Genomic DNA, 144179 nt, shown 5'->3' with positions numbered 1-144179 from the left:
TTATAGGCTTGTTAATGCCTCAGCCGAGGGGGAAACACTACTAACTGCACTCAATTCTCTATGCACTCAGTCTCCTTCTCTCGCTCACTCTCTCACACAAACACACACCTACAAACACACACGCCCATTTTCTTCTCCCCCTCGCTCTCCCTTGTGTGTTTCTCTTGAGATGTGTAAGCGACTGTGTGTTGTGTTCTCTGTGTATCCAGTGTGTTTTCCACACACATTCGACACACCCATCTCTTCCTCTGTCTTCTCTTCATGGATTTCATGGGTTTGGCCTTCACTGAAAGTAATAGGATATCACAAAGTCTCCCCATTTCTTGCATTGATCTGTGAGCTCTGGGTCTGAATGTGTTCTTTTGTGCACATGTGTGTGAGCGTGTGTGTGTGTGCGCAGTGTGTAAAATGTGTTAAGCAGATCGAGGATTTCTTTGAAGATGTATTTTGGAGCCTGCAGGGGGATTCAGGAGTGTGTTATTGCATATTTAGGACACTGTGTGATGGTCTTTTGAGAGAGTATATGTGTGTGAAATTTTAATTCACACTATAAGTGTGAAGCAGCTTAGTTCATTTATCAGAGAGGAGATACCCAGAGAGCTGTTTTAAGTCCCAGTAGGTCCTCCGTCACACCGAGCTCTGGAGGATCCTAACTAGCTGCAAAACTAAAAAGTTCGCAGAGGAACAATTGCATGTTGGTAGTGTCAGTTCCCACTTCATCTGCTGTTTCATATGCTCTGCTGTCATACATTCACTTGAATTGTCCCTCTGCTTTATATCATGTATTTCTTCTCCACAAAAAAGCGGTCATGATGGCTTTGTTCTGCTCGTGGTCACACTATAGGCACCAATATTGCCACACCTGAGGTGCAAGCTAATGTCGTCCATCTCAGCGTTCTGAACCGTCGTCAAGGAAAGGTGCCTTTCGGTTGCTCTGGAAACCATGCCTCCCAGCATGCTTTGTGTGAGTGACAGGAGGAAGGTGTGACAGAGTGAGAGCTTTGTGTGAATGGACATCCTGAGAGCTGGACAAGCTCTAAAGCCTTTTTCTATTCATCAGCTGAGCCTAAATGTACCACAGTTCATCCCTCACGTTTTCTCATTCTGAAAACAATATTATTATTATTATTATTATTATTATTATTAAATAACCATAATTAATGCTTTCAATTCTGTGCAGGTTCTCTGTCCAAACTGAATGGAAAGACTTAAATATACATTGTTATCATCTTTCTCCTTCCATGTTCAAATTCTTATTCTCAGGGAAAAAGATGTGCAAATTCTGCGACTGTAGCAGCAACATAATTTCGCTGTTGAGAGGAATGAGCAGGATAAGTGTCTTCCATGATTGGTTACAGCAGTGGCAGCCTGTGTTCATCTTGCTCCCCTCTGTGCTTGCTCATGCGAGACGCTCCAAGAGTGTGTCCTCCTTGGAGAAGACGTGTGTCTCCGCATATGTGTCCAGCGAATATAAGTCTGCTTTCTCCTCCAAAACAAAGTAGCTTTGTACTTTGTGTATTGTATTGTGCGTGCGTGCGTGCGTGCGTGCGTGTGTGTGTGTGTGTGTGTGTGTGTGTGTGTGTAAAAGGTACTTGACTTCATTGAAGGAAAATTTGCAGTAGTTAGTGCATGCATGTATGCAAGTGTGTTGGATAGATGTGTCTGCGCTGACGTCAATATAATCAACTCCTCAATTTCAAATCTTGTGTATGTTCAACCTCAATCTCAGAAGCCAGATAAAGTGTGAAACCAATAACTGATAACGTATCAGACAGCAGGCAGTGCTGTTCAGTGGTGAACCTGGAAATAGACCTTTTCTTGAACACTTAACCAGATAATCAAAATCTGAAATAACTGACTCCAGGGAGCACCTGTCAGGTCTTACTGATATGTAGTGTAACTTTCAGTTTCAGTTTGTGTGGAGCTTTGCATGTCATTTTCCTGATACAAAAATAGTTCTAATTTTAATGGTGTTGCCCCTATGCAAGGAAGCTGTAACTTAACAAAAATGGCATCCACAAATATAGACATTATAACTAACTAAAACAGTTGTAATAAAACCAAAGAGGGGATAAGGTCTTCACATCCTGTTTGATCATCAATCAGTCGGCCTCTCTTGATCGCATCATTATAATCTCACCTGTGTTTCTCCATCCTCCTATGGTCACCCCAACATACCTTACCCTACTGTTGATTTCACCTGACTGCAAACTTTAACACCTACATTAGTCTTGTCAGCTTCTAAAACCACATTTGAGAAATAAAAAAACACACACACACGGGACTGTAAAATCACCACACATTTTCTCACCCCATTATCATTATCACCATGTTATCACCACATCGTCATTAGCTGTGATGGTGTCTGTGTTGTTTTCCTGTCCTCCAGTCTGTGTTGTGCCTTTAAATTGTTTTAGTTTTTTTTTGTTTTGATTACCATGGCTCTTGCTTTAACTGCGGTGCTGCTGTGTGAAACAGAAATACCATACATTTCATGAGATACTTTTTTTTTTTTTTTATTATTTTTTGGGCATTTTTAGGCATTCATTGACAGGACAGCTGAAGAAATGAAAGGGGAGAGAGAGGGGGAATGACATGCAGCAAAGGGCCGCAGGTCGGAGTCAAACCCAGGCTCGCTGCGCCGAGGGGTAAACCTCTATATATATGGGCACCCGCTCTACCAACTGAGCTATCCGGGCGCCCTATTTCATGAGATAAATTTGATGCAGTGTTCGTTGTTGCTCTGATGGGAAGAATAATCTAATCCCTGACTTCATGAATCTATTAGTGACGATATATCCCTGAACAGATCCCAACCTACTATTGTCTTCCTCTTTTTTTCTTACTTGTACTTACTTATTTTTCCTTGTCCTTCCTTTTTTAAGTGTGTTCTTATCATTCAGTTTTTTTTGCTCATTAGCCTACTCTCTCCTCTCCTCTCCTCTCCTCTCCTCTCCTCTCCTCTCCTCTCCTCTCCTGCATGCCTCAGCAGCCTCTTCTTCCTGTCTGTCTGTGTTGGCATGAGCCTCCCTGGCTCTGCCCCCGCCTGCCCGCACTTTATGCTGATTGGACCAGCTGTTCCACTTAAATTCACCATGGCAACCACAACCTGTCGCCTAGCAACCCAGCTCTTCTCCCTGATTCCTGCCAGTGTTCTCCACAGGCAGAGGGAGAGAAAAAGAGAGAAGAAGAGATTGAAAATTCCCTCAGATTTGTGTGTGTGTGTGTGTGTGTGTGTGTGTGTGTGTGTGTGTGTGTGTGGACATGAGTATATTTGGCTCCTCTTCTGTGAGTCAGAAAGAAATGTGTCGAGTGTGCTGATGAGATGGTTAAATGCAGACTGTGTTTGCATGTAGGCAAGAGGGACCTTCAGTTAACTCTGAGTAGGCTGGCAGGCATAGATGTATGCACCAAATGAATGTGTGTGTGTGTGTGTGTGTGTGTGTGTTCTTGTCTCCCATTGGCTGGACTTGTCCTCTCATGCGTGATGAGAGCAAGGGTACATGCAAGCTCATGCTAAAGAATTCATGGCGCTGCTGCTCTCAGAGGCCCCACTGTCAGTGTAGCCTCATGGCCCATGCATACTAATCAGAGACACTGGATAGATGGACACACACACGTACGTAGAAACACCTAAATGGATTGAGTAGGCACTCTGTTCTGGCGTGTCGTTGTCCACCTATTTTAACCGGGAAAGATTACCCAGTTGCTAATTGACTTTTCCTGCGGCCTGGGAACCAGTCCCATGGCCAGGTAATCCCACAGCTCATCTCCTGCAAGATGACCTCTTATCCTGGGGAGAGCAGCAGGAAGCTCCTCTCCACCTCATAATTGGATCTCCTACCTTCCTAAATCCAAAGTTGTTGTCGGGTTTTCTCTCACTTTGTCTTTGCATCAAAGAAATATGAAAAACTTAGCCTCCAGTGCGCTGCTTCTGTACCAAACATTACCAGTGTGTATTTTTAGTGATGAAATACACATAATTAATTATGACTTTATTTGAATGTGTGTTCAGCTGCCTTCATAACCTCCATGGAGAATTAGCTAATTAATATGAGCAACTGAAACATGAGCAAACAAAGATCATAGAAATGAATCAGGAGCCATAAGTGAAACATAAATTCTCCAATGACACCTTGTAATGTGCTGAAACTGCCACACAGAATTGCCATTGTGTAGACTTGTAGATTGTTAGGAAATGAAAGGAAAAAATATAAAAGTTTCTTTTTTATAGAATATCATACCAATAATAATGTTTCCATCAACTTGCTGGCAACCTTTTTGCTGCTGTGGACCCAGCTAGCCATAAATCTTTTCAAAGAGACAAGTTCAAGCTACAGTCAAATCATCATTTAATAAGGTTACTCAGGTTACTAGGGAGCAGAATTGAGCGATCCAACCACTTTAGGCATTTTATAACCTGCTCCCATAAATATATTACAGGAAGGAGCTTTTTCTTCTCAGGGTTAATTAAAGTCAATGAACAAATTTGCAACAAATGATGCTTTCACTTATGTGTAGAATTTTTGTTTTTTAACAATTTATTGATATAGATAAATAAACAAGAAAAAAAGTACTTTAAGCTTCTCATCCAGTGCCACCGTCACTACTTTGGTTTATGACCAAATAGTATACTTTATTATTATTATTATTATTATTATTATTATTATTATTATTATTTTTTTGTTGAACATTGTATCAAAAATCCTTATATTACTGAATAGTAAAAATAAAATATCTGAAATAAAACAACAAATAGTAACACTGCTTTTCCTACTGTGACAAATCCAAATGTACACAAGTATGTGAAAAAGGCCTATTGTGCTTTTTACTGCTACAAGGCTGTTGAATGTTCTCTCAAAACGATGAGGTGAGACATTTTACCAACAGTAACATTTTTAATTAATTAACACGTTTCACCTTCAGTCCTGAAACAAAACTAAAGTACTTTTTTACTCTTCCTATATAAAGAGGCTCTGGTTAAGAGAGCCAGAGCCAGACTCACTGTGTTCCTGTGTAAAACTGCCAAACACTAGCAAGCACTCCTTAAATTATTACTTGTACAGCTTCTTCCTCCTTCCAGCTCTTCTCTCTTGCTGCTGTCGTTCTCTTTGGGTCTCTCCCAGAAGAAAAAAGTGGATATGACTTGTGTCTGATCTCCAGCTTCTAATGCATGTTTTGATTGGTTTATAGATATCACCCCTGTTCACATAATGTCAACCCAGACTGCCTCAGCAATTATGGCTTTTTGAACTCCTTGTTTCCATCGACTTTTCCAAAACACTGCAGCCACAGGGTCAGATATGTATTAGGGATAATAACTGGTATCTTTTATAGCTAATCACGCACACCACGACACACTGGTGCATTGACTCAAACACATAACCAGTAAATACGCAACACCTCTAAAAGCAAAGGACCTTGCTATAAGTCATTTGCATGAGATGGTATATGCATAGTCCATTAAAGAATGGGAGGAAGGGAAACAAGCCACATCTCTTATGGTAATTGGAACAGGTTTACTGAGAGGCTGCCAGTTGGCCCACCAGGATTTGAAGCAGCACCGGGCCCCTTGTGTCAAATGGGGCCCCAACACCAATCTGTCTGATTGGAAACCCTGAGTTCAAACATGGAGGAACCACCCTCGCGCACGGGGAGCTGGGATCTGAGGGGTCAGACCTTGACCCTCACAGTGTGTCTGTTCCCTTCAGCTGCACCTTCCCTTTAAACACTGTGAAGCTTGCTGTGCATTCACCTTGACATCTTTGAAGCTTTAAAGGCCCCAAAAACCTATTTACTCAACTTCTTATGAGCCATGTGGTCCTACATTAATACAAAATATTCTGCCAAAGTTTGGACAGTTTTGGTTATTTCACATTTCTGTATTTTGTGTTTTTGTCTGGGCTCCTCACCGGTTTGAAGTGGGCAGGACTAAGTTGGGGAAAGGTGATGTCACATATTTCCGTGAACCAATCGGAGTGAAGCAACATTTGAATCAGACTCTGGTGACCGTTGTTGGTTTGTTTTCTTATGTTGCCAGCACTGCCAATCAAATCTAATGTAATCTAACCACACCCACACAGGCCTGATAAAGCATATTAGCTAGTGTTAAACTCCTGATAGATAACTACGGATGTTTTTTTGCAGATCCTTAACTTTTGCTTGTTGATTTTGTCATGAGTTATTAAGGTTATAGAGAAATACTTGCTTTAGGTGTCTTGCAGCAACACAAAAAACTCCCTCAAGTTATTATGTCCCCATTTTTGCTTACTCCACTCTACTCTATAATACTGTATTAAGAACTGATTTGCAAGGCCATTGGACCTTCGTGCAGAGGCAGCTTCCGCATCAGAGAAACACACAGATTACACAGGGATTAGGGGGTGTAATCTCACACGTTGCTCTGCAATGCTGTCCGCAAAAGGAATAAATGAGGATTGTTTGTTTTTTTCAGTTATGCACTCAGACACAAATAAATAATTTTACACACAAAACACATATGTACATACTTGATTGTACACTGCTAAGAAAATTTCCTTCCAATAAAAGTTGACTTTGACAAGTCCAACTGTTGACTAGCAAAACACAGAAACTTGAGAATGTAGAGTCTGACAACACTTTATCTTCTTGTTTTCTTTTCACAACAGAGATATATAAAACTGCAAAGTTTAGTTCAGTTAAATTTCTCTATCGAGCTCTTCTTTTGTCTATCCTTTATCTACTGTTGACGGATCGCTGAACTTCCTCATCTCTCCTTTTTTTTTTCTTCTGAGGGAGAGATAAAAGAAAAGATGGCACTGGTGGAGGGTATGCAGTGTTTGGGAGGATTGAGGATGATTATTTTCGGGGATGGGGAGGAGGTTGTTGGATGAAAACAGAGGTCCTGGCTCAGCCTTAAGTGATGCTTTGATTGCTGTGACAGTTGATCTTTATTATGAAATTCCATAATAGAAAATTGACCCTGTCCACTAAGCCTGGGATCTTATCTGTGGGAGTCTGCATTCGATAGAAGTGCGTGCGCACATGAGTGTGTGTGTGTGTTTGCGTCTGAGGGATCAAAAAGGGCAAAGATATCTGCTGAAATGAAGAGACAAGAAATCTAACCAGACAAAAGTGACTAGAACTTTTGGCACTTTCTTCCATTTATTAAAGGTTCCCTGCCACACAAAACCGTTTTTCCTTGTATTTTTTAAAATATGTTAGGTCCATATGTGTTTGTGTTATGTCGTGAATGTGAAAATGAACTGCTAGCTCCTCTGTCAGCTCTAGCCACTTAACAGAAATAAGCGGAGAAATCAGGCCAATTACAAAAGCTGGTCAGTCTGACATCATATTGCCTGAGCTCATTACTATTCATGAGCTCGCCCAGTTGAGCTGGGTAAAGGATGCTGACAGCCAGGCTCTCATTGGCTAGCTGTTAACAAATCAGATTCAAACAGATTAGCTTGTTGAATATTAATGAGAACTGGCAGAAATCGAGCTGTCTTCCTGCAGGCTTTCTATACCAAACTAGAATGGGTTGAAACAAGGTAACCAAGGCATTTTTTTCCACAAAAAATGTTAGAGTCCATGGTAGAACTTCAGACATCACCACAAAGTAATGAAATACATGTGGCAGGGCACCTTTAATATAGCACAAAACCTTAAATTTGGGACTCTAATAGAATTATTATTCCTGCAGGAGATGGTCTGGTATGTGGTGAACAATGCTGCTGCATCACTCCAGCAGGGCCCGATAATAAGGGGCCCTACATTTACCCACAAGCTTTGAGGTCAATAGCAGGCTGGGGCCTTGTTGCCGTCTCGGCGGCCTGGCTCTCCTTTGTCAGTGTGGACGTGTGAAGCTCCAGTGACAGATGGCAGGGACATACTGCCATATCTGTTACCTTTCCGAGTGACGTGCAATATGTACTCTTTCCTACAGACGACCGCAGAGAGCCGGCAGCTGTCCATCCCTCTTCCCACACCGCCCTGCAAGGACTGAAACACCAACAGCCCAATCCAAATTCAGCTGAGAATAATCAGGCTACAATATTAACAGATAAGCTATCAAAACATATTAGGAATATTCCTTGTTTAGGCTGAAGCAAAAATCACATTAGGATGAAAAAGGGAATTCAAAACATATTTTTGGCAAGTAAGAATATTCTATTTGCAGCTAGTGTTATTTTTGGTTTCCGTTGAACACGTTCTTTGTTGTTTGAGGAAAAAGTGATGCTGTATGCTTTCATATTTACATCAAATCAGTCCCCAGGGCTGCACAGTGCAGAATATGAATCTGAAATTGCATAACGCCATGTCATCTTTATTCAGGAAGTATCTCCTTCTCTTCTCTCCTGTAACATGGGTACAAGCATTGTTCATTTCTTTGAGCGTCTAGACAAAATGCTATCTGTAATAAGCAGCTATGATACAAATATGTATCATTAATCATCAAGGGCAAGCCTGAGAAATGTAATTATGAGTCACTGTAAAACACTACCACTAAAAGTGTCTGCATGCTCTCTCCCTGTATCTATGTGTGTGTCGTCCCTCCTCCCCCTGTATGTGATTTATAATAGCGTAGTCTTAGCGAGGGCCTTTGGAGGCAGATCGAGTGGAATTGGTCTAATTTGCGTGAACTGCTGTTGATTTATAGCCCAGCCAGAGGTTAATGACGGTGTCGCTCATTGCCGCTTGTTCTGTCCACTGTAATGTCGTTATAAAGAGGCACTGCCAAGACCCCGTGGCATTGTAGCTACCGTTTCTTTCCTCACATTGACCCCACTCTTCTCCCCTCCTTGCCACTCACCCCTGACACCTCATCTCACTTCACCTACACTGTCACTCACTGGAGATGTACTGGAGAGATTGATTGCCTTTATGAAACAGACTATTTTGGACAAACGCCTTCGCAGTGTGCTCCGGAGCTTGGGCACAGCTAGGAACAATGCAGGAGCCAGTTCTGGAAGAAGCAATACCCCAATATAAATACACTCCATTACAAGTACAAGTAAGTATTAGTAGCAAAATGTACTGATGTATCAAAAGTATGCCATTTGCAGGCCACCATTGTAAATAAGAATGTGTTCTTAATTACTTGCCTGGTTAAATAAAGGTTAAAAAAGCAGCCCCTTTTTAAATATACATGTTATAGTATTAAATTGTTATTACTGATAAATACAGTAGAATAGTCCTGCATTCAAAGTAAAATATTATCAGCGAAATGTACTTAAAGTATCAGAAGTACTCTTTATGCAGAATGCACCCTGTCAGATGGTTTCAATTATATACAGTATATTATATTATTGTATTATTATTATTGATGTATTGATATATAAGCAGCATTTTTATATTGTAGCTGATGGGCTCAAGCTTATTGTAACTACTTTATGGGTTGATAAGAATACAGTAATATTTAAAGTTTTTCACATTTGATTGTTTAACAACATTAAACCAAAGTAGATTTAAGCAAGGAATCCCTTTAACGTCAAAGTGAAATCAGATCTCTACAATCGATCTGAATTAACAGATATAAAATGCATCAGACTTATCTCTGCGTGGATTTGTCTTTACCAAACTGCTCAAGCTCTTTCAGCTCCCAGTGAACGGAGAATGAAGAGTTGGACATCCAGACACAGGTGTACTGATACAGCAACCAACCGACAGCCCTTGATAACACACAGGTGATCTGCATTTAGCTAATTATGTGACTTCTATTTTTCTTCTCCATATTTATAATTAATGGAGATCATTTTGTAGATATCTGTTTTATTTACACATCCAGCAGATATGGAGCAACATTAGCATTCATTTGGAGTCGTGTTTCTGGCCACCTGGGGAATGCAATTCCAATATTCACTCTCCTTTTAGCTCTGTTTTTGATTAACTCCTGTGGGAAATATCTGGCTCTTTAGTAGCCCCAGTTTGTTCCTCATGTATTAGCATACATTGGGGTCAAAGATGAAACCATCGGTTTCTCTAAAAGATAAAACAACCTTTTAATGACCTTCTGGGTTTTTCAAACATTGCCGGTTAATTACCTTTTAGAGAAACCGATGGTTACCTCTGTGACCCCAAAGTATGCTTATACAGAACAGTGTCTGTCTGTACGTATGGTGCTGAGCAGGTGGTGTACCGTGGGATTGGAGAGCTTTTTCTTCTCTAAGAGCAGTAGGAGTGAACAGTTTAGTTGCGGCTCAAACCGCAAAATAATGAGCTGAAACTTGCTCTAGTGCTCTGTAAAGCTGAGGGGAGCTGCAGATTCATGAGATCTCTGTAGATTCATCACAACGGGAGATTCCTTTCACATTATCACATTGTTTTCACACTAACATTTGTAATGATAAAGTGTTGATGATGATAATAATAATCATACATTTTATATATACAAAAATACATTATAAAGTACTTTGCACAAGATTATAGCCCCTTTTAAGTACAGTACATAGATTAATGTACTTAGTTACTTTTAGTACTGGCAGGAGCACACTGGAGGGCGAGCGCGCACACACAGGCGCGCGCGCACACACACACACACACACACACACACACACACACACACACACACACACACACACACACACACACACACACACACACACACACACACACACACCATGACATTGACACTCTGTGGTTGCAGCAGCAGTTCCAGACAGGACTCAACTGTGCATGTCTCCAGAAGCAAGGAATGTTGGTAGCATCAGCCCAGGAAAGGCTGTGTCTGTCTGGACATGGATGCTGCCCTGTCACCCACCCCGCTGCTCCCAGCCCAAGCCCACCTCTGCCTCCCTGATCAGCAGCAGCAGCAGCAGCAGCAGCAGCAGCAGCTCAGCATTTGAAACCCTGAGACAAAGTCTGAATACAGAAGAGAGAGAGACAGAGGGTAGAAACTGAAATCACAAGATGTGTATAAAGTTCGCACGCCTGCTCCTATTTCGTATTGCTTTATATTCCAAAAATAATAATTTGCAAATCCCTCCAGCTTTTATTAATGAATGTAAAATGCATCTGCCCACATTAAACCCTGGAAATGTTTTCCGCTTGACCTGCAAGAGAGGGTGCTTTGGAGTATTTCTCACAGCATCAGCACTGTGACAGGAGGGCAGCCATAGTCTAATATTGGGGGAGGAAAATATCCAAAGTATTTACAAAACACCCATGACACGTGTCAAATCAGCGTTGCTGTGCTGTTTGTAGTCAGCGCTTGATGGTACCAAAGCATTGCCAAAGAGAATTCTGTAACGCCGTGGCTCGTCAGCTGGGTATTGCATTTTCTGCTTTTATGAAATGAAATCTATGTGCGCCTCTTTCCCAAGAAACATTCATGAATTCAGAATTTAGTTTTTTTCACGCTCCTTGTTCCCTTTTTGTCATTTCAATCACATTTTCAATGAATCCAAGTTTGCTGAAATAACTTTGAAGCCCAGTCTGTTCTGGATAGCCAGAGAAATGGGATCCTCAGGGAAAATGTAATGTTTCTTCATTTTGTAGTTGATCTATCTATCCTCTTTCTTCTTCCTCCCTTCCTTTCATACTCTTTCTCTCTTTTTCTCTCACTCTCACACCACAGCTCTACATGAAATATGATCTGAAAATGTCAAACCTCTTGTGGAGTCTGTTTCTACAAGCCTAGTTAGTTATTAAATATCACTGAACAAGTGCAACAAACAATCAGACAAAATCATTTTCCCTGCCATCACACATTGAGCTGCAGCATCCATGAGGCCGAAAGGTTTTATATTCCTGTCGTCTGAATGGAGCAATTAGTGGAAGTGGAATTCAGAATATTAATTTTACTTGGGAAATCTTGGAGGTATGTATGCGTAGAAACTCGAGTGGTGTGTGAGTGAAAGAAGGGAATTGCTGTAGAAGAGGGCATGAAGAAAGACATGGAAAGAATATAAGCTCAACTTAATTCACAAATCTTTGGTATACATCACCCAGGATAGACATATATGATACTTCTTTTCCTTGCCATGATGCAACACTTTATGTTACATATAACATGATATATTTTGCTGAAAAGTGTCCTCTTAGACAAGTAGGAAAAGAGGCAGATAGAAGTCTGAGGAAGAACACATTAGATTAGAAGGTGCTGTGTGGTTAGCCAGTAGCAGTTGGAATGATGCACCACAAAGTGACAAGGTGCTTCTGCCAGACTTTTTAGGACACACACGCACACACACACACACACCATCTGTTACAGACATACAGGCAGCGCAGGGGCCAGACATTTGCTTCATATGACTCAGAGGCAGAAACACATCCAGATACCGTACAGTATGTAGTTAATATGCATGACAGGGCTACATACTTTATACATGAAATAATTCTACTTTTGAATCAAAGGGAAAGAAATTAACAATTTGTAATGCTAATGTGTAATGTAATTAAAGATACACTCTCGAATACGTCTTCATGCTTGCGTATATTAGATTTGTATGGAATGAATTATGTCTTTAGCTTTAATTATCTTTTCTCATTTTCTCATTTTGTTTGCAATATTCTGTATGTTTTATACCTGACCAAGTCCTCAAAAAGGCACATAAGATTATCAATGAATGGGTTTCAGATTAAAACTTCACTGTTTTTGACATAATGTGGTGTGTGTGGTGTTGGCCACTGCCATAAACCCTTGTGTATTTCAACTTTTTCCTTTACACTATCATGTTGTGTTTTTGTGTGTGTTGTTGTTTTTATGCATGTGAATGAATTGTGTTTGTTGTCAGTGGGCTTGCCTCAAATTGCCCTTTTAATTTTAATTTTACATTATTTAAATTTGTAAACTGAATTGAATAATTGCATTAGAGAAATGGTGCAGTCTATACAATTATTTAATCTTCACACTTTTTCCTCATAATTACATTATATATATATATATATATATATATATATATATATATATATATATATATATTTAACCCTTGTGTTGTTCTCTGTGTGTGTGTGTGTCTGTGTGTGTTTTTGTGTGTGTGTGTTTGTGTCTGTGTGTTTGTGTGTCTGTGTGTGTTTGTGTGTCTGTGTGTGTGTGTTTGTGTCCTTGTCTTTTTTTCGACGTTTTTGATACCTTTTTTTCACAGTTTGTTTTTGCTTTTTTTGCGTTTTAAATTGTTCCATTTTTCTTCTACACATTTTTACCGCTTACTTCGACGTCCCCTATTTTCTGATATAAAACAAAAACGTAAAAAGATTTACGTTTGCAAGAGTTCAAATCTGCTGAAGAACCAATATGCCAAAATGCCCAAATAATGGTTTATTAATTCACATCTTGAGTTAAAATGATGATATGATTTATGCAACCTCAGCAGATTTTTTTTTATCTGGAATTGAAAGACAGAAATATAAAATTGTCTCAAAACTGAACCTTTTAGCATAATAATAATGGCTTCACTTGAATATGTACTGTATGTTATTTCATGGTATTGGTTTTCTGCTGCTTTAATGGATGGGTGTAGTGTTTCTCCTGCTTCATTGTCTGAGTGTGTGTGCGCGCGTGTCGAAGGGCAGGTTGTGTTTGGCTTCAGATAGAGTTTGGGTCGGGACTGCAGGGTTGGAGGTCAGAGTTTAGCGCTGTCTTCAGGCTCCGCTGTGTCATCTGTCTTTGTTGGGTAAATCAGTTGCCTTCTGCCAGTGTCAAGGTTTGGTTAAGGTCAAAGGTTGCCAACAACAGCGAGTGTCTCATGAGGCAAGGTGCTGCGTCTGTTACGTCTGCTGCGTCACAGACACAAAGACACAAACTCAGACACACACAAAGCTTTGTGGGCCTTATCTGGTGGGTGCAAGCCCAAATAACAGCCAGACGTCTCCCCCTGATGTAATGCTCATGTTTAAACTGCTGCTTATTCTGTCTGATCTCCATATCTAAGTGACACCCCCCTCAACACACACACTCTGACCTCTACCCCCACTACACACACATTTTACACTCACATTTACCTTCTTGACGATCTTCCTCTCCATCCTCCAACTCTGCTGCTCCATCTTTCAGACAAAAATAAAACTTAACCAATGACAAAAAAAAAGGCTGCTTACTAAATGGTTTTCTCAGCACCTGCCCTCCCCCTCCTCCATCAATCCATCAATCCATCAATCCATCACTCCATCCGTGTGCTAACCCCTCCTCCTCCCTCAGCCCCCAGCTGAGCCTGCTGACGGTGGCGGCTATGTGGGGGTTGAGGTCTGTTTGTGGGTGAGGGGGAAGGAGCAGAGGGATTTTGGGGTAGCTGGGGATGAATGAGGTCGTCTGAATGTGCGACACGTGCCGGGGCGGCTGCTGCTGCTGCTGATTCACACTATTATCCCCCCTTTTTAAAACACAAGCTGGCACATGCACACACATATTCACAAATGCACACACAATAAAACCTCATGGTATTCCCCTTTTATCTGACCATATTCATCTATTGGAGCATAAAGGCTTGAGACAACACTCTTGACGAAACATGGAAGTCTGCGTTGAAAGACACAAAACTCTACTTTCAGACACACAAATATGCACATGCTAACATACACACACATTTATGCACGGCTCGTGCCAGATCCTGATAGGCTGAGCGCAACAGAAGCAGGCAGGGGGGGAATTAAGGTCACGTGGTGTGTGCTGCTATAATCCTTTACTGCACCCAAGGACAGGTCGGCCTCCACCAGCAGCAGTCAGTCACCCCCGACAGGAGAAGGAAAAGGGGAAGGGTGGTGTGTCTGGGTGGCAGTTCATGATCATGTTTTAATAAGAAGATCACACATGCTTTACAAACATGTCTTGTGTCTGCCCTGAGCTACAGTACATAAGAGACGCGTGTGTGTGTGTGTGTGTGTGTGAGTGTGTGTGTGTGTGTGTGTGTGTGGAGAGAAAGTTAAATCTGTGTATTACTGTAAATCTGAGCAGTAGAAGCAAAGAGAGGAGAGAGTACAGTAGTACAGTATTATGTGTTGTTTCTCTGGGGAGGCTGAGGTGACAGACCGGTACGCCTCTCACTCCAGTGATTTCGCCTGCTGCCTCATATACCCACAGCTCTACGGTCAGTTGCCATGGAAACAAGAGGATAGGGTGTATATTTTTTGGTGAAATGTACATTGGCGTGTTGAGGAGGACGGGGCTGGCGGGGGAGCGCTGGAGTAGCGCTTATTTTGACTTATTCATTTGTCTGTGTGTACATAGACATAAATATATAGGCCGCGAGTGTGTGTGTGTGTCTGTGTGTGTGTGTGTGTGTGTGTGTGTGTGTGTGTTTGTGTGTGTATGTATGTATACGAGTGAGTTTTTATGTTAGTACTCCTTTGCTGTCTGTTCACCTGAGGGATGGAGGATTAGGTGATTTGTGTGAGATTATCTGGAGGTGAATCCCTTGGTTGTGTTAACAACTCGACAGTGGTTTAAACACCCCCCCCCACACACACACACACACACACACACACACACACACACACACACACACACACACACACACACACACACAAAAGGATCCTGCTGTCATTCCTCAGCTCTATTGGCACGCCTTGTTCTATCACACTCCAGCAAATTGAAAGGATGGATTGTGCTCCGATGTCGCAAAAGTGTGGGTGCACGAGTGTGTGATTGTACTGTATCTTTCTAAACATGCGTGTATTCTTATTTGTATTTTATTGATGCATCCATGTATATGTATGCATGTGTGATGCAGGCATTTATTAGTTGAATTCCTGCACATCACGGTTTGCGTCATTTTCCTCTGAATCAGCATACTGGGTAAACAGAAGCGTGACTCGTTTTAATTACAATGTTAATTGATAGGAAACAAAAGGGGCTTAATTAGGTGCAATGAGGCAATGGGCACAGTGGCACTGTGGACTTAATGATTCAATGCCCTCAGCCTGCCGATACAGACATTCATCTGTACGAGCACACACACAAACACACACTCAGAAAATAGAGGGCATACTGAGCAGAAAACGCATTGGGGAAACCCTGAGCAGAGAGAGAGCAAGGCAGCGAGGCAGAACTTTTAAGTTGTCATCGTCATTTATTCACTGTGCCTGTTCTCGTTAACAATTTACAGATTTGCTGTTGTTCGACATACTAATGTTGTTGAATCGCCAGAGAGCAGAGGAGGAGCGAAGAGAGAGAACAGAAAAAGAAATCAGTAGGGCTGCAGTGGAACATGTTGCACAATCCAATCAATATTTTCTAGTCACAGCCGGCATCAGCCTCAGAAATAAACAAGCTTTATAAGCCACATGGAAAATCGCAGCCAAACACTGACAGATACCTTGGAAAATACCTCTATGTGTGGGGGAGTTTGTAGGTAATAGGTAATAGGATGTCACTCTATTTGCTTATGTGAGCATACATGTTTGATGACTTTGATAATTAAGCTTTTGTATGGGACCTCCCTCCTCCTTCCTGCTGCCTCCAGCTCCTCCACCACCTCCCTCTCCTTCCCTCCCTCATCCCTGGTGCCGTTATTGCTGTGATATTTTTCTCTCCTCCATCCCAGAAGTAATTTGGCTTGTGAAATTGCACCTTTTTCCTCGACCCTCCTTAGAGTGCTCCTCTTCGATTTCCTGTCTGGGTGGCTGCAATCACTCTCGCCTTGTCCTTGGTACGCGACCTTGGCGGCCAACACCCCCTCCGATCCATCGTCACGGAGATGACCCCACATCTATCACCATGGAGATAACCTTTGCACGGCAGTGTGCCACACCCATCCTAAGGACTCAGCAGAGTCACTGGTGCCTATACACGCGCACACACACACGCAGGCACGCACACACACACACAAAACACATTGCATCAACATTTGGGAAGATATTGTTGCTTGTTTTCATTGTTTGGTATTCCTACGAGCTGCTGTCTCACTGTGAGAAGTCTGAAAGTCGGGTGAGAGCAAATTCTTGGAATAGAAAGAGAACTTTCTCACAAAGTGAACAGCACGCAAATAGATCTCTTAGATGTATCAGTCCCATTGATATGCTGTGATTAAAGAAGGGCGAGATAAGGCGAATGAAAGAGATTAGAGATAGGAGAAATGTAGAGCGAGATAGGCACATAAAAGGACAGAGCAGTGGCCCCTTCAGGCTGCTTGATTAACTTCTCTGAATGCAGCACTCCTCGTTCTATTTTCAGATAACATCGACAAAAAAGCCAAAACAAAATAAGCATTATCATGATTGTCCTCCTCTTCCTCACCTTCATCAGCAGTGCCATCCATGTATTTTTGCCCTCATTGACACAATAACTTGTTGTCCTCCCCTCTTCAAATGTCAGACTTTATTAAACATTGTACTTCTTTTAAGCCATTGTTCTGAAATACTGGTGGTGATCGCTGCTAGAATACTTTAAAAAAGAATCACACTAGTGGCATATTTAATTAACAAACAATTATTGCTTCCAACTTATGCATAGTACGATAGTTACGTATTGTAACTCCAGATTCTTTGAGTATAGGTGTAGCCCTCTAAGAGCTGTCGCTATTGGTTTAATCCCTTTGCGCATGCGCAGTCGTAAAGATTTCTTTCGCACCCTTGTGCCATGCACGGGCCTCTATTACATCGGCAGTTACTGTATATCACAGTTGCGCGACCATAGAACTGCTCCCAACATTAAAATTTTTCTTTAGCCAACTTTGGTGAAGCAGGTGGCCTGAATCTTAGATGGCTACGCCTATACTCAGAGAATCTGGAGTTACAATACGTAACTATTGTTCTATTTCATATAGGCTTCGCCCTCTAAGAGCTATCACTATTGGGTGAAGGGTGAAGCTGATGTAGTCAATGCCACCTGCGAGACAAGGTCCACTCGGTCCACAAGCAGAACAAAGACTAATTGCTTGATTGATAAAAACCTATCATGATTGTGCATTGGCCTAATACTGATTGTAAGGCCCATGTCTGATCATGACTAACTGCAGAACACTCGCATTCCTCACAGCCACCCAAGTGCAGGAGGGATGGGGACAGCAGCAAAAACGTCAACAGCGCCTCATTAGCCATCGATTGTTGATAGGACCGAGTGAGTCATGGAGGACTCGGACGTATCGCGCAGATAAAAGCGGAGGAAACAGGCATGGGAATGCCCAGGAGGCCGCTGCGCAGATGTTAGCCACCGCCATGCCCCTAAAAAGGGCCACAGACGCTGATAGCGCTCTCGTAGAGTGTGCCTGGATGCCCTGACGGGGATTGGGTGATAGCCTCGCACAGCCAGTGGGCAGCCGCTGCTTTGAAAGAGCCGCACCTTGGGAGCGTTCTCTGTAGTGAATGAACAGCTTCTGTGCGCGTCTGATGTCTGCCGTGCGTAAAACATATTGCGATAACGTGCGTACCGGGCAGAGTCAATGAGATGCCTCCTCCGCGTCGTTGCTATGAGGCGGGGGGAAAAAACCCTTGAGGGAGAAAATCCTTGAGAAGGCTTGTGCCAGAGACTTGAAAGGAGGTTTCCCCAGAGCTTGGATCACCAGGGCTAAGTCCCATTGGGGTGTGAGAATGCTTAACCAGGGGGTGCGCAAAAACTCTCTCCATAGCCCTCGTTGCAGGATGAAATGGCCACCGCATAGGCTTTGCCTGTAGAGTGAGTAAAGTCATTATCCACCAATGTTTGAGGATACGTTATTGCGGGCAGAGAGCACAATGTGGGTTCTGCACCTTTCTCCATACACCAGCGCTGGCTTATTACCGGAGGGTGGGATATCGCGCCGTTCAGCTGCAACAGTGCATCCCCGTGCCACGCCAGTTGCCAAGGGGGCCCTGCCAGTAGCTGAACCAGAGTCTGGAACCAGGATGCACTTGTGCTCTCCGGTGCCACCAGAATGACCGACAGGTTCTCCTCTTGGATGCGAGCCAGGAGGCGATAGCTTATAGGAGAGCTCTGGTTAGTGGGAAAAGGCGTGAGGCGAACAGATCCACTTTCGCTCTACTGAACCTGCTCCACAGCATCTGAACGATAGTGGGATTCAATTTCCACTCGTTGTGTGAGGGCCCCCCACCTCGACATTAGGTCTGCAGCCCGATTCAAAACCCCGGGCATGTAGACTGCTCTGAGAAACAAAAGGTGTCTGTGGGCCCACAGTTGTCTCCCTGCTACTACTTGGGCGAAGTGCTTTAACACTTTTCAGCACCGTGGACAGCTCCAGTCAGTTTATGTGGAGGAGGGGAGAAACTGGCCATCTCCCTCCCACCACCTTTGAGTTGTACATGCCTCCCCAGCCGGTGAGGCGTCTGTGTACACTGTTACGTGCGACATCGCTCTTCCCAGGGGAACCCCGGATGAAAGGGTCCGGAAGTTTCCCCAATATGCCAGGTCTGACTGTAGGGAAGGAGGGATGGTCAGCATCTGCCACTTGTGGCGTATAGGGTTGAGGTGCATTTAACAGAACCATCTCTGAATCTTCCTCAGGTGGAGGAGACCCAGGAGAACCACCACGTGACTCGCAAACATCACGCCCAGGAGATGCATCACAGACAGAGCCGACACTGTTGTGTGTGGCGTGACCTGTGACAGCAGAGAGCTCAGTGCGTCCAGCCTTGGCGCTGACAGTTTGGCTCTCATAGTAGTTGAGTCTATGTCCACGTCCAGATAAATTATTGTCTGTGAGGGGACCAGCGAGCTCTTTTGCCAGTTTATGGCAAAGCCCAGTGTCTGTAGGTGCTGGACGACCTCTATTGTGTGGGCGCAGCATTCTCCTGGGAAGGAGCCATAATGATTAAATTGTGCAAATAAAAAAAGGATACCTTTTCTGTGTAACGGCTGTAACGCCGTCTCTATGCATTTGGAGAAAGTGCAGGGGGGCTAATGAGTAGCCGAATGGCAGCCGGTTGTACAGGAAAAGTTAGTTTTGAGGACAATAGAGATGTGGAAGTACGCCTCTCAGATCCACGGAAGTGAACTGTTCGTGGTAGCGCACACATTCCAACATATGTCCGATCCTCAGCATGTGGAATGGGTGCTTCATAATACACCAGTTGAATTGAGACAGGTCTAGAAGGGTCTCAATCTGCCCGTCTTTTCCGGTGTGAGAAAGTAGCGAGAATAGAATAGAATAGAATAGTCGTTCTCTTCTCCTGGAGGGACGCGGGGAAAAAAAACATCCGATGCCCGCAGCTCGGCCAGCTCTTATGTCAGAGCAGCTATCTCCCCTGAGATGACACGCTTGTTTCCAACACACCATCGAAAAGGGCTGGTAAACTGGGGCGTATAGCCTTTTGTGATAAGCTTTGACAGCCATGCATTCCTGGGTAGCAAGTATTCCCACACGCACATCCGTGTGTTGTCTGTTGCCATAGCAACAGAGAGTGCGCCAGAGAGTGCAGTCATCGAGTCAGAGTTCTCCCCATCCCGCTAGACGGCCAGGAGTGAGGAGTGACTGTGTAGCACCGCACATACTGAGTGGGCGCCCCCACTGTTTACACAGTGCGGGAGTGACCAGGCTACGCCTATGGCACCACATGTGTGCAAGGCATCAGAGCCGTTATGTGTTACCGTATCCCCTCCACTACCTACAGCTCATGACTGCCCCAGCCTTAGCGGGCAACAGCCAAAGCTTAGCGGTCATGGCGGAGACAGCAGAGCTAGCGGTCATGCTAGCAAAGCGATATTGTTCAGCGCTGCAGTCACCTAGGCGGTACACGGTTACGCGCGGTCAGTGATGCGAGCATGGCGGTGTGGGCTTCTGTCGGCCGAAAAAAGGGGCTGTCGGAAGCGGAATGCAGGCCAAGCTCTGCCGCCGTGGCGGGACTACCGTCCAGAGGGGAATGCTACACGGCATTCACACAGATCAAGAATAAAAACCTAGTGGTGGGCAGGGAGCCCGCCCGCTGCAGGAGGAGGCAGGATATAGCCGGTCCGTGGTTGGTACATGGCGGACACTGCTGTACTTTGAAGTCTTCAAACTGCTTGTCGCTGAAGCTGAAAAATAGGGAGCAGTTCTATGGTCACCCAACTGTGATCTACAGTAACAATGGACGTAATAGAGGGCACAAGAAATGTTCATGACTGCGCATGCGCAAAGGGATTAACCCAATAGCGACAGCTCTTAGAGGGCGAAGCCTATGTGAAATAGAACTTCTCTGACTGACCATTCAGTAAGAGGTCTACTGCACCACCAGGTATAGGATATCATTTGTAACTGGACTGATTCGTAGATGCCACCATTGTCTTGTACTGTATGTGTTTAACAGCTCTCCCAAAAAGACTTCCTCCATCTCTATTGCTTAATGCCCAGTCAGTCTCATGGCATGTGAGAATCTCTCATTACTACCAATTTAACACTAAACCCCAGAGAAAAGAGGAGTTGGCAGTCAGAGAGCAGAACAAGAGAGGGGGAGAAAAGCATGAAAGGAAGGAGAAAAGCGGGAGAACCAAAAATAACACACATCCCCCACCCCTCCCACCCCCCCCAACCCCACCCTCTTACAGAAAGAGAGGGAAAAATATGTGGACCCCCGTTGGAATTGCCAGTACCACTCAAGCGTACTCTTATGCAAATGTTGCTGTGTCTGTGTCAACGGTTGCCGTGTTAACAGGGGGAGCTGTGGTACGCAGGCCCTCCTCACTGCCACATCATTTGTTTAAGTCATCCAAACAAAAGCCAGGGGAGAGAGCCACATGATTGGTGAAATATGCTTGTGTGGGACCACTGCAATGGAATAATGATTGCGGCATTACTCCTGCGTGTGCCAGGGGCTGTGTGGCCATTTCATGCCAGCACTGAGTGAATGTAAGGGATGTTTATTCATGAGGGAGAGACAGAGAGAGAGAAAGAGAGAGTCAGAAATAGAGGGGTAATAAAGGATGGCGGCGAGGTGGGGGACACTGATATAAGCTGCCTGTGTCTGAATGTGCTGAGACCGTGGCCCAGCAGAGGGAGGAAGTGCAGGATGAAAAACAGAAAAGGTGATTTTTTTTCTGTATGTCATTAAAATGGAAAATCATTTTTTCAAATGGAGGTCAAGAGAATTATAGGTTAGGGAAAACATAAAATGTCTGCAGTGTGGTCTTGATGTAAGGCCTTGAGACCTAAATGTAGGCACTGAACTTAATTTCTTTTAAAATCTGTGACCTATATTTAGATATAGGTAAACAAAACCTATTTTAAATGTTTTTTAATTTTAATACACTTGCCGTTATGTGATGATGCTGCGATGTGCTTCACTTGCTTTTTTGTTTCGGAGGTGATTTACGAACTGAAAGACAGAAATCCACATACAAATGGTTTCTGTAGTTACTTAAATTCTGTTTTACAGTCAGTTTCTTCTTTTGTTTTTCATAATCAATGGGTGTCCTCTGGCTGGTCTGATTATTCATGTTTCCATCCCAACCCACAACAAAATTTCTCTCTCTACGTCTGCCGTACTATAACAATCAAAAAAACAAAAAGCAAATTATATGACAGTATCACAGATGCAGCTCCCTTATGTCTTCTTCTTAAACAAACCAGTCAAATGGCCTCCAGATTTCCTGATACACCCCCAATTTGCCTCTCAATATGTCCTTCCCTCCATGGACATACATTGCGCCATATTCTTGATCCAAGCACCAATTGTAGGTGCCTCCATTTTCTTCCAGATGAGAGCTATAGTCCTTTTTGCCTGTAGTATAGCAAAATCTGATTTAGATTTGTTGGATACAGTTGCAGCAAAATCATCTTGGTCAAGTAAAATGTTCACAGACAAGATGAACAGAGTTTTATTGATCACCTCCCTTCAGAATGTTTTAATTTTGTCACAATTCCAGACACTGCATAAATGTTTCTTTTAGCCTCATTGCTTTTACAAAGGTCAGGTATATCACTGTTATATTTATTCAATTTAAGGACCTGTGTATGTCTGCATTAGCCAATTATATTGGACTAGCTTTAAATTAGAGTTTGCTGTTTTTTTCTGAGATGCGTCACACGTTTTTTTCCAATCGTTTTCTTTTAAGTCCGCCCTCCATGTCTCAAGTCTAACTGTTGATGTTTCTATAGAGATAGATGCAAGCCACGTATGTATTGATGAGATCAAACCCCTCTCATTGCAATTTTTTGTTATAATTTCTTCTAAGGCTGAGAGTGCATAAATCCCGACTGATCGGTTGTGTATAGAAGAAATAAAGTTCCTCACTTGGAGACTCTTGGAATGTCATACATTAGACAGATTTCTTCAAAGGTAATTAGAATCCCTTCTTTAAAGAGGTATACTATCCTTTCTTTGCCCATATCTGGTATTCTGCATCCAGCTTGCCTGGTTTAAATGAAACATTGCCCCACACTGGGCTGAATTGTGACAGAGACTCCAATATGTTCATACATTATTTTACCTCATATCTTACCATACATTAACCATATTAATATCTATAGGATGAGCAGTATGTGTTCTTAAGTGCTTTAGCTTGGCTGAATACAATTGAAAATGCAATGGTACCTTAAAGGAGCCTGACTCTATGTCCATCCAAGACATGCATCTCCAGAAGAAAAATGGAACATTATAGTTCTCAATTGTGTTGCTAAATAGTATCAAAAAAGATTTGGACATTTCATCCCCCCAGTATCAAATGGAAGACACAGCATAGATTAGCGGATTCAAGCACATTTCTTATTTCATATAAATTTCCTGAAGAGTACTGGGAGTTTCTTCAACATTCCCGCAGGTGGCGAAAGAGGGATATTTAGAAATAAATACATGAATTTAGGCAATATGTTCATCAGACACCACTTCATTTGTCAGTACCATAGCTATAGGGTTGAGATGAAATAGTTTGATCTAGTTACAAAAAGTATTTCCAAAACCAAATCAAGCTATAAAGTCAAAGATATAAGTCCACTCAACCCTACCAAAGACTTCTTCTAGTAGGATGATTAAGGCCTCTCTCATTGAGGTCGAGAGGTAGCCATTGTTTTAGGATTCTAGATATATCTTACGAAGTGGAGTTGCCAATTTATCTTTTAAGTAAGATTTAGAATCTTTGCAGAAGGTTATAAGAATATGCAACAAAAGTCTAAGAATACAGAAAGCATCACTGAGTCTCTTTGTAGTAATAGTGTAAGCGCTGATAGATGGTCGATCCTACATTGATAGTTTAGGGTGATAGTTACATTCCCACTATGCACTGATCATCTGTTGGGTTAGCTGCTTGATCTCTCTTGTCTCTCGTGTTTAACACCAAGCTAATTAGAACATGGAGAGAACAGTCCCACTCTATGATCAAAGACATAGTGTGTGTGTGTGTGTGTGTGTGTGTGTGTGTGTGTGTGTGTGCGCGTGCTGAAATGCTTCAATAAGGGGATGTAACACTGCAAGTAAACATGAACACACAGTGTGACACATTCCTATGCATGCACACATCAAGAGAATCTTTCACAGAAAGCTATCAGTCATCCACATGATGACATGCATATTTTAGGCTTCCCTCCCTGCGCTCTACCTCTCCTCACATTTATTCCTTCACTCCTCTTCCATGTTTTCTTCCCTCACATTTCCCCCTCATTAGAGATATGACACGCTCTCTCCCTGTTCAGTAACTATTCCTCAACGCTGATCTCATTGCAAAACAAGTCATTGCCACCTGTGTTGAGGTGTACTTTGAAATATAACTGGTACAACATACTGGGTCAAAACCATGCTCGCCAAAAATATGCACTTACTGATTTGTACGTAACTGATTGTCGTAAGCGCAGGCATGTAAACGTTTAAAAAAAAACTATTTTGCTCCCTACTGTCATTGCATCTAGAAATATGTAGGGACTATGGGCCCAAGTACAGAAAGCGACATAGCATCAAAGAAATATGACAGCAGGATAAACAAGCTACTGTGATTGTATGTGACAGAGCAACAGGAAAATTGCAGATATTAGTCACAACAGGAGGCGATGTTTCTGTAGCCTGCTTTTAAAACATGGTTTCCACAAAAGGAGAAAGGTATTTATTAGCAATGAGTGTGTCTATTGGCTACTTATTTTAAAGGTATACTGTTTTCTGAAGATCTTACACTGCATTTCACTATGGTTTGCAATATGTGGACCTAGTCTAAAATGAACATGAAAGAACAAAGGTCAGCCAGTAAGAGCGTGTGTGTGTGTGTGTGTGTCAGTGCTGTTTACCTCTCTGCAGACATTTGCAGGCCCAGTGGCACATTTAACCAGCCAGGTGTGAAAGATGCAGAGGGCCAGATGAGGAAAAAGCTACATTCAAGTGGAGCAGAAATAACCCTGTGTTGCTTATTAGCATGGCTCTTCTGTGCAGAAACCCAGTGACATCCCTCAAAAACACAGATAGTATTTTGCAATAAGCTATTTTCTGTTCTTGTGTGACTTTGATGTCAAAAGACTTTGTGTGGCTCTTCTTCACATGGAGAACAAAAGCCAATTGCTGACGACGCAAAGCTTGAATGCACAAGTTGCCGCTGTAGAGTAATCCAGTAATCGCTATCTGTTCGACACAAGAGTTTGCAGGATGAGTGTGTGTGAATGATTGCACATAAGGGTGTGCCTTTGAACGTGCGTGCATGTATGTGGTCTTTTGTGTGTGTGCGTGTGTGTGTCTGTGCGTGTGTGTGTTGGTGTGAATATGTGTCAAGGCCTAAACGGCATGCTAATTCAGATGAGTGGCCACACTAGGTATTGAACACGCGCCACTGTTGGTGCATGAGCCTTTGTTTGGGGACTGTGCTGTTTAGTAATGAGAGGGACTCTGTCGCCTCCGTGTGAGCTGTGGAGGAAGAGGAGAAAGAAGCAGGATTAACAGACACACACACACACACACACACCCCTGTCTCTTTCCAATCATGGACTCTGCTTCTTTAACCAACCTCAAAACCTCTCCCTTTTGAGAGATCCTGCCACTTAAAGTAAGGTGAAATAATGATATCTTATTTGTAAGTGCGTATAACAAACCATAATGTTTTTATACTGTATATGGACAAAGCCATTAGAACTCTGTTTACGGATTATGCATGTCTTTAAATTGTCTTGTACTACAGATTATGTAAAACTGTAACCCAGGGTTTGTTTATTTATTATCTACCTTAAGCATCCTCGCAGTGGGCAGATTTATTATGTATCAGTATATCAGAGTTAACAGACACCATTATAGACACACGTCGCCGTGATGAATAGGTAAATGAAAATCATATCTTACTAATAGCTTTGATTGTAGGGTCAAGGAGAGGAGAGGAGAGGAGAGGAGAGGAGAGGAGAGGAGAGGAGAGGAGAGGAGAGGAGAGGAGAGGAGAGAGGAGAGGAGGAATGGTACGACCTGTTGTGATCAAAGGGAGGGGGTGGGGGGGCATAAGGAGGTGGATGGAGGAGGGCTGAGGGAAGAGGGAACTTTGAGCCATGTACACCAGCCATTCAGAGCCGACCTTGTAATCAAAGAGAGTTGAAAAGCAATTAACTGGGACAATTATAGCAGCCAGAGGAGGCTGAATGGTTGGCTGAGTAAAGTAGTGTGTCATTGAATGGAGATTAATTGTTGAGGGGAATATTTCAACATCTCTATTTGGTCTCTAGAAGTTTAAGTCAAACATGTTTTGTCACTGTCAAAGCATAGAAGCATATTCAGAGTTTTATCCATTCTCATTATCTGGTTGAGCTATCAAAACATTAGAGGTCAAAAAATGGAATAATCTTTCTATTATAAGGTACTATACAGTAGAACGTCCATGAAATAGTATTAAGTTTTTCATTTTACATGGCTATTGTTATTAATAATGGGGACTTCAAGGCATGTCTAATATGTCACATTAAAGATCACCTGCATAATATAATCTGTTGCTAATGGGGCTTTAGCTACATTTTGATTTTGAAATTGTGTTCCAGTTGAGTTAAATAGAAGGATGACCACATTGGTTCATGTCACTCTGAACTATGAGAGGGCAAATACCTTGACAAATTAAAAGCTCAGATACCAAAATCTTCTCTGAAAAAATCCCAGCGTCTGTTGTGTGAAAGCCAATCTAATATAACTTCCCAAGCTTTTCATCAGGACCAGCTAATTCAGGATGCAGGGCAAAAAAATGAAATGATGATTACAGTATAGAGATAGTTTACACAAGGGCAAATACTCTGAGTGGAACTGGTCGAGCAAAAAGGGAGAGGGTCAGGAAAGCAACGTGTAACTGGTTCAGATAGAGATGGAAGATAAGCATTTACACAGTGGATCAAATATGACTGAATAATGCCTTTGACTAACGAACTCATCTCCTTTATTTATTTTTTATTTTTTTGCTGGAGCATTGTGTACTGAGACAACAAGATACCAGCTGGCTTGTCTGGCACATACAGGTTCTCTACAGTCACCATGGAGAAACTCAGTACTCCTCCTCACTCTGTTACAAGAATCCACCAAGCATGCATCACACATGAATAATCACATTTTATCACTACATTCAAACACACTTGAGCCGAGTGCTTTTCTTCCCCATTTCATTTTCTAGTGCAGTTTGCTCCGTCTATCAATAATTCAACAAGTGACAAGATGGAGGAGAATGATTGAGCTTGTTTTTTGTCTTTATGGTTGGACGACAGTAAGTCCAATTAAAAGTGGAGACAGTGTTTTTTCAATTTCCCTTTCGTTTTGGGATTAATTAACGTGTGTGTGTGTGTGTGTGTGTGCGCATGTTCATGTGTGTGCTTGTGTTTTGAATAGAAGCAAAGAGCACAGGGTTCGGCCTGTGCCTAGTTATCAGTGAGGACCAGCCATGCTGTCGTCTCACTCGACCTCGCACACAGTCATGGGTGAACAAAATAGCGAAGAGAACCTTGTCATCCACTCACATGTGCACATGTATGCCTGTACAGTATGCACAAAAGCACAACATAATCGTAAATAGGAAAACACGTAAGATGCATGTGACTTCAGTAAAAATCAAGCATAACACATTTACAATTTCAAAACTCATTTACACAAAGCCTTAAAGGATAATTCCTGTTTGCTACTACTTGGGTCTTACTGTAATTGTTGAGCTCTGGCAACCAACAGCATTGTGCAACAAGGTCAGACGGAGCAGGAAACACAAGCAGTCAAACAACCTGTTTAGTTTAGCTATATTATCCAAAACTGAAAGTGAGCACACCGGAAATTCCAATAATAACACCTCATTGTAGGCCACAGGAAAACTGTTTGCGCACCTCTACGGAAAGTGCAGTAGGTCAAAATTGTCTGTAAATTGTTATGAATGTTTACAACGTATAGTTTGGGTAATAATTTAACCATCTAACTTTGTCTTCAAACCTGTGGGTTTATTTAAAGATGCATTAATGGATTTTCTTCCCGTCAGGGGCAGCAAACTAAGCTTTGAACACAACATTGACTGCTGAAAAGATGGCGCTGGGGCGTTTATTTTGTTTCATATGATACTTACAGTATTTCACATGCTTGAGAACCACTTCTGCACATCAGATTGTTGGTTGACAATACTTTTCCGGCACGATCAATGAACAATATCCCCTGAATAATATTCCCTGTTGCCGTACCTTGAAAACGGACAAAGAGAAAAAAGAAACCAAGGTTGTGGGCCGGGGTTTTGCAGACCGATGAAACGTCATAACCAGCCTCCTCTGGACCTGATGGCATCCCTGGCCGAGCTCTCAAGGTGTGTGCATACCAACTGGCATATGTCTTCACATACATTTTCAACTGCTCCAGTCTGTAGTCCCAACATGTCTCAAAAATACTGCCAATGTCCATGTCCCTAAAAAGACCAAATCCCACTGCCTGAATAGCCCAATAGCACTCACCTCCACCATCATCAAGTGCTTTTTAAGTCAAAATCTTTATTACTTCCTCCCTCCCTGACTCTCTGAACCCACTGCAATTTATACAGGCCAAACAGAACAACAGGCAACGCCATCACCAAGCCCTCCACACTACTCTCTCCCACCTGGACCAGAGGAACACATACTGTATGTGAGAATGCTGTTCATTGACTATAGTTCAGCATTCAATAACATTGTGACCTCATCATCAAGCTCAAAGACCTGTGACTCAACACCGCCCTCTGTGATATGGATCCTGAATCCAGGATACTCTGCAACTTCTTCAAGTGCACCATCGAGAGTATCCTGACCAGCTGCATCACCGCCTAGTAGGGCAGTTGAGCCCTTAACCATAAGGCTCTACAGAGGGGGCTAAAACTGCTCAGCACATCACCAGGAAAGAGGTGCCATCCTTGGAGGACATCTACACCTAGCAGTGCAGGATGAAGGCCAACTGGATTTTTAGGGACCCCAACCACCCCAGCTAAAAACTAATTTGCCGGCTGCCGTCCAACAGATGGTACCGTAGCATTCGGTCCTGCACCACCAGGCTCACACTCAGCTTCATCCCACTGGCAAGCAAGAACGTGTGTCACTTTATATCAGTATATTGAAACTTTATCTTTATGTACGTTTACTTGTGGTTTTACACCTGTTTACAATATACATATTTATAAATAGATACATATATATCCATCAACTCCTAAGAGAAATAATTTGTCTCTGTAGCTGCTAAATGTTTCAATATGTTCACCAGCTAGCTGCAAACGTTGTCTGTCAGCTGTTTGGTGCTAAGCAGGTACAGTAGCATACAATCGGTTTGGTAGAGCTTTTTTTGTTGAAAACAGCTGCCTGCCACTGCTGAATCAAAATTGATGAGAGCAAACTTGTGGGCTGTAAAAACAAAGCTATGAGCAGTTGGGTGTATCTGTGGATGTCACTACAAGTGAAGACTTTCACATTGTCATAAAAGCTAACATTAGCATGCTAACATGCTTACAATGACAACGTTAACATGCTGAACTTTAGCAGGTAGCAGAGGTGGAAAGTAACGAAATCCAGTTACTCACGTTACTGTACTGAGTAGTTTTGTTGTGTATTTTGTACATGTTTGTGTATTTTGTTTTTAAAATTGGTAATTTAAAATGTACTTGATTACGTTTTGAGTGAAGTATTGTATTTCGCTACATTACAAATCCCATCCAATACTGAATAAAAAAAAACTGAAAAGGAAGAAAAGAAATTTTGCCCGGTACCACTACAGTGACGAATGATCAGCATCTAGGCTGCCTACCAGGCGCCAAGTCTTTCTGTAGCAGATTGAGAACGAGATGGAGGTGGATCAGGCGAGCGACAACGGTTCAGAGACAGTTTCAGTAGAAATGCTAGCTGAAACATTGAATTCTGCTGTCCAAAACGACGGCCACATTTTTCATTTAAATTCAAGAGGGCCAATACTATCATCATGCAATGCCAGATGTGCCTGCCAAAGGTGACTGAACTGGCAGCATTCAATAACTCCACATCTGATCTAGCATGTTTTGGTAAGTATTTGTGCATTGGTACTTCAAACAAAGTTTTCATGACAAAAGGCACATTGCCAATTAGCAAAACAAAATGTTTCATGGCATTGCTAATTTTTGTCTAGCACTAGCAACCCGTAGGACAACGTATGTAGGACACTGGCTAAATATCCCCGTCCCGTTTTACAGTTGTTTTTTTATGTAATTAAGTAACTTTTACTTAAAGTACATTTTAAATGAACTACTTATTACTTTTACTTGAGTTATATTTAATCAAAGTATTGGTACTTTTACTTGAGTACACGATTTTAGTATTTTTTCCACCTCTGGCAGGTAGCCTATAGTGTTTAGCATTTTCAGTAGTTGAGCAAGTTAGTTTGCTAACATTCGCAAACCAGCAGTAAACCCCAGGTATAGCTGAGGCTTTTGGGAAAGTCATAACCAAAGTATCAGAGAAATTCAATTTTTGACCTGATGATGGCGTTAAATGAGAAGTTAACTGCTCACCAAAGTAGTTAAAATGTATGCTGTGGGGTACTTAAATGTGTATACCTAATTTAATGGCAAGCCATCAGTTGTTGGGATATTTCAGTCTGGACTAAAGTGATGAATAGATCAAAGTGGACCGAATGAGTGACTGACACTGCCATCCCTAGGTAAAATTATTGATAAGTGCAGCAATTAACCCTGTATGATTGTCTAATTGTCCCAGCTGGACTTCTTTTTAGTGATGTTGCTGCATCTCCAGATCTTAACAAACCATGTGGTAAGTACAAAGTCATTATTATTTATAGAAGTGATGGTTAAAACATTGAAAGTAAGAACAAGGTTGTAATAAACCACAGTTATCCTTTGAGCTGTGGGACCTGAGACTTGACCTGGACTTGCTTTGTTTACTTCTCCAGAAAGAGTGAGTTATCTTGAGAGATCTTATACCTTGGCCACAGCCAAAGGAATTTTTAAATATTTAATAGTTGCATGGAAATGCCTCAGAAACCCACATGTGCCTTGACATTGAGTTGTCGCCCCAATGATCTTTATTAGGCTAATTAAGCCAATTAACCTACTGAAACAATTCAGCGAGATCGCTGCAACACCTCGCCAATGCTGAACGAAACCCTGAAGGTACATCGCACAGAGGCATGTGTGTGACTGATCCCTTCCCAGATACACCAAAAGGACAAGCACTGTTTCATATCATTACCATAAACAAATTAGGGCACCGCTCCCTCGTTAGGCCAAATATGTCTCATTAGTGCCACAGCTGAACAAACCTCCTGATTAGGCCTCACTGTCTCCCTCTGAAGCCTGCAAAAGGAGAGTCTATTTTTTAATTAAGCTCATTTGCATTTACAAATGAGAAGCTAATTAATGAGACTCGTTTTCTGGGGCTTTTCTAGTTTGGCAGGAAGCACGTGGAACAGTTTCTACTTTGTTGCAGAGAAGCAAGAAGTAAAAAAGATGCCAGGAAACTACAAACTGTGGCTTAGACTAACAGAGAGCTGTGGTGATGTTGTCTGCACTCTTTAAACGACCTAAACTAATTTATGTTGTTAAATAATTTCCTAATGCACAGAGCAGAGAAAACATTATAATTGAGATGTTTTTCATCCTTTGTATGTTTTCTGCTACATGAATTTACAAGAAGCCTCACTCCCTTCTCAATCATAATCTTAGATAAGATGTGCACAATATTATTTGGTTTCTCTGATGGGAGCAATTGATTCAAGTTTTTTTTTGTGGGTTAACACAAGCTACACACCATCACAAATCTCCGGGGAGCCAAAGGTGTTCAGGACAGAGCCAGGGGAAGCGCAGGCTGTGTGTCATGCAAGAATAAGAAGATGACAGGGCAAATACGGTGTGTGCATGGGGGTTATGATGTGTGTGTTTGTGAATGTGCAAGTGTGTGTTAGAGAAAGAAAAGAGGGAGAACAAGAAGGAGAGAAAAAGGAAAACAGCATCAATTAAATAACCCTCCCACACAGCATCTGGTGCTCTCTCAGACCGTCTGTCTCTTTCCCGAACGTTGCACGCCGATTTTCTGCTTCTCTGTTTTTTTTCCCCTCTTTCTGTTGTTTGGTAGTATCAATCCCTTTGTTTTTCAGCCTAGACATGCTAGTTAACTCGGGTCACAGAGTGCAGCCTCATCCACTCTGCCTCTCTGAGCATTACATCTTCCATCCACCTCAATAATATACACAGGTTAGCTTGAATGCAGCAGCTGATGGGAGGAGGGTGAAACAGAGGAGAGTTAATGTAACTAAATGAAAGAGTGTTAAGAGGAAAACCCGCTGACCGCACACCAAGCAGATGTGCACACTTTCATTATGTTGCTAATTAATTCCTAACTTGTGCTAACTGGGCTACCTTACTCCATGATTCAATGAGACATTTTTCCATGCTAATTAGACAACTGTCCTTTTCTGTCCATCCATCTTTCTCCTTTTGCCTGTTGTTGTGAAATCAGGTCAGTCAGTGTGTATCGTGGAAAGACTAATACTAGATTGAAGGATGAGGATCACGAAAGCTTTTATATTAATAGGCAGAATGCAATTATTACGTTCACGCGAACTGAGCTAGCTGGGAAAATGAATTTGCATTTCAACATTTCAGTTTGATGTTATGTTCCAAGATGAGAGAAAAGGAGTTGAAGCTCTGAAATGAGAAAACAAGGGGGGAATTATTGGTGTGAATGGATCAAATCAGTAGTTGGATCTTTCAAGGTACGAAGTGACGATAGGAAAGAAGAGATCTTGTAACAAATTAGGGTGAGACATTGGTTTCTGTTGTTTTTTTGTCTGTCATGTTTGAGTGTGTGTGCTGACAGGGGGCAACATCTCCCATTTAATGTGCCTGATTTTGGAATCTAGGTCAGCGTGGTGAATTAAAAACACCACATCCCTAACAACATCCCTCTGCATGGCTACAGTCAAGCCCTCCAATGAGGATCCATGTACATGCACACACACACACACACACACACACACACACACACACACACACACACACACACACACACACACACACACACACACACACACAGTCAAGCCCTAACAAACGTAATCCAATTTTAGATATGAGCATTAGTATCTCAAAATTCTCAAAGATTTGAGAGAGGGAAATATTAAAGGAATTCATATTAGGCCCGCTGACAATAAAAATGGTGTGTTCCTTCGACAAATGAGGGCATTTTTTTCACACAGCAGTTCAGTGCAGGAATGATGAGTGTGACACCAGTGTGTGGGAATGAGTGGGATTTGATGGAGTCTGCGCTTTGTTGTAGAAACACTCTTGGTTAATGATATGCCTCTTTCATCCAGACTCCCGGCTCCCCTCCCATTCTGCGAGCGAGGAGAGATAACGAGGGAGCAGACAGCCCCAAAGTTCACACAAAGAGGAGAAGAATCAGCACAACGCACAATCTCTGCCTTCACTCTGAGAAACTTTCTCTTCTTCTCCGTCTCCTTTCTCCTCCGTCTGTTTTCCCGATAGTCTTCAGATGCTTATTCAAACTTGTCCAAATACGCCTACTGATCAAGTAGGGGACAGATGCACTTGTGTAACTCAGATGTTGGAGGGCTCTCTGGATTGAAGTCCAATTGAATGTAGTAGGCTAGATGAACAAAACTGAATTTGAGTGTAGCTTAAGGCGTGAACAGCAGTAGGGTGACAGAGATGCTATGAGTGCGTGACTCATAACTAATAGTTAGTAGAATGTTGGTTTGAGAATGTGCCTCCTGTTACTCTGTGCATGCTCCTGTGCGTGTACTTGCCTTGCATCTTAGTGTATATGGGTGTGTGTGAGTTTGCGTGTTCTTACGTGTACTCATGCATTGATGTGTGACTCAATTGGACCCAGGTTCGTCTCTCAGTAGAGCTCTCTCACCATGCTCTGATGGATGTTAATGTGGACTGACGCAGGGGTGTCCCCTGAGGGAGGGAACACAGCCAGCGAGGGAGAAGGAGGAAGGGTGTGTGTGTGTGTGTGTGTGTGTGCGTGTGTGTGTGTGTGTGTGTGTGCGTGTGTGTGTGTGTGTGTGTGTGTGTGTGTGTGTGTGTGTGTGTGTGTGTGTGTGTGTGTTAGGGAGGGAAGGGGGATTCATTCCTCTAATCCTCTCCCTTCTTCACAGAGCTGGAGCAGGGAAGAGGCACTGAACCGCCCAATGAATAAATAAAAGCCTCAGCCCCCACCTCACCACCGCTCCAGCCTGAAGCCCTGCACAGGAGCACTTAAAAGCATTTTAACAAGAGAGTCACTTCATTAAATATGGACTTCCTGTCCGCAAAAACCCTAGAAGGAAAACTCTGGGTGACTTTTACCATTGTGAAATATGGGGAAGAGTGTGGGGGTGGAGGGGGGCATGCATGGGACATGGAGGCGGAAAGGGAAACTATTGCGCAGATAGACAAAGGGAGAGAAATATAGCAGAGCTGGGGGAAAAAGGATAAGCAAGGCGAGATAATAGAAGCACTGAGCTGGAAATTGGCGCGGACCTTTCAGATCTCTCTAAATTAGCACAGAGCACACATCAGGTCAGTTTTGCATTCATAGCGTGTCCCTTTTGTGTTTTTGCGCATTGTTATCTATGTTCCAAACCCTGACAGAAACAAATGTCATAAAATCATTACAAAGAATAATATTTGAGAAGAAGAAGAAGAAATAGAAGATTAAGACGCTGTGGGAAGCAGCTATGGGAAGAAAACGACTTCTGATCTGAGATCAGCTCAATAACATTCAGAATTTAAAGGCTTGGGATCTGACTAGCACCAAACTGTTTTTCAGAAATTTGAAGTTATGTTAAATGTTAAAATTTTTCTGAAGCCTTTGCAAGAATGGCGTTGACTACCTAAGTTCAGCTCACTGTTGCATTATAAATAAACCATTTGTTATGAACAGTTGTGTTTATGTTCAAACAGAGCAGCGTTAAAAGAGAATATATTACCTCTGAGCTTGTGTTACCCAAAGATGATTCATAAGTCACAAAATACAAGTTCAAGTGTCACATCTTAGAGTCCATCTTCGACACATAACACTGTGGTTATTTCTAGATACTACCTGTAAATTATATACTGTTTAGAAATGAATGAAAGTATATAGGAACCACACGTTATGGCCTTAAAGCTATAGTGCGTAGTTTCTGTCGACCCCATGAGGAAGTAATAACAACAACATTGTCGGAGCATTCACATGACGCAAGCCTTCAGTGGACGGACACCACCCCCACCCCTTCTCCACGCAGTTGCTCTTCGTCTCCAAAGCTGAACGCTGCTGTTGTCCTTTCTCAGCGGTGATGTAAAACGCATCACTCAAACTTCTGCATGTGAAAGTCACCGGATGAAACCATTTTGTAAACATAGAAATGTAGCTCAGCGAAAATTCTTTCAGGAAGACCTGACAAGTAATCAGTCCCTCCTAAGGCGAATCAGCGCTGGAGGCGTTCACCTTCTGATAAACCAATCAGGAACGGCTAAAGATCCCATAGGCCAATCACAGCGTCTCATCACTGGTTTAAAAAGCTGCTTCTCTCCCTGTGCTATCAGCTGTCATTTTAGGAAGACGTTGTCCCTCCTCCTCCCCTTCCACCTCCCATCCTGGTGGTTTTCCAGCTTCTCCGCCACCACCAGTGTCTGGATTCCATCGGGGGATTACATCTTGGTTCACTACCCCTACATTAATTTATTAATATATTAAATGTATTAATAACGATGGAGTCCAATCTCCAATACATTGTACACTACATGCTGTGGTATATTAAAACCTTTTGCATATCTGCAAACAAGTCTCTCCTGATTGAAATACAGATAGAGTGTTGTGCAGCTGATGGGCTTAATTAGCTTTGTATCAACTGTTTTGGCAATGGCTAGTCTGGCTATCACCAGACCAAGCTCAGTCTTTTAAGATTGAACATTAGTCTGGGGAGTATGCTCTGTATTTTCTACTGCACAAAAGGCATGATCAACGGGCATAGTTCAAATGACTGTACGCAATTGGATAGTCCTTCAACCAATCAGACCAACGATCCGGGTGACTTACTTTTCAGAGTGAGTCAGAGCAAAGGCCGGTCCGTAGTAAGGCAAACACATCTTTCTTTTGTAGCAATTGATCCAGGGCAAGTTTCTGTTCCGTTTTCAGAGAAAACTTGCCTTTGAAATCTTTTTAAGATTCCATGGCATGAAAATTTCATTTTATGAGGTTTTTTAACATTAATATGAGTTCCCCCAAGCCTGCCTATGGTCCCCCAGTGGCTAGAAATGGCGATAGGTGTAAACTGAGCCCTGGGTATCCTGCTCTGCCTTTGAGAAAATGAAGGCTCAGATGGGCCAATCTGGAATCTTGCTCCTTATGACCTCATAAAGAGCAAGGTTACCTCCCCTTTTCTGCTTTGCCCGCCCAGAGAATTTGGCCCACCCATGAGAGAGAGACATCATGGCTTTCAAACGAGCAAAGTGTCAGTTGGTCAATGCCACACCCCCACCCTCGGGCTGGGTTTACCCAGTCTAGGCAATGGCTTGAATGTAACGGACGTTCATTTCTATAAAATAGATTTGCACTATAGTTTTAATAATAATAGGGACAAAAAAGATAACCTCAATGTTAATTTAAAACTGTTTTTCATTTATTCTTCTTTTTGGACCTGGAGATAATTGTGGAAGTTTCATGAGGATGGAGTGAGTAAACACATTTAGAGAGAAGTGAAGACCTGGTATGTGCAATAATGAGTAGAAGAAGCAAGCTCTTAGGAGTAGCTCTTAACTCAGAAAAGTAAACTGTTTTGTATTTCTACGTTTGATAGGAAAATTAAATATTTATAAAATGTTCACAGATATTTTTTTGCCTAGAGTTAGATGAGAAGATTTATACTCACATGTCTGTGTATTAACTATGGATTAATCATTATTTATGAGATAGTTTATTATCTTAGTTTAGCATTACGACAAAGATGTTTTAAAGGGAGACTCTCAATGGGCAGCTACAACCTGCTTCACATAAAAAGATATTCTAAAGACAGTCTGTGCGGCCTATTAGATAACATTGTAGTAGCTCACAGCCAGCAGTTGTCAGCCGGCAGCAAAAACACGTTAGCACATTAGCTTGCGAGTGGTAGTGCATGCTGCAACCAGAACAGCTTTCTGTGTTGTTTTCCAATGTGTTGGTTCACTGTCACAGGCTGTAAAAATACTAGTTCTCAATCTTTGAAAGATGTATTGCTCCAACATCATTATAATGATCATAATCATCAATAATCATTGAGTGTGATTCAACATTTATCAATAAAACAGGTTGCAAGTCTTGATTTGCTCGTTGAGTACAAGTCATCAACTTGAATCCCAATTATTCTGGCTGCACACCCAGCTGTAAAAACATCATTCCCGGCCCACACACAATAAGGGACACATTCTGGACTTATCCATGTTCAAGGGTCTTAATATGTCTATGGTTGTAGTGGCTGATGTTGCTTTTTCTGACCTTTCCTGTGTTTTCTTTAAAGGTCCCATGACATGGTGCTCTTTGGATGCTTTTATATAGACCTTAGTGGTCCCCTAATACTGTATCTGAAGTCTCTTTCCCAAAATTCAGCCTTGGTGCCGAATTACAGCCACTAGAGCCAGTCCCAGAATGAGCTTTCCTTAGTATGTGCCATTTCTGTGTCTGTAGCTATTGAGGAGGAGAGAGGGAGGGGGGCAAGGTGGAGGGTAGGGGTGTGGCCTTGACCAATTGCCACTTTGCTCGTTTGAAAGCCATGATGTCTCTCTCTCATGGATGGGCCAAATTCTCTGGGCAGGCAAAGCAGAGAAAGAGGAGGTAACCTTGCTCTTTATGAGGTCATAAGTCGCAAGATTCCAGATTGGCCCATCTGAGCTTTCATTTTCTCAAAGGCAGAGCAAGATACCTCATGAAGTGAAATTTTCATGCCATGGGACCTTTAAGATGACTCTGTGCACACAAATGATCAATCAGAGGTAATCACAGAACGGTATCTCGCTAAAAACACCTGTGAATTATTCATACAGGCTCTTTTACACCTTCCCTCTCTTGGGTTTCAGTCAATGATCTTGTAGATAATTTCAGTTCTGAAATTACAAATGTATTATATTATATTTATGCCATTGGCCCCACTGAGGTAAAGGTAGTCTATGGTAAGAAAAGAGCCCCATGGAGAAAACCTATGTTGTTAAAAATTGAGAAAAGCGTGTTGAAAAGCTGAACGCAGGTGGCAAAAAACAAATCTCCAGGTTCGTTATGACTATATTTATAAAAAGAACTGAGGAATGTGTGGCAGTCCTTCTTTGACATCATTGCCAAAAACTAAAATAATGCATCCACTTAAAACCAATTTAAGTTGCATCGCACATTTGGATTATATCAACTATGAAACCTTGGAACAAATTGTGCAACATCTTTTATCCTCCTGCTGCCTTGATATTCTTCCTAAAGGCTTTTTTAAAAATGTTTTCAAATTGAACTCTTGAGCTTGTGGTCACGACATGGGAAGTTGTGTCCACGATATGCTTGGCATTCAAGTGGTTACATTGAGAACATCACTGCTTGGCATTGGCAACATAGACGCCAAAAGACTCTTCCTTAACATTACTGTCTGCGTCTAGAAGCCACTGAGACTAATAATTTATCAAGCTAGCGAGTTGGTAACGTAATGCAGGAAAAGCAAAGGCATAATGGCTGCTTTAAGCAATGCAGATGGTGCCTGACGGACACATTTTTCCTCTCAGTGCTTACTGTAGCTATATGAGCTCTCTGCTGAGACTGTTCAGTACTACATAGGCTACCAAAGAGGGTTCAGAAAGGAGTGGGCACACTTAGAGTCATTTCCTGTATCTGTGTCCTGTTGGTTTCGCCACTGCCCCGTCCCCTCAGGAGACTGGCGCACGTCCAGAGTCTATTCGCTCCGATGGGAGAAGTGAATGAGAGCACAGATTATGACTGATTCTTTTGTCCCATAGTCACTGAAAAAAAAAATGAAATAAAGCCCCATATCTTCTGAAAATTCTGACACTAAATGGCTCTTTTTTTTTTAGACGGTTAAAATCAGGAGACATTTTACTTAGTCAATTAACGTTCACAAATGCACCAGCTAACAAATTTTCATAATGCTAAATATGGATGATAGCTGTGTAAAAATGTTATGTTTGCAAGAAAAGTGTCTGCACTTGGAGACAGGAAGTGTATACAATGATATACCATTGGTGCAGTAATGTGTCATCTCCCTTATTATAGAGCATCTTTGTACAAACCTATATACACGATTTGACTCCGCTGATGTTGATATCAGCTCTCATGCACACTCACTGCCCTCAACACTTCCAGTACATGCCGAACTGCAGCCAGAATGCCGAAAAATACCGCAGAGATATCCTGGCTGCCTGTAGACTTTGGGGTAATTTGCTGCCTCAGTTTGGTAAACGGACTGCTTTTTATTTATAATTATTGTTATTTGTATTGGTTTACATTAATTTATTATTTCTGCTGCTGTCATGATACAACATACGTACGTAGAAATTAAACACATGTTGCATCAACACAGTTATAGTCTGGATCAATGGAAGTACATTTCCAGGATAACGCTATGATTAGTATTACGCATGTTCCAAAATATTGTTCAATAAAGCTGGTAAGTGAGCATTGTGGTAAGACAGGTAAGTAGATTCTATGCTTTTGTGGTCTTAGCCATAATACTGGTTACAAACAACTCAAACATGTCTTGGATAGCTGTAGTGATTGATTTGGCAGCTGAGAACACAATACTCACCGGTGAATTGGTTCATGTGTTTGTGGTGCTCCTTTAAACATGTTGACTTAAGACAGAGTAGGGCTGCGGCACCTTTAAGGGGGTGCGAAAGGGACTCCAAAGTGGGTCAGAGTAAAAATATCTTCAACAATTATTCATGGTACCCCGCCTATCTCTACCATACCTGCACCCTGTGAAAAATCTGCATTGCACTGCAGTGAGGGGAGACAAATTGGAGAGAAAAGAAATAAGGAGTTAAGATAGACATGGAAGAGAGAGGTTTGGGGTAAAAAGAACAAAGACAGAGTAAAGAGCAGGTACATTGTTTACTTTTTCGGCGTGGGTGCAATGTGCAATGCACAAAGTACAATGTGTGCCGTGCAAACACGTCCTTTGATGCTCGATGCTAAATGTTTCCTACATTTGCTCCGTCGTCGGCAGCAAACCTTCCACCAAACACCAACACTTTAACCACCATTGCAAATGACTGCCAAGACTGGCTGAATCAAACATGTGGCCTACCACACCAGTCCTCATCTATCTCATGTAACTTTCTTTCTCTTCTAAGATAAAGCAAAGGGTTTGGATTGAGTGAAAAGACTTTTACAAAGCAGACTTTGTGAAGTCTCTCTGATTGGGCAGGGATGCAGTCCTGTGATTTGTGACAGCGGTGGGATTTTGGAGACTTTAGGGTTGGGCGCTTGAGGTCGAAAGAGTGTGAGTGCTTGGGTTTGTTTCGTTCTTTTGTGAGTGCCTGTGTGAAAAGCATCATGATCGGAGCAATAAATAAAACCAAGGGCTGTGATTGGTTTTGAGGAAAACTAGATTCCAGCGCAGCAGAAGGGTGTCATGGCTGCCAGGTCCCTGTAGGTCTGCACTGTAAATCCACACATTAATCAGAGCCGGCAGGGAGAGATCAAAGGAGCCTGTTCCATCTTTACTTAGAGCGGCACTTTGATGTGTGCATGGAGAAAGGGGGAGAGAGAGGAGTGTATGTATGAGAAAAGGGAAGAGAATCAGACAGAGAGAGTGGGGTTGAAAATTAGGATATGAATGACAGCCTGCAGAGAAAATCCTCCTGTGTGGATCCTGCTGGGTCTATAAAACATATTAGCAATCATCAAGACCTGGTGTAACTTTGAATATCAACACCAGTTAACACTAAAATGTGTCCTGTTACGAAATGCTCTTTTTGTCACAGAATCCACGGGACAAACAGAATAATCCACACATAACAGTGACAGTGTAAGGTTGATACAGCAGATTGTATGGGTGCTTGCACACGTGTGTACACATGCATTGTTCCTTTCAAATATGGCAGCATCACCATATCTTCAGCAATAGAAAATACTTTTCTGCCCCATGGTGGTCCTCTTCTGTCACTGCAAGTGTAAGCTCTCCAAATGTGGTATGTCACCATTGTATGGCAGCTGAGCCTGCAGTTGCCATGGCGACACAGAGCTGCCACTCAGACATTAAAAGCACCATGAATTATTAGTTTGTTGTGTTGACACTTTTGTGTTTCTTCCATTTTCTGTGAATCAGAAGCTTTCAGTTCTCAATCCCCCCCCTGGAGAAAGGTGACGACTGTGTGTAGTGCTTTCAGTTGAGCACTAGGGGATGTGATCACAATAGCCTGAAGAGGTGAAACTGTATCATTATTGCCTGCACTGAATGCTTTTAGCTTTTTTAAACGGACTCAGAAAGCGCAGACAGTGACGCTTTTCTTTTGTCTGCATCTTGTTTACAAATAGCTTTTGTAATTGTACCATAGTAAGATTAACATGATTAAAATCAAGATACCCATGGGATAGAATGAACATAACTAAATGACAAAAAATGTCCTCAGGTGATACTAAATTGTTTTTATTGACAAAAACAGTGTGCTGTCTATTCTGAATTTGAAGTAGGCCTATTTTATATTTCAACTCATGGGCTTTCCTGCCATCTGCTGGCCAAAGTATTGTGAGTTACCCTGTGGGTGTTAAAGTAAAGTGAAAATAATCACATGAACTATTTGCTGCAGTGCTCTCTGCAAGTTGAAACTTTGAAGCATGTTGTATTTTTGACACACACACACACACACACACACACACACACACACACACACACACACACACACACATACAAACACATACACTTATTACACGATTACTTAATGCAATGTTTCAGGTTTTTTTTTTTTTTTTTTTTTTTTATTTGAGAAAATGTGTATTTGTCACAGATATTCAACATACATCATTTTTCTTATTTTCTTTCCCCCACCCATCCCCACCATGCAGCCAGTGCAAACAAAATAAATAAATATATAAAAAATTTAAATAGTGAGAATAAACTCGAAAAGCACACCTCCAATATTACACTGAAAATGTTACAAGCATGAAAATATACAAGACAAAAAAATAAATAATAAATAAATATAAATAAAAATAATAATAATAAAATAAAAACCATATATGCATATATATATATATATATATATATATATATATATATATATATATATATATATATATATATATATATATATATATATATATATATATATGTACATACATAACAATGTTTCAGATTTTAAAAAATTCTCCTCTGTGGCTGGGTTGGCTCAGTGAATAGAGCAGGTGCACATATACTGAGAAGTTTATCCATCTACGCAGAGGTCCAGGGTTTGAATCTGACCTGTGACAATTTCCTGGATGTCTTCCCCTTTCTCTTTTTCCCCTTTCTCGCCTAGCTGTCCTATCAGATAAAGGCGGAAAAAGCCCAAAACATAATCTTTAATAAAAAAAAAAGTTCTCCTCTAAGGTCAAGCAGCATCCCAAACATGACTGTGTATGATCAAAATGGAACGTCATTAGTGTTGCAGGGATATTGTAAAATGTGGTCCAGTGTTACATGTTGATGTCAGAGGTCAGCAGTTGTGTATTGTAAAAAGTAGCTTCAACCTACATCTTTTCAGTCTGTAGAAAATCTTAATGTTGTGTTGTGTTGAATTGTTTTCTATTCTATTGTTTGTTTTGGGATAACAGGCCTTTTCACTGCACACATTTTGGTACGTCACAGTAAAGTGCTGGTGTAAGGCTCACTCTCACACTGTCATGGCTGGGACATTTGAATAGAGCAGAGCCATTGTTAATGTTTTTAGTAACACCTGTGCTTTTCCTTTAATAACAAACCAGGGTGTCTGCTGTGAAAAAAGGCTACTTTAATTGTTTTATGGATTGAAGTTTGTGTAATTATTAATAGACCAAAATACATTTTTTCAATATCAAATAGTACATGTCAAAATACATGTCACGTGCTTTTGTTTTATGTTTTACTTTTTTATGAGTTTTTAATTAGACTTTTAGTAATTTTTTGAAGGTGAGTTTTTTCTTAATCACTATATTTGTGTGTTTTCTGGTTTTACGTCATGTTGGTTGTTTTGACCAGTTAGTGTTTGCATAAATTAAAATCTTTGTTGTCACCTATCAGTTTTTTTTCCCTTTTCTTATTTTTGTTATTGATCACTCGTGTATGAATGCATTTACCTTGTGTTGCTTTTTCTTGGATGATCAATCCCACATTTTTTGTAATTGCTTGGTTGTTACCTGCTGTCTGGTTCACTGACTGCTAGACTGTATTCAGCACTGATGAACACACAACCACAGAAAAATTATATTAAACAAATTGAAATGCATACACATGTTATTGAATTAGAATCAATTATACTAATCAAAACATTTGACTATTATCACTTTGTAAATCAGGTCAGGATGACATGGGCATCAAGAGGTATGCAAAATATATGTATTGGACTTGGCGGTGCTTCTGAATGTTTAACAATTCAAACAATGACTACTTTAAGTCCAATTTACAATGACAGCTAAACAATAAAGTAATTAGGAGCTAAATACCAGTATGATGTGGCAGTTTAAATGAAATTCTGGTAATCCCTATTTTATTAGTGGGTTTTAAGTTTATTTTTACAGTCTATGGTTTAAGGTGCAGTAGCGTACAGTATATGTAATGAGAAAAAGAGCAACATTTTAATATAATATAATATAATAACATAATGCAAAGAAGATCAGTGGGAACTTCACCTACACTCACTAAAAGACAGTTATTGAAATATGTACGTGATCGCCACTGCTCTGTTTTGAATAAGAATTTGTGTCTGATATGGTTTTGACACAAAAAAGTTAAATAAACTGGTTAATAAGTCAAGTTACCACATCACACTTGTATAAGTTGCATATTAGACCATGATTGGCGTCCAAACTACTTGTGATATATTAAAATCATGCACCTTAAACTCAGATTTAAGATGAGCACAGAGAAACGTTTTTACTTCAGTAGATGAATGTGAAAACAGCTTTCTGGTGTCAAACTCCGCAAATAGTTTTTTAGTTCAAAAAAGTTTTTTAATGGAGGGGAACTACACATGGCCTCAAAAAGGACCACCAAGTGGAACAAAACATTTAACAAAAAAACAGTTAACCCACATCATATCTGTATACGTGATAGATATATAGATATTTTATTTGACCTTATTTGTATTTTTATTTATCACTAAATCACTTCTTTCCTCTGTAGCAAGTGAATTTCCCCTGTGTGGGATCAGTAAAGTTTATTTTATCTTATTAAAATGGTGTTTACCTCAGATCCACAAGGTGGCACCATCACCTAAACAACTGCCTCAGGAATATACTGTAGAATACAAGCTGCAGGAAGCCATATGTGAAGTCGAGCTGTGGATTGTCACACAGGAAGCCTTATCATAGTGTAATTATCTGTACTGGACACTGAGTGGCAGTCTTACCTTCTCTATTAAGTTTCATACTTGGGACACCTGTTTCTTAGCCTCAGGAGACCTTCAGTGACGTTTTGTATAGCATGTGGCTATATTTTGATGATGCAAAAGCCTGTTTTTAACCTATACAATATTGTATTGAAATGTATTAATAGCAACTTAAAGTGTTCATGAGATATGGCTGACAGACAAAATTGAAGCTATTTGTTTTTCACTGATCACTGACTGGCCAGTGAAAGATACATTACCTGCAAAGGTGACTGGGTGCTACTTGCTCCTAAACATTTGGTGCCACTGCTGACTCTGCTAACATGCGAGGTGAATGGCGATCAGGTGGCACATCCTCTACCTATAAGCTTATTGATCTGTCCAGAGCAAGCTCACTGCCATCTTGTCCATCTATCACTGTTGTTTACATGTACAGCTCCAAAGCAAATCTTTTTAGTTTGTATCAAAAAGAATGGAAAGGTCATCATGTTTCAATCCTAAAACATCCTTCCTGACGGTGTCCTCCTGCTCCCTATTGGATCTCTCATTGTGTGTTTCTGATCCAGAGAGACATCTTCTTCAGACAGGTGAGTACATTATATCCACCTGATACTGCTACGTGAAGGTTTGCGCTGAGCTCATGTTGCTTGTGACCTGTGCATTTTGTAGCGAACTAACGATTAAATAGCTCTCCTTTCAAGTTTATTTAAATGCCTCACAACAGCACAGGTTCAAAATGGTGATAACATAATAATAACATAACAATAATGGACAATGCAGCAAGAGCAGTATGGCTGGGCAGCGTGTCAGCTTGCGTCGCAATTATCACTTTATGATTGAAATTGGGAGTAGACTCGCGCTCTTCCCGAGTTAATTAAAACGCCCCCCTGATTGGACGGGCAGATAATCCCGACGGGCCTCGTGCTTCTACTAACTTGCGAGCAGGGCAGAGCACGAGTCACAATCTGCCCAAGGCGAGGGAGGGCACGAAAGACGCGCGAGAGAGGAAGCCGACCGTACGAGGGGACCGAGCACAATTAGAGAAGTGTTGTTGAACGTGGGCTATGCGCGCAACAAGGGGGGAGCGCGGTGTACAGAGGAGTGAATGCTTGTAGAGGCTCAGCTTCAGATTCACAGCCTCCTTCTTGAAGAGTCACTGCACTGACAGAGGAAAGGAGCGAGAGGAAGAGAGGAACTCCTAGAAAACTGCAACTCTTGGAGAGAACTACGTGAGTACAGCATACAGTTTTCCAAAACAACAAATAGGATAGAGAAACAAGCGGAAGAGTAGACTTTTCCTGGTCAGAATCTGTTCTGGAAGAGAAAATGAATGTGAGCGAAGAGAACCTGCTTAAGTCCATCAGCAACGACGCGCTCCTCGACCTGACGCAGCGCTACGGCCAATCAGCCTTTGGGTTCGGTCCCGGCCACGGTGCTGGAAGTCCCGGCCGGTTCCCACTCACACCGGCCAACGACTTCCTCTCCGGGCAGACTGCGAAGTCCAACGAGAGCGGCGGGGAGCACACGAGCGACGACGAGGACGGCTTCGACTCGCTGGAGTCGCGGAAGAGAGGCTCGTCATTTGGGGACGACAAGCCCGGGGGCCCCCTCACTAAAAAGTCCAAGGAGCAGCGGTCCCTGCGGCTCAGCATCAACGCCCGGGAGAGGAGGAGGATGCATGATCTGAACGACGCACTGGACGGCCTGCGCGCCGTTATCCCCTACGCCCACAGCCCCTCGGTGAGAAAACTCTCCAAAATAGCCACTCTCCTCTTGGCCAAGAACTATATCCTCATGCAGGCTCAGGCTCTGGAGGAGATGAGGCGGCTGGTGGCGTATCTGAACCAGGGACAGACCATAAATTCACCAATCCCCACCGCCCTGGCGCCCTTTGGACAGGCTGCCGTCTACCCATTCTCGGGCTCTGCACTCGCCACCTGTGCCGAAAAGTGCACTACTTATTCCGGGACACCGTCGAGTCTCTTCAAACACTGTAACGACAAGCCTTGATTTGGTTTAATTCTCTTTCCTGAACTTTTACCTATAGGCTACTGCACCCATGCCGGTCTCTCTCCCACTCTAGTTATTTTTTTTTTTAAATCATCATTCATTCTGTAAAAAATACAACAAGTTTAGTCTAATGCATAATCTTAAAATATTGTTAAGTAGCCTAATTATACTGCAATGTTTTATCCATATTTAACAAACGCTACATATAAAATAAACAGCATTGGGCCTTCCTGTAAGATTAAGTTTGTCGCTCGTACTTTAGAGACAGGTCCATATTATGAGTTTTGGTAAATTTTAGGAGGATTAAGTTATCAGCTCTTATTTGATCTATGCAACATTCAGCAACTTACAACATAAAAAGTAGAAATGCCAAGACATGCGACCTAATCTCAACCTTTAGATTTACAAATATGAAAGGACTTCCCTCGACTGACTGTACTGATGCTATGTGGAGGAACAAATGTGATGTTGGCTGACACTATTTTCTGAAACGATGTGTTGACAAGTTTATTTTTATTTATTTTAAGTCATTGCACATCTCACATGATTGTATTGTAACTGTGGAAAACCATTTGCTCCAAGCCCGGCTATACTATTATATTACTACAGTCTATACATTGGAGAAGCGTTTTTGGTTGTGTTGCAACATGGATTTCATATATTGTTTACATGTCTTTATAATTAAAACACATATCTTTGCTTGGACCTTGTTTTCCTTCATTTCAACCACCCCAGCTTTTTTTTCACTTTAAAAAAAACATTAAATAGCATACACACTACAACTTTAAATGCCAGCCACAATTGCAGAATGACATAGGACATGCATTTTTGCTTGTTATATGTTAGTTATGTTGTGGACATTATATGTGGTATTTTGAGACTATGTAAACTAATCCAGTTTTAACGTACAACATGAAAGGGCTGTGATTTATAAAAGGAAAAAGGCTAAAATATGAAAATGAACTGTAAATTGGAGCTGTAGAAAACAATATCTGAAAATCAAGCACTCGCCTCTCACGCTGCTACAATTATTTCCAGTTCTCACCCTCTGAGTGGCCCTCCTAAAATGAGTTGGCAACTTTCTTTTCTTGCATGAGAAGCCTCTGACATGAGGAGCTGAGTCTAAACGAGCTCAGAGGGGCTGGTGGGGCCCGTTTGGCATGCAGTAGGGTCGGTGGCGCTGAGGGGAAGGACGCAAGAGCCGCCCGGGGCACCCAGGACCTGTCTCTGGGTATTTGGGTGATTGCAGGCTTCCTTGGCAGGCTCTACTCTAGACAGCTATTAACACGATTTCAGCTCCTGTCTTCCTGCTCGACTTAATTCAGTGAACATTACAGGGCCAGTTTTCTTCTGCAGGTTTTGACTCGTGAGTGGATGGATTTAGAAAATAAGTGGTCATAGCGTTAGTTATATTCCTGAAAACATATTAATGTTTCTTTAGTGTCCTGTTGTCTTTATTTGTCTGACAGCAGTTACCTTTACCTGGAAACTGACACTTTCTTGGTCTACCTTTGTCCATTTTATGTTAATCTTGGCTGATGTTGGTGCTATAGTGTTGTTGTTTTTTAGGGTAATCATCATAATTAAATTCTGGATTTTCTTCTTGTAAATAAAAACATTTGCTTGATAACAGTAAGAGTGTTTTTGTAGCATGCAAATTAACACCGGCAGTGGGGACATTATTTTCCAATATAATCCAGCCAGTAGTACTGAATTAGATTGTGCTGCCATTACATTGAGTTCTCAAACCAGAAAATATGTTTTTTTTCCCATCACACCAGTCCACAAAGTTTTGTGACTAACAGCATCCATTCCATATTTTTTTAAATCAAAAGAAATCATTACTTTCAATCCCACTGCTTCTCTTCCTTTATATCAACATTAATTTGGGCACAAACTAAGCCATGCACTTTAGAATACATTAGACCAGACATTCAGATCAGGCCATTCTATTTAAGCTAGTCAGAGTGACTAAGTGATCCACCCCAGTCTCTCTCTTACAATTTAGCTGCATGTCACAACAACAGGCCACCCATGGCATCTTAAATTGGCCCTCTGATGACACATGTCTTGTCTAAGACCCCCACGAGACAGTCAGGGCAGCGGGGATGAAATGTGACAAATGCTGCCGATGATGTGAGGGCGCTGGCCCTGCACTCCATCAGTCGCCGTACAGCCTAATTGCCATAAATGAGATGGTTGCCTTTTTGCACGGAGGGTTGGGTGGTCACTTTCGCTCCCTATAGGCCTCTGATGTCGAGCTGTTGAGATATATTTTTTATTGTGTCACCTTATTATCTTAATGGCCATCAGAGTGCATGGCGGCAGTGTGTCATTTGGCATGTAGGCTATACATTAAGACAGATTTGTGATTTTGCTGGTCAATTGGTAATGTTTGCTGACCCTTTAGCCTACCAGCAGTGGATGGTGTGTACATAAAATCACCTATAATCTTTATATTTCCCTGTAATGAGATACTTCTGTAGTTTAGAGATGTGAAAGCTACATTTTCTTTGTGTATGTTGCCTTTGCCTAGAAGAACGCCTGCAGAGTATTAAAACAATATCATCAAATATCATTAAAACGTGGTAAAGCCTAGTGCCTAGTGTATTTATGTTACTCTGTGTAACATGTGTTGAGTGCTCATTTAAACAGATGGTAGAGACAGGGACTTTCTCCTTTGAATTCATTTAAATGAATACACAATTTGTCTCTTATCACGTTAGCATTCAGTACAACAGCAGATAAATATAATTTGGTGTTTTGATAAATGCAACTGGTCAGAAACTCAATTAATTGTGTTTATACCATGCAAAAATACAACATACAGAATAAAACAAACATACAAGAGGATGATGTTCAGCAATACAATTAGAATTGTACAAATATTTTTTTTGGATGCAACAAAGCGAACAGATCAATGCCTCAATATGCTCTGGGCATGCCCCTGCAGAAATGTGTGTCAAGATGTAAAAAACTAAAATACCAAGTGTGCCTGTCTGAAACACTTGAAAAAGGCTGCAATAATTGAACATTTTCTTGAAAATTCTGATTGAAAAAAAAACAACCAGATCCACCCCAATGCAATACAATTTACAAAGAAAGCAGAACATTTAAATAAATATTTCTGTGGCATCTAATTGACCTGCATCATCACTGTCCGCTCCTTACAAAAACCAGGTGGAGTATTGTAGATGAACATCATTTGATGTAGTTATAATGTCATATTATAGTCACATTTTTGCTGGCATTTGCTCCTTGCAAGGTTGTATTAAACACCAAATAATGCATGTTGTTCAAACTGTGTAACCCCCCTATTTAGCATTTAAATACGCTACAGTATATATGATTAAAACATGTTTTTTTTAAGACACTATAATGTAGTTATGAGCCGATATAAGGACATTTGTGAGAATGATTAATGCACAGTATTTGTCCACAATTACAACTTCTCTTACGAGGACATATTGTACATTACTACAACTGTGTTGTCATTCATTATCTTTTATATTTTTTATATCTACAGGAGGAGTTATAGTTGTTGATAATTAAAATAATAAACGCTTCAATTACATTATAGTGTGTGATAAACCATTTATTAAATGTTTATATACCAATTATAAAGGCTAAAAAAGGAGGGTTGGAGTGTTACTATAGTAGTAGTAAAATATAAATTTTAGACTTAAAACCAGACTAAATATGACAGGATGAAATAAATTAGATATAGTAACAAATAAAAAAAACACACAGAAAATCTTGCTGCCTATTCTTACCTATTGTCTGTTGTTGACAGTGTCTTAATGCAGACAAACACAGCACTACAGTCAGTGCACTACCACTGTCACGACAGCCCAGTGTGGTGCAGCAGTACGGACAGACTGTGTGATGTCTGTAAACATTTGTGTTTGCTCTCAGTGGGATAGAAAGGGAGTGATTTCATTAACATGGCTCGGAGCTTTGAGGTATGTTTGTGTGGTTTTCTCCAACCCGATGGTATAGTACTAAAACCATATGCCCTTAAGTGCGTACCTCTGCCTAATGCATCTGACAGCGCTGTTTTCTCTAATTAAGTTCTCTCTATGTGCAAGCTCATGTGTCTGATGCACATTGTAGCACTTCATCTCACACACACAGACTGTACTTACAACAGGGGCCTTGAAGGAAAATGAACATACTTCAACTTTGATTATGCTTACAGTGGGGGATAAAGGGGGTTTAAAAAAACATTAGATTTTTTTCTATTAAAAATTGCTCACAGAAGCATAATTGTGGCTTTACAGGCCAAGTGACATAGAAGATTTGGTTGTTTCAGGCAGGTTCATGATGGAGGGAAGTTGTGAGGAGGTGAGGTAAACAATAGGGCTAAACAAGTGAGCGCATATGTGTGTGTGTGTGTGTGTGTGTGTGTGTGGTGGTTCATCAGTGAGTGGGGTGGTAGAAAAACAGAATGGAACGTGGAGGAAGAGATGGTGCCTCAGTGTTTTTGTGCCGGCGGTGGCCCTGTAAGGACCCCCACCCACCCACCCATCACCCATAGACCCCCCAACTTCTCTGCTTCACTATGACATCATGCTCTGTCGTCCCTCGCAGCCCCGCCTTGTCGGAAGCGATGAGCGGGAGAGTCAGTAGGTTCCGAGGAGCCATGTGATTCGGAGCGACATTGCTGCAAGTGCAGCGGGATGGGCCAGGGCCCTTCGTTCGTTAATCAGAAGTATAAAGGGGGGGTGGTGGGGTGTTTGTGCGCTGTGTGTGCGCCTGTGTATGTGCTTATATGGCCACAAACCCTCAAAACATGGCAGTCAGGCAAAGCGTTTTGCCTATCACCACAAGGCACCTGACACCACGCGTAGTAGACCCAGACAGTGTGTCAGGGACCAAATTGGGCCTGGTGGGAGGGAGAGGAGATGGAGGAGGGTTGTTGAATATGATTCAGGGCCATGGTGGCTCATCATCTAGGTTCTCTTTGTGAGTGTGGAGATAGATATCATAGCATCCCAGTTTTGTTGCATGACTTCCCTTCCACTTTGTTAAACGCCTCAATTTTCCCTTCCTCTTTTCTCCTGCTAACATGCCTCCATGTTTCTCCTCTCTCCACATTCCCTCCCCCCCCTTTTCCATCACTCTCATTCTTTTCCCTTTTAGCTTGTTGTCTTGACAGAGGATACGAGCTGACAATTGGGGGCATCCGTTAGTGTAGCACTGCCTAATCTCTGTAATGGCCCCCACAGATACAGGACTGGTGGTGAGCACACAGAGAGACACATACACGCAAACGCACCTCAACTCGCAGGACAAATGTACATGCAAAGCCCTGGGGTCAACAATCATCTCTGTGTTCATCCTTTTGTACACACCACCTCCTTACTCACATACAGACTACTCTCTGTATCTCTTTCTCGCTCGCTGTCTCTATCACACACACACCCACACACACGGCCCAGCACCCCTCTCCTTGTTCAGTACCAGCTGAGGAGCACCATGGTTTTGTGGTGAGCAGGGGAAGCTCGTTATCCTCATTAATTAATGACAAAAGCGATGTAATTGGCCATCCATAATCCTCCATGCGGAGAAGGTGTGACAGGCAGGGCCGGGACCGTCCTCTCTACAGCAAGTGCAACTCATAAACACAGAGAAAATGAAGATACATTTCATACTCTGTGTGTGTGTGTGTGTGTGTGTGTGTGTGTGTGTGTGTGTGTGTGTGTGTGTGTGTGTGTGTGTGTGTGTGTGTGTGTGTGTGTGTGTGTGTGTGTGTGTGTGTGTGTGTGTGTGTGTGTGTGTGTGTGTGCGCGCACACACACTTATATAGAAAGACTGACTTGTAATTACAAAGTGAAGCTCAAGGTGTTAACAGAAGGGATATGTAAAACTGTATATTTCTATCACTTCAGTCTGAATCTACACAATTGAAGAACAATTCAAAGTATGTCACTTGATTTTCTAATTCTCATCCTGTTGTGGCATTTGTGGCACTAGGCTGCAACACGCTGTACCCCCCCTCTCTGAATGAAAAGACAAGATTAATGGCACTTCCTGTCGCCGACGATCTTGCGCTAGCCTAATTAAAACCATTGGAACATGCGCGTGGCCAAGGATCAGTGGCTTTTAATGAGGAGCTTGTAGGCTGATTTGGGCCTCATTTTCTGCTTAATAAGGCCGGTTTAAAAAGTAATTTTGGAGGGATGTGACTCCTTTAAACCTGCTCATTATCAATGATAGCGCTTCACTTAAGTACTTCAGGAAACGCTGTGTTTAATTAATATTGTGTCGCGCACGTGGATTAGCTGACAGGCTGGAATGGTGGAGTGCAAGCAAGTGAACAAGGGAGCTAAAATTGATGAAGAACTTTCAAGGGCACTGATTTCATTAAGCAGCTTCATTACAGCCCAAATAACTCTTCATGTCATTTCAATGCTTCAGTCGCTCTCACCCCACACACACACACACACACACACACACACACACACACACACACACACACACACACACACACAAAATAACCCTGTGCTGAATGAAGAAGGTGCACCAAGGATTTTTACATTTTGAGTGAAAATAAGACAATGACGCTTTTGCTTCAGGCAATGAAATCTAATCTCTATCTTATATATTTTTAGAATTAGAATATTTTTTGTATTCTTTCTTTGTGTGTATTGCTGACATATAATATTTGCAGCATTTTGTTTTCCTCTTTTTATTATTTCCTTCTCGTTTTACATTTTTTTTTGTATGAGAGCTCATAAACAGAGCTTTTAGGTCAAGCAGTTTAAGAGCTTGAGAGTGCTGCAACTTTCACTGTGCACTGAGGCCACAAAGGCTCTTACGGCCTCTTCATCCCATTGTGATAATCTTCTTAGCCCCTTGACTCCACTGTTCAATATGTATAGAGCCGAAAAGAGCTGGACTTGAGGGGCTTCGAGTGTCCTGCAGCTCAGCATCTGGGATTTTCCTCTCTCTAGGACCAATTACCACACACAAACAGTCTGAGCACTTTGCTCTGTATGACATGAGGCTCCTTTGTTACACTGTGACGAGGCTTAGTGTACATCAGTCAATCAAGCTCTCCGCCACCCTGCAGGTGATTATTTCTAATCCATTCACTTTGCCTTGCTGTACAAAACTGTTTTGCTTATGTCAATGTGAGGAAATGTGGTCAGAAGGTTTTGTAGCTCAAAATGCAACTATATTAGTTACTTTAGTAGGCAAACAAATAAAACATAATAAGTGCTCAAGCATAAGATACAAACGATATAGAAACAAAGTCAATTAAACAAGACAAGTTTATAGCAGCTTTGAGATAAATGCTAATATTAGCATAGCGCCATACAAATATACTATTTACTGTCTTGGCAGGTTGTCCACTAATCACAAAGTTGGCAGTTCAATTCCTCTTCTGTCCAAATTTCTTGGTGTCATGGCAAACCACTGAACCGACTGTCAGGCTAGCACCTTGCATGGTAGCTTACTGCCATAGGTGTGTGAATTAGAGTGCGGATCGGGCCGCATTTTTCTGTCCGAGCCCGGCCCGCGTCCGACAGGCATTAAGATATTTATGTCCGAGCCCGACACAGTTAAAATCTTGTTTTTTCTCATACTAATGAACATGTACGTTTGTTTGTGTGGAAAGCCCACTTTTATTAAGCAACTGTAGGAAGGCATTCGGAAATGTCAACAGATGAATGCATCAGCGCACACGGGGCAACATGCGCATGTTAACACAGGCGCGCACCTACATAATAAGCTTTTTTTAAATTTAAAATGTTCAATGCCTTATCGCGCTCTTGTGACTGAGCCCGACCCCAACCCGAATATCATTTCTAAATATCTGTCCGAACCCGGCCCGGCCTGTCAGGTACCGTCGGGCTCGGTTCGGGCATCCATCCTCTAGTGTGAATGGGTGAATGAGAGGCAAATTGTAAAGCAAATTGACCTGATGAAGGTGCTAGAAGAAATGTCTGGAGATTGTGATGGGGACATGAATATGTGCACTAAATTTCATAGCAATCTATCCAACAGTTGTTGAGAAATTTCCATTATTTCAATCACAAGCGTCACCCTCATTGTGGTACTAGAGGAAAAGTCAGGGGATCATCGTTAGGGTTCATCGTCTGGGAACCATGAATGTGTGGACAACATTTTGTGCCAATCTATCAAAGAGATGTTGAGATATTTCACTGTATGCATTATGTACACATTGCTAGAGAAAATGTCAGAGGCAGTGGTGTAAGATAGATAAGACGGGCTCCAGTGCTCACTATTATGACGGGTCCAGGTTCTTCTATAAACACAGGCGTATTCCTGAGGTGGCAATCCCTTGCGAGGGCCCGTTTTTGCCCAACATATTGTTGGAGAGCCCCACCCCACTGGCCCCAGTGCAACTGCATCGCTTACATTGACTATACAAAAGTCATTAAGATAAATAAATTGCCTGGGAACCATGAATATTAAAAAAAAAGTCATGGCAATACATCTGATAGTTGTTGAGATATTTCAGTCTGGACCAAAGTGATGGACTGACTGTCACTCGTATGGCTAAAAATCACAAATGTCTGTGTGTAAACTTTGTGGAAAATCCCATATATAATCTCACCTCAAGTACATTTTTACACAACGTTCCCTTAAACTATTCTTTTTCTCTCTCATTATTTACTGATTTCTATTCAATAACCCCTGTCCTGCACAATTTGTAAATTACTTTTGTTTTATAAGCTGTAGGACAAGGGATAAGGAACAAGTAGCTTCCAGTTAATAATTCAATCTGTAAGACAGAGGAGGGTGACCGGGAGAAATAGAGAGAAAACGAGGCGTTACATTTCGGGGAAGAGATAAATTGGGAGAGAGACATGTTCACTCTAATCTCCACAGTGGGGACCTGCTTACATTATTTTTGGCATGTCTTGTTGATAATATTCAAACTGTACAACATCCTATCAGGTGATATCACAGTCTTTGAAGGATTATCAGGAATAAGGGGTTTTATTCTGTTTTGTGGAAGGGGATAATAATTTCTTCTGAAATACTAATATGGAAATGGATTTGAGCTTTTTAGTTTTTTTTCATCCTGACATTTCTTCAGGACACCATGATAGAAGAGTGGATGATTTTAGGGATTGAATGAGAGAGACAGAAACAAATAGAAACAGACGCTGCATCGTGGATGGAGGGGGTTGTCAGCGGAAATGTTATTTAGTAAAGCCATCTCTCTTGTTCTCTCTTAGTAAGAAAAAGTGACTTTTAAGGCTTTTGATTTTTGTCACTCTCTCCCGATGTAGCATTACAGGCTACATGAAGGAGTTACCATTAGGCTGCTAATGCCACAGTGGTTAATACAAGGGCTCTAAGCCTCAGCTCCACTACCTTGTTATTCCTTTTTCATAGAATGCAAATAAGAGGATAATAACGACGGATATGATCCACGGAAACAGTTTATTGTTTTCCAATTGTTTTTGGTCCAGAGTCAAACAACAGAAAAACACCTCTTGTTTGTTTCCGCGGTATCCCCTGCTGTTTTTGTTTTGCTAATTTGAATATCTGGAAAGAGATGAACTCATATGTGAGACATACCGAACACTGCAATGAAAACATTACCTTGTTAAAAGACAATATTGTTTTCAATTAATGAATCAATTAACTTATCTAACTGCCAGACTACTGTATATAAATCATTCATTATCAATGACCTTCCAGTGTTATCTCAGTGGTCCAATAGACGTCCCTCAGGTCCCCCGTCTCAAGGTTGATCTGCACAGAGGATGGACAACAGACAGCTGCCCATCAGTCTCCTGCTACATCGGGCCATTAGAGCACGGCCTGTGTTTGTGTCTACGTGTTTGTCATTTACAGGTTTAATTAGATGCTGCTGTTAATGACGGAGATGACTTTGGGGCGATGGATGAATGACACTCTCAGGCAGCAGGGCTACAATATGTTTCACTAAGAGTTGAGGAGGGGAGGCACAGAGAGGAAACTACGATAGAGGAGCGGAGATAATGCAGAGGGAAAGAGTGAAGGGTGAAGGGAGGGTCATATTGATATTATTTATGAATGGGTGGTTCTATGCGTGTGAAACTGTGTATACGTGTGTGTGTGTGTGTGTGTGTGTTTGTGTGTGTGTGTGTGTGTGTGTGTGTGTGTGTGTGTGTGTGTGTGTGTGTGTGTGTGTGTGTTTGATAATGGAGCCCCATACTGTATCTCTGCTGGTCCAGGTCACCTGCCGTTCCCTCTGTTGTGCTAAGGATTATCCCAGGAAGTGAATTGGAGCAACAATAATGTGCAGCGTGCCTCTTACTGTAAGCCCGCCCAGGAGTCTCTAACACACACACTTTTCTGGAGAGGACAGCCCCACCCCACACATATAAACTGATACGTACACTAAACATGCAAAATTCATCAACGAGCCATAATGGTGACTTTGCCTGTAATGGGGTGTTGCGTGTTTCGTGTGGTGAATTACAAAATCACATATCAGCTGCATTACTGCTGACCAAACTTAAAAAAAAAACTCATACGTTGTAAGTAGCCTGATAGAAAAATGTATTTGCAGGGACTTGAAGCTTGCTTAAGATTCTTTTTTTAACTCACAATTATGTGTTCTTGATTTAAATTTTTTGGCAAAGTTATTTATTATCTGAATTGTAGCTGTTAATAAAGGTGACAAAATGGGATGGATAATCTAATTTAAGTTTTAAGTGTCTGCAAGCTGATTTCATACTGTGAAATTAATTGAACCCCTTGCCTACTTGGAACAACTAGCAGTCAATCAGTCTATCGACAGAAAATTAATTAGCAACTATTTTGATAAGTGTAATAATGCTGATTTATTATACTGCTGCTTTCCGCAATATTTGTTGCTTTTATGAATAGCTTTGGGTTTTGGACTGTTTGTTGGACTAAATTACATTTGGAGACGTCCCTTTGGGATGTTGTGTATTGTATCTCAGAAAATAATTGGCCCATCAACCGATAATTAAAATAATCATTAGTTACAGCTCATGTGCTATGGAACATGGTATGCTGAAATGTGGAGTATACCTGATTTTCATATAATATTTTAAAACCTGTTCCTAATTGCCTGATTTGTTAACATCCAGAATCTAAAATCCAGCAGCACTTTTGTGATGTTGTTTGGAGTTTTACATGTGCTGTACAGGTGCTTTCATGCTGCCGTGAATCACAACAAAAACATGTTTTCCTCAAAACACACTGCTCATAAACAAATTAATTTATTACTTTTGGAGAATGGAAATGCTAAATATTACTAATCCAATCCAATTTATCGTAATCTTTCTTCTATTAATATTGCAAACAATAAAAACTGTGTTTTGTGGTCCAAGCTAGGGAATTACACAGGACGCATTTATATTATCCCCTTTTTGCACGTGCGTGCGTGCGCGCACACACACACACACACACACAGACTTTTGATCTTCCTTATAAGGTGAACATGGGATTTCTGGTAATGTCCTGGCTCCATTTTCATTTTAATCATGGCAATGGGATCAGACAAGCTGGTAGGGCGGGCTTGGCCTGGCTTGGTTGATTGTTCTGATTGAGTTTTCTTTGTTTGGCAGATATGTAATACAGCCTGCTTAAGAGGATTTGATAAGAGGAAGGAGGTTATTGTGTGATTTAATCATGTTCACTGAGGTGAACCTGCACTTGTCCACTTCCTGACAGGCAGACATGCAGCGGCCTTACTGTCTTAGCACACAGAGACCATACTGCTGGTATGCCACAAAGCACTGTGGTGCAGTTTATGACAGGAGATTTTTACTATTGTTCTTTATTATGAGTGGTGTTATATATACAGTGCATTCAGAGTGTTTTTTTGTCACATTTACTTCTGCTGCAGCCTTATGCTAACTTTGTTTTAAAATTTTTCTCCTTACCAATCTACACTCAACACCCCATAATGACAAAGCAAAAACAGGAATTTTATTTTATTATAAAGAAAGAACTGAAATGTCATATTGACATAAGTTTTCAGACCCTTTGCTGTGACACTTCAATATAATTCAGGTGCTTTTCATTTCTCCTGATCATCTTTAAGATGTTTCTACATCTTAATTGTTGTTGTTGTTGATTGTAAATTCAATTAATCGGACGTAATTTGGAAAGGGGCACACTTGTCTCTAAGGTCTTAGAGCTCACAATGCATATCAGAGCAAAAACCAAGCCATGTTGAAGGACCTGCAATTCTCAGAGACAAAAAAACCCCAATTATGCTGCATTGAAGAGCACAGTGGCCCCCATAATTCTTGTCCCATGTTTATTATAATGAGGGAGCATATCACTGAGTGCAACGGTATGGCTCATTGATGTGTTTTGACTCTAACGTATGTAGATCTATGGCTACACAGGCAATATTTGTCAGTGGGATCAATTCATTGTTAGTTTTGGCTTTTTCATGGGTTTTGTTGACACTAAAAATAAAATTTCACCATCTTTAAAGATTTTGCCACCACAGATGCACAGGTTGAAGTGAAAATGTAGTGTTGAGAAGGTTGGATGTCTGAAGGGGTTGTGTTAGGAGGGGGCCCTTAACATTTTAATGTGAAACTAGACAAAGATGGATTAGTTAGAGGAACATTTGGAGACAGATAATAGACAGATTATGGATAAGCAAATGTCATGAGGATAAACTCTGTCATGAACAATGTACAAAAGATGAAACTGTCACTGACACTAAAGGACATAAGGGTTTTTTGAGGTAAACTGCAAATGTTTCAGTGTCTACAGTGTAAACTATTTCCATGTTAAAATGGGCACAAGGACAAGATAGAATCTCACTGTAGCAGCTTTGTATAACATGTAGTATATTCTTTAAAAAGCATAGAAATGTTGTGCTTTAGTTGTTCGTCATATTCACATAGGCTGAAATGACAAATGTGGGCACCAAGGTAAAAGCAGTGCTCTAAATATGTCCATAAGGGTTTCCTGATGTCTAACTGGTCTTCCCGTCTGCCACTGGGTGGATTAAGCATGCTGAGGTGGTGGGGTGACCCCCTTCCCCTGATGTTCACTCTCCCTCTTACATTTTCACTCTCTGCTCCTCCTTAACATCAGTAACAAAAATCCTTTGAAGAAAAAATCATCACATCTAGATTCATCTACATTTAATTCAGCATTGCAGAGACGAAGCAAAGCAAACTTGTTATGTAGCGCAGTGTGTGTGTGTGTGTGTGTGTGTGTGTGTGTGTGTGTGTGTGTGTACTACTATTGTGTGTGTGTGTGTGTGTGTGTGTGTGTGTGTGTGTGTGTGTGTGTGTGTGTGTGTGAGAGAAAGAGAGAGAGAGAGAGAGAGAGAGAGATAGAGATAGAGAGAGAGAGAGTTAAGCCTAGCATTAGCTTTGCTCAGTTTGTGGGTTTTCCTCCATCAGCAGCAGTATTATTTACATGAGTCCCAGCAGGGGGCCTGCTCCTGGTCCAACACTTCAGATGGTTACTCGTTGGTATTTTGACACGGCAGTTTAATCTAGATTGAGACGCACAACATGCAAACTCCTACTTCTGCTGCTAAATTACATAAGAAATATCATAAATGTATCTTTTTACAATTTGACACAAATAGTTACATGATTTCGAGAGATCGTACAGTGGGTTTGGATTTCCTGGATTGAAGCATTACAATAATAATATACATTTTTTAACAGTGCACCCTTAATTACTTAATCCTCTTAATATTCCCCCTCCAATGCTCTGAAAAACAGGGTCATCATGTGTGTGCATGTGTGTGTGTGCGCGTGTGTGTGTGTGTGTGTGTGTGTGTGTGTGTGTGTGTGTACTTATATGTTTTACTTAATATCATGAGAAAATCTACTGTATGTGCGTGTTTGTCTAATATGCCCTGACACGGTATCCCACCTAAACACAAGGCAGCTACATGACCTCAACTAACGTTGCCCTTCAGCCCCTCCCTCCTTCTTCTCCTCCTCCTCCTCCTCCTCCTCCTCCTCCTCCGTCAAGCTCTATACAAACACTCAACACCCATCACATCATAATCAGATCAAGATATATGTCTATGCACATGCACAGTGTTTATTATTTGCAGCAACAACTAGAGTGGCATCTTTAAACTGTAATACTGTTTATAATTTTTTTGGAAAATTGTCAACATGGTAGATTTATTTCTTCATATTTATAGATTTTCCTTTATTTGCTGTCAGACAACCCCACATTTTAGCGTAGTAAAGGATAGTTCATTTTATACAAAATACACACATGAATTACTATTTCAGTATCTATCTGGTAAAATATTTCATAAACATCCCTCTAGAATATTCCCAACTCCTTATATCTCATGGTATTTTGGGCCTACCGACCACACAGAGGCTTTGTGGCTGACTTGCTGACTGGTTGAGTGTGACTGGTTGGCTTAGCGTCAGCTGTTGGCCCAGTCAGGCTCAGCTCAGATTGCTCCAGATTAGGAGATGGGGCACTCTGAGAGCAACTATGATCCATATTAAAGCTGCATAAAATGAAAATTGCTAAGATTTAGAGGCGGCTCATAGGCCACAGAGAATTTAATCACAACCTGGCAGTGTGTGTGTGTGTGTGTGTGTGTGTGTGTGTGTGTGTGTGTGTGTGTGTGTGTGTGTGTGTGTGTGTGTATGCAACTCTCTGTATAATACAGAGCGCATAGTGACATGAGGATTATCAATGTAGGCTGTATTTACTTATCAACCCAGTGTTCAGAGATGTATCACAAATGTTTTATCAGTGCTGCAGCTCCTTCTCTGTCATGGCTAACCAAGAGCGTGATGATGCATGAAAACTGTGGAGTTTTTTTTTTTTACGTTTTAAAAACTGTGGATATGTGTTCACAGATAACAAAAAACAACGGACATGCATTTGTTCTGTGGTTTGTTTGCGAGTGGGCGAAAGAGAGTTTGTGTGAGCACAGCAAGGGATGATACTGTTCCGGTGTCCTCAACACTTGTAATCCCCCTAAAGCTTTAAATACTGTTACTGTGTATTTAAAGGGTAGTCTAGTAATAGATAGCCATACAGAGGTCCTACATTTTTGGTTGTAATATTTAACCTACATTTTCTTTAACATATTAAAAATATTGCATATTGCCTCTATACTTTCAAAACTATGAATTGGATCTTACATAACTTAACACTAATTATTTTTTTCACATTGAACTCCTGACAATTAGACAGTATATGAGACTCGATTTTGGCTATATAGGTATGATGAACATTTTAAATGACAACGAATATAGTGTATTTGAATTGGTGAAAAGTTATTTTAACTCAAAGGAAACTTGTACTTTACTTAAGTATTTTCATTATATGATACTTTATGCTTCTATCTCGCTACATGTCAAAAGAAGATATTGTACTTTTTCTGCACTATATACATTTTGACAGCTGTATTTACTTTGCAGATTCATACAAACATACAAAACATGCAATCACTTCATTAAATATGATGTAGATGTAGAACAAACTATCAAATAGCAGAAACAGTAGTTAGAATTAGCTCTACTTCGAACAACTACAACATTATCATTCTCTTTAGGCATTAATGCATAAATAATTACAATGCAATATTATAATAACTTTAATACTTACAGTAAATCAATGTAACTGATATTTGTCCTGCACTTTCACTTGAGTAAAATATTAATGCACTACTTGTAATGGAGTATTTGTTCATGGTGGTACTACTTTTATCCAAGGAAAATATCTGACTGCTTCTTTCACCACTGTGTAGTGTGTTGGTAACATAGGCTATGAAAGGTATGGATAGTTTAATTGTCAAATTCCTTTACAGTATCGGCAATACAAACATTTCTATTCCTTTATGGTGCATTGCGAATGTTTTTGGCTTGCGTGTGTTAAGAGCGTGTGTGTTTGCAGCCATAGGCTAGATGTGCTTGAGATACCTGACAGAATTCAGGACTTGTGCCCTATTTGTGCTCACCTGCATCTGCGTCTCTGCTACATCTAAACACATATGATGTTGCCTACATGAATATCTTTCCCTCTTTTTCTCTCACTTTCATTGTCTCTGTTTTGTGCAGGTCTTTCTTGCATGTTTCTCTTTTGGTTTGCTGCTTCCTCCTCTCTTTCTTCCTCCCTCCTTTTCTTCCATTCCATATTTCCATATCCCAAATCCAAGAGCACATTGTGTGTGTGTGTGTGTGTGTGTGTGTGTGTGTGTCGGCATGCTTTTCATACACACGTGCGCACACACGCACATGCACAGAATGCAGACTTAGATCGAGCAGATGGTGACCGTATTCATTTTTTTCCCCGACTAACATTAACCATTCATTATAGACAGCAGACTAAGCCAATCCCACATCCTCCCCCATGCAACATGTACACACACATCCACACACATGTCCAATAATTTTGCCATCAGCCCATTGACAGTCCCAAAATCTTATGTGCCCCTCAGTCAGTGTTGATACTCTCTCCTTCCAGACGGTCCCAGCTCTGCTCTGAATCAATCTGTTGACATTTCGGATTCTGTCCCCATGATTCAAATTTCTCCTCCTGCACTTGAGCTACCCACAACAGGAATAAGGAGCATCTGACGCTTCCCTCTGCCTCCCCTTCCATCCAATCCCGCTAATTTTTTTGCCTTTGTTCCTTCCACTTTCACTGTCTGGCTTCTTCTGGCAACTTCCCCAAAAGTAAGAGACACAATCACTCTGTTTTCTTCCTCTGTTTCTCTTTCCCAATGTGTCTCATATGTGTATCTCTCTCTCTTCATTTATCTCTCTCTCTTTTATTGAAATAGAAAATAAATAAATAAAACCTGTTAGGTGGTAAATCAGGTTTAATCTCTGGCTTGAAGAAAAGATAAACATTAATCCACATCTGTCCATACAAATGTTTACCGCTCATATTTCAGACCTCATCTGGCACTGCTGTTAAGCTGCATGCTCACGGTTTTGTACATGCATGCTGCAAGAAATACAGTAGTAGACAGAGGCAGAAAGATTAATGTGTGTAAAAATGTGTTTTTGTGTCAAAGTTTGTGTGCATCGCAGACATGCACGCTCACCTCCTTGGATGCCTCTGTAGTGAAAGCCATATGAGGAGGTTTTGGCCCTCTGCCTCTCTGTGTTGTCTGAAGGGTGCAGAGGCAAAGAACTCTCACACACTTAACCTAATGAGAGTTTTAGATGCAGTCAGAGAGCAGTGTGAGTTAGTGTTCCTCAGCCACCCGCTGGACATCAATCGCGCTGCGGCCTGAAGGCTTTACTCAGTTCCCTTTGCTAAACTGCACCCATCGCTGCCCTTTACACACACACACACACACACACACACACATACTTGCACTGACCCACATCCACAGACAGTCAAGGCATCCCGAGGAGTCTCAATTTTCTGTGATCTACACCAGAAAGAATCAACATAGTCTACAGCACGATCTTTGAGACAGAAGACACTTTAATATGACAGTATTGGGTTTCTGCTGCGTACAAGAAGTGGACACAAAAACATGAAGGCTGTAAAAAATGTACAGTTGTTTTACGGTAAAGGTACCCTGTGGAGTTTTTGACCATGCTATTAATCAGTGTTTTGTTTGTATCTTGCACACAAGCAAGTAACATAATTTCTTTCCACTCCTCATTTATAATACAGTAATATTATCTACTTGTCTACTTGTATTTCTTTTGCAAAAGTACAACCCCTCCCCCAAAATACTGTAAAGACAAAACATATTAATGCCACCCCTGTCTGTCCTATTGTCTCATCCCCATCCAGCTACTCTTCTGTCAGTTACCCCGCTGCCCTAAAACTGTCCTAAATGACTTAATCTACAGGGCGACAGTACTCACCAGCCCACAGAGAGGCTGGTGAGTTTCTGTTTGCAGTAAGGGGATTGCTGTAATTACTGGGATCTGTGCACCGTATTTATCTTTTCAAGGGACGGGTGATCCTGCCATAAAAAGCCCAACATTTGGCAGTTAACTAATGCACACCATTAGATTGATTGTGCTGGATTTGTGTTTGTGTGTGTGTGTGTGTGTGTGTGTGTGTGTTTTTTGTGCGTGCGTGTGTGTGTGTGTGTGCGTGTATGTGCGTGTGTGTGTGTGTGTTTGTGTGTCCCATATTTCCCTTCTGCTGTCATGCTCTCTGTGATGTGTGTTAAATAATGCTTGGTTGTTCTCTGTAATCCTGATTAAATGGGGGTTAATGTGTGTCTGTTATACTTTTTCACAGACTCTCCAGCCGTGACCTTCTACGACTAAAGAGTGTGCATAAATGATCTGGCTTGCGAGACATGATGAGACAAAGGGAGATGCAGTGAGACAAGGCAGAGGTATGAGGTTCAGGTGGCATCAATGGCTCTGTCTGTATTTGCTGTCTTGATGTCTCACTCCATGGGACCAAGAGAGACAGAACAACTGACATTTTGATGCAAAATAAATAAAAATAATTGTCTGATATGATCTTTTCTTAAACATAAACCTCAGCAGCTTTCAAAATCTGACATTAGGAGTACAATAAAAGGGAGAAAATAATGAAAGAAAATGAAATTATCACTCTTCTTGGATGTGGCAGTGAAACAAACAGATTGACCACGCTCTTCTTTCCAAAATCCTCCCCCGTGCAGGCAACATGTTCCTCACGTCCATCTTGGCTGTTTTTTCAGATATTTGGTGTCAGTATGTGTGTCTGTGTCTGTCTTGTGTGTGCGTACGTGTATGTGTGAGCATGGGTTTGTGTGTGAGCGTTGTGAAGACGGAGGCTGCACCAGGCTGTCCAGCCTACACACAAACCGTCCCGTCGTTAAATCACCTTACTGTTCCATCCACCATCCACTGCCCTGAGCATGTTTTTCATTTGATGTGTGTTTTGGTTGAAATGAAAGACACACGGGGAGAGGAGAGTGAAAATAAAAAAGGCAGGGGTATCAAGACACGACGCAGATACACTGGATGTCAAAGTAACTTCGGACTGTGCTCTCTTTGCATTAATAAAACTAACTTTTGCCATCTTTGTCACTTCAAACTCTCTTGCACACACACACACACACACGCACACACACACATACACTCTCATTTAATCTCTCTACTCTGTCCCCTTTCTCCCACTTGTTCCTTATTAATTTTTATGTTTCTGACCTCAGAAACGGGCATGAGTACACAGATATATTACAGTAATTATCTAATTTTACAGTGCCATTAAATGTCACAGAAAGCCAGAGTTATGGCATTAATACAATAAAGAGGGTTTGGGCCAGAGGGATGATAACTTAATACTGGACCAGTCTGTAACAAACTGTCTACTATGGATATTTGCCAATTTTTTTCTATCAACATAGTCAGTCTTTTATAGTTAATTTGACACTACAAGCATGATAAAATAAATTAATATCAGGTGAAAATCCAGTGTCTTCAAACAGTTAAAGAAAGTTTCAAACAGTCAATTGTAAAGTTTGTTGAATTACACGTTTGCTATTAAAACCCGTTTTATATTTAGCTGAATATTTTGAGCGCAATCATAGCTCTGCATGATAGACAAAACATACATTTCACATCTTCAATTCTGTATTCTGACAACTATGTTTTCCACCAGAATTCCGATTTATAAACATATTATATTTAGATTCTCCTCATTTTCCCAGATCCTGGCCGGCAATAGTGTTATTTACTGTGGCTCTGACTGAGGCACATTTGGGAGCAGTTCAAATTCAAAGCTGTGCCAATCTACTTGTTCCTTTTTTTGTCTCTCTTTTTTTTCACCCCTTTCTATCGCCCTCTATTTCTCTCACTCACTCTCCACTTATTTCTACGTACCTCTGTCCCAGTAGATTGAGATGTGAAATATTTAAACACACTTTGTTGTTTGTGGACAATGCACTTCAGCAGATGGGCCATCGCCGCACAGACCCCAATATATGCAAATCTCCATACAAAGCAGCCCAGGATGTTTTCAATATAACACAAGTGCCTCAGGCCCTGTTTTAATCCCTCTTTACCCGCAGCCAATGCACTGTTTCATCCAGTCAAACGCCTTAAGCGCTATGTCAACTTGGACATCTGGCCACATAACTGAACCCCAAAAAAAATAAAGTGTGCATGTGTGTTTGGAAGGGAGCATGTTTGTGAAGGGTTAGAAGGAAAGATAAAGGTGATAAAGTGCATGCTGTTGGACTGAAATATCTAGAGATGAAATTATCGGTGGCATCATTAGTGGCAGAGTACATCAAAGAACTAGGCAGTGTAGTTTCTGAGGTGGATTCTTCGCCCTCCACTCCAGGGGAAGCAGGTGCCAATGTTGCTTTCTTCATTGTCTCTTAACTTGTTTTGCCGTTTTCTCACTTGTTTTTCTCACCCCCCACCCTCTAGGAATAAGCAACCACAAGAACACACACAAGCACACATGCATACGCGTGCACAGATGCACCAACACACATTTGTGTACACAAATGTGGTGCGGTAACACACGCATGCTGCCTGCAGACTTTCTGGTCAGAACACTGATTTCTGTCGCTCTGACATCTGAAGGGTGCTACAGCACAGCCAGACACCTGGATACACATGGCATCTTTCACTACTGTGTGTCAAAGTCCATGTGTGTGTGTGTGTGTGTGTGTGTGTGTGTGTGTGTGTGTGTGTGTGTGTGTGTGTGTGTGTGTGTGTGTGTGTGTGTGTGTGTGTGTGTGTGTGTGTGCGCTTGCTAGGTGTGCGTTAGGTGTGGGGGAAGGTGCCATAGAAGGCAGCATCTCCTGAGGGTAACTCATCAGCTTTTCCTGGATGAACCACAAGTTCAGATGCTTGTGGCAATGTTGCATGTCCTCATTGCCCTACATGATACAGAATACACATACATGTATGTGCCACATACCTCCATGCAAACCTGCACATGGCAAGATTCATGCATTCACATGGGAGAATTAAGTCTTATCTGATCATGCAAATCCTTGTCAACGTTTATGAGGATCGGACAGTTTATTAGGTTAAATTTCTAATTAAACGTTGCCTGATCTCTCAGGGAATGAAGGTTGTCAAGAAAAATAAAATGTGCAAAAGACAACAGTTTATAATATTTTGGACTTAATAATGTTAATAAAACTAGGGCAAAGTACACTATAGCATCTCTCTCTCTCTCTCTCTCTCTCTCTCTCTATATATATATATATATATATATATATATATATATATATGAAGAGGTATTTTCAAACAACCTTTTTCCTTTGTATTTTAAATGTTCTCAGGTTTATTTGCATGGACAATGCATTTACTACTACTGCACATAATTACAAGACATTATTTATTAGCTATTCAGTATCTTTATATAACATCTAAAACAGGTTAGAAAAAGGCTTTTACAAATATAATTGAACTGTATTTTCCTACATATCATCTTAAACTGCTTTGGTCATCATTATATTGCCTTTTGTTTTCTTAAATAACAGGCACTGACTTCTAATTTATCTTGTAACTGATGTCTTTGGAAGACATTAAATATCTGCACTTTTTTACTTACAGCTTAAGAAAACAATATGGATTGAAATATAGCATGGTCTAGTGCTTAAATGATGAGGAATATTGATGGAAAAAAAAAATTTCACTTGTGTATTCAACATAATTTTCATCAAATTGTAAAAATGTGTTCAGGTTATAAGTAGTCGCTATATATCGGAGCTCTGTAAGCATATTCCTTTTGCACTGTGTTTGTAGCTGGCATGAGAAAGACTGCCTGCAGCTTGTGTGATGGTCTGTGGATATGTGTGGATGTAGGTAGGGGGGGTGGGGGGGGTGGGGAGGATTGTGTGTGCATGTGTATTTAAACCTCAGGCCATGAAAGTGTGTGTGTGTGTGTGTGTGTGTGTGTGTGTGTGGTGGGAAAGAAAGAGTGTAGGTAAGTGCAGAAGACAAACCTGTCAGTTTCACAGCTGGTTTCTCTGGCTGCAGGGCTCAGGCCGGAGCAGGGTGACACTCGGCATCACAGCACCACAGCACAGGACCCGGGGCAAACACACCATCATATACTGTAGGCAGATGTACACACACACACACACACACACACACACACACACACACACACACACACACACACACACACACACACACACACACACACACACACACACACATAACTTGGTTGGCTGCCCTCACCCTGCAAGACCAAGAGACCAGTGAAACACACCACCTGGGCAAGTCATCATATCTTCTCAAAGATTTTTTTCTCTTTTTTTTGGCTCGATGGAGGTGTGAGCAACATCACAGACCAGATTGCCTGGCAATGGACTGACCATCATGTTGTAAGGAAGGGGTGGGGGAGGTTGAGAGGAACACAGAGTGAGAGAAATAAGAGAAAAAGTATAATGTACACTGAGAATGGCGTTCTTTTTGTTAGCCTTGTTGAAGAACGGAGTTGGCTTGTCTCCCTGCATCATCAGCCACAGTTTGCTTGATCAGAACTATCATGGCCACTCTTGACGCATTATTTATGATAGAAGTTTATGTATACTATTAGCTAGATGGTCCCTTCCTGCATCAAGAAAAGACGGTGTTTCCATTCTTTGGTCTCATTTCGGGACTCGCTTCATAACGTGTTCCCGAGCGAAGTGGACTCTCTGTGGGGAAAAGAGCCTTAGGCAGTCTCCCCTCCCTCTCTCCCAACCAAAGCATCCCCCCACATCCTCCACCATCTCTACACATTTCCATCTCCACTAAGATGGAAGTGATAGCAATTTCTTCAGGGTATTAGGAGGATGTTGGCCCTTTTTTAGTTCTCACAACCAGTACAGTTGACAAGCAAAAAGCACATCAAGGTAAGACAAAAAAGACAGTTTTAACACTGAGGTTAGGAGACATATTCATCTACAATGTGCAATGTTAACGTGTTAATTATGATTCTGTAGAGCGCTTCACAGGTATGCTCAGAAAAATAAACAGCCACCCTGTGAATTCTGTTGACATTTGGGGAGAAAGATCCTAAATGGAATCAATTATAAAAATAAAGTAAGCATGTTGACAGGAGAAATGAAACTGTGTTTTGACTGCTGCTGTCAAGGGAGGTTCCCTCTGTCTAAAGTTTACAGAGCAAATGATTATGCCTCAGTGATTCTGCCCTGGATATATATATATATATATATATATATATATATATATATATATATATATATATATATATATATATATATATATATATGTGTGTGTGTGTGTGTGTGTGTGTGTGTGTTTTGTTTGTCTCTGTGTGTTTGAATGTGTGCACTCAGCGATCAACTTCTGTTAAATACTAATTACTGAATACTTAGTACGGATGCCCTTTATATTGGGTCCCTTTAGTATAAACATTCATTATGGCTCTTTTTCTCCTTTGTAGCCCATCATCATTATTCCGTCGCATCCCCCGAGGAGTGAGACAGAGCTGAAGCTGGGCCGGACCAGGCTGGGGGAGAAAACACTGTAGAACCAGAGTGCCAGGACCTGGGAATGCACACAAGTGATATTTGTGCGTAGAGATCAAAAAGCGTTTACCTTTAGATGTTTCCCTGACATGAATATTCAACATCCTTATTGAAATCTAATTTGGGTCTCCTTGTCTCAGGGGTCTTTTCATCAGTGCCTGTTGCCTGAGGCCACTGCTGATTGACAGCCAAACTTTAGTAAAGAGCAAGCAGGAAAAAAGGGGAGATCTGGTGGTGTTGGAGATGTGAGCGGTGTGAAGCCGGGGAGAGCTGGAACAGATGAGTGGTGGGGTGCTGGGGGGTGGGGGGGGGGTATTTAACCTCCTCGTGTGCATGCACAAACAGAATGCTGCAGATTATTAGGAACTATGAGTAAAAATAATAAGCAGAACAGAGCTATTCAACACCATTTCAGGTTTTCTCCTGTGTAAATCTCAGCATGAATTTCCCTCTAACCATACAGTCATTGTTTTGTTTGTAAAGGAAGATCACTAAGTATATCTCATCATTTTCTCAGAAATTAGGAAAGATCTGCATAAAGCTGCAATGATTAGTCAACTAATCGATTAGTTGATCAACAGAAAATTCATCAGCAACTATTATATTTCATCATAACATTTTTCAAGCAAAAAGTACAGTGACTATTCATTGATTTTATTTTTCTTTAATCTGAGGATTTGTTGATTTTCTCTCTTTTATTTCATTGTAAACTGAATATCTTTGGGTTTTGGACTGTTGTTCAGACAAAACAAGACATTGCATTGTATTCCTGGAAAGTTTTTCCCAGTTTTCTGATGTTTTATAGCCTAAGCGATTCATTGATGAAAAAAAAGTCATCACCAGATTAATCAACAATGGAAATGACTTAGTTACAGCCCATGAACTGCACACTTGCTACAAACATTACATCAAATATACTTTTATTCATAATCTATCATAATGGATTCAAAACACAGCAAGGTATGTACAGTATATTTTAAATTCATATTTCCATTTTACATAATCTACACAAAAATGTGAGCTCAAACGATTAGTTGATTAGTCAATTAGACGATCGTCAGAAAATAAATCTGCAACTTTTTTGATTATCGATGAATCAAGTAATTTTTAAGCAAATATATGTAACATCTTCACTCAACAGTGTTTGGTCATTTCTGACATTTTATAGACCAAACGATTAATTGAGCAGATTGAGCGATTATGGAAATAATTGTTGGTTGCAGCCACACTTATAATATATATAGTATTTTAGAGTAATTGTTAGACTGCTTATGCTTATCACTGTGAATCCTAGTATAGAAGCATTCACATTGAAGAAAAATAGTTTAAATTGTTATGGCACAAAGCTTTGCTATATTTACACAGTTGTGAGAGTATTTCATTTGTTCCCTTCTTCTCTGCAAAGCTAAGCATCTGACACTACCCGCCAAAGGCACAGCACCATATTGTTTTCTAAAATTATATTTCTTAACATTTGTTCAGTCATTTGTCTCCATTTTCTGACTGAGGACCTGTGAACTCCATAACCATTCATTTGGCAAAATAAGAAAAACCTCTGTACTATGACTCTGTCTGCAGGGGAGAGAAGAATTTGTGTTTTTGTTTTTCTGGCTTAAATAATAATAACAAATATTAGAGGCTGAAAACAGCCTTTGCTGCCGGTGCAGCTCTGAAACCAGAAAACAAACACTGTGAAGGATTCAAACCAAGCATACCTGTGGAGCCTATAGAAGCCGACATTACTACAATGTTAGTTTTAAAAAAACTGTCAGTGTTGGATGTTAGTTTATTCTGTAAAGACTAATATTCACATTTCTTGTAGTGCTGAATTAGCATGTACACACACACACACACACACACACACACACATACAAAACCAACACTGTCCTCATCTGGCCAGTGGGTTGAGTGTGGTTTAATGTTATTATTGCGCAGGTGTGGGTCTTGTCCCTCAGGGTTCCATTAAAATGATGCCCCTCTCAATAGCAGCTCCATTTGCTCTTTAGATTTAACACAGGCCATATGTCTAGCAGGAGGCAAACAGCTGATGGGGTTTAATTGACAGAAATCAACATATTTGGATGTGTGTGTGCGTCGGTCTGTGTGTGTGGTGTGCTGATGCTGGATGTGCTTGGGCTCAGGGGATCCCTTTAAAGGGTCAATTGTGTATCAGAACAGAGTTTGGAAAGAATGGGAAATAAAAAGGAAATTGGGCAACAGAGTAGAGAGGCAGAGACAGACACAGAGATGGTGATAGGAAACAAGAGGAATTTATAATGGAGACAGAGAAAACTGCCACAGACTCAAAGCACAGTTTAGCATTGCAGGACATAACCCCGCACATCAATGTGTGAATACATTTTTCTACATTTTGGAACTGACATTCTTGTCCATTCCAGGACCACCGCTTTGTAGAGAGCGTTAACTTCATGTTTCATCTAGTTTCACAGAGACACTGTCCCTGGCTGCAGTCAAATCATGTAAAATTACCTGTGTCACAGAGCTGATTTAGGCTCAGGAGGGGACCCAAAACAAATGAGTGTATCCACTACAGGGACCTCAAACTCAATCAAACCGGGCAAGACACAGAAATAATTACATTTGACATACCAAACCATTTAGGTTTTAACAGAAATATTTCTTGGATATATTTTGAAAACTAGGAGAATGGTTAAATGTAGTTTTAAGTCATAAGGGATAACCCAACATTAGGCTAACAGGCGCAACGCAATTAGCACATAAAGCCTGTCAATGGCCCTCAATATCACAGCCCTCTAAGGAGTGGCAGAATTATAAAGTCTCCTGATCTACCGCTACAAAGTCATTAATCCTTCCCACACAATGACCAGTCTTAAACAAGGCCTTTATATTACAAACGTATTAGGTAGCCCTATATGGCAGTTTAGCCTTGCACTAATTAGCATTCAGATCAGGGACCAGAGAGGCAGCCCCTCCACCACAGAGGAAGGACATAGGATGAGATGGCGACACAGTGAAATGTCATTAACTTGATGTTAATTACTAATTAATGGGGCTATTTCATTTACATGTATCTCTGGCTCTCTGATGGGGCCTGCCTTTACTGGGTTACTCTTACCAGCCGACAAGTTGGGGGAGGGTTTATCTCCCCTCTCCTCTACACTCACCCTCACAGTGTTTCATCTCTGCTAATTAAATAGTGGGCCACTCATCATGATTATGTCTGCTTTTACAACACTATTTTCTGTCAGTGAGAACACTCCAATAAGTGACTGACCACCTCTTTAACACCATGGCTGTTTTTGTATGAACTATACATCAAAGGCTAAATTCACTGCCAACTCACTCCACTCCACTGACTTCTATCTGACTTGTTACTTTCATTCACTTGTGACCTCCTCCCTTTCTTTTAATTGCCACACGGCAGCCACAAGCCACCCGTCTCCATGACAACCTGATCCATTCGGTCCCATGAGAAGAAGTGGGTTGGGTTGACTAGCGTCTGGCCATTCACACGTGGGCAGTGCCAGCTAGCCAACATGGCACACAGCATCCTGCCATATGGTGCCGCCACATACGTCCTGCTAGCCCCGACTCGGGATCTGGGCCTGTAGTAAGCCGCTGGTGTGAACAGGACAGACCCTGTTCAACAGCTGATCCACATGCAGAATTGGCTACTGATGTACAGACAAATGCTTCTTGGCTTCATAGTGTAAAAAAACCTTTTTCATTATGTAGTGCATAAATGTGTGAAATGACTCTTTCATGTAGTCACGGGTAATATTTGCTATACGTCATCCCAATGAAAACTTTAAGAGATCATCCACATAGAAGGCCTCCATTCTAAATAGCAGTAGAAAGTATTTAGAGGCTAAATGGCACCACGTGCTCTTCTTTTTGTTGATACTGTGCTGCCTCTCTGTGGCACTACTGAGGAAATACATGTAGATAGTGCAGCACACTGAAACAACTTCCCGGTTTTGACAAAATATATTTATTTTATTCAAAGTTAATAAATGCTTCTCAATACAACATATCTTGAAAGCATTAGAATACTGCATTTTCTTGCAGGAACGTATTCTTCTTTATCATAAATATCTTACATGTTATCAAAAAGGATTTGTCAGAAGGCTTTCAGGAACCTACAGAGAGATATGTTGGGGAACAGAACTCATGTACATTTCCAATTCTTTACATTTTGCATGATAACAGTGACAGTAACAGAAAAACAAACAAACAATAAAGGCAGTTGTAAATAGGGCGGCAAAACATCTGAGGAATGTGGAGCGTCTTTTTTGATAAAATAAAATGTTGAAGGCTGGGTAACTTATACCATGGTATTTTGTAAATAAATTATGTATCTCAAAGATCCACGCATACACTTTGTGTATGATCACTACAAAAGATAGTTTAGGTACAGTAACAGAATCAAAGTGATATTTGGCGCAGATATATCAATTTCAGATTAGATATCAAAATAAATTATTCTAAACACACACACACACACACACACACACAATCTAAATATGTTTGATACAGAAAATGTATCTTTACTCTGAAAGACAAAAAATCCAATTAATTTCTTATGCCTGCATTTTTTTGTATTCACTGACCTAGACAATGTAAGAAATATATTGTGCATGTCAGAAATTAAATCTATATCGACAAAATATTCAGCCAAAGGATACACTTCCAAGTTTTTATAGAAAACATCCAAGAAAATGTATGTGCCTTTGTATGGAATAACAATAACACAGAAGCAACAGAACTCCTACAAGAAAGCTAACATGTAGCAATGTACAATAATCAATAAAAGACACAGTGAGCATATCTTAAAGTTCTCTCATTGCTTAAATCAGGCACAAAATAATAAATGCATAGATTTAAAAAGGTACATGTGTCAAGTAAACAACAAGATTGGAAATTAAATATTCAAACTGTGCTGTGAATGCCAAAGCTGAATGCCACAAATCACTTTCAGCCAGAGCAATGCAGCTAGCTTTATGTTGATACATAATTCTCAGTAATATCCATATGCTAAATGTTCTCCACTTTCTCAACTGTGTTGAACCTAAGATTTCTAATCCTCTCACCTGCCCCGCAACATTCCTTGTGTCACCAAAATTATATATGGACCAAAGTGCAGGTCAGAAAAGAAGTGAGGAAACTAGACTTGCAGAAAGGTCTATTCATACTGCATCACACTGTTGATAGCTTACTTACCTAACATATGTATTGTTCCTGTAATCTAACTTTATATATATATATTTAATATATTTCTTGTCTAAAAAAAATCTTTTGAAAATTAACCAAAAAAATCAAAAGGCCATATAAATATCTAAGTACCCAAAATAATTAAGTGAGGTATTTCTAATACATGCAAGCACGTAGAAAGAAAATAATAATTAATTACCTTTGGTCTTCCTACTCGAAACATAATTTGAGATGACAAACATGGAGAACACACTCCATGAAAGCCTTGTTGCCATACAGCTTCCCATGATCCCTTTCACCCCCTCCGACTGTAACAATAAGATGAGCTTGTAACCATGGAGATGGGGACTACAGAAGGTAGATCGTACAGGACATTACAGCGCCTGCCAAGTAATTAGTGGCTGGGTAATGAGGTGTCACTCAGACAGTGATGGGTGAGTGGGGCGTACTAATAAAAGACTTCAGGTGCGAGAGGCTGGACTGCGTCACACACGTGTGCCCAAACCACCTCCCCCACCCCCGCAGGGTAAGAACACACCACGTGGTCTGTCACAACTGTCAGAGAGCTCCTGAGGCTACCACGTCCATCACTCTCGCATATAATAATATGTGGATAACAATTTCCATGACTTCTGTCGTTCTAAGTAACACATTCTGTAACAAATTACAAGCGTAAACAGTAGCCCAGCAACAGTTTAACCACCATGCCCTGCACAAGTTGAGATCTGGAGGTGATGTATACTTTCTTCCCAATCCACCCAGAAATGACGGAGCATCCTCTAACCCAGTTGTGTTTTTCTAGGATTTGACGTTCTAGCCCCAAGATTTGTCAGTAACAGTGTACAGGCTCTGCTGTGTGTTTTTCAGTAACTGTTGCAGTACTTCCTCAACCAGACACAGAGCCAATCAAAGTTTTCCAGATGTGATAGGCGGACTTTGTCCGTGTGCTACTTGCTATCCAAAGGCTAGTTCTCCAATGTGGATAATGTCCTAGCCGCTGGTTGCCCAGGTCGTATCTCCCTTGGGGGATAGAATACTTGTCCCTCTAATGGCAGATGATTTAGATGTGGATGTCGTGGTGGCGGACCTTACTATAGTCAATGTCGACCCGGCGCGCCTCTGCGAAGGCCAGGAAGGTGCAGAGGCCCAGCAGGTTGACGGTGGTGATAAGGGCAAACACAGATGCCCACGAGCCTGTGGCCTCAATGAGGTACCCCGAAAAATACACCAGTAGGACCCCTGCACAGCAACACACAACACAACATTAATAGCACATTATCACAAAGATTTAAACAAAGCACACGGTATCTTCCATGCGATTGTTACGTTTTTCCGCAGAGAAAATGTCACAGTCCATTACACATCCCTCACAGGACCACAACCTGTCAATCTCTGTTCCCTGTATTATTCATCTGACACAAACTCCATTATGCTCCCTTGATGAAATATGCATGGCACATAGGAGTCAGCATCACTGACAGGAGACACATCAGCTCAAAGTTTGAATTTGTGGAAAAGTGGATGAACTATTTCACTCAATAGATTGGTGTAATTTAGCAACTGCTGGTGAAAGATTCATCACCTCTCCACCAGAAACTCACCTAAGAAAGCACCGCATGTATTCATAACACCTGAAAAAAGAAATGCAGATACACATATGTAAAATTGAAGACTTTATTAAAATTTCACCTGTGCTTTTAAAAAAAACTTTTTAAACAAACCATTTCGTATGAATGAAAATTTCATAAGTAGTTGTCAAGAATGTGTACTTTTTAAACTTACCAAATAAAGCACCAGCACAGGAAGGAGCAAGATCTTGAACATTTACAGATACACCGCTGTAAAAAACAACATGTCATTAGGCATTTCATCAGCCATTTAAGGTGCTAAATTGACTCTCTCTCAGAGAGAAACTAATAACCAGCCTGACATATCTCAGCCACAAAAAGATTAGAAGCGTATCAGAAGAGAAAATAAATGTCAATGTTCAGGTAAATGTATTGTGGACATTATACAACCTGCTATTATCGAGTGTAGCTACAGTATATTGTTCCTTGCATATATTGTACTTACCAAGTCTGGAACTTGAATAAAATGAATACATTTCTGATCTGGAGGGACCTCACAAATGTAAAAAATAAAATCTACATTTGTCCTGACCAACATTTGGAGATATATTAGAAGTATTGGAGTAATTGTAGTATAACTTTGGGATTTTTTTTAACACCAGAAAGTAAAGTAAAAAAATCCACATTGAAGTAAAAAACAAAAACAAGAAGAAAATTGAAAATTTTAGGCAACTTTTGCAATGACACTACAAGACAAAGAGCACCAAACAAGACACACACATCCACACCACAAACACATCCACACCACAGCTGATGCAAAGTCATACTTGTGGTCACGTTTCGTCATCGTTTGGTTCTGCCTCGAATGCGACTCACCCAAGATTGTTCACCCCTGCTTGTGTATTTGTTTTGGTATAAAGTGAAGGCCGTATACTCAGAGTTAAACAAGGATAAGTCTGGTGATATTAAATGCGTTTCTTGTAATCAACAAACCCCATGAAAAGCCTGTCACCATCTTGGTGCCATAAATACTCATTATCACACCAAATGTGTATTAATCTGCACTTCAAAATAGCACTTTAATGTCTAACCGAGGCTGCTGTGTGGTGCTGTCGTCGTAGCCATGAAAATGAATGTAATAGTTTAAAATGGTTTCAAGACAGCAACTCAAAACACAGAACTGACCCTTGGGTGCTGATTTCAGTGAGATAGATAAGAGTGTAAGGGCATTCTAGGTGCCAGTACCTGTGACTGAAGGTGGTGAGGCCCATGGTGGCAGACACAAATGCTACAGCCCAGGGGAAGGTAGTGTTGCCACACAGAAGAAGGGTAAACACACTGGACACACCCATAGAGAAACACTAACAGAGGAATTAATGCACACACAAAAACATCAATCAAAACCTTACATAACTGATTATGTATACGAGTGTAAAAAGTAGGGTTGGGTATCGTTTGGGTTTTTTACGATACCGGTGCTACAGCGATACTAAAACGGTGCCGGTGCCTAAACCGATACTTTTTAATAAAGTTTAAAAAAAGATGAAAAAAAGAAGGGTACTAAAGAACAGCTGACGACATTAAAGAATGGCTAGTTTATTGCTAAGACCAAAATTAAAGATTTAATAATAACGTAATAACTATAACTTATAACAATAACTTATTTCACCAGTAAATTGCTGTTGAACTACAAAAACAACTACCAGATGGGAAAAGGGTATTTTACAATAATTTGTAATGCACCACGAGGTTTTAAGTGAACGCACCATCTGTGTTGTTTAATTCCGACAATGGCAGCTGCGGAGCAGACTGTTACGTCCCGGTGTTGGAATCCTCTACAGTGAAATACAGTCACACTTTACACTGTTTAACGTTAGCTCTCAGCATTTTAACTGTGTTTAATCCAGCTGTTAGCTAAAGGTAGGCTAACGTTACCTACTGTCAGGAGTAAAGTCAGGCACCGAAATGTTCGTTCTTATTCGGTCTCGTTACTACCATTTACGTCGGCACCAGTGCCCTATTGGCACCACGTTTCGGTACCCAACCCTAATAAAAAGGGAGGACAGTCACACAATAAACATATAACATACACATAGAATAATAAGACAACTGTTAAATATTGTACCTGCATCAACTTCCTCACTGAGGCTGTATCGAAGCCTGTGGGGATTAGGAAAGAAATTAGGACACTCAATTACACAGCTGCTTTCAGAAAGAAAAAGAAAAATCTAAAATGTGCTCATCAGTTGCCCTACCTTTACTGATGAGGTGGTCAGATAGCCAACCACTGAAGAGGGATGAGGGTATGGCCACCAACCAGGGAATGACATTGAACACCCAACCCTGGGAACATATTTTCTGACCGTGAAAAAACTTGACCAGAACCAGCAGGGAACATTGAGCAGTAGGTAATTTCTGTATTAGGTACTACTTTGGTCCAGACTGAAATATCACATCATCTATTGGATGGATTGTCATGAAATGTACAGATGTCATGGTGCCCAGAAGTTGAAACCTACTGACTTTTCATCCAGCGCCACCAGCAGGTCAAAGTTGTAATTTATCCAGTGAAAAACTCTACATCTACCTGGTGGATAAGCATAACATTTTCTAGATGATGCATCATAATGACTTAGGCAATCATCTGATTTATCCTCTAGCTCCACAATGAGGTCAAAATGTAATTAGTGCAATACTTGACTCTAATTTTTCATACCTTTCTAACATTTCACTGGGATATGAATATATTACGGGATTTTGCGCTGCTGGTGATAGAAGTCATGGTAGCATGCATGGTAACGTCTAGCATGGTGTCTGTCGCGGACACCGATACATCAGTGGGCTGAACGGAGATGATGTGTGGGTGGTGGTGGTCGTGGCAGACTGGCAGTGGAAAAAAATATAATGTGGCCATGGCTGGCTCACCTTTACCATCGGGACTTCACCCAAAATACTCCCAAAACAGGAGCAGAGGCATTTGTCTTTTCTTTTTTTATCACCAGTTGCCCGTTCAACCAGTAGATTATGACCTCTGGTAGTGTGTGCTGTGCAATAAATTACCTCAATACAGCATCTCTGTATCAGTTTAATAGAAAGGAGGAGCCTCTGTATTTTAGACAGTATTGAAAATCACACCTTTGGGATTTCTAAATACCCTGGTATACCCTAACACCTTGATACTGCCTAAGCGTAATTCCCATCAGCCTCAGCTGTACTTTGTGTTTAGCACTCATTAGTGAATGTTAGCATGCTAACTGGCTAAATTAAGATGGTGAACATGGTTAACGTTATACCATGTTCATATACAGCATGTTAGCTGTTGTGAACATTTGAACATTTGAACATTAACATTAACGTTAACATGGCGGCACTAGCATTTAGCTCAAAGCACTCAAAGCCCAAGTGCAGTCTTACAGTAGTTACAGTAGTTCCTGGTTTTAACCCTTGTGACATTACATTCACATTAATTATTCCTTATATCTTGGGGTCAAATATGTGATCCAATTGTTCAGTAGCGGTTACCTTGGCATTCGGGAAAGTGTCTTTGAAGAATGTTGGCAGCCATGACAAAAGAGTGAAGAAGGTGCTTGCTGTGCAGAGGTGTGTAACGATCACAGCGCTGTTCAGAATGAAGACAGAGAAACAAACAAAATAAGTCCATTGAACCTATATTTACATATACTGTATCATCTAACCTGTTCCTGTCAAGGCAGATCAGCTACATCAAATAAAACCACAGAGGTTCTCCCTGTCACTGGAAATGGAGCATATCAGTTGCATTACAGTATATAAATACCTAGGCCATAGGGACAGACTGAAAGGACATGGAAGAACTCAATATGAGAGACATTAACAGACAGCAGAGGCAGCCAGAGACTGGGCTTGCTATTCTAAAATCTGCTACAAGCTGGATCTTAGTCTACAGAAACGGTTACTAAGTTATGATCTGTTAAAACTGAGATATATTCTATACATTTCTATATTTTCCCCTCTTTAATTATTTTTCTAATTATCTATGCCTATAGACAAAGGAGCTACACAGAGTACAAAATGCATTGCATTCACACCCACACCCCGACACACCCACACACCCCCACACCCCCACACCCCCCACACACCCCTTTATCTTTATCTCACCAGACTGCAGGTTGTTTGAGGAGCCGTAACCAATGTCTTTTGGACAGTTTGGACTGGGGCCCACCACTTCCCAGGGACTCCAGGGTGATGATAGGCCCTGCGTACACAGATGAACACAGGCATGTGAGTATACAAGAGGACACTGAATCCTATTATACAAATAAGCAGCTGCAAGATAGGAGCATGCTATGAAGGCGCAGATACGGTCGACACATTTAAAGCCGCCCTTGCCTTCTCCTTTGAGCAGATATTTCCACATGCAGTAGGCCCACAGGACTGAGAGGAGACCAGATGCATAGAAAACACTCTGCCAGCCATACAGGTCCAACATGAGAGAGCCAGCCCCTCCAATCACCAGAGTGCTGAAAAAAGGTCACAGCAGGACATGACAAGTCAAACAAACACACCGTTGTAGCAAGAGGTTTCAATAAAGTAAAGTAGTTGATAAGGCGCATACACAACATGAGTTGAACTTTGAAAGCAAACAAACAAGGATGTTGTATTAAAATGGTCTACACATCTGCATAAAGATAATAAATTAGCATTTTATCATTATGGGATCACTATAGACTCAGCTTTTAAATGAGCCCATCCTCTTTTCACTTGAAAACAATGATTTTATAGGAATATACACTCATCACTTTTTTTTCCCCACATATTGTATAAGGCTTGACTCACCCCAGGTAGGAGCCACTACCCACGGTGCTCATGAGGAAGCCTCTCTCACTTTCCACCACCTTTTGAGAGCACAGACTTGCCAGAGAAGGGTAATGAACTCCTAACATCAGGACACAAAACATAACTGGTTAATGGTCAGAAAGAAATTCAAAGAGGAATAAACAAGACATAAGATAGGATTTTAGTAAGTAGGATTTTTACCACCTCGACACAAAAAACAAAAGGGGAAATGTGGGCCGATGTGAACAACACAGCAAATACTTTAGCAGGTGCTAAAAAAATAGAAATCAAGAAGCATCTGCACCGGTGTTGAGAGCTTGCTGCCAAAATACATTTAAAAACACGCCTTAATCATCCCACGTATGTATAAAATAATTATTGTTCTCATGCTACATAAACAAAAGACAAGGTAACAATGACCATGCCACAAACTAAACATGTTGCAATTTACATACTGGTCACCAACAAAAAGGTCTATAAATGTCATAGGGCTACTCATTAAATTAAAGTCATCCATTTCTTCTTTAGATAAAATAAAAAAAATGTTTTTTCAATGTAAAGTGTCTTTCAAAAATATCTTTCACACTGCATAAAAACTAACCTAAAATGTACTTTTTGAGAAGAAACAGACTTTGAGACTTTAAACGTGTTTGTGTGCTTTCATGTTGTCTGCCTGTATCTAATTCCCTAACACAGAAAGCAGACTTTTAAATAAATTGAATAATTGTGTTTTTTTCCAGACCAAAGGTCTAAATCCATTTTTTTAAAGGTCTGAAAAGAGCAAAAAGAATTTAGAGAATTTTGTTTCACCTTTGTGACCTACAGTTATCTCAAAACACAATTTGACTCATTCAACCTGTCCATCTCACCTTGCAATAAGCCCATGAGGAAGCGGGCCAGTGTCATGGAGAGGATTGGCTGGGAGCAGAAATGGGCCAGGATCGGGGTGAAGGCCGTCATCGACCCCCAGGCTGCTGCAGACAGCAGGAGGACCTTCTCACCCCCGACCCTGAGGACACAGAACATAGACAGACAGTCTGTATTAGCTTTAACTTTGGCCTGCTCAGAGAGCCCGCTTTTATCAGCTAAAGGTTGTGAGAGGTGGCACAACTTTGATCTCTTGGATGTAATTCTGCCAAAACTATTTTCTTTCTTACATGTACACAAGTAAAATTAGGCACTGTGGATGTTTTATAAGGCATCTACTTACAGATGAAGCATTTTGAGATATCATTTTAGACTATATTCACTTTGGTGTGACAATTCTGGAGTGAATAAAACTCTAATCTGTTTATGACACTGTGAGCCTGCAAGAGGAAACAACATGATAATAGAGGAAACATCTAGCTTTATTCACTGTATTATCTGTCCAGTCTGAGCAAACACCAATGGGCTGTTTGTGTCACTGCCAGTAACGTTCACATGCAAACAACTGATGAGCAGGAAGCAAAAAACAGATGACAAATGAAAAACAGTGTCACTATCAGCATTTATAACTAGGGCTGTCAAAATTAACGCGTTAATTTTTGCGTTAATTTTTTAATATTTAACTCGTTAAAAAAAATTAACGAAATTAACGCAGCTGTGTTTGTTTACTTCATGTGGCGGCTGAGAAACGTAATATGTCTCCATAACACCAGGCAGCGCTATCTGTATTGTTGCCCAAGTAATGAAAACCGGCAGCTGATTGGACGAACGCGTCACATGGGTTTGTTTTCTCCGGATATTGAGAGCCAGACTGTCATGGCGGCCGTTCAGAATACGATCTCATATTGTACTAAGATAGTTCACTGAAACATGTTTCTGAAAACATTTTAAGCGAGAAATAGGCCGTGCAGTTGCTGAATCTGTCTTCATTTCAGCTCAACAAAGGTCAGTTTAGAAGATTTTCGTCAGATTTTGAGAGACTAGTCACGTCACCTCACTCCGCTTGCCATTTCCGGGTGAGTCCCGACTGCCCTGCCGCCGACTGAACTCTCGGCTCGTTGGAGATGAACTGCGCCTCGCCTGTAAAGTAGACGAGAGCAGGCGACAGCAGCCGGGGACGGTGACAAAAATCTGCTCTCAAGTCAGACAGTTTCTAGCCGTTTCCAGCAGCCTTCAGCAGGACTAAATAAGCCAAATTGTTGCTGCTGTTGTTCTGAAAGATATTAAAACATTCTGAACTTAGCAGAACCTTTCCTTGTTTTTTTTTTTTTTCATATTTGCAAAGTTAAATGATTTAGCATTTAAATATCCATGATTATAAGCTTCAGTCTCAATTTAAAAAAGCGATTAATCGCGATTAATTACAGCAAATTGTGCAATTAATTAGTTAATTTTTTTTAATCGATTGACAGCCCTATTTATAACACATGTTAAATTTCAGTTTACTTAGTTAGGTCACAACATGACTAGGCTACTGTTTGAGCTCAAATGTTTCCCACCGGTCACTGACGTAGCCTCCGAACACTTGGGTGAAGCAGTAGCCCCAGAAGAAGCTGCCCAGCACCATGCCGGACTCCCTCTTGCTCCAGTTGAACTGCTCTGCCATGCTGACGGCACAGATGGGCATCGCCACACGGGCGCAGTAGAGGAGGCATGTCCCAAGCAGCAGCACCACTGTCCATACCCTCGCCACTGGCCTGAGGGGGAAGCAGAATGGATTGAACAAAGGCAACATTTGGGTACAAACTTTGGACTTCAATCCAGTTGATAGGGGATGTCTTATCTAACTGGGGGAGGACATACTAGGCCTACCCCCAAGTTGGCTCCCTTCTACAGTACACTCCACATGAGTTCAATTGGCTTCAGTCTTCATTAGGGTTAAGTTTAATAGTTCAGTTTTGGTTTTGTTGAATCTACAGGGAATACATACTGTATGTCCTCAAAATAAAAGTAAACTACTGTAAGACTATTGTGTCAAAACAATATAATAATTGAATGATTATATGATCATTCAGTTTTCATAAAAGGAAGCACAGCGAGCTTACTTCCTTCTTTTGGAGCCTTGACCTATGTGGCAGCAGTATCGAACCATGAAACGCCAAAGATCATACGTGTCGACATAATTACCAGCAATATTTATATCTGCTGGTAATTAATGACATTTGTATTCAACGTGTCTCTTGATTACAAATGTCTGTATTCCTCACGCAGGAGCATTAAAGCAAAGAGTTGCTAAGAAAGTATCGATAGTGACTTAGGTTAATAACACTTATCTGGGGATATGGGTTAGCCTGTGAAGTAGCAAAGACCGCGGTGTAAACAGCACTGTTGAACGTAGGCTGTGTCTCTATAGTGTTAAACATGTTACCTTGACCAGGTGGTGTGTTCAGGCCACTTCTTGTGACATCCAGGAGCTCCGATCTTGTCAGACGGATGGTTTTCCTTGTGACAGACCAAATCGTAGCTATAGTTCTTGCCATATTTTTGAATAACTGCCATTCAACAGCGAGTTAACAGCAGCCTTCTTTCAACCGCTTCGGCTGTTTACTCTTTCCGGTCGATCAGTCAGAAAAGTAAACGTTCAGAGAAATCAATCCTTCTCATAAAGTATTTGCTTAATCATATCTCGGGGGGTTTCGACAATCTAATCCATAACCTGTCCGGCTGATCTGACGGGAACACAGGCGATGGTCACGGAACTGAGCTTGAGGAGGGAGTCTGTTTTTCCTGATGCCCTAGGAGGAGTAATCCACGTGTCAGTTTTTCTCTCCAGCCTCCTCCTGCCCGGCCACGCAGTTCTTCTTTTGATCGGTAGGGTAAATCTAGAAGTGATTTTTAGTCTTTTCTAAACCGATTCCAACTGTCTAGTCAGCCAATTGATTAAGTATCATCCTAAAATCCAGAGAGACGCCTCTGTCTCCGGCCCCTGTCCAAACATGACGGTGCAATCTAGAAAAATGTAACTGTGTCGTCTATGGGAGCATCGTTTGAGCACCAGGATGTACTCTCCTTCTGACCCGTCCTTGCCGGATGGAGACGTGATGGTGCCCGTGCTGAGAAGCTGCTGTGCGGGGCAAAGATATGCGCAGTGCCTGCAAGGTTGTTTCAATGGTCCGTCTGCCCCTGGCTGTTGGAGTTAGCAGCCCATCGTTATGTAATACTCTGCATTCAGCACAACTTTTAGCTGCTCTCTAGTCTGGATGGTGGTGGTCTGGTGGAGGAAATCCTCACATCCTTTACTCAAGTTAAAGTAGCACCACAATGATACATATTCCATCATAAGTAATGTGTGTGGCAGAAGAAGGACTCAGATATTTTACTCAAGTAAACGTAATTCTACAGTGTAACACTGTTGTAGTAAAATCCCTGCATTACTGTAAACTTGTTACCTGTATTATTAACATCAACATAAAGTACCAAAATTAAAAAGTACTCATTATGCAGAATGTCCCATTTCAGAATCATATATACCGGTATTTAAATTACTTTATATACCGCTGGGTAGCTTAATTTATATAGGCATATCAGAATGTATTAGTCGATTTATATTTAAAAAAAAATCTCCAAAGTAGATAAGAGAGTAAAGCTATCAAATAAATGTAGTGGAGTAAAAAGTACAATTTGCCTCAAAAATGTACTGAAGTAGAAGTATAATGTAGCACAAAGTGGAAATACTCAAGTAAAGTACAAGTAGCCTACATCAAATTTGCACTTAAGTACAGTACTTGAGTAATGTACTTAGTTACATTCCACCACTGGTACTACGAGTACTAGTACGTTTAACCAAGTACTGTAAAGATACATTGTACTTTTTGATGAAGTAAAAGTACTAGTGTTGGAATGTAACTAAGTACAAATACTTTAGTATGTCCATTTCTACTACTGCTACTTTATACTTCAACTCCTCTACATTTCAGAGTGAAATATTCCACTACATTTATTTAACAGCTTTAGTAACTTTTTACAGATACACATTTTATATATAACACATGTAATGATCTCATAAAATGATGCACTATCATGATAAAACAAATATAGGATTAGCTTCACCTTTATCAACTACAACAGTAAAATGCTACTTACACATCAATGCATCAGTAATAATATTCTAATATATGAACACTCACAGAAGACATTTTTCCACATTATGCATACTTCAACGTTTGATACTTAAGGAACAAGTTTGCTAATAATACTTGCATACTTTTACTTAAATGACATTGTCAATGATGGAGTATTTTTATACTGCAGTATTGTGTTAGAATATATTTTGTGAGAATAAGGTAAGAGGTTTTTAGAGTTCATTTAGTTGACCTTGTTGTCTCCACTTCTCTGGGTTATGAGAGGCCATATGGTTTTTAAAGTGATAAGACATTATAAAGGGAGTGTGGGATATTGCCTGAGAAAAGGCCTCCTCTGATAGGAGGGGACGGAGACAACAATGGTGCAGTGATTTGCAAGCGCGAGATGTGTGGCGAAAAGTATGGAAATGGCCTTGGCTCTCATGCAACTCCTTAAGTCTGCAGAAGGTCAAGACCACACAGGTATTCAAATCCAACAATAGCAGCTTGTCTCTTTTGACCTGAGAATGGGAGAAGCCGAGGTAACATTTTCATACAGTGTGTTACATATCGTCAGGAGCCGGCTGGAGCCAGAAGATCTGGACAGTATCCAAACTGATGACAGCACCACCAGGGATGAGACAGAAATGGATAAATAGACAGTATCTTAATTTAGCGGCATCAGATGCTGGGGGAATCTTTATCTGTTTGCTGCTAAGTGAAAGATGGACCTGTATTGAAGTATCTGATCCATGTACACGTAATTGTAGATTGCAATATCATTCTTCACTAAAGCTTATTATAACTTTAACTTTACGATTCCTGAGTCTTATTTCTCTGATCTACCAGTAAACAAACACTATTCAGGGTGTGGTGACCATAGAATTGGAGTCAGATTAAGTCTGGCCTTTTTAGGGCCAGACCGGTCATCAGTCACACTTTCAGCATAAAATCCTTCAATTGCTACTTTTTATTAGAGGAAGAATACTTCACCATTCTGCATTCAATAATATACATATTGGATTATTGTTACTGATACATTTACATGTAAACAGCATTTTATATTGTAGCTGGTTAGTGGAGCTTAAATATTAACTACTTGGGTAGTTTAAACTATAGCATCGTATATTATAAATTGATCATTTTTGTGAAACATCTTCATCCGTAAAGTGACTAGTAGCTCTAGCTGTCAGATAATTGTAGTGGAGTTAAAAGTATAATATTCCTCTTTCAAATGTAGTGAAGTAGAAGTCTAAGGTGGAAAATGGAAAAACTCAAGCATATGTACTTCATAATTGTACCTTAGTGCAGTAATTGAGTAAATGCAGTCAGTTACTGTCCACCTTGGCTGCTGTACCACTTTGAAATTCCTTGAATTAAAAACACTCCAAGCTTTAAAGTCCTTTATGACTTGCACAGTTTAAACTCAGTTTTATTGCAAAATAATATCCCAGCAAAAAAAGCACATCAAATTTAGCAAAAGAGCTACTTACTCCATACAAGTGTCTCCAAGTCTGTGGACAATAGATTTATCCATTCACATCTTTAAATAGAATCTGAAATATTTTATAACAGTATGAAACTGAGGCTGCCTTTAAGCTTGCAGTCACAGTACGCTGCAAAGTTTTTAGCATTCCAGGAATCTTGCCTTGTCCCCATTGTCGATTGCTACCGTGATGTATAGCTTGAAAGTTTCTCTTTTCTTGTCTGTCAGCAACATTTTATAATGTCTCAAGCAATAATGCAATATGAATCTTAAGCTGAATTTAACTTTCAAAGTCACAGTAGGGTGAAAGATCACAAGTATCTTGCTTTGGCTATTGCCGTACTAGCTAAAAACTATTAGCTGAAATATTTTGTTTAAAGTTAAGTTTAAGTCAAAAGTTTGTGTTTATTTGAGGCAGTGCACACCGAGCCAACCTTTGTCCCTGAACATCAAACTGGTCACACACAGAAAGTGACAGCCTAATTTAGGCTTTATTCACACCATACTATGCCAACAACTTTCCCTGCCAACAGACAGAAAAACTAATGTAACTAAATATACTAATTTTACATAAACCAATATGTAAATCATAATACCAAGTAAAATAATGGTCTGCATGTTACTTTAGTGTGAGAAGTCATTTTAAATTGCCATCAATCCAGTTTGCACATTCCAAGTTAATAAAGTATCAAAAAGCAACCCTTACAAAAAGAAAAGGTTGTACTCTATTTGAGTCAGTTTGTTGAGCGTATAAATAGATAAAGGAAATGTGTCCATTTTGTAATGCTGTGGTATGTATTCACTGTGGGTCCTTATTTTGGGTCTTCGATGGTTCCCTTGCTGAGGTCTGTCATTTTGGGATACTTCACTTTCTTTTGGTCAAGTTCATTTTGAGCCCACAGCAGTAGCTTCAGGAGCTTGGCCAGCTTGGGTGTTGACTCTCTGTTTTCATAGTCTAGCACACACTGATTTACTTCACTCCACACCTGAAAGACAAAGACACACACATGTTATTGATCTGTATAATTTCAATATTGAACAGTGGAGCAATGCAGCACTAACAGTGAACCGTGTTCTCATGCTGCAGACAAGAGAACAACCTTTTTAGCTTAGTGTAGGATCATGAATTACAGGTGGCATGCAGTTAAACTCATTCCACAAAAAATATAAATAAAGAAGAGATGACAAGTGCATGACAAGACAGGTATGAGCTTTGCTAATATGCTTTGACCCTACCTTTTGTCTCTGCATCATATTGAGTAGATCTCCAAAAGGTGACTCCTCAGGGTTGTCAAATGCCAGCAGGGCCAGTGTCCTCTCCATCTCGGTCAAACATTCCCGGCTCTCCTCTCCCTGCTCTGCTAACTGAGACTGGGCAAATTCAAGGGCAGCTTCAGTCTCCCTCAAACGAATCAGCTCAATCAGATGCTGCTGCTGCAGGCACAAAAAGCCAGAGGGTGCAACAGGGAGTGGAAATAACAGAAGTAGTAAGACAACCATTACTAACTGCTTAGAGAGCAAAATCTAGATGTCTGCTAAATGAAAGCCATTGTGTTTTATGTTACCTGTAGGTGGAAGTAGAGGTAACGGTTAGTATCCAGCAGCTCTGGGTGCAGACTGTTGATCAGTGCAATGGCATCTTGGATCTGTCCCTTCAGGATCATCTCTCTGATCTTAATTCTTTCATCTAGGGAATCCAAGTCGACACTAGGCTCTATTCCAGACTCCATCCTGAACTTTTCGGCTGCCTCCTTGAAGCCCTCTGTGGAACAGAAACCGTGGTTAAATCCCGCACAATTGAACTTTATAAACAACAGAAGACAAACTGAGTAATAAAAAAAACGGTACTTCACCTGTCACGAGGTAGTTCATAATGAGCCTGTTCATATCAGCTCTCTGAATATGGACATTGTTGAGTTTATCCATCCACTCTTCCCTTGTTATGTCCTCCGGCTTCTCTGCATAACTCATTATGATAATACCCTGAACAAGTGCAGAAGGATTATATTGTAAGTAGTTGAAAGAATCAAATGTCAGGCACTTAAAATACTGAACTTGTGGTAAGGACAACTGTATAACGTTATAGCGCTTTTGGTAATTAGCTCTTCAGTTTCACAGCAACATAACACCGGAAAACCTAAGTCACAACAATTTGGGCCTTTGATGAAAAACACAACATTGAAGCCTGAATTTTGTCAACACGAATCAAAACAAAGACAACTTCCGTCTTTCGGTGGATTTAGTTCGAATAAACACAGCCAGAACGAGTGATATTCTATTTTATTGTCTTTTATCGACGTGTATGTACAGTCATATACAAGTATCATGGTTATATAATTCACAATACCTGAAAACTGTGTCGCTACTTCCCAGCAGTAGCTAGCTAGCGGAGGAGAGCCTCTTTTTCTTCTTCTTCTTCCTCTTGTCTATTTCCGGTACCGTAAACTACGCGGGGATTACGTATTGCTCCCCCTACAGTAAATCAAAAGCTATTGCATGATTGTTTGAGAACTGTGGTTTTACATTGCTTATGGTCATAACATGTGTTTTTAAATCATCCATAAAGATGTATGCCAATTTTAGTAGCTAGCTAGGCCGGCAAAAGGGAAGACATACCCAGATATTTAGCTAGTGTATGGGTCTTTTCGACATCAGATAGAATATAATTGCTTGGGAAATCTAGCTAACGTAAACTTTTTATTTTTACTACTAGCTATATTACTACTACTTATTAATACATGTGTTTATCTAGAACTATTATTAATGTATTATATGTATTTCTGGCCTATTTCATGAACCTCCGTTTGTAAAAAGTTAGCAACAAAAATAAACATGACAAGCCCGCCTCCTTTTTATGGCTGTGTTTACTGTTACTATGGTAACGACGCCGTTAACTTCAGTCAACTCTAGAAGTCCGTTTACATAGCTAGCTACATCCATGGTTTACAGGCTAAATTAAGTAAAATAAGATTAGCTGTTAACAAACTAACCAAAGCGATAAGTTATTGAATGAACGAGCAGGTAACCCGATAGATAGCTTGTTGTTATTCACTGAAATTAGTTAGCTAGCTAACTTTTGAGATTACTACTGCGACATAACGTCCGCTTGTTCAGGGTCAAGACTAACGTTGTCTTAGCTAACTATGTTAGGATAGCGTTACGTTCACTTACAACAGGTGCAACTTAGCCTCAAGTTATTTTCTGCTTCTGGTTTGTTTTCAGTGGCTTGTTGTCAGAGATGGATGTCTCTCCCGGAGTTGTCAAAGCCACAGCAGTGAAGGGTATGTCAAAGTTTCCAGTCCTGCCCCCGATTGAAGACACACAGGACCGGGGTGAGGTTGGACAGACCACTGCTGAGAAAGCGGAGAAGATAACGGTTCGCAAGAAACTGTTGAGGCACAGAAGGCGTAAAGTGCAACAAGAGCAACTCCATATGATATTGTATGTTTTCAGTTTAGCTGTGGTAGCTTTTTTTTGTTGCCAGTACCTCAACGATAGCCACCACAGCTATAAGAGAATGATCCCAGCAGTTGATCATTATGTAGGCCATTTAGTTTCCTGCAATGTGACAGTTTGTTGACTGCATTATTACAGGGTGTCTAGAGCAATGGAGGCTTACAGACAGAGCAAAGAGAGGGGAACAGTGTGCAGCCAGTCACCAGAACCAGAGTTTCCACCTTCTGTATGACAATTATCTACCCATGCACACATTTAAATTTTAATTTATATACAGATATGACACAATATAATGTGGTATATTTCAATATTTCCTTTACAGATGCTTAGTGAGGAGCGGAAGCGTAGGGTAAGGCTTCTTTTTTTTTTATTGAATTTGACATATGAAGGGACTAAACCCTACTTATGTCACGTCTCTTCTATTTTATTTTGGTCCCATTTGCAGATGAACTACATGTTCCTGAAGCGATGTGTTGAGAACCGCCCATTCGCTCCAATCCAGCAACAGTGGTTGGACTCCATTGTTGCCCGAGTCTCCCCTAAATTTAAAGAGGGACCTGAGACACAAAAACTACTACAGGAGCTCTGCAAGGAAGTCAGCGACGACTTCCACAATGTGATTGTCAAGCACACAGGTATTGACAATTATTTGTGTAATGAATGTCTATGCTGTCAGAGTAGATGTACAGTATTCTTCAGGTAAACCGTGTGATAATGTGTCATATTCTCTCCCTTCAGTGGACACAGTACTAAAGAATCCACAGACAGAAGAACCTGTCTATGACAAACAGACAGCTATCCAACCAAAGTGAGTGTCTAATGTACACAAATTATTTATCAACAATAACCAAATAGTGTACTAGTTGGTCTATTTTAAACGCCCTTCTGTAAGTTACATTTCCAATCTTTTGCAGAATTCTTGATTTCTCCCAAACTTGGCATGATAGCTTTATCAGAAGCCGCAAAATAATAAAAACAAATTTGCACATTCTTCATCCGGCAATGCAAACTGTCTTGGATATAGGCTACATGACATTTTCTCCACTGGTGCTGGTTGATCTTTCAGTATGCAGGTAAGGAAAGACACCATGAATTCAACATGGCGCTCCTAAAATAAGCACATAACTTAAATATTGCACATGAAGATTTGCTAAAGTTGCTTTTTGTTTAATTTGGTCTTCTGACGCTTCAGGGCTTCAGGATCTGTGGACTGTAAGAGCCTACAGAACAAAATGGCTGTGGAGTGTAAGAGGACAGAAGATCGTATCATGAATACCTGGTTTCCCAAAGTCATCCACTTATTAACAAGTAAAGAAACACTGAAGGGAGTTAAAGAGGAGAAACTGGATTCCTTTTACGACTGCGCGTCTACCCTAATCTCCAATCAGGTGAGATAATGCTGACTTGATTTTGGCCTTGTATGTATGTATGTGTATGTCCCTTGATTACAAATGTAGACTCTTTCTTTTGTCAATTCCCAGTTAAAATCTGTGCTTCAGACAAGTGTCGAGGAGTTTGTCAATCTGTTTGATCCAAGCAATCACCGCTGCTTGCCCCTCTTTCGTATGGCCTTAACATTTGATGATGAAAAGATGGAAATTTATCCCACCTTACAAGATCTGGAAGCTGCTGTTTTGGGGATTCTTAATGCCATCACAAACACACTGCAGGTGAAGCAATTTAAAGCAAAATTACCACTTTATGTCACATTTGTCATGTAGTAGTGTAACATTAATATTGAGCTAGTATTGATATCTATGACATTGATCCACAGAAAGTACAGACGGTCCAGTCATGGCTGACAGAAGCCATATCTTCATTTGTAGATGCCAAGGTGGCTGATCACATCCTTGCTTGGGCTCAGGTCACCGTAAAGGCCACTGTGTGCAAGAATCTAGAGGAACCTGACAAACATTTCCAGAACTATGGTGACATTTTGTAATCAATTTTCCAGTCTTCACTCCATTGATTTTAATTCTATTTCTTGCTGACTTTTCTGCTTTATTTTGCAGTTGACAACTATGACTGGCTAGTCAATGGAACTGCACAGGCTAGAGTGGAGAAGTTCATGGAAGAGGAGCACTCTTTTGATGAGTACACTAAGGTAACAAATCATAAAGTTGAATTAATGCTACACATATTATACATATATTATAGCTATTAGCTTTGATAGCTATTAGCTTTGTTATCAGGTTTTCTGATGACAGTCAATGTGTAATTTTGCTGCTTTTTAAAGCAAGTGGAGGAGTTTCGTGTTCTGTCAAAGGAGATTATTAGCCTCCCAGCAAAAGCCCACTTCTCGATGGTCCATCTGGACTGTGAAGACCTGAAACAGGGGCTGGCAAACAAAGCAAACAACTATGCTCAAATACTTCTGAAGAAACTGATCACCAGCCACCATGAGCAAAATCTACAGTGAGTAATGTTTTGTAACATTCTTTAACAAAACTGTCCGTCTGTGTTTAAAATGCTCATATATTTCTCACAGTCCTTTTTGTGTCTGTTCAAAGGATCTGCTCTGAATTTGAAACCATCAGAGAGAACGTTCTGAAAGTACCAGAGAGTACAGAAGACATGGCTGAGATCATTGATCACATTAATTTCACTAAGACAAAGGGTATTGCAGAACTTCATGAAAAAATAAAGGTGAATAACCTGATGATTGGTTGTATCTGTTGTATCTTACAACAACATATTGATTTCAGTTGTCTTATATCAGTTCTAACAGCATTTACTACCACATTGCGTTCTAACAGGAAGCTTACTGTAGACTGATCTACCTCCTAGATGTCCACATCATTGAGCCAGAGCACCTGGAGCTTAATTCCACTGTCTTTCTCTGGCCGCAGAAAATCCTCAATGTCTTTGAGCTCAGTCAAGAGGTAATGCTTTTGTGTCTGCTGACAACAGTTTATCATGGTTGTTTTTTAAGGCTGACCTGATTCTGGACGGCTATGTCATTTTCCAGGTAATGCAGAAGGCCAAGAAGAAAGGGGAGCAGGACCTGATTGCTAAAAGAGAACGATTAATGATACAGCTGGAAAAGTTGGGCCGCCGGATAGAGGAGTTCCCACATTGCTCTGAGCTGGATAGGATGCAGCAGGTACAGTGCCATTAGCACTTGCATATAACCTTGAAGAAATAGCTCCCACATTTTGGGAAATACATGTATTTGCTTTCTTGCTGAGACTAAGATAAGAAGATTGATACCACTGTCATATGAGAGTGGTATCGATCTTCTCTTTTAACTCTCTGCAAGAAAGTGAATCAGTGCATTTCACAAAATTTCTTTAAACAAACTTGAAGCTGAAATAACTTTATAGTCATGTTAAAATATGCCTTAACATTCCTTATCACTGTCAGTACAATATAAGTAGGGATCCGAATTGTACAAAAGATTCATCAAACCTAAAGTTTGTGTGGTTTAACAGCAATACAATTACATCAAATGGAAAATAATGGTCTTGTCATTACTTTTTGAGCAGTATATGACGGATGTCAGAACAGTTCAGAAGCTTCTCCAGGAGGCTGAGGAGGAGATCGTCTTCATTAACAAGGAAGAGGTCTTTTACAAATGGGACCAAACATGTTACCCAGAACTTGAGGTCATCAAAGACAGTATTGAACCATATCAGAAGCTGTTTGGACTTGTGCTGAAGTGGCAGCGCACAGAAAACAGGTCTGATTTCCATTTGATGTCCTGTTGTGTTTTCATTAAAACATTGCCCTTGATAACCTTATTATTATTATTATTATCTTCTTCGAGGATAGATGGATGGACGGCTCCTTCCAGGGCCTAGATGGGGAGAGCATGGAAGTAAAAGTGGATGAGTTCTTTAGGGAGATCTTCAAGATGCTCAAGTTTTTCCAACAGAAGCAGAATAAGGCTGGGCAAGAGAAGGAGAAGATAGCTGGGAAGAGACAACCTAGTGAGGGTGATCCAAAGAAGCTGGAAAGCCCCACAGTACTTTTGTGCTCCACTGTGATGGAGCAGATCAAGGAGTTCAAGGTATTGTATCTAACTGTCATTTCAAAGGGGCTTATTAATGAAATAGAAGTCTTGATTGTTAATGCTAAACCAAATGTGGAATGTGTTTGTGTCAACAGGATTATATCCCTGTTGTGTCCATCTTGTGTAATCCAGGCATTAGACCGCGCCACTGGAACCAGATGTCAGATATTGTGGGGTATGACCTCACTCCTGACTCTGGTACTACGCTACGCAAAGTTCTCAAGCTAAACCTGGCTCCGTACCTGGAACAGTTTGAGTCTCTGAGTGCTGCTGCTAGTAAAGTGAGAACTCTTGAAATCTTTTGTTTACTTCTACAGTGTTTGATAAAACCTTAAAGGAACACGCCGACTTATTGGGAGTTTAGCTTATTCACCGTAACCCCCAGAGTTAGACAAGTCCATACATACCCTTATCATCTCCGTGCGTGCTGTAATGCTGTCTGACGGCTCCAGCATTAGCTTAGCCTAGCACAGATCCTGCAGGTAACTGGTTCCAACTAGCCTACTGCTCCAAATAAGTGACAAAATAACGCCAACATGTTCCTATTTCCATGTTGTGATTTGTAGAGTCACAGTGTGTACACAAAACAACGTAACATGAGACACAGCCATCTTCTAACCGTAAACAAACCGGGAACTATATTCTCAAACAGGCTTGCTGCGAGCATATCACTCCGCCCAAGTACTATATTCTTCCGCCTGAGAATATAGTTCCCGGTTTGTTTACGGATAGAAGGTGGCTGTGTCTCATGTTACGTTGTTTTTTGTACACGCTGTGACTCTACAAATCACAACATGTAAATAGGAACATGTTGGCGTTATTTTGTCACTTATTCGGAGCAGTAGGATTACTGGAACCATTCACCTGCATGTTCTGTGCTGGCCTGATGCCGCTGGAGCCGTCAGACAGCATTACAGCACGCACGGAGATGAGAAGGGTATGTATGGACTTGTCTAACTCTGGGGGTTATGGTGAATAAGCTAAATTCCCAATAAGTCGGCGTGTTCCTTTAACACTAAACCGATATGCTGAATGCTATATACCCCCACTATGTGTTTCTACAGGAGTTTTCCCTGGAGAAGGCTATGCAAACCATGATGCATATTTGGGATGGTATTTCTTTCCACCATCAACCTTACAGGGAGACCGGAGTGTCCATCCTAACCGCCTTGGATGAGATTCAGACGATGCTAGATGACCAGATTGTGAAGACTCAGACTATGAGGGGCTCACCGTTTGTCAAACCTTTTGAGAAGGAGATCAAGGTTAGCTTCAAGTTTTATAGAGTTTATTCATCTAATGGTAATGAGTAAATGCTCAATTTGCATGTAAGTTTTAGCACATGGGAGTAATTTTAACTTTGCCTTCACCAAATCCTGCAGAGATTTAAAGGGGAACTACGCAGTTTTTTTTTAGCTTAATTTACTTTACTGAACAGCGTCGGAGTCATTGGAATGGTTATACGACTTTTTTTGAGTTGAATGGTGGTTGTCTTGCGCCCCCTTAGCGCCTTTGAGCAGAAAAACCACCCTTGCAACTTTCAGGTCTCACAATGTAACAAATTGCTTCATGGCACTGCACACATACGCCCATTCAGGAACCGGCTAACAAGGTAGCGAGGGAGGTTTTCATACTTTGTTATGGCTGAGCCATAAAAAGAAACAGAAAGCTAGGAAAGCATTGTCGGAGGAACAGAGAAAGATGAAACGGCAGACTGACCGAGCGAGGAGTCAGACACAAGTAAAAATAGGAGCTGCCAAATATCTATTCTGAAGCTGTAGGGGGAGCTCTATATAGAAACCTGCCAGCAAAAAGTGAAGAAATGGCCAAAACAGCATAGCGCCTCTTTAACTGTTTGTTCTGTGACCTCAGGTTTGGGAGGAGCGTCTGCTTCGTATCCAGGAAACAATAGATGAATGGCTGAAGGTGCAGGCCCAGTGGCTTTATCTGGAGCCCATCTTCTCTTCTCAGGACATCATGCAGCAGATTCCGGAAGAGGGACGACTTTTCCAAACTGTTGACAAAAACTGGAAAGAGGTCATGAGACACTGCGTTAAGGACCCTAAGGTAGTTGTTGAAAAAAGTTTATGGTGGACACATTATTTTGGAAGAAAAAGAAAATCAGAAAGATGAACTGTTTGTGTAAACTTACTGATGATTTACAATCGTAGATTCTGCAAGCAACCTCACTGCCTGGTTTGCTAGAGAAACTGCAAGATTCTAACATCCTCCTGGAGAACATCATGAAAGGACTGAATGCCTATTTGGAGAAGAAGCGTCTCTTTTTTCCACGGTAAACAAAAAGATTTTGCAGTGTTTCTTTTGTCCAATTCTTTGTTGTTATCACAGATTTTGAAACTGACTACCAATGCTGCCTCCAGGTTCTTCTTCTTGTCCAATGATGAAATGCTGGAGATTCTGTCTGAGACCAAGGACCCACTGCGAGTGCAGCCCCATCTGAAGAAGTGCTTTGAGGGTATTTCCAAACTGGACTTTCTACCCAATCTGGATATCCAGGCAAGGCAGTCACACATATTATAGTTACATCATGACACCATAGTTGATTAACTTTCATTAAAATGACTATATGTAACTTTCCGTTTGTCTTGATTTCAGCGGCCCCTTTGGACAAAAGCGGTAGTGTTTTTACCATGCTTGCTGTCGTAAAGGTCTAGGAGTTAGCGATACGGGGAGGTCATAGTTGCGATGAATGTTTTGCCCAGACGGATAATAATTCATTTACAATAAGGGAGTACGTTATAGTAGAGCTGGGCAATATATTGATATTATATCAATATCGTCATATGAGACTAGATATCGTCTTAGCTTTTGGATATTGTAATATCCTGCTATGTCATAAGTGGTGTCTTTTCCTGGTTTTAATAGCTGGATTAAAGTAAAGTGATGTAATTGTTTGAATTTACCGGATTGTTCTAGCTTTTCTATTATTTGCCTTAACCCGCTTAGTTATTATAAACACATTAATGATGATTAATTGTCAAAAATCTCATTGAGTAAATATTTTTTTGTAAGCACCAATTGTCAACACTACAATATCGCCGCAATATCGATATCAAGGTATTTGGTCAACAATATCGTGATATTAGATTTTTTTTTTAGATTATTTCGCCAGTCGTCTTTCACTTTCAGCTTTTAGTTGTTCTTCATTTTAATTTCCTTCTTTTCTGTGATGGCTCTGCCCCAGTACCAGCCATAACTACAAAAGATAATTTCTAAAATTAAATAAAAATACAATTAGGCCTAGATAAAGACATCTCCTGCTACCTTTTACATGCAAACCCTTCAGCGCCGTCTACCTGCTGTACATCATTTTGTGACTTTGTAGGAAAAATTGGACCCGGGCAGAGGCATTAATAAAAACGATATATAAAAATAGCGTTATTTTCACTGTTGGTCTCGTTTGCTGTTATAGGTCATATATGATCATGAGATGGAACATTACACAGTTTCAGAAACATTGAAAAGTTACATACAGTCACTTTGAATTGCATTTTGTTCTCGCCTAGGCCATGTATAGTAGTGAGGGGGAGCGTGTTCAGCTAATCCAGCTCATCTCCACATCTGAAGCCAAAGGAGCTGTGGAGAAGTGGCTGGTGCAGGTGGAGGATGGGATGCTTCGCAGTGTCAGAGATGTAGTAGCCAGGTCCAGATTGGTGAGATCACTGCTCATATACCTTAAAATAATACACAGTACTGTGATTTGTTAACTCTAATACCGTCATGTTTGTGTATGGATCATATTTTTGCTTCTGAGGTTCCCCTTACGGGTGAACATAAATGTGAGTGTGGTTGTACTGACAGGCCTACGCTGAGACTGCACGCAGACAGTGGGTCAAGGAGTGGCCTGGGCAGGTGGTGCTCTGCACCTCGCAGATTTTCTGGACCTCGGAGGTTCATGAAGCCATCAGAGCTGGAGCTGATGTAGGTTTTCACACCCTTTTCTCAGAAAATGTTTTTGAAATACTACTAATTGTACCTTAACTAATGAAAATGATTATTTGTGTTTCTGAATATGACAAGATTAAGTTGTGGAGATTCCTAGTTAAAATTAAAACTTAATTTACCTTTAAAAAAACAAACAATCCAGTCTAATATTAATGTTGTACACATTAGTGGATTTTGATAGTGTAGAGGTACAAAGCAGTGATGTGTCTCACTCCTAACCAACTAACCTGACATGTTATTTTGATGAGCATGACACCATAACAGTATCACCTTGGGGAAAAAAAACCCTCAAATAATAATTGGGCTTTTTGTTCGCTGCAGGGTTTAAAAAACTACAATAAGCAACTTCAGAATCAGATGAATGACATTGTGGAGCTGGTGAGAGGGAAACTGCCCAAACAAACACGGACCACTCTGGGAGCGCTGGTCACTATCGATGTCCATGCCAGGGATGTGGTCATGGAGCTTATTGAAAAAAGTAGGTCATGGCACAGAATGCAGAGTGTACTGGAACAGAGCTTTGCCCCAGTTTAGAAATAACACCAAGAAAACATACTTGAAAAACAAAACAGTAAATGCTTGTTTTTAACAGGCGTATCAAATGAAACAGACTTTCAATGGCTAGCCCAGCTTCGTTACTACTGGAGCAATGACAATGTTCGTGTTCGCATAATCAACTGTGATGTTAAGTACGCCTATGAGTACCTGGGGAACTCACCACGTCTGGTCATCACTCCACTGACTGACAGATGCTACAGAACACTGGTGAAATATCTGACAAATAGCCTACTTAAACATGAATACTTTTTATTGGAATTATGCTGAGTGATTAGATATTTTACCATTCAATTTCAAAGCTCTCCCTCCGTTTTAGATCGGGGCTTTCTACCTGAATTTGGGTGGTGCGCCTGAGGGTCCAGCTGGAACAGGAAAGACAGAAACCACCAAAGATCTAGCCAAAGCTCTAGCTGTGCAGTGTGTGGTCTTCAACTGTTCTGACGGACTGGATTACCTCGCTATGGGCAAAGTAACACCAGCAGGGATTTTTGGATTTATATTCTTAATTCTAAAAGCAAATGTATAACGCAAAAAACAATTCCATTTTTGACCCTCTCTTTTGTCTTTTGGTGCAATTTCTCATAGTTTTTTAAAGGTCTGGCTTCATCTGGTGCGTGGGCATGCTTTGATGAGTTCAACCGTATTGAGCTGGAAGTGCTGTCTGTAGTGGCCCAGCAGGTTCTCTGCATCCAGAGAGCTGTCGAGCTGAAGTTGGAGTACTTTGACTTTGAAGGGACCATGCTCAAACTCAATCCCAACTGCTTTGTGTCCATTACAATGAACCCTGGCTACGCAGGACGCTCAGAACTCCCAGACAACCTCAAGGTCTTTAATCAGAGAATAAATATTTTATCAGGCATTGTGGGTTGGCACTGTCAGTTTCAAAAAATATTGGCTGTACTACTTCTACTCTGCATTATTGATTATATTAATCTATCATTTGACCCCAGCTCTTCATCAAATTATACACTGTAATGAATCAATGGTGCTCTTACACCCCTTCAGTGTTATGTGACATGATAGAAAGAAGTGTGTGACTGTCCACCATTGCCAGTAACACGTTACCTAATTTCTTTTCTTAATTTCTCCGTGCAGGTGTTGTTCCGAACAGTGGCCATGATGGTCCCTAACTATGCACTGATAGCAGAGATCTCTCTGTATTCATATGGCTTCCTCAATGCCAAACCATTGTCTGTAAAGATTGTGATGACCTACAGGCTCTGTTCCGAGCAGCTCTCCTCCCAGTTCCATTATGATTACGGCATGAGGGCCGTCAAAGCTGTACTTGTGGCTGCAGGAAACCTCAAGCTCAAGTATCCTAATGAGAATGAGGACATACTGGTATTTGTGCAGAAATGAATGCATTTGCTAAATTAGTCTATACTGTATGCCCAATTTGTAACTTTTCTAGTTTGTCAATTGGTTTGCAGTTTTTGACCATTTTATTTTTTTCCCACGTTGTAATGTCCAGCTCCTGAGGTCCATAAAGGATGTTAATGAGCCCAAGTTTCTCGCCCATGATATTCCGTTGTTCAATGGAATCACCAGTGATTTGTTCCCAGGCATCTCCCTTCCTGAGCCCGACTATAAGGTCAGATATATTGAAACAATTGTTTATTATTTTGTCCTAAATAGAACCATACCCATGTATTTATTAATAGTCATGTATATTAGAATCAGTGTTTTCTTTTCCTGTCCTTCCTTTTGCAGCTGTTTCTGGAAGCTGCTGAAGAATGCTGTAAAAATCAAAATGTACAGCCAACACAGGTCTTCTTACAGAAGATGATTCAGACATATGAGATGATGATAGTCAGGCATGGGTATGTTGTTATTACGTATATTATGATATCCTGTTGAGCATGTTTACAGTTATACAGTAGTCCATACAACTGGGGCGTGGACTAAAGGGAATATTTGATATTGCATGACGATTGTTTTGTGTGTCAGGTTCATGCTAGTGGGAGAGTCTTTTGCCGGGAAGACCAAAGTGCTACATGTTCTAGCTGACACACTGACTCTCATGAATGAGAGAGGGTATGGTGAGGAGGAGAAGATCATCTACATGACATTGAACCCAAAGTCCATCACCATGGGACAGCTCTTTGGACAGTTTGACCTAGTTTCCCATGAGGTAGATCTCTGTGCCTTAGATCCTCTAGTATAAATACAAGAGCTGTGTATTTACAATATTGGTGTAGATCAAGGACAACAGATGGCCCTTTCTTTCTCTTAGTCTTTTTTTGAATACCTTTTCCTCATTATTAGTGGACAGATGGGATTGTGGCGAACACATTTCGTGACTTTGCATCGACCGACACCCCAGACCGTAAATGGGTGGTGTTTGATGGTCCCATAGACACACTGTGGATTGAGAGCATGAACACTGTGCTGGATGACAACAAAAAGGTACATAATAATACACAGTAAAAAATATACGTTTGACATGTATTTGTTTTTCAAATACTTGAGTATGATCTTTTTTTTGCTTTTGCTCTTCTTCCACAGTTGTGCCTTATGAGTGGTGAGATCATCCAGATGTCCAATCAGATGAGTCTGATTTTTGAAGCAATGGATCTATCGCAGGCCTCGGTGAGTTAGATGTTTGGAGTTAAATGTATTATTTGATTATTCTGTCTTAAAATTTAACAATTGCTAGTCACCATTTTGCAATAATGAAACTTTGCATATCACAAACCACTTTGGAAAAAGTCTGCATTCAAAACCTAGTTTCCAACGTGCCAACGTGCGTAGTTAAGATGTTGAACCAATGGAGATGACCAATGCAGCTAGCTTAATTGACAGAATGTAATCAGATGTTATAAAAAGGTCTTTTTTGGTTTTGGTTATTTTCTTTCACTGCAGCCTGCCACAGTCAGTCGATGTGGTATGATCTACATGGAACCCTCTCAGTTGGGCTGGAAGCCCTTAGTGATCTCCTGGATGAACAATCTTCCTGATGCCCTGCAGAGCGCGGACAACCGCTCCCTGCTGCTAGAGCTCTTCGACTGGCTCCTGCCGCCTGCCTTCAGGATGCTGCGTAAACACTGCAGAGTAAGTGGCCCCAGGCCTCAGAACAACCCAGACACAAATATCTGTACAACATTTATAAGTGTATGTTTACACAGACAGTTTTGTCATGCTGCACTATGGTTTTGCTTACAGGAAGTTGTTTCCACTAGCAACAGTAACACCGTGGTGTCCTTGTGTCGACTGTTTGAGATGCTGCTCACTGAACCTGTAAAAATGAGTCCTGGGGATAAAAATATTCGCACCTGGATCATGGTAAAAGGACTGAATCATTTGCCATTTTGTCTTGCTTTGGAACTGCTCCTTGCAAATATTTGCACATCTGTTACAGTGTTTTTCTATTTGTATTTCCATGTCAGTTAAATTATATTTTTGTTTGACACCTGCCCTTTTCTTCCTTTATGACTGCAGGCATCGTTTGCCTTCTCCCTGGTGTGGTCTATAGGTGGCAGCTGTAATGCAGACAGCAGAGAGAAGTTTAGTGACTTCTTTAGGATGACTGTGTCAGGAAGGACAGAAGAACATCCTATCCCTGCCACTGTGGCCAAATGGGAGTGTCCAATGGATGATAAAGGGCTGGTGTATGACTATTTCTATGAGGTATTGTGTAATTACATCACTCACAGGTGTTATATATTTTCTTTAAATCAGTAAATAATACTGTCATCTCTTGAACAGTTTAAAGGAAAAGGCCGCTGGGTTCACTGGAATGATACCATCAAGAATGTAAACCTGGGGGACAAAAACACCAAAGTGCAAGAGATCATTGTTCCCACCATAGATACAGTTCGCTATACCTACCTCATGGACCTCTGCATCAGATACGGAGTGTTAGTATTCTCAGTGTTTCTGTTTGACTTTTACATGTGCTATATACTGTATACTGGGTTCTTAGAGTATTTCTCATTTTATTTCAACCTGGATTTATTAGGGGTTCGTCATAACTGCTTGCAGTTCTGCAGAATTTTACAAAATGATTTATTTTTACAAAACCTAACCTCTGTTTCTCTGCTTAGGCCTGTCCTGTTTGTTGGTCCTACTGGCACTGGGAAGTCAGTATATGTGAAGGAGCAGTTGATGAACAATCTGGACAAAGACAGCTATCTACCCTTCTTTATCAATTTTTCAGCTCGCACAAGCGCCAACCAAACTCAGGTCAGCAGTTAGGAAACAAGTATAAACGAATGTCCTTGCAGAATTTTTGGGATTGCTAGAAAACATTTTATTAGAAGTAAACACTTAAACAAACAAAAAAATGGTAAATGTTTAATTCTTAATTAATTTGTTACCTGTATTTATTGCATCTTCCAGAATATCATCATGTCCAGGTTAGATAAGAGAAGAAAGGGAGTGTTCGGGCCCCCAATGGGAAAGAAGTGTGTCATCTTTGTAGATGACGTAAACATGCCTGCGCTGGAACAGTTTGGAGCACAGCCTCCGGTGGAGCTTCTTCGACAGTATATAGACCATGGAAACTGGTATGAACCATCCACTATTAGATGCCAATTTCAAATCAAAAGAAGAGAATGATAATAAATGTCCTGCATTAGAGAAGCGTAAGCATTTTCCAGTAAACTGTTATGCTCTGGCAGGTATGACCTGAAGGATACTTCGAGGATCTCTCTTGTCGACCTCCAGCTCGTCTCAGCTATGGGCCCTCCTGGTGGTGGGAGGAATGCTGTGACATCCCGCTTTCTGCGGCACTTCAACATTTTTAGCATCAATGCCTTCAGTGATGACACCATGGTTCGCATCTTCTCCAGCCTGGTGGCCTTTTATCTCAAAAACAATGCATTCCCACCTGAATATTTCACTGTTGGCAATCAAATAGTCACAGCTACAATGGAAGTGAGTCCCCCCCCCCAAAAGCATATCACATGAACTGTTCAATTAGATAGATAAGTATGTTGCTCATGTGTAAAAGGCTCTTATCAACCATATTTTTTTTTTTTTCCAATGCTTTAGTACTTATCTTTTTTGCATTTAATTCCCAAAGGTGTATAAGAAAGCCATGGAGAACCTGCTTCCAACTCCAGCCAAGTCTCATTACACATTCAACCTGCGGGACTTCTCTCGAGTTATTCAAGGCTGCCTGCTGCTGAAGAAGGACTCTCTGGAGAACAAACGCACTATGATACGCTTGTTTGTCCATGAGGTCTTCCGCGTCTACTATGACCGTCTGGTGGATGACAAAGATCGAGCATGGCTCTACCAGTTGATGAACAGCATCCTCAAAGATCACTTCAATGAGTCCTTTGATCAGGTGTTTGATCCCCTGAAACAAGGCAGTAGAGTAAGTTGAGAATCAGTTATATTTGCTGCATTGCAGTGGTGGAATGTAACTAAGCGCATTTACTCTAGTACTGTACTAAAGTACAAATTTGAGATACTTTTACCTGTCTTTTCTTTTCATGCCACGTTCTACTTCTCCTCCACTACATTTCAGAAAGAAATATTGTACTTTTTACTCAACTTCATTTAATCATTAGACAGCTTTAGTTACTAGTTACTTTATAAATTCAAGATTTTGCACACAAAACACATCCAGTTTAAAAAATATGAGGTTTTATTATGACTTAAACTACTCAACATTATCCAGCTGATTAATTATTTAGTTAACTGACAAAACAGTTTGGATCGTTTCCAGTTTCTAAAATGTGAGGATTTTTCTGCATTGAGTACTTTTACTTTTAATACTTTTTAGTACATTTTCCTGATGATACATACATACTTTTATTTAAGTAACATTTTCAATGCAGGACTTTTACTGTAACAGAGTTACAGTGTGGTATTAGTACTCTTACTTACTTTACTAAGTAAAGGATCTGAATACTTCTTCCACTACTGCTGTAGTGTCATGTGCTTAACTATTAGTAAGTTAGGGAATACAGACAAGAAGAGGAGCTGCTTTGGCCTGTTGTCATTCTTTGATGTCCAGGATCTGAATAAGATTAGATTTTGTTTTGGATAGTAGCATATGAAACAATCATAACTGCATTTATACTCTACTAGTCTTGCTTTGCCAGACCTTCCTCCACAGCGCTGTGGAGGGAGCCTGCTAGTCCACACAGCATTCCAGGATGGGAAAAAAAAGTGCTCTAGTTTATTGGCATTTCTTTAAACCAATCACAGTCGTTATGGGCAGCGCTAAGCCCCGGACGGAGCCACGGTGCCGCTGCAAAATTGCCTTGGGAAGGAACTAGTTTTGGTGGAACGTTTGTACGTTCAAAGGTTGTTTTAGTCGTGCAACAGAAAACTCAGATTGGACAGATAGCCTAGTTAGCTGTCTGGATTTACCCTGCAGAGATCTGAGGAGCAGTTAACCATAGTCCTCATGAGTCCACCGGAGTTTAAAATTACAACACAAAGAAGGTAACGGACATCCGGCCGAAAAGAGTGACATCTGGCGGAATTTCCGGCGGCAACGGAGCAATCTGTGCTCTACAAATATAAAGTGCATATGAAACAAAGTAACATTTGTATGTTTTATTTGTGGCAAACATTTTCTTCCTTTCTCAGCTGGTTGAGGAAGACATGAGGAATCTTCTGTTTGGTGACTACATGAACCCTGACCTGGAGGATGATGAGCGCTTGTACGCTGAGGTGCCCTCAATGGAAACCTTTTCTCAAGTGGTGGAGTCATGTCTTAATGAATACAACCAGATGCACAAGAACCGCATGAACCTTGTCATCTTCCGGTAAACAGCTTTGGTATTACAAAAATATTTGTCTTATCCTATTTGGTATTAAATCTTCAAATCTCATTATAAAAGAAATAGAAGATACAATTTTTAGAATAAACATACGATCAAATGACTTGACATTTTGTGCAGTAAGGTAATGAAATTTCTTTTTTATAACTCTGACTATTTGCATGGAAACTTGATTAACTGAGAAAAAAAATGTCTGCATTATGTAGCTATGTCCTGGAGCACCTGTCCCGAATCAGTCGAGTGTTAAAGCAGCCAGGAGGAAATGCCCTATTAGTGGGAGTGGGAGGCAGTGGACGCCAGTCCATCACCCGTCTGGCCACATCCATGGCCCACATGACCATGTTCCAGCCTGAGATATCTAAGAGCTATGGCATCACTGAGTGGAGAGACGACCTTAAGGTCAGCTTTATGGTTTGGGACAGACCTCTGTTTCCTTTAATTCTAATTTTAGTTTTCATACCTTTTTGATCTCTACTTGGGGTTCTTTTGCATTTCCGTGATGGAAGATTTTACCAATACCCTGTCCCCCTGCTTTGTTTTATACTCTATATATTATACTTTAGATGCTGCTGAAAAATGCTGGGGTGAAAGGTGAGAAGATGGTGTTCTTGCTTACTGACGCTCAGATCAAAGACGAGGCTTTTCTAGAAGACGTGGACAGCGTCCTGAACACAGGGGAGGTGCCCAATCTGTTTGCCATAGACGAGAAGCAGGAGATCATGGAGGTAGGCTGTCACAAACTCTATGTGTACCCTTACAGAGCAATGTATACCTTGTAAAGACCTTATGTTTAATGTCACTTCATCTCTCTTCCTCCAGACAGTACGTCCCATTGCCCAGGCTGGTAACAAGAATTTGGAGTTGAGTCCTTTGACTCTGTTCGCCTTCTTCGTGGCACGCTGTAAAGAGAACCTGCACGTTGTCGTGGCCTTCAGTCCTATTGGAGATGCCTTCCGAAATCGCCTGCGCCAATTTCCCTCTCTTATCAACTGTTGCACCATTGACTGGTTCCAGGTACTGTATAGGCATTAGGAGTGGTATGATCGGTTGTACTTTGTATTTTGTCTTTAGTCAAATATACTGCATTTTATGACAGACACAGAAAAACTGTCTATGTATGTATCTGTGTGTCAGTCAGTCAGTTAGTTAGTCATCAAAAGACAGAAAAATGAGACATTTGTTAGCTAATAGACACTCACCATTGTCAGCAGTCTGTCTTTGCATGCTCTTGTCTTTGTTCCTACCCTCACAGTGCTTTCTTCTCTCTGCCCTGACAGCCATGGCCAGAGGAGGCACTTGAGCGAGTAGCCAACTCCTTCCTGGAGTCACTGGAGATGAGTGAAAATGAGAGGCAGATGGTTATACCCATCTGCAAAACATTCCATACGTCAGCCAAACAGCTCTCAGAGAAGTACGATATGTGGTTACTTTTAACTTGTATATTCAAAGGTAAAGTACGTAAGTCCTTAAATACACTGTTGCTTTCATTGCAGATTCCTCTCTGAGCTAGGTCGCCATAATTATGTGACACCCACATCCTACCTGGAGCTGATTGCAGCTTTCCGTCTGCTGCTCACTCAGAAAAGAGACACTGTCATGAAAGCAAAACAGAGGTATACCAATGGTCTGGATAAACTAGCCTTTGCTGAATCTCAGGTATATGCGGCACCATTTTTTATAATTTTTTGTGTGTCTATTTTGTTTTATTACAAAATGTTTTTAGCTCATTTTAACAATGTTTCTCTACAGGTTGGTGAGATGAAGAAGGAACTTGTAGACCTGCAGCCCAAACTGAAACAGGCAAAGATAGACAACAACGAAATGATGAAGGTGAATAGGTTTGACATCTTCTTCAGCATCTGTCTGGAGTATACATACCAGTATATGTAAATATACTGAACGTAATTGCTTAATTGTGATGACTTTCAGGTGATCGAAGTGGAGTCTGTTGAGGTGGAAGCCAAAAGTAAAGTTGTGCGTGTTGATGAGGAGGCTGCAACTATAAAAGCCAATGCGGCTCAGGCTCTGAAGAACGAGTGTGAGAGTGACTTGGCTGAGGCCATCCCTGCCCTGGAGGCTGCTCTCTCAGCCTTGGACACTTTAAAGGTGAGCACCCTTCAACTGCACTGCTTCAAATTTGGCCAAGTTTAGCCACTCAGACCATTGCAGTTTCGACATATGAGTAAGTTGAGCTGTCTGTTTCCTTTCAGCCCTCTGATGTCACAATTGTGAAGTCGATGAAAAATCCTCCTTCGGGGGTGAAGCTGGTGATGTCGGCTGTGTGTGTGATGAAGGATATAAAGCCAGATAAGATAGCTGACCCAGCTGGCACTGGAAAAAAAGGTTAGACTGAGGAAAAAAATATCTCATGAAGAAATCACGATTGTCTTGCAACTTATAGTAGTAGTAATAATATGGTAATAATGAGTAACATGTTTGTTTTTTTATCGTCTAGGTTTTAGACTACTGGGGTCCAAGTAAAAAGCTACTTGGTGACATGAACTTTTTACGAGATCTTAGAGAGTATGACAAGGACAATATTCCTGTGAGTGTCAGAAAATCTACATTCTTAATTTATTATTTTAAAAAAAGACTTTATTTTGATCTGACTAACTCCTCTACTCATTCTTTGCAGGTCCCTGTGATGCAAAAAATTCGTAGTGAGTACATGACTAATCCTGACTTTGACCCCAGTATAGTGGCAAAGGCCTCCTCTGCAGCAGAGGGTCTGTGCAAGTGGATCAAAGCAATGGAGGTGTATGACAGGGTGGCAAAGGTGCAGTGTTTCTGGCTTTGCATTGACTTTTTTTCTCTTGAATTGTCCTGAATATACATGCATGTACGCTTCCACTTAGTCTCTGAGCTCAACCACTCTCTTTGGTCTTAGGTCGTGGCTCCTAAGAAGGCCAATCTGGCCGAGGCGCAGGAGTCCCTGGCTGCTACCATGGCGCTGCTGGACCGGAAGCGAGCTGAGCTAAAGGAGGTCGAGGACCGTTTGGCTGCCCTTCAGAAAACCTTCGAGGAGAAGACAGAGGAGAAGGCCCAGCTGGAGATCCAGGTGGATTTGTGTGCCAGGAAGTTGGAGAGGGCTGAGAAGCTCATTGGTGGTCTGGGCGGAGAGAAGACCAGGTCAGCATGAAGCACTGTTGTTTTTGTATGTACTGCAAAAAAAAAAAAGGGTCATTGATTAAATTCATTTCTGTCTTTAGATGGTCTAAGGCAGCTGATGACCTGCAGAACACGTATGACAACCTGACTGGAGATGTTCTCATCTCTGCTGGTGTCATTGCCTACCTGGGGGCCTTCACTGCTGGCTTCAGACAGGACTGCACCAAATCATGGACCAAACTCTGCCAAGTAAGAAACCCCCCAGTTCTTTATTCAGACTTTTTTGGTTACTTTCTTTGAAATATTTCATTGCTCATTATCTTTCTTTTCACCTATCTTGATATCTCTAGTCTAAGAACATTCCATCAGCAGATGACTTCTCTCTCAGTAAGACTCTGGGAGATCCCATTAAGATCAGGGCTTGGAACATTGCAGGCCTTCCCAGTGACTCTTTCTCCATCGACAATGGTGTCATTGTCAGTAATTCACGTAGATGGTGAGTCTGTATCGCTAGTTAAAGTTAAATCTCTTGCTACTGTAAAATGTGTCTGCCTAATATCAGTCTTATTCCTAATGTTTGTGTTCTTGTAGGCCCTTGATGATTGACCCTCAGGGTCAGGCCAACAAGTGGGTGAAGAATTCAGAGAAAGACAACAACCTGAGTGTAATCAAGCTAACAGACGGGGACTATATGAGAACTTTGGAGAACTGTATTCAATTTGGAACACCCTTACTGCTGGAAAATGTTGGAGAGGAGCTGGACCCCTCACTGGAACCACTGCTGCTCAAACAAACCTTCAAACAAGGTGCTGTGTGAATGTGAGATGGCTGCCATGGGGGCAATTGAGATTTGAATTTAAAAATGTGAAAATTCTAAATTCAGTAATGTTTTGTTTTACTTACTGTAGGAGGTATGGATTGCATCAGGCTGGGGGAGAGTGTGATTGAGTATTCCTGCGATTTCCGTTTCTACATCACCACTAAGCTGAGGAACCCACACTACCTACCAGAACTGGCCACCAAGGTGTCCCTGCTTAATTTCATGATCACTCCAGAGGGCTTGGAGGACCAGCTGTTGGGGATTGTGGTTGCCAAGGAGAGGTAGCGCTCATAAAATGGTCGCGTTGTTATACAACTTAAATACTTTGCATCCTTTCTTTGGAGCATTGTTTCTGCTTTGTCTGCTCTACAGGCCAGAACTGGAAGAGGAGAGAAATGCCCTAATCTTGCAGTCAGCTGCCAATAAGAGACAACTTAAGGAAATTGAGGACAAAATCCTGGAGACACTGCAGTCCTCTAAGGGAAATATCTTGGAGGATGAGAGTGCCATTGAAATTCTAGACTCTGCAAAGATCATGTCCAATGAGATTGGCAAGAAACAGCAGGTGTGGACATTGCACGGCTAAGTCTTAAACGTTCTGTTTAGAAAATGAGACCCGTATTTTGAATATGACCAGTCTCATTATTGGTTATCTAACTTTCTGTTGTTTACATATTTCCCAGATTGCAGAGAAGACGGAGATTAAGATAGCAGAGTCTAGAGAGGGTTACAGAGCCATTGCAAAGCATTCTTCCATCCTGTTCTTCAGCATTGCTGATCTAACCAACATAGACCCTATGTACCAGTACTCGCTCAGCTGGTTTGTCAACCTCTACATCAACTCTATACAAGACAGGTGATGCACATGAAATGTATTCTTTAGTGTCCCAAAAAAGTAATACATTGAGACTTTATGACTGTACCAGCCATTTAGAAAACGTTATTCTTCATCTGTTGTACATAAACACAAGGTTGAATATAACAGGATTCACACATTTAACAAAGATGAAGCTTATTACAGCAGCTCACTTGGTTTCTATTTGGATGTCAGGCTCAGTTCTTGTCTCAGGCAGACTTGCTAATGTGTTCTAACTTTAACCATTTTCACAAAAAACAAGTGAAATCAGTAAACCACACAGAAGACGTGCATGTAAGCAAAGTTATTCCTATACAGCAGCTGCAAGTGGGAGGAATCCAAAGTACTTACTTGTGGTGCTGCAGATGTGCCCTGCGCACACAAAACATGCATGAAAGACAAACACGACACTGTGAAAGCTGACATGACTTTTTTTTAGCATAGGCCTATATATCTTTAAATAGTTGGTCTGTGTTCATCTGAAACTTCCTATGTTTTGTCTTTTATTCATCAGTAACAAGTCCAAGGTCCTAGAGAGGAGGCTTCGATTCCTGATCGATCACTTCACCTATAATCTGTACTGTAACGTCTGCCGCTCTCTGTTTGAGAAGGACAAACTCCTCTTTTCCTTCCTCCTTTGCTGCAATCTGCTCCTGTAAGTGTTAAAGCTTGTGGGTGATGATGGTCGAATTAATTAGATTGTTAGTGTGATGTGAACTTGATTTCATGCTATTTTCTTCTATTTCCACTCAGAGCTAAAGAGGAGATCGAATACTCTGACTTCATGTTCTTTCTGACCGGAGGAGTGGGCCTGCAGAACACCGTTGCTAACCCTGACCCCAGCTGGCTACAGGACAAGAGCTGGGATGAGATCTGCAGAGCCAGTGAACTGCCTGGCTTGCAAGGAATAAAGTAAGGAGCATCACTTGACTTGTGTCAACAACTACATTGTCCTGTTTGTCATAAATTCCTTATGACTAACGGAGTGACTCTATGTTATTTATTCCACAGAGAGGCTTTCATCAAAGGCCCAGAAGACTTTAAATCTATTTATGACAGCAAAGATCCAAGCAGCACTCCTCTGCCCACTCCATGGTGTGAACAACTCAATGACTTGCAGAAGATAATCATTGTTCGCTGTCTCAGGCCTGATAAAATAGTTCCAGCTGTGATTAAATATGTGACTGGCAGACTCGGGAAGAAATTTGTCCAGCCCCCTCCCTTTGACCTGAGTAAGAGTTACCTGGACTCCAACTCCACCATTCCACTTGTATTTGTTCTGTCTCCAGGAGCTGATCCCATGGCTAGTAAGTCCCTACAGTACCAGTGGTTAACTGTCAAGATTCCATATAATGCCATCCCTGAAAATCATTAGAAATAACAACATCCCTCCACAGGCTTACTGAAGTTTGCCAGTGACAAGGACATGAGTGGTGTCAAGTTCCAGTCCATCTCTCTGGGGCAGGGCCAGGGACCCATCGCTGCCAAAATGATATCCACAGCCATGCAGGATGGGACGTGGGTGTGTTTGCAAAATTGTCACCTGGCCGTTTCCTGGATGTCCACCTTAGAGAAAATCTGTGAGGACTTCAACCCTGCAACGTGCCACCCAGACTTCCGCCTTTGGCTCACAAGCTACCCTTCATCCAAGGTAAATCTCACTGCGTTTCATTCGGCACATGCATACATTACCAATTTTAAGCAACAAGACAGAGATTTATTCTGTTATAGTCCTAAAAAAAAACATCCTTTCTGATATTAGTTTCCAGTGACGATCCTGCAGAACGGGGTGAAAATGACAAACGAGCCTCCTACAGGACTCCGACTCAACCTGCTACAGTCTTACTTGTCAGATCCTGTTTCTGACTCAAACTTCTTCAATAACTGCCCAAATAAGGAGTTGGTGAGTTGTCGCATACAAAATGTATGCAACAGGAATTCTCATTTATTTATTTAAATAGGTCTATATGAAGGACATTCTCTGACTCGTGGATTCCTCCACCAGATCTGGGAGAAGCTCCTGTTTGGACTGTGCTTCTTCCATGCTCTAGTTCAGGAGAGGAAGAAGTTTGGTCCACTGGGCTGGAATATTCCCTATGGCTTCAATGAGTCAGACCTACGTATAAGCATCAGACAGCTACAGGTATTCCTTCAGTTTCAGTGGCCACGTTTCAACATCACAAGAATCTAAAATTGCATTTCATTTGTTTTCCTTTTTTAGCTGTTTGTGAATGAATATGATGAGGTGCCCTTCGAGGCCATAACTTACCTGACCGGGCAGTGTAACTATGGCGGCCGTGTGACAGACGACTGGGACAGGCGGCTCCTGATGACAGTCTTGGCTGACTTCTACAACAAGGACATTATTGAGAAACCTCGCTACCCTTTCTCACCTAGCGGTGAATACTTTGCCCCACCTAAATCTGTCTATGATGACTACATTGCATTTATTAAGGTAAAGCCACTTCAGAGATAACCCACATGAAGAAAATACATATATTTATAAAAAATATATATGTATATATTTTTCTTTTTCTTTTTCTTCATAATGACTTCCAACTGAGTAGCAATGTCTTTGTTGTGTTCTAGGATCTTCCTTTCAGCCAGCATCCAGAGGTGTTTGGGATGCATGAAAATGTAGACATCTCAAAAGATCTCCAGCAGACAAAGCTGATGTTTGATTCGCTGCTACTCACCCAGGGTGGAGGAGCTAAGGGAGGGGCTAGCTCTGGGAGTGACAAAGCGCTGTACGACATAGCAAATGACATCCTTACTAAGGTATAAACTAATCAAACCTCCTCTTCATTTAGCAATTTTAGGTATGTTTAATGTTTTGGTAGGAAAAACACATGGTACCAGTGAAGGTGTAGCTTTCCAATAAGATGCACATTTCTGTTGGTGTTTTCTCTACCTTGATTGCAAAGTACATGCCCTCAGTTGTATATTTTTACTAACAGATTTGCTTATTTCCCCCCAGCTTCCAGCTAATTTTGACACAGAAGCTGCTCTCTTGAAGTTCCCAGTGCTCTACGAGGAGAGTATGAACACTGTGCTCGTTCAAGAGATGGAGCGCTACAACACGTATGGACAAACAGCTCGGTGTAGACCTTTAGGACAAACAGCGCAGCATCACCGATATGACTTGACTGTTTCTCTCTCTCTCTCTCTCTCCCTCTCTCTCTCTCTCTCTCTCACTCAGGCTGTGTGGTACCATCCGTGTGAGTCTGCAGAACCTGTTGAAGGCCATTAAGGGTTTGGTGGTGATGGATGCAGAGCTGGAGGCAGTTGCGAGCAGTTTGATAGTCGGAAAGGTTCCAGAGAAATGGGCCAAGCGCTCTTACCCCAGCCTGAAGCCTTTGGGCAGCTACATTACTGACTTTATCTCAAGGCTCAAATTTTTGCAGGTGAAACTGCTTTATAAAAATCATTTAGATGAACAGGAGATAGGACTGATTTTACTTTGATTTGGGAGCTTTGTTGACTTTGTTACTCAACTTATATTTTTACCTTTATTCTGTGTGCCTGTAGGATTGGTACGACACCAATAAACCCAACGTGTTCTGGCTGTCCGGCTTCTTCTTCACCCAGGCCTTTCTAACTGGGGCAATGCAGAATTACGCCAGGAAATACCATGTCCCCATTGACCTGCTAGGCTTTGATTTTCAGGTCAAAAGATACACACTTTGTTATCCCTCTGTCTCCATCTCAAAGATCTTCTCATAGCCCTAAAAGTATACTGATCTGTGGGTTTCTTTTCATGATTTTATCTAACAGGTTCTTACTATTGATGAGTCGGACACATCGCCTGAGGATGGTGTTTACGTTAATGGAATGTTTCTGGATGGAGCTCGATGGGACAAAGAAAGGTAGATGTTCTTAGTAGTGTTATTTAAAACTATAATACAAATAATTAAATATATAAATAAATAAAAAATAATAATAATGGAATATCATTTTAATAGTGAAGTGCAAGGAGACTTGATAAGCCTTAACTCTTGTTTGTCTCTTTATCAGTGGAGTTCTGGCTGAGCAGCACCCTAAAGTCCTATTTGATGTGGTGCCAATCATCTGGATAAAACCCAGTTAGTAAATTACCATAATTTGTACACTGCCAGATGTATGACAAATAATATGCATGGCATTCACGTTTTAAGGTGTCTATTTCAAACCCATTATTTGTAAAAGTGTTACTGTTTTTCCCTCTCCATTTTCCTGACTCTCTGCTTCGTCTCTTTGCTTCCTTCTCTCCCACACAGCTGAAAAGAACAGCATCGATCAGGCTCAGAAGCTGTATGTCTGCCCTCTCTACAAAACCACTGAGAGGAAGGGAACCCTCTCTACCACAGGCCACTCCACCAATTTTGTCATTTCCATGGTGTTGCCCACTAGCAAGCACCCTCAACACTGGATCAAGCGTGGTGTGGCCATGCTCTGCCAGCTTGATGACTGAAATCAGACAACAAACTGTTTAAGACTCAAGCACTTTACTGTGACACTTTAAACACTATGATGCCTTTTTTTGATTTCCTGTACCTTCATAATGCAAAATTAAACATATCATATGTTTGTGACCAACTGGGGCACATGTGTCAAAATTATAGATTGATCATATTAGTGGATAGCTACTGAAAGGTACAGAGTACAGATCAAATGCCCTTGTAGTTCCGTTGCTACTTCAAAATAGAAAGCTAGACGGTTTGCTGACATAATTTTCTCACAATAATGAAACTGAAAAACACTTAAATTTACGTGGAAGTAACAAAATGAGCATCAGATGCACTGTGACGTTTCAATAGAAAAGGAGGACAACATATTCTTTCAATATCTTTCAATCCAAAGCAAGTCCTGAAGTGATTCCAAAAGAAGCAAAAAATAGTTTGCATTTTTTATTAAATTTTACAAACCATTAAAACATATAGCATGCACTGTTTATTATACATTTAGGCCTACGGTACATAGTCTTCGTAGTGTACAGCCCCTCTTATTCAGTTACTAATTTAAGCACTCCACTTATTACTTTGTGAGTTTTTATACTAGTTCACAAGAATCCTTTCCTGGCATCGAGCCGGGTTACTGTGTAACATTGCTTGTTAAACACATTTGCAGTCATGTACTGTAACAGTAATGTGGCTACAAGACAAATGTAAAAAAAGAAAATCTAAAATTAAAAAGAGATGGCTTGTAATGAGAACCAGGAAAACTATTAACTAGGAATTTTGATGTTAAACCACAATAGCGCTGCTATAAAAACTCACCCTTCCTGCATGTTAGGGCTGTTAGGACTGTTCTTTTTTTTTATGCCACTTGCCTGTCTGTCACCTGCCAGTGCCTTGGTTCCTCACTGTGAGCTGCTCCTGTCTACTGTAATACCTCACAAGCTATTAATGTGTAGGCTATCATCTGCCGCACTGTCACACAAAACAGTACAGTAACAATATGGGTAAAAAAAACAACTTTCCTTATTAACTTGATACATGCCATATGGAAATGTATACTTACAGTAACTCATGCATATGTAAATAAGGGCCGGTTGTGTTTTTTAAACAATGGCCTCTTTGTTATGAGAGAATTTGCATATGAGCTGAATGGTGGCAGTTGTTGCTCAGTGGGTGAAAGCTAGGCGCTGGGTCTGAAGACCCCGTGATCTGATATTTATAGCGGGAGAGATAAAAATAGTTGCAGTACATGTGTGCATACTGAGGAGACTGCTGGCTCTACTGTTGTGAAAGCCACCGAAGGCGCACAGCCATTTGACTGAAGGTAAACACCAGACAATAAATAAATAATGCCTTGAGAGAAAAACTAGGTTGCTTAGTGTGGAGTTTAGTTTATACCTGTTGAACTTTATGATTTGTAGCTGTTAAATTTCCATATTTTGTTGTTAAATTTCCAGGTCATTTAAAAGCACTTATGCTGTAAAAAAAAATGTTTTCTTGTGGCCTAAGTTATCGTAGCTACTTGCTACTTGAATTTTAATATTTAAGAAGTGCTCACAGCAATCATTTGTGTGGTAGGAGGTTTTTGCCACACTGAGAAAGAAATACTGTAAACTCTCTGCAGGAGTAACTGCTCTCACATGGCCTGTAAAGGTAAGAGCTATCGGGCAACAAAGTAGGACTTCTCATTGGAATCATTAGATGCAAAATCTTGAATGCATTTTAGTGTAATTTTGACATTAATTCAACGAGAGGAATATGACTGACAGCAACTATTCCGTGCCTAGCTGCACTCACTGTGCTGTAGTTTACTTTTCCCTGTTTGTGTTAAGGGCTGCAAGTGGTGTACAGGTTCTCAGGTGCCAGATGTAATGGTCTTGTTTCCTTTATGGCTGTGTCTCCCCAGTGTAGTTGCTTGTGCATTGACCCTTTCTGGATTAACAGATGAACACGGAGACAGAAGATGACTTTTATGAATCGGAGGACGACTTGGATGAAGATGAGGCAGCGCAATATATAATTGAACAAAGTCTGATTGAATATAGAAAGCTCAAAGGATTGACTCCAAGGTTAATCTCTAACCACCAGGTATTACGTCTTTCTCTCTTCATTGTGTATCTCCTGTTGATCATTTACATCTCTTTCGACAGTGATCTGAAACCCAGTGAAGACCCTGATGAGATTTTCAAAGCAATCAAGGAGGGTACGGTGATGTCATTCTTTAACCTGTCGAAGCTGCTGCCAATTATAATTTAATCTTGCCAGAAGTTCTGATATAATGTACCGCCCTCATGTTCAGGTGATGAAGATGCACTGAACAGACTGGCTGTGCAACCAGAGACTCTGTCAAGAGTTGATGAACGAGGATGGATCCCGCTGCATGAGGCTTCAGCACAGGAGAATAAAAGCATACTAGAGATTATCTTCTCAGGTAGTGAGGTTATTAAAAGTATAAATGTTTATTAAATGCTAGCATGTTAATTAGTTCTTTTTTTCCCAGCATCACCCCCAGGTGCAGCCCAGTGTCGTACTCTAAAGGGTGAGACACCACTGTTTCTGGCTGTGGTTCATGGACTCAGAGAGAACGCTACATTCTTGTTACAGAACGCTTGTAGCCCGGATCTCCAGAATGATGAGCAGGATTCTCCATTAGTAGCAGGTATCTGGCATCTAAATGCAAAATGGACCTCATTTTACAGACACCTAAAGATATTTGCTATTTTTCAAATTATTTTCTTCCCTCTCCTACTCTTTCCTACTATTTCTTAGCTATTCTGAATGACCAGTACGACTTGGCCACACTATTGCTTCGCTACAACGCTGCAGTAGACCAAACAGGACCATTAAACAGGACAGCTCTACACGAGTCCGCGTTTTTAGGCCTGGAGAACTTTGTCTATCTGCTCCTAGAGTCTGGTGCCAACCCAAATGCATGTGACATCAAAAAGAAAACTCCACTGGCTCTGGCTGCTCAGAATGGACATCTCAACGTGGTCGAGGTGCTGTTACAAAAAGGTATATAAAACAAGGTGATTAAATCTCAACTAAAGTACCTGGTTCCACTGCTGCACTTATTGAGCTGATCTGACAATCTGTCAATTTGCATTTCGGCTTTTCAGAAACCTTGGGAAAACTTGTGATAACTGCCTTAGTTTTATAACAAATTCATCTTTCCATACTGTTTTCCAGGTCTGGAAATGGCCTATTAAATGTGTATTCTATAGTATCTGATTTGATTTTGTAGGAGCCCATGTGTGGTGTGAATCGGAGTCAGGCACTATCTTGTTTGATGCAGCAGCATCAGGAAACCCTGACATAATCTCCCTGCTGCTGGAGCATGGAGCAGATCCCAACCTAGTACATCTTTACAGTGGGCACCTGCCAATTCATCGTGTGGCCTACCATGGACACATACTGTGAGGAATATCGTTATTACAACATAGAGCTTTCCCACTTTTCAAATAGACTGTCATGTACTTAATCGAGGATTCCTCTTTGACAGGGCACTGGAGCACCTCATCCCAGTGACTAAGATGGATGCCGTGAAGGAAAGTGGGATGAGTCCTCTCCATTCTGCAGCTTCTGGGGGACATGCCCATTGTGTGGAGATTCTGCTCAAAGCTGGCTATGATCCAAACTTCATGCTACACCCAAGGGTGCGCCGCAACTATGATGATGAGCGCAGGTCTTCCCTCTTTTTTGCTGTGTCAAACAATGATCTTCAGTGCACCCGCTTGCTGTTAGAGGCTGGGGCAATGGTGAACCAGGATCCTATCAACTGTTTGCAGGTGGCCCTTAGACAGGGCAACTATGAGCTGATCAACACATTGTTGAAGTTTGGGGCAAATGTAAACTACTACTCCCGTGTCAACACCACTCACTTTCCCTCAGCACTGCAGTACGCCTTGAAAGACGAGGTCATGCTGAGAATGATTCTGAACCATGGGTATGATGTTAAGCGTTGCTTTGACTGTCCGTATGGTGACAGCTCCCATGACTACGCCCCTTGGACGACCTCAATCATCAAAGACATGGTGGTGAGGCTTGTCTGAGAGTGTAAAAAGTGTGAAGAGATATGTATGAACTCCACAGGGGAACCAGTGGCGTAACACTTTCATTCAAGGTTAATGCTTTGACTATTGCATATGTCTTTGTTTGTCTCCTTCTAGTTCTGTGAGGTGATAACAGTGTCCTGGCTTAAGCACTTATCTGCTCAGGTGGTGCGCATCATGCTCGACTACACCGACCACGTCTCCTTCTGCAGCAAACTCAAGGACACCTTGGAAGAGCAGAAACAGTGGCTGGAGATCTGTCACATTCAAAGTGAGAACTGATCCAGTTTTAGTTATTTTCTACCTGTCAGCAAAAGTGTATTGATGACATTATGTGCATCCATTGATTCATTTTTTTTTTACACTCAGGGAATACACGGAGCCTGAAGCACCTGTGTCGTTTGCGGATAAGGGAGCATCTCAGTCACCTGCGCTTGAGAGCCCCAGTTTTCATCAACTTCCTTCCTCTTCCTCCCAGGCTGAAAGATTATCTACGCTACAAGGAGTTTGATGTCTACAGCAGGGGCAGCATGGTTAACCCACAGTGAAAACACATTTACAGCTGTCACAGATCTCACTCTGATAAAGGGACACAGACAGTCGGTATACATTATCTGTTTTCCTTGATAGGCTATTGTTTGTTTTGGAAATAATGTTGTTTTATGTACTTTTTGGTTTGCCAAATGTTTTGTACAAAACCTTTGAGTAAATAAGGTTTTATTATTATTTCACACCTAGAGTCTTATTGTAATTTGAGTACTTACTTTTATAATGTGAATACAGAAGATTAAATTGAGAAATGGCATGAAAGCATTAGACCAGCACTATGCAATTAAAACAATTGCACAATGCTTGGGCCTTCTTGCTTCTTATGAGATGGACGAATTGAATACTCTGCCTCTTTGTCATCACCTGGAGGTAAAATTAGGTATTACATGAGTGTAATTGTTCTCTGGGTTTTACAGTAGTGTGTGCATAGATATGTTTTATATCTGAGTGTGTGTATACCGGTATGTCAGTTGTCATCCATCCATCTCAGTGTGTGGGGTAGGCCTACGTGTGTCACACAGGTCATTTATTCATAGCTTCATAGCAGGATTTTACATATGTGGCTGCATGCTACATCTTATTCTCATTGTATATTCATCCACCACTACACACGTCTCACAGTGCATCCATCCGCCGCTCGGTGGCGTGGATCTTCTCGTATGTAAACATAGTGACGGCAGCGTTTTGCAGTGGTGGAGAAGAACGTGTACGTCATTTTCACAATGGCGGAGGCTGGATGAGGAGGAGAGTGTGTGTGAGTGAAGCGGCGCCGTAATTTTTAGATCTACATTGCCCGTTATACGTGCACGGTGCCTGAAAATGGCCCTGAACCCCAACGCGGTGGGGAAAAGGGACTCAGAATGTACCGAGACGGACGATCTACACCCGGAGGGTGGCGAACCCCTGAAGAATTCAGCCGCCACCTCGGCCACAGCCAACCAAAATGGCGATCGGCCTGGATGTGGAGACAGGGTAATGCCCGAACAAGAAGCCCATGAGCGGCGGAGGAGCGCGCAGGCAGATGCCCGGAGCTTTAGCAGTTCTCCCTTGCAAGGCCAGAGACCGAGCGAAGAGCTGCCACGGAGAAATTTTCAAATCCCGAGGAAGATAAGAGAACGGAAAGGTGGTGCCATGTCGCTGCTATTTTGAACAGACCCTGTCCTGTCTTTCATAATTCTGCTGCTGCATGTTGCTAGCCTTGCTAACTAGCTAGCTGGCTAGCCTCGCTAGTTTAACGAGTTTGACAAAATGTTCACCGACATTTAGGTTAAGATGAAACCAGCGTCATACTATTTAAGCACACGGATAGTCCGGACTAACGTAGCGCGAGTTTTTGCAGACATAGATTTGGTAACTTTAGTCCACCCCAGGTATCCCAAGTTACCAGAGAGCAGCAAGCAGCTAACGTTACGTTCCTGTACAGGCGCCTGAAAGCAACACTTTGAGGACTGGCCATGTGAATGCCCACCTTGTTTGGCTTCTTCACCTTTTCATGGAACGACCACAGTCGTGATTGAGTTAATGCTGCTGGTGTCATGAGTGTGTTGCAGCCATCACTTGACAACATGTGGGTGTCTCATTGACCTCAGTGAAGGGCATGTATTTATTCACCCCACCTGTCTATTTCAAAAAATATTTTCACAGTAACGTACCAGGATACTTTTAATGAAATCTTAGGGCTGCCCAACCCTTGTCCCAGCTTGATGACACTGGTATATCAGAGCATCCCTCTAACACCTCACCTCCATACTCCTCAGAGTACAACACAACGACACTGGCCCCATCATCTCCAATGCAGTTCTTCGTAACCTTAGCAAAGTGGTTGTTACAAACCTTGCTGTCATACATCAGTTATTTGCATATACGCAAAGTCGAGCTGAAGTTTACTGGACTTCACATTTTGTGCCTCCTATTAAGCAGCCGTGTTTGCAGTATCCGGTCAAATCAGCAGGTTGCACGTATGTAATGTATACAATGTCTTACTGCCCAAGTTGGAAAGTTAACAACTGTGAGACAGACATGGCTGTGTGTGCACTCCGTTTACCTGTCTTAAGTCCTTTTGCCTCAAATGAGAGATGTTTACTACTTGTGTTATTCGACAGCTTGATGTTTATTATTCTCCATCCAGTAATCAGCTAGTGATGGTTTCACTTCTTTACGTGGCTTGACAAAATAAACCTTATGTAAACAAAGACAGTTGCAAGGCTGGATCATCTGTACAGGGATTTGTTGATGTCAGGGATTCCTAGTTAGTGTTATTGACATTTCAGTAACCTGTTGTGATGAGCTTCCTTTAGGCACATGAGGCAAAGCTTCAGCATAGGATGCTGCTGGCTCATTGCAACCCCACTGAGCTGTACTAAACGTACACAAAGAGTGTCTTGTCTGCATGCACATTGCTTCCTATTGTACCTAATGTATTATATATTGGAACATGTGACTTTGATATTGCGCTGAAGTCAAAACACAGGTCATGTGTATGAAAGGGTCTTCTCGTGTAAGAAAGAAACATATTTTAGGCTTGATATATTCATGCCATATGACCCTAGAAATTAGGGGTGGGAATCAGCGGAGGCCTCACGATACAATATCATCACAATACTTATGTCACGATACAATATTATTGCGATTTTAAAGATATTGCAATATTCTGTGATATATTGCAATTTATGACCTTTTCTCCAACTTCAAATTTTTCCCAATTTCAAATTATGTCCCCAAAAGAAAACTTTGTCAACATCTGTTTTATCTAAAAAGATACATTTCTCTGTTTGCTCATCTCACTTCAATTTTATATAATATATATATATAATAACAAATCGATACTTGGCTTCTGTGTATTGATACAGTATTGCCACGGAAAATATTGCAATACTATGCTGTATCGATTTATTTTTTTTCCCACCCCTACTAGAAATGAGAGAAGAGGGTAATAGTTTGATGTTGCTGTCTTCTGTGGTTTGACTTGGTATACTATGCTACTTTTTGTACTGACCCTCTGCAAATGCACACAGGTCTATGCAGCAATGCTATATGCTAATCCACTGATTCACCTCTCTGTGTGCAGGCCTGTACCAGTTTCTGTCTCCCGACAGCCGGGAGTTTGAGGACCTTGTGAAGATTGTCTCCTCGTTTTACCTAGACTCATCATCCCGAGCAACCTTCTCCTACTGCAAGGCCAGGCTCATTCACAATGAGCTGCTGGAGAAGGAGGTTGGTCATTGTCTTCCTGCACCAGTGTCACACAATGTCATCATCATCTCAAAGAGGCAGTTTAATGTGTTCCTTTAAGTTACTTTGCACATTTGTAACCAAGTGAAGCTAGCTTAGATCACGGTTCTAATATAGATCAGTGCCGGGCTTCTTCTACCATTCCGGTACAACGATTGTGTTTTAAGACCAGTCACTCCACTCACTTTCTTTGTTTCAATATTTATTCAAAAAGCAAAAGTATGCATCTGGTAGGATGTTTGTTGACCAGCACTGCTGTGTATGTACTGTAGGAGTTTTTGCGGTTCAGACTGCTGTATTTAATTTTCTGTCTGCTACCTTTTTTTTTCTTCTTTTTTTTTGTGCCAGTTCATCGAGAAGCGGAGAGAGATGAAGCAGGAGGGGAGGACAGAACAAGAACTGACTGAGTCGTACTGCTTCCTTTTTCCAGACAAATCAAAGGTATTATTGATTATGGACAAGTTATAAAGCATGATGGTTGTTCTTTTAACATGCTTCTGAGCTTTGTATGTTCTCTTGTATGGTTAGCTCCTGTGGATCTGTGAAAAGGGTCTGTCGGTTGGGCACTCCCGTATTACTACACTAGGAAATCCATCAATGGGTAAGTTGGTCTCTGGCATGTTGCTGTTGCTTCGAAAGGAGACTGTATTGTTGTAGATGGAATGATGGTTTTTGGGTTACTGCTCTCATGATATTGTTTTGAGGGATCCCAGCCTAATTAGTTTCTTTTGATGGATTTAATTGTAAACTGATTGATTAGCAGCATCTGAGGATGTTAGCATTTACCCGATAAACCTACAACTGTAGATAGCTGATACATGTCATCAACAGCTGGGAATGGTTCTGATATATGTTAACAATATATCACTTAAATACTGGTTCACAACTGGCTACTCACTTACGGAATGAATGTTTTGTCTTTTTCTCAAAATAAAAAATCATTGACATGGTTCTTAAGGTTTGATTTTCTTTTTTTTTAGGTATAAATATGATGCTTAAATGCATTTTTGATGGAGCATGGTCATGATGCTTTTCCTCTAATTCAGTTCCTTTGTCATTGTAGGTGTTTATGTTTCCAAATATTCTGATCTGTTACAAATCAATCCCTTTGAAGTGGGCTCATCTGGAGACATGATCGTTTTTAAAGTTATGAGGGTATGGCTAGAACTCTGTTTTCATTTTGTGATGTTAACAGATCTTCTAATGATTGTTGGACCTTTTAGCTCACATGCATGTTTTGTCTCTCAGGGCCGAATAAAGCACATTCATGACAACATACCTAAGAATGCTTTGGAACCTTCTACCAAGGTTGATTGCCACTTGTCCAAAAGTGGCAATAGGGTTACGTCTTTGCTGTCTTACAGGGCTTTTGAGCTCACACAGGTAAACATGGGTTCTTTTTCATTCACATGCTGTATATATTGTGTCATCAAAGTAATGCTTTACATTTATTTCTTGGACAGAATTTGTACATTTTTAATGTGTCTTTCTCGTTGTCTTTTAGCAATATTTTTTTGAGTTTGCATTTGATGAGATCAAAGCACGGCCCAGGCATGTGTGCCCCTATGCTGTGCTTTCCTTCAAGTACAAAGGCAAGGAGGCTGCGGCCTCTCCTATGACTTCACACAGGTACATATTCCTGCAGGAAATAGTGAAACTCAGCAAGTATCTTCAGGTGGTTGGAGAGGTTTGCCCAGTGTTGTGTGTTAACAGGCTTTTTTTCTCCCTCTTCCCAGGTTTAACACTATTTCCCCTGAAGGAAGCCGAGGTAAAACATTTTCTTTTTTCTATTTGATAAACGTTTAATGAAACAAATAAGCCTCTATGTGTAGTATATTATATATTTCACACCAGGAGTGGGAAACACCCTGCTACCCAAGATGTAACTTTTAACATTTTGATTGGTGTACACACTGCTTTTCGGTTACAGAAGACTGCATTTTAAGTGATGCACCGACCTCCCCCCCAAAAAAAAAAAAATATCCCAAATTTAGATTCAACAACCAGTGTAAAATGTGCCTTTCCGGTGACAAACCAGCAGTTATGAAACGTTATCCACTCTGCTTTCTCTTTGTATCTGCTGATGCCGTTGCAGGGAAGAGCTGCTACACTGTGTGGAGTGGTCCACTAGTGAACAAGGGCCTGGAGTTATTCCCAATCTGTTTACGATCCTCCTCGCGCCCATACCTCCCTTTCAAACTGTGAGTAAACGTTTAGTCATATTATCATCATATAATTCTCTGTATCTCTAGAAAACCTCCACAGTGCTACTAAAATGTCCGCTGTTAATCATTTTACACTTTAATGGGCTTACCTTTAACACTGCAAAGAGGAAGTTAGAATTCACATGTGCAAAGTTGTACAGTTGTTTTTTTCTGGAACTTGTTATGATTTGCTCTTTGATACATCTTCATCTGCTTCCCTGAAGGCCTGAGAAGCTAGAGGTGAGTCGAGGCATGCAGCTGGATCAGGTGAAAAGAAAGATTCCCTCTGTGCTCTTTTCTTGGGACACCTACAGCGCATCACGGGAAGGTCAGTCCGGACCTCACGTGTATACCTCATAATTAAATGATAGAAAATGCCTTGCAGATGTAGGAGGTCATGCATTATTTGAAATTCAATTTATATAGCTATTCTAAATCCATAAGATGCATCGTGTATTACAGAAACAGCTACTTTACCAAATCCTTTGATATTATTGTAACTAAAGTTTGTATTATTTGAGATAAAACTGAGCTTTCTTTGTCCGCAGTGATGAAATGTGGGATGTCCTGCAGCCTGTTTGAGGTGGTGGAGGGTAAAGGCAAACCAACCAGTGGCAGCTTGGCAGCGCTGGTCAACAAACTGGAGAGGGACAGGATGGTGAGTCACCCCGTAGCTGTTCCCTACCAGGTTCTCCTGCATGAAAATCCACAAAGGCATTTGTTGCACAGTGTTGCTTTTAGCATCATTATTTGATGTTGACAGTTCTTTTTCCTCTTAACAAGTAAATAATGTGGAGAGAACGTCTCTCATGCTGCTTTCATTTCATTATTATAGTAATTATCAAAAAAACTAATAAATCTGTAGTACCAGTGTAGACAGGAATAAATTCAACTCTGCCCAGCAACTGGTCTGGATCAACAGAAGTGCATTTCCGTGATAAATGCCTGACATCACGCACCGGATGTCCCTCTTCGAGTTAGCAAGCTACACGCTGAAAATGGCAAGTTTTGAAGCATATTTGGATCGTGCAACAAGGCAGGCCTGCTTGGTTCTTTCGGGGAATAATTGTAAAGATTTACAAAGAATATGTTTTACCGCATTAACTATCTAACTGGGACATTTTTTGGGAGTGATTGGTGGGTATTGCTGTGGACAAAGTACAGAGCAAATTACGTTTAACCATCTATCCAGCTTATTTAACTTCAGTTAAAGGAACACGCCGACTTATTGGGAATTTAGCTTATTCACCGTAACCCCCAGAGTTAGACAAGTCCATACATACCCTTCTCATCTCCGTGCGTGCTGTAACGCTGTCTGACGGCTCCAGCGGCATCAGGCCAGCACAGAACATGCAGGTGAATGGTTCCAGTAATCCTACTGCTCCGAATAAGTGACAAAATAACGGCAACATGTTCCTATTTACATGTTGTGATTGATAGAGTCACAGCGTGTACAAAAAACAACGTAACATGAGACACAGCCATCTTCTAACTGTAAACAAACCGGGAACTATATTCTCAGGCAGAAGAATATAGTACTTGGGCGGAGTGATATGCTCGCAGCAAGCCTGTCTGAGAATATAGTTCCCGGTTTGTTTACTGTCAGAAGACGGCTGTGTCTCATGTTACGTTGTTTTTTATAAAAGCTGTGACTATACAAATCACAACATGTAAATAGAAACATGTTGCCGTTATTTTGTCACTTTTGTCACAATTCGGAGCAGTAGGCTAGTTGGAACCAGTTACCTGCAGGATCTGTGCTAGGCTAAGCTAATGCTGGAGCCGTCAGACAGCGTTACAGCACGCACGGAGATGAGAAGGGTATGTATCGACTTGTCTAACTCTGGGGGTTACGGTGAATAAGCTAAATTCCCAATAAGTTGGCGTGTTCCTTTTTATGTGGCGTTTTCTTATGCGGGTGCAAATGTTCCACCAAAACAAGTTCCTTCCCGAAACCATTTAGCAGAGCCACAGCGCTGCGTCCGAAGCTTAGCGCCGCCCAAGACGATTGTGATTGGTTTAAAGAAATGCAAACGACCCAGAGCGTTTTTTTTTCTTCTCCTATCCCAGAATGTATGTGTGGTGTAGCCAGACCTTACTCCACAGCGCTGTGGAGATAGGTCTAGCAATGCGAGACTACCCAGCAACAGACTGGTATTATGATTGCTCACATTATCTGATAATGATACACCCCAGTGCTTTTGACTGCAATGTATCCCCTCCTTGTTCAGGTGCTGGTGAAGTCCTTGTTTGACAGGGGCTTTCTCTTCCTGCTGTCCTCAGCACAGATGATTGAGTCCAAAGGTGCCAAAAAGCTTTTACTCTCCTCTCATAATTCTCTGTCGTGTCAGTTAAAAACCTACTTGTTGCCTCTAGTGAGGTTTCAACTTTAAAAAAAAAACAACTGTTTGTTTTCTAGAGCGACGGGGGCGTGTTGAGAAGAACCTGCAGGCATTATTCATCTTTCAGGAGTCAAGGATGGTTGTCAAGTACTGTAAGTATTATTCACTCTGTATCCATCAATTTTTTTCTGACCCAGTGGCAGAATCTGCACAAAGTTCCCAACTGGAACGTTTTATTAGCAAGCAGAGAATGTTTGGATACAAAAAATATCTTTCTCACATCTACCTACTGAACTCTCCTCCTTTTTAAAAAAAAAAAAAAAAAAAAAAAAAAAAAAAAAAAAAAAAAAAAATAGTATATTAAACAGAGTTGTCGAACCCTGCTGCTGGAGGAGATGCGACAGCGTGGACCGGTTCAACGGCTAGGTCAGCGACATGAACTCGTAGCGGCCGTTGGAGCTTCCGAGCACCGGGCTGCCACCGCTGCGAACAGGGTTTTTTAGATTTTGGAGAAGGCATTTTACCTGTTAATCCTACCGACGTAGACACTTTGGCGTTATATTGTTGACCCACAGTGGTGAATTGTCTGCAGTTCCGGGCAGGTTGTTGCCGTGTTCTTATTGTTCTCGTCTCGGCTCCGCTGAGACAAAATAGACATGCCATTTCAAAAATCTTTCATTTACTGTCAGAAATATCATATTTTCAAAAGCATCACTTTCATCAAATTGTATGTGACATATTTAGACTGCAAGCAGGCACATCCGGACAAACGAGCAGGCTTATGAGCCCCGGAGAGCCCCAGCCCAATTTAACCCCTGCGTATCCCCATTCATATTTCGACGCAACAAATGATATATATCCAGCTACAAAATAGTTAGACACAAGTACAAAGAGTAGTTGTGCTATCAAGATGATGCACCGCGAACTGGCAGCTTTCAGAGCGTTGCAAGTAACTGGAGGATTCATCTCGTCTCGTCGCTACTCTTTGGTCTGAACTCGCTATTGCCCCGATACACACGCAGATGAATGGTGAAGGAAGATTGATTACATGTAGTGAGTGATGCAGAGTGGAATTGTAAGTTGTTTTTAATGACCTGCTTACCTTTAGCTACGTTTTCTTGAGGTAAAGGAAAGGGGATATTTTGGTTTACTATGGAAAACAATAATATGCCAATGATAATGAGATAATATAGCCTATCTCTATAGTATTCTAAAACAATATCAGTCCCCATAGAATGTTGTTGTTAGGGATGGGCATTTGATTAAATGTTCTTAGTTGATCGTCGGGAGAATTAACGATTGACTATTGATTTAATCATTAATATATTTATATTAAAATTCATTATTTATTTAACTTTTTATAAATTAAAAATGCAATGAAAATAAACAAATACAGCGTGTTTTTCCTCGATGAGATCTTAATTACAAGAACAACAACTTGTGGCAGTTAAACTGGAGGTTATAGATATAGATTATAGATATATGCGGTGCTCTGAAGCAGCAGAACCTGCAGCTGCCTCGTTTGTTCCAAAATCATAAATAAAAAGAATCATGTTAAATAATAACCAAAAACATAATAATACTTAGATCTGACAGGTTTTGTCAAAATGTAACTCAAAACTATCCAAGGCACGGACAAAGCCTAATAAAAAATAACCAGTAGGCTAACTCACATACAACTTCTGCACCAGTCTACTGATTTGTGTTGAGAAAGATAAGCATGTTGTCATGATGTGGGGTCAGACGCGACCGCTACCTGGTGACCGTCAGTCCAGCCGCCGAAAACACCCGCGTTGCCGGGATGCACTTATTCCGTTCTTCGTAGTGAGTTTCTACCAGTCTGGTTTAGTTTAGTTTAGTTTATTTATTTAGAGAAACAGGGACAGCGTACAATAAACATTAACCTCAAGGGGAGAGATGCATAGTACCAGGTTTTAGCTCAAGAGCTAATTTTCACATGTAGTCCCTGGGCAGGCTGATCTTAACTAAAATACATAATACATCATACATACATGAATAGTGAGATTTACATTGACCAAATAAATAAAATATAAAAAAGGTCATATTCACACCTTTCATGTACTCAGATCTACTCTTATAGACCTCAGAACACACACTTACACCCACACATACATACAAATACATACATATATCCGGTCACATGTGGGTACAAATTTGATTTGACAAAAGCCATTTCTTTGCCTGTCTTGCAAACGTGTAAGAGTTTATGCTTCTTATCAGCTCTGTAGTGGTACGCCGTGACGAAATGTGATATGCTGGTTCCAATATCCATGTCAATGAACTTGGAGATCCCTTGGGTAATTTTCTCTACTCGTTGTGCATCGCAGCTCGTCCGTGCTAACGCCGAGTTTATGCTAGGTTGAGACTGAGAGCAGGATGCACCCCGGCCGCCACCGATATTGACCAGGGTCGGATGCACTTTGTTTAGTGGTAGGCTACATCATTTGAGTCGTGGCCGTGTTGTACTTATACACCGCATCTCCATGTTTGCAGTGAACTTTTTTTAATCTTTTTAGTTGTTGTCACTGAAAACTAAATGCCATAGGGTCCTTGTTAATGCTATTGTACCGCTGTATCCTTCAATTCATTGAGCAGATGGATATTGGAAGATATTTTAGCAGAGAGAAAGAGAAGCAGGAGATTAGCAGGGCAGTTGATTCTGAGGGAGCTGGCGTGATTGAGGTCAGTAGTGGTCTACAGGTCTAAGGAAATGTGGGGTGTTTTGTTTTCTTCTAACAATAAGCATTTGTTGGCAGGTCTATGCACTAAGGCATAGCCTAAACAAAAATATTTAATTATATATGCTAGCTATATTCTGACCAACTTAACTTTCTGCATTCTTTGGCTGTGATACATTAAATAAATATGTAGATGTTGCCTAAATGCAGGCCTTAACATTCTGGTTCTTGGGTTATAACTGTATGCAAGCCAAACTACACAGTGAAATGACGCTCTGATTGAACTAATCCACAGCGCAGTTACAGTAATTAGTGTAACTAAATGGCATTCTTTGGACAACTTATCTTATAGAGAGAGGAATTAGATATAGTATTACTTTATCACACATGTACATGAGCAGACAGATAGCATTTAAGTCATTGCTTACAAAAGAACTCCCCAGGAGCAAAGTCTGGCCTAAGTAAATTCCCCCGTGCAGCTTTGATGTGTCTAAAAGCTAACATTACAGTAACTTTTGCTTAACCAAGTATAAATGGAAGAAAAGGATATGTCTGCCACTTTTTACTTGTTAACATCTTGGATTCTTGACTGGGTGTTGACATAAGTGTAGCTCTAATACAGTAACAAAAGATGTGAGTGCAAAGATTTTGCAAACCCAAGTTACAAATACCCTGGGGGCTAAGCACCTTGTCTTTAAATCCTACTGACGTCCCTGCTTTTAAGACTTTAATAGTGCATCTGGCATCTTTTACACGACACTAACATGTTTCCTCCATCGTAGCATCCAGATTGTTCGAGCCAGAGACACTGACGACAGAGCCCCAGCCTGCTATCCTGTCCTCCATGGATCCCTTCATCCCTGCTCTGCACTACTCGCTGTTCAAGTTGCGCCACAACCCAGGCAAGGACCTCAGCTCTGGAGTGGAGCGCCAGGCCTCTGATTACCTAACTCGTATGGATTCAGGCACGGTGCGGCCGTTCATTCTGCCCGACTACAAACATAACGTGGACGATAGGATCAACCCGCTCGCAGTGCCCAGACCCAAATTTAACATGGATGCCGTGCTACGTTCTTACGTCAACAGCCCTGTCAATTACATTTTACCTCTGAACAAGACGAAGGACATCATTGAAAGAATACGGAACCCCACACCCTTACCCCTACCCATACCTCTACCCCTACCCACACCCACACCTGCTCCAGCCCCAGTGGAATACAGCCCTGTTTCTGACTGGGGTGGCTCAGACAGGGGCTCTGACAGAGCAGAGAGACCTGCAGAAAGGCTGCCCCAGGAGAGGCCGCCTCCAGAGAGGCCAGCACAGGAGAAGCCACCCTCAGAGAGCGGCAGGCGGAGGCAAGGGTTGGCCCATTCTAACGGGGCCCAGTTGCAGCACACGTCAAATATTGAGTCCCAGTCTCAACCCCCTCAGAGGTTGCGGCTGTCCCAGAATGAGTATGATAAAGACAAGATGAAACAGTTGCTTAAGCTGATCCAACTTCATAAGAAAGCCCTAGTGAAGGATCCTGGGAAGGAAAGGGAAGAGGATGGGGCTTGGGACGTCAACAGTCTGAAGAGGAAGTTTGAGGGAGAAGAAGGGGGGGGCACGAACAAACACCAACGCACAGATCCACTGAGCAACGGGGAACCCAGTAGAGGTGAGGAGGGCTGTAGCTGTCTATGTAGCTTGGTTTTTAAATTGTGTAATTTAATTTGTAATTTGTTTCCACCTACGGCTTCCCAAGGTAATTCCTCTGAAAGAATGAATATTATATTAGTTTCACAACACCGTCTGATTAGTTCTCGGTAATTGTATTGCAGAATGTATTAAAAATAAAACACTGCTGCCCATTGTGGCCCCATATTAACACACAGACAGGTTATTGGCTTACAAATGAAATTACTTTAGATTGTTAACATTTTCAGATGTCGAGATGCATGCATTTTCTGTGCCAGTGTATCAACTGCTACCACAATTGTAGAGAGTTAAGTGCAGTAAAACCTGCAATTGAGGTAGTTTCAGTCTCCACCTTAGATAATTTTAACTTAAATAAAAATAAGAAAAGAAAAAAATGCAGTAATACATATCAGAGATGCACGGATTACAATTTTCTAGGCCGATTTTTCATTGAGTTTGACCAGCCGATACCGATTTCATATTTTCTAACCACTTTACATCGCATGCCACCATTTATTAATTTACTTTCACTTCACTCGGCTTCGCGTCGTGCCTAACAGGCTGCTATTTTGACCCTTTGCCGCACCTTTACTTATCATCAAGCTGTCATACTTACTCTTAACACATCCTACTGCTGCAGGCATGATGGAGAAAGCAGCAACATAATTCTGAATGGGGCTTTTCATTTTCTGAAACTCCTGGACGTCTCGTAGACAAGTCGAAAGCCACATCCACGTTCTGTAAAGCCAATTTAAAAGTATCACCGAAGCGCGTCAAGCTTGAGCTACCACCTACGAGCTAAGCATAGTCCAGTTAGTAAGTTAATCCATAGACTCAGGTTGATGCTAGTGGGCTCAGGCAAAGCACTATTTTGGAGAGTGCTACTCGTCGACCTGTTATTGAAACCAAAGTGCAAACGCTGTCTCATTAACCATCACTGATCACTGGACGTCAGTGAGTAATTAAAATTATTTAGAAGTTACTGCACACTATATTGACTCTGGTAAGTATGGTTGGGTACCAAACGCGGTAGTAACGAGACAGAATAAGAACAAAAATTTCGGTGCCTCATTTCGGTGCCTGACTTTACACTACACCTGACAGCAGGTAACGTTAGCCTACCTTTAGCTAGCAGCTGGATTAAATACAGTTAAAATGCTGACAGCTAACGTTTAACAGTTTAAAGTGTGACTGTAGAGGATTCGAACACCGGGACGTAACAGTCTGCTCTGCAGCTGCCGTTGTCGGAATTAAACAACACAGACTCGCTCACTTAAAACAGGTAGCCTCGTGGTGCATTCAGAGTTATGGTAAAATACCCTTTTCCCATCTGGTGGTTGTTTTTGTCGTTCAACAGCAATTTACTGGTGAAATAAGTTATTGTTATAGTTATTGCATTATTATTAAATCTTTATTTTGACCATGGCCTTAAATAAACAAAAAAGTTTTAAAAGTAACGCTTTAGCACCGGTATCGGAAAAAACCCAAACGATACCCAACCCTACTGGTAAGGATAGGGTTTTTTGGTTAGGTACTTGAATGAATTGTGCAATAATGACAGATTCACACATTTTTCTTTTGTTTACAGTAAATAAGTAATAAAAATACAAATCTTAAAGGCAAGTCCATAAAGTAACTTTTCTTGCATTCATTTGATTCCCAATCAAGATACACTGGTAAGAATTGCTTTTTAATCATGTGATAAAACATGCGATTAACTATAGAAATTCAGTGATTAATCACAATTAAATCTATCTATCCTTGCAGTATAAAGATATTTCTCAAAACACACACACAGGGCTGTTTAAACGTCAAGAGTAACGTTACCTGAAAACATCAAAACGTCACCGCTTATTTTACACACCGTTTAGCAACAAACTAAATGCTGGGGGAAGATTACTATGTTTTTTATGTTGTTTTGACCGGTATGCATCCCCACTAACATGGAAAGCGTTTTAAACTGTAACGTTAAAGTGTATCGGAGGAATACAGCGTCTTTTTTTTTTTTAAATGCAGCCGGGTGTCCGAGGCAGACGGACCGTCACCTCAGCATTCGCTAACGTTAGCTTCTTCATCTGAGGTCTGATTAACAGTAAATTCATCAAAGTCAGTATGCCCAACGCTGTCATATTTCACGGGACCCGTGTGAGTGCGGTTTTCATGTTCCAGTTCTCCAGCCTCAGAGGGGAGAGAGAGCGGCTGACTGTTCACCTGAGATCAGTAGAGCAGACTGCTCTGCAGAGCCGTGTATAATTACGACTTTATAACATTTCATAAACAGCTGATTGAGAAGCGGTGCGCTGATGTTGCGCGATGTTAATCATGCAGCGCCCGATTGCATTTGACCGGCATAAAATCGACATGTCAGACTGACCTGCCTGTCGCTGGTCATGGCTGATCACATGAAAATCCGGTTCACCGGCCGGTCAATCAGTGCATCTCTAACACATATCCTTCTTTACATTCCCTATATAATGCACATCAAATGTTTGGTATAAAAGAGCTCAGGATATTCTTGTTGACTAATATACCAAATGTAGCATATGCCTCTAATTCATTAATTGCGTGTTATGTTGCCAGGAGCCCAAGCAGATGAGATCGGAGATGAGGGTGGACAGAGCGACAATCTGACAGCAGTGATGGAAAGCATGGGCATCTATGACACTGACCTGAGGGCTCATGGGAACACCAGTTCCTCAGTCAACGAAACCCAGCGCCTTCTCAAGATCCTCCTGGCTACTCTCAACAAAGCCGTGGCTCAGGGCTCAATGTCTGTGCAGCCAAACCACGGTGAGCCATCGACAGGTGCAGGAAGCGGGGAACCTGCCTGCCCTGAACCAGATCCGAAAAAACAAAATGAACCCGCATTTCAAACAAACTACACAGAGGTGAGATGTTGTAGATGATTGTTATTTTGTAATATTTTATCATGAATAAAACGCATTTGTAGATTAAAAAAAAAATTAACTACTGGTGTTTTCTCTGTTTAGGAGGACATGGACTGTAGCCCAGGTAGTCCATTTAGCGCAGGTTCCCCAGCTGAGCAAGCTTACACTTCAGACAACCCCACCTGGGTTAACCCCGCCAATGAAGGTACCTCAACGCAGTCAGTTCACACAGACCTCTCTGTTGTAGGCATATTTAGATCTGTTTAACAAAGGCATCCCCGTGACAAAGTTTCCTGTCTTCTTTCCTCCAGACAAAGTACAGCCTTTTCCTGAGCCAAAGCCCGAGCCAGAGCCAGAGGCCGTGACGGTGGCAGACGGCTACCCAGAGCCGAAGACGCCTGCAGCCGTGGAAGTAAAAAAGGCGGCTGCACCAGCCACGGTACCAGTTGTAGAGGAAGTTCCCTTCAGGCCCTCCATCAGCCTGGACACCATACTCAACCAGGAAATTCACAGTCTCACCTCTGACATCAAAAACATTATGCAGACTCACCACATCTGCTACTCCTCGCTGCTACCCACACGGTTGCCTCCACACCACTGCTGGCTACCCAACAGCTGCTTCTCAGACTTTGTTACACCCTACGTCTCCCCTGTCCCCATTCAGGGGCATATCAAAGCACTGTGTGATAAGATGGACACGTTGATCCCAGCCCCACCTGCTCCCTCCAAGGGCACTCCTCCACCTCCCCCAGTGACAACATCTGATCTTACAACACCACCCCCCACCCCCATGCAGACTTCCAAAACTAAAGCGGACCCCTCCCTGTCAAAGAGCACCACCTCGTCTCAGAGTGGTAAAATGGTCACTGTCAAAGGGACGGCATCCACTAGGCCTAAAATGGAAGGCTCATCAGCAGAGTTAGGGGTAGAGGTCTATTCTCCCTCTCAAGTCACACCAGACTCTCCAGAGGCCAAGTCCCAAAACCCAGGACCTGCTCCTGGAAGTGGGTCCGGCTTGCTGGCCGGCAGCCTCATTGGTCAGCTGAAGCCGGAGGTTTTCAGCAGCCTGGTGGAGATCTTTAAGGACGTGACCAAGAACACGGTCAAATTCTACATCTACTCCGGGGACGAGGGGGAGGAGAGCACTGTCTGCAAGGAGATCAAGGTACAATAGGTCTCAATGTAGTTTTGAAAGCAATAGAAAATAAAATAATTCACGTTATTAATTCATCTTTGGGATAGTTTTGCACAATTAATCATTTAGTCAATAGACAATAGTGAAAAATGCCACTCATAAGTTCCCAGAACCCTCTGTGACTGCCTTGGTTGTTTCGTCCATTCAAAAGCTCAAAGATGTTCAGAGTGCATTTAAATACAAACTCCTCACATTTAAGAAGCTGGAACTGGTGATCCATTAAATGAACTACCTCAACTGGATTATCAAAATCGCTGACTAATACTTTTCTGTGAATCATTTAATCAAATCAGTTGTGATATTATTACTTTGGATTTAACATACTTTCACATCCATTTTTTTCATATTCCTCATCTGTAGACTTAATTTAGATCACCTTTTTTTTATTGGAGCCAAAGAGCTTTCTGCAGTAGAGAATTGCACAGGCATACACAAGTGTAAGTTCAGATTGGCAGTGGCAATGTGAAAGGCTACACTATCTCCTCTTTGTCACTATGTGTGCCATGTCTCAGTGCTCAGCTCTTTCTGTATCTGTCAGTCAGTCAGTATTTGTAACTGTAAGAGAGAGAGACACATTCATCTGCCTGTCTCTAACAATTACGTCTCTCATGTTGTATGTCACAAAGGAGTACTTGAAAAGTCTTGGCAACAGCGAGTGCAGCCCACAGACGTTTCTGGAAAACAGCTGCAGTTTAGATAAGCTCCTCATCATCATTCAGAACGAGGACATCGCCGCACATGTGCACAAGGTACGATCACCTCCTGTCACTCCCTTTATGTCAGTCACGGCCTCCCTGTGACAGTGTTCAAACATAAATAATAGCATCCTAATTGAATTTATACATCTGCTGCAGAGTATTGTTTTTATCTGGCAGCTGAGTTTAATTATTTTGACTGGGTTATATGCATTGTGTGTGTGTGTATATGTATGTGTATGTATGTATATATATCTCTTTTTTTAATCTTTTATAACATGAAAACATGTTACATTTATTTTTATATGAACATTTTCCTGATGAAGGTCTGAGACCAAAACGTATTTTTCTTCTAAATAAATGATTGCTTGCGTAATGGTCGGTGTGCGGGATTTTCTCTAAAAATTTTGATCTGCTACTTTTGATCTTATCCTACGCACCTGCCCGACAAAAGAGGTGTGCAAAAAAGCTTTCCTACATATGAACATTTGTAAAAACGTCATTTTTTTCACCCTGCAGATCCCGGCTCTAGTGTCTTTGAAGAAGTTGCCTTCAGTGAGCTTCGCTGGAGTGGACACTCTGGACGATGTCAAGAACCACACTTATAATGAGTTGTTTGTGTCTGGAGGCTTCATGGTGTCTGATGAGTTTGTCCTCAACCCTGACCTTATCACGCAAGGTAAGTTTTACTTTCCTTTTTGGGAGCTGTGGGAGTTCGTGGAAATATCAGTTGGACGATACTTAATTCTGGTGTTGCTTGTTTTTTTCCCCAGATCGTTTGCAGGGGCTGCTGAAGTTCTTGGAGGAGCAGAGCACCCCTGAACACCCCTGGCAGTGGAAAGTGCACTGCAAGTCCCAGAAGAAGCTCAAAGAACTCGGGAGGTCAGTGAGTAGGAGCTTAACACAAAATAGTAGTAGTTAAATCAAAATGGTCTTTTGCCAGCCCGGAGCTGTGAATAAAACATCTTGACACTGTATGGGTCTACTTGAGCTGTGAATAAAACATCTTGACACTGTATGGGTCTACTTTTGCTGTTCTCTTTAAGGTTAAACACCAATGCCATGGGGCTGCTGAACCTTCTTACAGCCTACCAGAAGAAGCACTTGGTGGAGTTCCTCCCTTATCACGAGTGTGACACCCAGTCGCGTCAGGCTCCAGACCTAGAATGCCTGATCAAACTCCAAGCTCAGCACACACAGCAGCGGCACCTTATCTTCCTCACAGGTATTTTCATTCTCATCACTATCACTTAGGCTACATCTTTTCACCAGTCTTCTGACATTTAAGCATAAAACTACCAGATATAGATGCATCTTCTTTTATACCTGCTAAATTATATAAATTATATAAATTATATTATATATAAGTAAAAAGTATAAGTATTTACAATTGTTTTGACCACTGTCTTTAACTTATTTAAAATGTTAACTGAATTTTGCATGTTGTGATGTTTTCTTTTTTGTTTGTTTTTTTCAACAGAGAGGCCATTTGAGATGTTCCTACAGTACTCCAGAAATGGAATAGTAATAGGGAGCATTGATGACGTTATGAGTGGTTTCCACAGTCTGATTGGCTCAATCAGTCAGAATGAGCTCCCAACACCGCCCTCTACAGGTCGGTAGCAGCAACAGCAGGACTAACACACCAGAACACTCAGGATTTCATGTCATTTTGCTGTAGTGTGATTGCTTTGCTAAATTGCCTTTTTTGTTCTGTACAGTTATCTTGCCATTTAAAGGTGTCTGCACTGCCCAGTGGAGTTTTTAAAGCACATTTGGTGCTGTTAATGCATCTGTAACACATTTGTTCGATAATATCTTCCTTTCCACTTTTCCATTTCTCTCTCTCTGCCCTCTCCTGCTCTCCCAGTAGTGAATGATGAGTGTGTGGAAGAGGAGGACATGTCATTAGACTCTGATGATGGTGAGCCAACCACCATGTCGGATCCCTCAGAGCAGAACCAGGCAGTTGAGAAGGGGAAGCCTCCACAGCCGCCTCCACCAGAGATGGAGGAGTTTCGTCCTCCGCTCCCAGACCAGCAGGCCACCCCCGAGAGAACGCCAACGCTGTCTGACTACAGTGCTCTCAAAACAGCCATCTCTCAGTTCAAAGCCACCAACCAGATGGGAATAGGCTCTTCGGACATTGGAAGCTTGTCACCGGGAGGTTTTCCTGTGAATCCCCACCAGAGCTTCCTGTGTCCTTCAGCCTCGTGGTCATCTTACACGGGCTCTTCTAGCTATGCGGCCTCCCCGGCCTATCCTGCCTCACCCTGCAGCACCTTGACCTTGAGCAGCACCCAGGAACAGGAATACCGCCCCCCAGTCCCAGCCACAGCCTCTAGCACACTCCCAACCCCCCCTGTCATGGCCACAGCAGGACCTCTAGCCAACCTGGCTTCGCTCCCCTTGGAAGTCAAGCCTCCCCCTCCACCTCACCTTATGAGGCTAGGCCATACATATGGCTCAGACACTGGAGGAGCTGGGGCTGCTGGGAACTCTCCGCTCACCACCTCCCTCCCCTTCACAGACCATAATGACTCAGCCCAGCCAGGTTACATGGCTGGCATTTCTAAAAATGCTAGCGGGACCCCCACGCAACACGACAGGACACTCTGTGGACCTGGGGAGGGTCTATGGGGGACAGCAGGGGCCAGCACTTGTCAGACTGCTAACAGCCAGGGTATGGTCACATCTGGCCCAGTGGACCCCAGTGGGCTGCCTAAGACTGGGGAGACCCTTGCAGGTAGCATCCCTGGTAGTCAGGGAGGCAGGACTCCAGTGAATTGTGTTAACAACATTGGAGCTTCTGTGGGCCTTCCCACAGTGGCCACCAGGGGGGGCTCAATAGTCAGACCTAAACTGCCTCCACATCCAATGTGTGGTGTGGGCTATGGTAGTATAGGTGGCATCCCTGGACAGATGGATCATGGGCCTATGCGGGGTGGTATGGGTCCTGGTTCTTTAGGGAGCTATCGAGGGAGAGGAGTTCTACCGGGAGGACTTTGGCCTCGGCCAGGACGAGGACATGATCGGGGGGATGGTACTGGAGGTGGACCATACCCTTGGGGTTACCCAGCAGGCAGGGGTGGGGTACAGGATTACTACTCGGACTACACATACACTCACAATTATGCTCCTCAATAGACAATCATGATCAAAGGGGCAACACAAACGCCATATTCTAGAGACTATTAGAGCTGGCTGAATGTACATATTTCCTTGTCATAAAAACATTGATTTAAATCAGTAAATAAGGATCCTGGTTTTCTACATTAATAAAAATTGATACAGGCCGTGCCGAGTGTCCTACTGTCGTGTAAACTGTATGTACACACTTTCCATGTGAACTATTTGAGACCCTGTTCAAACCACTATATTTATATTTGCCACCAAATGTTGATGGCCTTCCAGCTTCTCGGAATCTATCATGTTATTTCTGTTTGTCCAGGTTTTGAAACGGTTTGTGAACAAGGGGAAAGGCTGATATTTTTTTAAGGAAAAAAAATTGTGAATGAAATTTCACTTTTGCTGTTGGTTTTCTTTCTTTTTTTTTATTTTACATAGTTGGTTGTCTGAAATTCTATTAAAATAAAACATTTCAAATCTTGTTTGTGTGACCAGTTTGATGACGGTGTCAATCAAACTATTAAAAATATAAATCACAGCTGTCTTACTGTCCTTTCACTTGAACGCCATACTTTATTCCCCTACTTACAATTTCCATGTGCAGTATAAAGGTGAATAATTTAACCTCAAATAGCAATAGACCAAAATAAAGTGTGTAATATGGAGAACATGCCTAAAGTAAAATGTTGAAATTTAAATATTCTAATATGAGTCAACAGGTCAGATCCCTGTATGAAAGAGCGTGTTGGTGCTAGTAAAACTAAAATGTGTTAAAATGCCTTTTTAAATACTATGGAAAAAATATATTTTCTGACATGACAAGGCACAGTGTACTGCAGTAGAAATCAGTTAAATCTATCAAATCTAATCAGTTTGGAGGAAATGTAGCATTTAAAAGCCTTTTGAGACTCCATGCTGACTGCCATTGGCCTGTCAACTACCACCACTGAAAGGATCATTAAAAGGGGTTGATGTCCTCTCTGTGTGGGTTTATTGTACTGTCATTAACTTGGTAGGGTTAAACACCAGAGGGCGCTGTTTCATCTTAATGTGGAAAATAGGTTAATACTTTATCTCCAGAGCCCCAATGGACCTTTTTCACAGCAGACATTTTGACTTGTCAGTAGGAATAGCACAGCTGAAATTGATAACCTTAATGACTGCTCAATTCCATCAAGTGTCCCAGTAAGCTATTTCAGTGAGTCAGCATGCACAATACCAGGGCCTCTCCTAAGTGGAATGCAGTCATCATTAATGGTTTTGAGTACACCTGTGCTTTTCCTACTATGGTATGTCAACATTTCTGCCGTCCAGCCAGTTGTGCAGTACATACGCCGTGGTAACTGGAAACAGAACATGTACCCATTAAATCAATTGCAGCTAAGACCCATCAGACAAACACTGAGCAAGATGTTTTTACAGCACCCTACTCCACAGTTACATTTACACCTGGAATACTTACCACTGAGCTGGATATTGGGGGTTGTGTTCACTGTCCAAGGGATCCTCGAAGGTGTTAATGATGGAGGGAAAAATACAATGATCATTGATTCAATTACTGTAAATAACTCACTGCTTTTTAAAGGGAAAGACATAATACAATGACAAATAATTAACTGAATATACAACATAGAAATTCAGAGAAATGGTCAGCCTAGTGAGGAAGTAATCTTCCTAAATATTGAGGTAGCATATATTATTTGTATATATTGTAAAAATGTAATTAAGGAATATATAGCATTACATGTAGTCTAATGGCAGGGATACAATTGTTGCATGAAATAAACTAGTAGGAACTGATTTTGTTTGGGCACTTGTGGGGCAGATGAAACAGGCTTTGAACACAACACTTTCACTGACTATCACCTGTTGATAAGGCTAACCTGTTAGCATGCAGCCTGTTTACCATAGTCTACGATTTACACATCCAGCAGATACGGAGCAACAGTCTTTTGGAGTCTCTGTCCTTGTATGAGTGTAACCGAGTATCACTTCTCTTGTTATGTGCCTCAACACCTCAGATTGTGGAAATCCTCCAGCTTCCACATTTTTTTTTTTGGTTTTGTTTGCAGCCTATCAGGCAGCATTGCCTCTGAATGGGGCTTGACCAGGCAGCTGTAATGTAGCTTAGACATTGCTTATATTATCCCCTATAGAGGCCAAACTTTGTGGTGTGGTTAGACACATAACGAGCGAGGTGGCTGTATTCGCACAGAAAAATGACCTAATCTAGTAATGCTTTATTAGGCTACATCAGCCACCTATATCTATATTCAATATTAGAAATATGAGTAACATAGTGATACTATAACCACAGTCTACAGTCAGGGACTCTGTGAGGCTGTATTTTACACACGGAAGTGCTTTCAGCTAAATGCTGACATTTACATGCTAACATGCTGATGTTAAGCAGGTTTAATGTTTACATCTTAGTTAGCATGGTAACATTTGCTAATTAACACTAAACACAAGGTACAACGGAGACTGATGGAATGTCATTAATTTAGCAGGTTTTTGGTCATAAACAATAGTGTTGGACATAGGGGTGTGACAAAACACTTAGCTGTCAAGACGATACACGCTGGGTTCAATAAATGTCGTTACTACATTTTGTGCCAATCCATCCAATAGTTCTCAAGATATTTTACCAAAAACCATAAATGTCAACCTGCTGATTACCAAAGTCAGCTAGTTTTATCATTTGGGGACCATGAATGTCTGTTCAAAATGTCATGGCAATCCGTCCTCTAGATGTTGATATTTCAGTCTGGACCAATGTGGTGGACCAACCAATATTGCTTCCCTAGAGCCATGCTGCTAGTATGGCAAAAAAATAATAATTGCACCATAAATTACATAACTGAGTATCACCGACACTGTAAGACATTGCAGATAGGTTACCTATACTGTCTCTGACAGCACAGGTCTTTTTTTAATGGAAATAATAAAGCCATATTTCATCAGTTCATTGTTGTCTTTTAGTGGAGAAGTGTGACAGATAATAACAAGGGGAGCACCATTACCACATGATACAATAAAAGTGAAATGACAAGCTGAACACAGAAGAAGAAAAAAAGACAAGACAGTGGCCATGAGCAACAATATAAACCTCAAAATACTTTGAGTCATGGTGCTTGTCAAATCTTATGATATCCAGCTAAATTCTACTCACTGAAGCCCATAACAGCCCCAAGGAGACAGTGAGGCAGGATACTGCTTCCAACATGCTGAATGGCTCAGGTAAAGGTGTATCGCTGCATAATGCTTTTTGTTTGCAATGAAATGTGATAGATATACATTTGATTAATGAGGCATTCATTTGCAATGTGCCCCACTGTGACAGGGACTGAGACCAGAATTCTGTTTGGCATGTCGGCCA

At 41.3% G+C, this 144179-nt stretch overlaps 6 protein-coding genes across 11 annotated transcripts; 4 read left to right on the top strand and 2 right to left on the bottom strand.

Annotated features, from left to right (window-relative positions):
- The first annotated feature begins 45659 nt into the window (after positions 1-45659).
- Positions 45660-47355, top strand: bhlhe23 (basic helix-loop-helix family, member e23). The gene has a single exon (XM_028583793.1). The coding sequence runs from the start codon at positions 46064-46066 to the stop codon at positions 46745-46747; it is 684 nt and encodes a 227-aa protein (XP_028439594.1). The 5' UTR covers positions 45660-46063; the 3' UTR covers positions 46748-47355.
- A 26731-nt stretch (positions 47356-74086) lies between these two features.
- On the bottom strand, positions 74087-85802 carry slc17a9b (solute carrier family 17 member 9b). The gene is made up of 13 exons (XM_028583457.1): positions 85008-85802; positions 84139-84336; positions 82582-82721; positions 81713-81812; positions 81266-81396; positions 81035-81131; positions 80420-80516; positions 79153-79240; positions 79023-79057; positions 78143-78258; positions 77112-77167; positions 76931-76960; positions 74087-76568 (listed from the first exon to the last, which is right to left on the bottom strand). Exons 1-13 carry the CDS (start codon positions 85136-85138, stop codon positions 76390-76392), a joined length of 1398 nt encoding a protein of 465 aa, XP_028439258.1. The 5' UTR covers positions 85139-85802; the 3' UTR covers positions 74087-76389.
- Positions 85803-88100: 2298 nt separating this feature from the next.
- LOC114558434 (glucose-induced degradation protein 8-B homolog) lies at positions 88101-90640 on the bottom strand. Its single transcript, XM_028582444.1, has 5 exons — positions 90534-90640; positions 90040-90169; positions 89752-89948; positions 89423-89620; positions 88101-89172 (listed from the first exon to the last, which is right to left on the bottom strand). Exons 2-5 carry the CDS (start codon positions 90155-90157, stop codon positions 88999-89001), a joined length of 687 nt encoding a protein of 228 aa, XP_028438245.1. The 5' UTR covers positions 90158-90169; positions 90534-90640; the 3' UTR covers positions 88101-88998.
- Positions 90641-91074: 434 nt separating this feature from the next.
- dnah12 (dynein, axonemal, heavy chain 12) lies at positions 91075-116443 on the top strand. Of its 2 annotated transcripts, XM_028582442.1 has the most exons (74): positions 91075-91207; positions 91409-91627; positions 91781-91868; positions 91965-91991; positions 92088-92277; positions 92381-92450; positions 92557-92715; positions 92835-93030; positions 93124-93312; positions 93417-93570; positions 93655-93746; positions 93879-94057; positions 94153-94288; positions 94399-94524; positions 94611-94745; positions 95128-95321; positions 95414-95651; positions 95750-95935; positions 96719-96919; positions 97527-97721; positions 97826-97947; positions 98036-98171; positions 99182-99328; positions 99477-99596; positions 99942-100098; positions 100213-100385; positions 100495-100647; positions 100764-101003; positions 101274-101519; positions 101650-101769; positions 101889-101998; positions 102126-102309; positions 102444-102584; positions 102684-102767; positions 103041-103229; positions 103341-103460; positions 103617-103805; positions 103884-104035; positions 104222-104360; positions 104517-104683; positions 104798-105053; positions 105202-105498; positions 106725-106903; positions 107125-107317; positions 107482-107643; positions 107738-107932; positions 108196-108329; positions 108412-108574; positions 108668-108748; positions 108848-109024; positions 109129-109258; positions 109372-109463; positions 109554-109694; positions 109806-110047; positions 110128-110275; positions 110377-110522; positions 110618-110832; positions 110935-111127; positions 111219-111411; positions 111530-111702; positions 112217-112357; positions 112456-112614; positions 112714-113009; positions 113100-113353; positions 113465-113605; positions 113708-113845; positions 113924-114157; positions 114292-114480; positions 114680-114783; positions 114902-115106; positions 115231-115368; positions 115477-115568; positions 115717-115784; positions 115959-116443. In XM_028582442.1, the coding sequence occupies exons 2-74, from the start codon at positions 91425-91427 to the stop codon at positions 116150-116152; spliced, it is 11910 nt and encodes a 3969-aa protein (XP_028438243.1). In that variant the 5' UTR covers positions 91075-91207; positions 91409-91424; the 3' UTR covers positions 116153-116443. The 2 variants fall into 2 exon arrangements, with proteins under 2 accessions (XP_028438243.1, XP_028438244.1); XM_028582443.1 differs by lacking the exons at positions 91075-91207; positions 91409-91627; positions 91781-91868; positions 91965-91991 and having other exon boundaries at positions 92194-92277; positions 92667-92715.
- A 563-nt stretch (positions 116444-117006) lies between these two features.
- On the top strand, positions 117007-120921 carry asb14b (ankyrin repeat and SOCS box containing 14b). 3 transcript variants are annotated; one of them, XM_028582243.1, is made up of 11 exons: positions 117007-117462; positions 117763-117791; positions 118083-118207; positions 118289-118341; positions 118438-118569; positions 118639-118797; positions 118908-119153; positions 119383-119554; positions 119641-120175; positions 120308-120461; positions 120560-120921. In XM_028582243.1, exons 3-11 carry the CDS (start codon positions 118083-118085, stop codon positions 120736-120738), a joined length of 1755 nt encoding a protein of 584 aa, XP_028438044.1. In that variant the 5' UTR covers positions 117007-117462; positions 117763-117791; the 3' UTR covers positions 120739-120921. The 3 variants fall into 3 exon arrangements, with proteins under 3 accessions (XP_028438044.1, XP_028438043.1, XP_028438042.1); XM_028582242.1 differs by lacking the exon at positions 117763-117791 and having other exon boundaries at positions 118045-118207; XM_028582241.1 differs by lacking the exon at positions 117763-117791 and having other exon boundaries at positions 117008-117462.
- A 292-nt stretch (positions 120922-121213) lies between these two features.
- Positions 121214-141281, top strand: tasorb (transcription activation suppressor b). 3 transcript variants are annotated; one of them, XM_028582239.1, is made up of 23 exons: positions 121214-121493; positions 123807-123952; positions 124319-124411; positions 124499-124571; positions 125034-125125; positions 125219-125353; positions 125475-125599; positions 125707-125738; positions 126066-126171; positions 126399-126502; positions 126723-126832; positions 128406-128478; positions 128594-128668; positions 131998-132873; positions 135474-135781; positions 135884-135986; positions 136093-136946; positions 137603-137725; positions 138191-138350; positions 138445-138553; positions 138718-138896; positions 139152-139286; positions 139542-141281. In XM_028582239.1, the coding sequence occupies exons 1-23, from the start codon at positions 121307-121309 to the stop codon at positions 140816-140818; spliced, it is 5475 nt and encodes a 1824-aa protein (XP_028438040.1). In that variant the 5' UTR covers positions 121214-121306; the 3' UTR covers positions 140819-141281. The 3 variants fall into 3 exon arrangements, with proteins under 3 accessions (XP_028438040.1, XP_028438039.1, XP_028438038.1); XM_028582238.1 differs by having other exon boundaries at positions 121405-121862; positions 139545-141281; XM_028582237.1 differs by having other exon boundaries at positions 121405-121862.
- The last annotated feature ends 2898 nt before the right edge of the window (positions 141282-144179 follow it).

The sequence above is a fragment of the Perca flavescens genome, chromosome 7 (genome assembly GCF_004354835.1).
Source record: "Perca flavescens isolate YP-PL-M2 chromosome 7, PFLA_1.0, whole genome shotgun sequence".
NCBI classification, from domain to species: domain Eukaryota; kingdom Metazoa; phylum Chordata; class Actinopteri; order Perciformes; family Percidae; genus Perca; species Perca flavescens.
This window is presented reverse-complemented; position numbering and strand designations above follow the sequence as displayed.

Bases quoted from the DNA above. Each gene is read 5' to 3' on its own strand.
- LOC114558434 (XM_028582444.1), bottom strand. From the start codon at position 90,157: ATGAGTTATGCAGAGAAGCCGGAGGACATAACAAGGGAAGAGTGGATG. The intron at 89,949-90,039 runs GTGAAGTACCGT...TCTGTTCCACAG, and splicing joins TATGAACTACCTCGTGACAG to AGGGCTTCAAGGAGGCAGCC. The intron at 89,173-89,422 runs GTAGGGTCAAAG...TTTGTCTTTCAG, and splicing joins ATATGATGCAGAGACAAAAG to GTGTGGAGTGAAGTAAATCA.
- asb14b (XM_028582242.1), top strand. From the start codon at position 118,083: ATGAACACGGAGACAGAAGATGACTTTTATGAATCGGAGGACGACTTG. The intron at 118,798-118,907 runs GTATCTGGCATC...ACTATTTCTTAG, and splicing joins GGATTCTCCATTAGTAGCAG to CTATTCTGAATGACCAGTAC. The intron at 120,462-120,559 runs GTGAGAACTGAT...TTTTACACTCAG, and splicing joins GGAGATCTGTCACATTCAAA to GGAATACACGGAGCCTGAAG.
- tasorb (XM_028582237.1), top strand. From the start codon at position 121,559: ATGGCCCTGAACCCCAACGCGGTGGGGAAAAGGGACTCAGAATGTACC. The intron at 128,479-128,593 runs GTGCCAAAAAGC...TTTGTTTTCTAG, and splicing joins ACAGATGATTGAGTCCAAAG to AGCGACGGGGGCGTGTTGAG. The intron at 138,897-139,151 runs GTATTTTCATTC...TTTTTTCAACAG, and splicing joins GCACCTTATCTTCCTCACAG to AGAGGCCATTTGAGATGTTC.
- dnah12 (XM_028582442.1), top strand. From the start codon at position 91,425: ATGGATGTCTCTCCCGGAGTTGTCAAAGCCACAGCAGTGAAGGGTATG. The intron at 104,684-104,797 runs GTATGAACCATC...ATGCTCTGGCAG, and splicing joins TATATAGACCATGGAAACTG to GTATGACCTGAAGGATACTT. The intron at 106,904-107,124 runs GTAAACAGCTTT...TGCATTATGTAG, and splicing joins ATGAACCTTGTCATCTTCCG to CTATGTCCTGGAGCACCTGT.
- bhlhe23 (XM_028583793.1), top strand. From the start codon at position 46,064: ATGAATGTGAGCGAAGAGAACCTGCTTAAGTCCATCAGCAACGACGCG.
- slc17a9b (XM_028583457.1), bottom strand. From the start codon at position 85,138: ATGGCAGTTATTCAAAAATATGGCAAGAACTATAGCTACGATTTGGTC. The intron at 79,241-80,419 runs GTAACCGCTACT...ATATGTTCCCAG, and splicing joins ACACTTTCCCGAATGCCAAG to GGTTGGGTGTTCAATGTCAT. The intron at 76,961-77,111 runs GTAAGTTTAAAA...TTCTTTTTTCAG, and splicing joins CTGTGCTGGTGCTTTATTTG to GTGTTATGAATACATGCGGT.